Source organism: Capricornis sumatraensis, chromosome 5, assembly GCF_032405125.1.
Source record: "Capricornis sumatraensis isolate serow.1 chromosome 5, serow.2, whole genome shotgun sequence".
Classification (NCBI taxonomy): Eukaryota; Metazoa; Chordata; class Mammalia; order Artiodactyla; family Bovidae; genus Capricornis; species Capricornis sumatraensis.
Window position 1 is genome coordinate 16,552,700 of NC_091073.1, and position 139,785 is coordinate 16,692,484.

Genomic DNA, 139,785 nt, shown 5'->3' on the forward strand with positions numbered 1-139,785 from the left:
ATTACCCTAATTATGAAAATTCACAGTTATAGAGGTGGCTACTCTGGTATTTCAAACAGCATTATTGAAATCTATACCAGAATATATATATTAATTAGCATGAAAGATGTTAAAAATAAAATTTCATAGTTGACAAGATCATAGTTGATCTTGATATTTTGACTAATAAATATTTAATATTAACAAAATTTGGGCTAAACCTTGCTCTGCTTATTGCATACCACTTGACAACAAGATTGATAAGAAAAGACATATAGTCCAATCTATTCTCAACCACCAAAAAATACCTATACTTAACCCAAACTCTTGAATCAGTAAATTGGCTTAGATCAGTCCCCAAAATTGAGAAACGGCAGGAGATGACTAAGAAAATGACACATAAAGCCAAAATATATTTAACTGATTAAAAACTAGAATAATGTATAAAACAGTAACTGTATTTTTCTATGAGCAGTGGAATATCAATCAAAACCCATGGTGGATTCATGTCAATGTATGGCAAAACCAATACAGTATTGTAAAGTCAAATAAAAAAAAAAATTCAGATATAGAAGAAAGCAATCGGGAGGTTTCCAAAGCTGCCAAGAAATTCTCTCCTAATTTGGGAACGACAAAGTTTTACTAGGTTAGTGCGCTTTTTTGCTCCCTCCCTCTGGGGCATAATTGAAAAGACAGAGGCAGAGTCTTAGCCAGGCTGGGCCATTCCACTCCTCTCCTCTGAGAATTTAAAACTTGGAGTGGAGAAAGGCAGGGACTGAGAGCCACTGACGTTGAGGCATGCTAATGACTATACTCCAGAGACAACAATGGACTTCTGTTGATGAGGTGCCAGAACAGCACTAGTCAGGGGTTGTTCTTTGAATTATGAAATAATCCAGTGTCCTTCGACTAACTTTCTTTTTTGTTTAAGTTACAGAAAATTGGTTTCTGTTAAATAAAACTAACAAGCCAAAAAATAATACAGTTTTGGTAAATATACCTACTTAAAAGAATATGGTAAAAATGGGGAAATACAGGACAATTTCAGAATAAGTAGATACTTAGAGTTAACAGAAATAAGCACCAAACATTTGAACTGTTTTATAAAGTATCCAGAGAAAGAATATTGTTGGAACACAATTCTCTATGGATTTATAAAATTTCTGTAAAATGTCTTGCAAGCAAAAGTATGATAGTCACTCAGTAGTGTCCAACACTTTGCAACCTGATGGACTGTAACCTGCCAGGCTACTCTGTCCATGGCAAGAATACTGGAGTGGGTTGCCATACACTGACTGTCTATGTTTTGGATTGTCTTTTCAAGAATGTTTGTTTAGTAACCTTGGGAGACAGAGGTAGTGTCTCCCTCCACAGTGGAGGGCAAGCTACTGTCCAGTATAATAAAGATGTTTCCCTACAGGGTAAATGTCAGGCAGGCCTGATCACAGTTCACTGTAAAAAATAGGGGTTCCTATACTCGGTGTTCCTCATTTGTGACACATTCACGGAGTTGCCCTCAATGCCCCCATGAGACCTGGGGGCAAGAGGACCAGAAGGAAACATAAAGCTCATGTGACTTGCCTTGCTGTGAGTAACAAAGTCCTTTTCTGACTCAAGTCACACGTCTTCTGCCAGCATCTATTAAACTCTGGCAGGCTAACATCATCGCTTTAAAGGAGAGGAAAATTCCAGACCCTTCACAATTCTTGACAAACATTTCAAAGATGAATTCATATCCTAATGAAGCTGCATCAGTCCTGTATTCCTGGATTTCAAGTTGCCTAGCAACTAGTTGGTCACCATTGATCTGACAATCGTAGTAATGAAAGACCACGCTACGTAGAAAAGCGCGATTGAACCATATGCTTCTAGATGAGAGACTGTCTGATTCGTCTCTGTATCTCCTTTACCACCTAGCCCAACACCTAATACAGACAGCATGCTCAATGATTTTACGCTGAACAAATTGTTAAACGAAAGAATTGTTGACTATTAAAATAACTCTGCTGGGATATATAGAGAGAGTTGTAGTAAATAAGATCGTTTTAAATCTGTTACTTTTCCCCAGAATGATTCTGTTTCTTCAGGGTCACTTAAATGTAAATAATAGAGGTCCATTCAAGGAAGCTTAAGAGACAGGGAGGTGTATAGGCGAATAAGAGCAGCAAAGGTGAACAGCTTTGCTGAAGCTGGAGCTGGAATGTGGCTATTCAAGGTGGATTTAGCGATGAGCAGGAATTTGTGGCTCTTTTCTCTACAGCTCCACCACTAATCTGGGTCATTCATATTCTGCATGTTTGTCCTTTCAGATCTGCTATTAATTGGCAATCTTTTTTTTTTTTAACTTGCTATTCTAGTTCCCTAGGGAGACATTGCAGTGCAGTTCATAAATCCCTTGGCAGCCTATTAACTCATGACCTTTGAGTCGACATCCCATCAGCTCTGATCATTAAAGTCATGTGGTATAACACGTGGCCACCTAGGCATCAGAAGCCACGGGTGGGGCAATTTTTAAAGGGGGTGAGAGCATAAAGGCCATGAAAGGCCATTCTGTTTGAATGTATGTTGTCTCTCTATCCTCACACTCTTCCTATCACATCTTTCTCTTGATAAATACATGTCTTATTTCACCAAGTTTGAGCATTATTTTTAAATACCAAGTGCTCTTATACATTAGCTTTTATTTTAAAACTGCTTGCACCAAAAACCTTGTGAGAGAGGGGACAAAGAACACAAATTTAAAAATATAAAATGAAAGGTCATTAAGTGGTCAAAAAACTGTTCAATTCCTCTAACAATTAAAGAAATATGAAGTAAAACTTCACCTGGTCTATGGCTAGGCTTCTTTTGAAAATAATGTTTTAGACAAAAGATCAGCCCCATGTATAGTTGGCATGATGTGTGTGTGTGTGTGTGTGTGTGTGTGTGTGTATGTGTATAGTGACATTATATGACTATGACATATAGTCTCATACATAAATGGGTACAAAATTTCTGGAAAGAAGTTGATCAGTATGTATCAAAAGAATTTAAAATGTTTATACTTTTGACAAGTTACTATTCCTCATCTAGGAATGTATCCTAGGAGATGAATCCTTGATTTTCCTAAAGATTTTTGGACAAGAGTGTCTACATGAAGAGTTTCCCAAAACGCTGTGAAACCCTGGTTTTCTTTCTACTGCCCAAGTCACAGCAACACACAGCTATCCTCCAATGAAACTGTTTAGCGCAACCTAAGCTTTGAAGGACAGCCATGCCAGTCTGAAGGACAAGCACGTGAATCATAGAAGTCTGAGAAAATGCCAGGGTGTTTGCAGAACGAAGCCAACAGAAAGAACCAGAACACCGTAGCTCTCAAAAAACGTCATAGCAAAGACACTCTGTGAACTGGCTCATGTGACTAAGTGCTAATCCAACTCTCTGAACAGGAGCTGTTGTGGCAAGAACTACCCCCAAAATATCAAAAGATTGTATTTAAAATACATGTCATATTGCCTTCTCTTCCATTAAAGGCAATCTCCCATTGGTTATTGTGAAGTCACGTTTCCGTAGCTTCTATACTTTAAGAGTATGAAAGTGTTAAAATTGCCTGAAGGAAAGATACCACAACAGCATTTAAGTACATATGCAAAAATAATGGTTGATTATCACGTCATATCTTGGGTGCAACAGCTGTCCTAGCCTTACTTAATGCCAAACATTGGAAAGCGATCAAATATCTAAAAAATAGTGGATTGGTTAAAGCAGTTATGTTCTCAAAGAGTACTTAATGATATGAGAAAAAATTCATAACTAGATACAACAAGTAGATTACAGTGAAGTTGCATCTCATGCAATAGATTTTAAAATCAGCACATGATTTAAAAAATCTCATATGGCTAAGACTGCCCATGAAAATCTCCAGTTTGGACACCAAATACCATAACTTCAAGACAGTTTTTCTTTTTAGTATTAGAATAGATAACTGTTTCTGTGACTGAGCATCAAAGCTGTTGGCTTAAGTTTTGACCATGTTGTAGGAAAAATATGTATTTTTACCATTAGAATCATAGTCAGTGTAGCAAGATGCACATACTATAAAAGACAGAGAAACTGAGACGCATTGGAGAAACAGCAGATACCTATCCCCTGTCTCATGCTTATTTCATGTACTCACAAATGAAATGAACAGGAAAAATTTTAAATCTATTTAAGTTGTTCTCTCTCTCACACGTGCAGAATAAAATTCACACAAGTTAAAAGTAATGTCTATCTACATAAATCATTATAAAAGTTCAAGTTTGTTTAAAATTTTTCATTTTACAAACATATGCATAAAAAATCCAGAAAGAAGCCATGTAAAAATTTTAATAACCATCACCTTTAATGAGAAATGGGTATTGTCAGGTTTCTTTCCTGTATCCTTCTTAATTTTTCAAAAAAAAAATGTAAGTGAACATTTAATATTTCTATTACCAGAAGAAAACTGATTATTTTAAGTGATATTCGAAAAATATAGATGGTCTCTTTAAAACCAAGCATTATTACAAATACTTAACAATATGTAGTTTTTGGTGTGTAATTTCTGTGTCTAGTGAACAAGCATTTGGTTAAACAAGCTACTGCTAAACATGACTGAAACACACGGACACCTTTATAATGCAGGAATTGCAATCAACAGAATTCTATTAGGTTACCTCAGTAAAGCAGTGCTATTAGGGTCTATTGAGCACGAAAACAGCCTCCTTACATTGAACTGGACATTTAAACATACCTGTCAAAAGAAAAGAAAGGTTTTATCTAGACATGGATTATATAAACACACATAGTCTACAGTAAATTACCTCAGAAGGGTCCATAAATTCATACCCTTTACGCATTTCCTTAAAATATCATTAAAATACCTATTACACAATACTTTCTCTCCTTCATTCACAAAAGATGCACAGATGCATTCATGTAATAAAGGAAATTTCTCACTAAAACACATATATCACTCTAGTAAGGCTATTTCAGTGATTGAAAGAAATACATGTCTCATGAGAAGGGTTCAAAAAACAGGTCAATTAAAATAGTTCTTTGATTGCATAAAATTACTGGTGGTTGATCCATTGTGTCAGGTATGAAGTGAATCAAACAGTTTTAAATTCTTAACATTAAATTGAATTAATAAATTGAGAAAAGACATGGTTCAAGTAGGACTGAAAGGTTTTCTGCTACAACCAGACTGTTAGATATATTAGCAACACAGATACTAAGACCGAATATCTCATCAGAAAGCAGTATAGGCTGCAGAAAATTAAGAGAGTGCTAGACCCAATCTTGGTGTAGAATTACATGGAAGGGATTAGGAAGTGAGGGGAAGGTAATTAAGTAGAAAGAACAGCCGGAAAGAACTGAAAACCAAAAGATCAGATGGTCTGAGTTTGAGCCCTTCACCATCTGTTGGCAATCATCAAAATTTATTTAATCTTATTGTGTATTTACTTTGTAAAAGGGGGGAAAAAATAAAACCTCATTCTAATAAATGAATAGGTGGGATACAAGGCGAATGCCTATTATAGCAGAGCTCATTATGACAGCAAGCAAAATCATTCCCATTGCAACATAACAAATACAATTAATGCAATTTAATTGTTCCATCTTTGTCCGCATCCCTAACATCAGCATCATAAAAAGGTTCTTATGTTTTCCAGGCTCTTTGTGATTTAGTCGGAGGGCTTTGTCTGTAATTTTACTGTCATTGTTTATTGTATGTCTGTCCATACAATTTGCTCTTGTAAAATTTCTGAATGATTGCGTGTATCCATTAGGAAAGTAGCTCAACCGGCCACTTATGTTTCCCATTCTGATCAGCACCAGCACCTGTCATTTCAGTACCATTTAAGGATGTTACCATCTACCCAATTATATAAGGAAGAAAACTCATTCTTTCTTCTGCTTTACCTCTGGCCTCCATATTCACCCAACTACTAAATCCTTCTAAATGTTCTTCCTACATGCTTTATCTTTTAAATATTTTGGTGCTTCCTCTTATGGTCTTTCACCTTATAGACTACCTGCCTCTTTTCCTGACTCCCTCAAATCCATTCTCCATCATACAGAGAAAATACAAATCTGACCTTTCAGTTCCCCTTTAAAAGATTCGTGTTTTCACGGTTATTTACAGGATAAAGTCAAAAGGCATCTGTGTGGTATATGAAACCCTTAACCACAGATCCCCTAACAATTTCACCTCTCGAGCTCTTCACTCCCATCTCACAGTTTATACCCTTCAGCAAAACCAGAGTGAGTCATTTATAAAGCAACTAGTAATAAATAATTAAGCAATTTTTATTATAGTCAACTCGAGATGCCTCGGGGATGAGTATTTTCATTCACTCTTTAGGTCTATGCCATGCGTTGCTATTTTAATATTAGCTGGTAGGGCTTCAGAGGGAGACAGCCTTGCAAGTAAGGCAGGACAGACTACACACCCAGCTGTCCCACAGGAGAGTCTGAGCAAAAGATCTCCAAACAGCTCAGCAAGCCTGGCAGATACGTTGTTGTACCTCTGGACACATATTAGTGTTACCTTCCAGTCAGGCCTTGTGCAGTTACAAAGGAGAGCTATATGTTTTCCGTTATTGAAAAATGATTGAGACCGCATTTTCCTTTGTATCAGCTTTCACGTACTCAGCAACACACTTTTAGGATGCCAGATATTTGGAAGCTTTATCAGAAAAGAATGCCTGCATCGAATCGAGTTTTATTTAATTTATTTCTGAAGTTGCTTGATGAAAATTCATTGATGTCAGATTTCTAGGGTTATATTTGCATTACAGATAGACTATTTAACCGTCCACAAAATCAGTACTATTACTGCTGAAGCCAAGTTTGTATTAATGAGATATTCTAATATCTGGGTAAGAAGTTTCCTTCTGAAAAGTCATCATATTTGATTGCTTAAGTTTGTTAATCATAAGAAACTACTTTCTTTTGATGAAATAATGGTTGAATATTTCCACAAAGCAGTCAGCTCCTTGTACATGATGCTAATTTCCTTTTAAGGACTAACCTATCTTGATAAATGGAAATATTCTACTCTACTCCCCCCCCCCACCATCCCACTATAGAAAATAATGTACAGATCCAAATGTGTGTAGATTGATTTAAAATGCTGATTCATTGCAGTGACAAATGCCAATGAGGGGATATTTTAAATATCTTGGGTATTCTATACATCAATAAATGGATGAAATAAATATTGAGCTAGTAAAAGGTAAACACTGAATGTTTTAAATATTAAATTTTCTTTTTAGAAAGAAAGGACATGAGTTGTATGTATTCCTTTTTTAACAGTTTTATTGAGGTATAATGGTGGTTTAGTCGCTAAGTCATGTCTGACTCTTGCAACCCCACGGACTGTAGTCCACCGTTTTCCATTGTCTATCAGATTTCCCAGGCAAGATTACTAGAGTAGGTTGCCATTTCCTTCTCCAGGAGATCTTCCCAACCCAGGGACTGGACTCACATCTCTTGCATCTCCTGCATTGCCAGGTAGATTCTTTACCATTTGCTCCACCTGGGAAATTAAAAGATTATATATATATATATATATATGAAATGCACATCTTTGTTTATCAGAAGTAAAATATTTACAAAATGAATCATAAAGAAAATAATCACCTCTAACTAGGAAATATAATTATAGAAATAACCATATAAATAACCACTATTAAACTCTCAAATAATTTAAATCTATAGTTATGAATATACATAGGTACATATAACATATATTTTTATTAAACTAATAAACTACTTGTATTATTTCATACCCTAAATTTTTAATAAGCCTTTTATGTATTTGCAATTTTACTGTTTTCAAAAAATTTTTTAAATACAGAAATAAATGAAGAAGGAAATTATCACCAATAATTTTGGTAGTATGATAATCACTATTAAAACTCTGAAATAATATCCTAATGGAGAGATAGCTATAAATAAAACTGTGTTATTACTTAAACCCTATTTGTAATCTAAATTCTAGCTGAGTGTTTTTACATATTATTAAATGTATTTTAAGGAATAATTTTAAACAGCAGTAGAGTCTTATAATATGGAGTACTTTTGTCTGTATCATCTTTCATCTACCAAGCAACACACTTTCAACATGTCAGATATTTGAAAGCTTTATCAGAAAAGGAAAACATTTATCAGAAAACACTCAGTATAATAACATTTTTTAAATCTTGGCCAATTTTATAGTTAAATTTTTCAGTTTTCAAAACATATGTAATCCTTTGATTAGTAATGAGGTTAATATTCTTTTCAAATGCTCACAGGCCTTTTTTTTAAAGTCTTATTTTACTTGTCAGTTCTGTAAGCTCTAAATATTTTTCCTAAATATTTTATCGTTTGTTTTTCTGGTGATACTTACACACAGACATTTTCAACATTCTCCTTTATAATTTTTCCTTTGTTTTTTACTCAGCCTAAATATCAATTTATATTTTTTAATTTATTTCATTGCATCTTTTTAATTTCTCACATCTGGAATATATTTGGTAAATGATGTGAGGTACCCTTGCACATGAATTTGAAATGGCATCTTTATCACATAATAAATTCTTATGTATGCATTTGAATTTAAAATTTGTGCTGGTGGAGTGATGAAAGCTGCAGCTCAGTCTCCAGGCTTTTGTTCCTTTTGTATCTTTTTAGTTAAATGTGGCATTGATTTAGGGTGGCGCTTTTTTTTTAAACACTCTATCAAGTGCCCTTGTGAGACTTACATTTAGATTTATGTACACTCGCATATAGCTATTTTTCTTCTTCAGATTTATATTTTTCTTTTAAAGCAATACAAGCTTTGCATAGGGGGAGAAAATATAACTCCATACAAATGTAAAGGAGCAACAAAATTTATTTTATTCCCTCAATCTTGGTAGTCAACAGCAACCACTGATAATGCTTAGGCATATTCTGAGTTTTTGGTTTTCTTTTTCTCTTCTCCCTTTTGTAGGGGCCACAAGAGATGTAAATAAAGATTTTTAAATGGTTGCAAATGATAGAGTTTTTAATTTTTTCCAGTAGAGCTTCAAAGTGTTCCAGAATAATAAAAATCTTTATTCTTCTAGCAAAGTTTAAAATATATATTTTTAAACCTAAACTTATAAATTCATACTCCAGAAACAGAAAACAAATATGTTTTCCTAAATTACTCATTAAAATGGAAATTCTCTATTTTCACCAGCGGGTGGCAATCTCAACATATACACAATTTAGTATTTTCAACAGAACTGTTTCATGCAAAAGGAAAAACTGCTTAAAATGTCTGACAACCCTAACTCCAGCAGCTGTTTGTTGCCCTTTAGTTGTTGTGATTAAAAAAACAAAATGAGAAAACTGCAGGAATAATCACAAGTGAGAACATTACACAACATGTCACAAAATTACCTTAGCTTAATGTCAGCTCAGTGAATAAAAGCTATCTGTTAAAATATTATTCCTCGTGTGCTTCCAAAGAATACAGTGTTTTAAATATCTGCTATTTCCAGGCAGGACTAAGAGTTTACATCTAACAAATATCCCACAATTACATGAATTACAACTATTGCTAAAAAACAAGACACAATGAAAAATAATGGAGAATATAATTGTGATGGGAAAATAGCAAGTTTGAATTATTAGCAAAACATCCAAAACACAGAGCTGAGCCATCATGATAGTCACAGTCAGTTAGGATAGTAGAAAGCTTGCAGGACCAAGAAAACCTGTGGGGAAATGCTTGCAAATAGCAGTCTGAAATGGCACCTGTCTCTGATTTTAGAAACAAAAATGAACATAAAATCAAAGTAATTGCTTTCTACGTGCAAAATTCAGTAATGCCCAACATCAGATCATGAGAAAAAGCAGTTTTGGGTGCTTTCACGGACAGTTTTGATATGCGTATTTATACACTCAGTCTCCAAACTGAATATAGTATAAATGTGGCAGTTTTTTATTTTATAGAAAAACCACAGTCTTTCCCACTGGTAATTTAAAGTAATTTGAATTTTAAAAATCACTTGAGAGAGAGACAGAGTGAATCCTCAACATCCAGGGCAGTCTAAAATTGAGGGTAGGGTTAGCAGCACAGCTGTAGAGTTGGTCTGCAAACCAAGTTCATGCTCAAGATGGGGCCCCTTGTCTCCTTACAGTTTGTTAGTTCCCATTTCCTGCGTGTTTCTATTCCACTGCTCTAGAGCCTGTTAAGCCTGGGGGAAAGGGCAGAGAGTTTGACTCAGGATTTAGCAACACTGAAGCCCTCTGGCAAACCGGTCGGCACTCTCAAGAAGCTCATAAAAACTTAGGAACCTCTAGGGAGAACTCTTTGAGGGGGAAAAAAAATGGCAAGGACGATAAAAAAACTTAGGGAAAAAGCCACAGTAGCTGCTAGAATAAGCGCTTCGAAAATGTGTAACTCTTGATGGTTAAATAACCCCAGTCCAGCCTCGGGAGCTCAAAGATTAAAGCTTGACTGTAAACAGAAATCTAAAAAGAGCAACGCTCTCCAATAGTGCCTAACATCAAAGAAAGATTCTTACCTGCTGCGTCACCAGTCCTCTCCACGATTTCTCACAACGCGTAAGGTTTCTAGACTCTTCTATACTTGCTTTCTGTTATCCGTGTCATTCTCAGGGTGTAGGTTCCCATAATTAAGCCGGATATTCTAGTAATGAGGAAGAAAGCAGGGCTTCCATAAGCTAGACACTTTTTCTTCGTGAACAGGGTACCACGTTCCTTTAGCTTTTTTAGTATTGACCTAGTTGTTGTTCAGTCACTGAGTCGTATCCGACTCTTTGCAACCCCATGGAATGCAGCACACCAGACCTCCCTGTCCCTCACTCTCTCTCAGAGTTTGCCCAAGTTCATGTCCATTGACTCAGTGATGCCATCCAACCATCCCATCCTCATCTAGGATTGACCTAGAGTTGCGAGTAAATATTTATCAGAGATTAGTTTAGCCTGAGCAGCACCACTAGGCAATCTGCTATCTTGAACACTGTGAGCCATGTTCAGCAATCTAAGGGGGATTAAAATCACTCACTAGATGGTGATGGATGAATTAATGCATGATCAAGTGCCAAAACGAGCACTGCAGATTCCAAGAGCTTTAGTATTTCAGAGTCAAGGAGTAGTTGTGGCAGACAGGACTTAACAGCTAACATTTGTTGAGTGTTCATTTAGTGCCAGACTCTGTTCTGTGTCCTTTAGTAGCATGATTTCATTGAATCCTCACATCAACCCTATGAGTTAAGTACTATTATTATCTCCATTTTACAAGCAAGGAAACTAAGGCCTAGAGACGTTCAAGAATTTATCCACAAGTACACAGTAGTAATTGGGAAGACCTGGTTCTTAAACCTAGATAACCTGACTCCATTCTGCTGTACCTTCTCCCTACAAAGCTGTGGTCTCTCTGGCTTTACAGTCACGCCCCCAAAAATCAGAGGTGTCTCATTTAGCTTAGTTCATGGTGGCTGCTTTCTGATCTTCAGGGACGTACACTTCTAGGCTCCCTTTTTAATGTGAAACCAGGCAAACTGGCTGTAACGAAACAGTCTGAAGCTTTCTCACATCTGAGTCCACTGCATTCGTGAGGATCTAGCCCATGCTGACGGGTTAGGGCTCTGTGAAAGTGAGCAGCGAAAGCATCAAAATAACCCATAATAGAAGATTTGTGAAGAGCATTGATATTATGATTTGAGGATAGTTACACAGATAATTCAAACTATTTTCATCTTTTTCACTCAAATAACAAGCAAGGCAGAATGCAAATTATGTGCAAGGCACTGCAGTAGACATTATGGGTATTCACTGTAGGGTTTGGAAAACCTCTGCGGATCTTCAGAGACAAGTGTACTTAACATTTTTTATTACAACTTAAGTTTTTAATTCTAAGCACTCTCATCTTAGTAGGTAAGTTGAGTATGGAAAGTACTACATACCACTAAGGGGAAATACACCAAAAGGAAACCCCCCCCAAAAAGAAAAATTAGTTGAGATTACTTATATTAAATAAAAGCCAATAACTCTAAGACCTATGGTCATAGTCACAGCCTCAAGGGGACAGTGCTACAAATACTACTGAAGTAAACGGAATTCCTTCTACAGTAATAAAATATTTAGTCTTTTTAATACTGTTCCTGGGGGAACAAAACCAAATAATTTTGCCGACAAACACGAATGATCTCTATTAGAGTAATGAGAAGTGGAAAAAAGCTATCAGGAAAAGGTGGGCTTTTATGTCCTTTGTTAAATAACTTAAACATTTATCTAGACAAGTATCATATTTAAGGAGCCAAAGTCAGCCTCAAAGGGAACCAGCTGGCCATGAAATACAATCTCTTTAGCTGGATGGAGGGATGAGGATAAACAAAGTTCAGTCCTTCGTGCAGAACATGGAGTGAAGATAGAAAGCACATTGCCCTGGGATTTGTCCGGAGCAGGTGTCAGCAGCCTCTGTGAGATGGCTGCCAAGCCTTTATTTATTCACTTCTCATGAAGTGGAAGAGGGAAGGGCTGTAGTATCTTTAGGTCTCTCTCTCTCTCTCTCTCTCTCTCACACACACACACACACACACACACACACACACACCCAGAATGCACTTGGAGACAGCTAAGTTAAATCTATAAGCAGAAACACTGTGAAAAAAGCACCTGGTTTACGTTTTCTGCTCCACCAAAAATGTGGGGATAGGACATTTCCCCTTGCTCTCAAAGAATCTCTCTTCCCACAGTTCCAGTTACTGCTCCTAGGGCTTCTTTAGAGCCCTCAAGAATTTCCTTCCATAACGCAAATAGTCTTAAGACAGACCACACCTTACATTCATCACTGCAAAAGCCTTTGTGAAGCTGAAAGACAGATAACATTCAAGCACAGTTTTGACATTATGACCCAAGCGGAGAACAATTCACTTCTGTGTGTTTATCTGGTCCCACTGGCGTGGATGCAGGAGGCAGAGAGAAAGGGTAACCCTGTTGCTGGTTAAGAGAGGGAGTAGCTGCTTATTTTCTTGCTGTTCTATGTTTATCTGTGTCAAGATCTCAGAGGAAGGCGTAATAAATCAGCTTTGAGGCTGGAATGCCATACTACAATCATATTTTACATATATTTATACTACTGGGTGAGTCAGTAAACAAGAATAATTGAGTTCTGACCAGAACCTAGAGCACTGTATCTGGGATTTATGGGAACAGCAAATAATATAGTTTGGTTTACCCCTAGGTTGCTAGCAAACAGATTTTCTTTTTTTTACTACTATTTACCTACTCACTAGAGCCAAGTAGAGCAACGCAATTAAAGTGTTCCAGGTCATCATAATAAATAAAAAGAGCCTTAAGCATACTTGGATAATTTAATGAAACATTGACTTTTTCTAATTTACTCCTATATATTTCTATTTCTTTCTTTCTTCTGTTTAGTTTAATTCTAAATAAATTTTAAATAAATAAATTAGTCTATACAGAAGAACAGAAGTGATATGTAAGACTGATGACAGAGCACTAATTAGAGACCTTTAAAAATCTTTATAATTTAATAACTTGTAATCAAATAGAAACTCACAGCCACCTTTACTTACTACAGTTGGGAGTTTTTAGCCTATTTATCTATTTTCTCTGTCTTCGATATTCAACCATATCTATAAGACATGTTGTTGTTGACTATCCAATATCATGTCACGCTGCTTAAAGTTAAATTGCACAATTTTCCTTAGCAAACTATTTATCTTCCCTCTGAGTCTCAATCTGTGTATTTTGGGTGGCATGCCATCCTGATGCCTAGTCAATCAGAGTAGAAGATCCCCCAGGAGTCTGGGTCAGAGACCATAGGATCCAAATTGGTCCCATTACAGTGGATCCTAGGATTTACATGGAAATGTCCAGAGGAGGCTTTCTCCCATTTCCTCTGGACTTGAACACTGGAGAGGTTAGGCTTAGCCAGCCGGAGAATGATGCCAACACACAGGATAGCTGAATGAAGAGAGATGGCAAAACCAGGTCCTAATGATAGTATTTTAAGTCCTGTATCAAACCCCTAGATTTTCTGTTACACAAGTCAATATATTCTTTTTCTTAAGCTACTTGGAACTATCTCTCCTTTCCCATGTTATCAGAGGAGACCTGCCTGACACAGAGACCGAGCTACTTGCTTTTACCCTATTATACCCTTTTCATTTCTATTCTCTAACTCAGTGTGTTAGATGTTTATTAATAGCAAGAATACCATATTTTTTAACTAAAGCAAAACTTTTTCATACTTTGTGTCCCAAGAACTTTGATGGATAAGTTGTGATGCCAACGTCCGTACACAAACATTCCAGTAAAGGAGTTTGTCATTGAGTCGTGACCCTGTTTTCAGCCATGGTGTCACATGCTATGCTGTTACTCACAGACTGAAATTCAGATTTCAAATTTCCACTTAACATGCTTTCAAAATGATTACATTATAAAACCACTGAAATGAAGCAGTATTGTGAGAGAGGATACCTGGCAGAAGTCAAGTGATGCAATTAAAGGCCCTGGAAATTGCCAGATCTTTTTAATAGATCATCAAATTCTCAAAGTGGGGAAAGACTGTTACAAACAACACATGATTATGAAGAACCACAGTCAGGCCCCCAAATAGTTATCTATTAAAAATCTTTGGCTGACTTTCAAGAAAAGCTATTTAACTTCCGGAAATACTTAAGTCATTTAAAGATAAAAAGAAAGCATGATCTTAATCAAATAGGAAATACAGACAAAATCCCAGTGCTCTTCCACATTATAGTGTCACTGTATTAAGCCTAAACATACTAAAGAAGTCACTATCCTAGGAAGTGTGTTTTCCACACGGTGCTACATTTGAGTGCCCATTGATGAGAATGACTCAGAAAAGTCTTTAAACTCCAAATACAAAGAAGCATTATAACTCTATCTTTATGAAGGAGAAGACACAAAATGCCATTGTTTATGCAAATTCATTAACAAAAAGGTACTAAATTTCATTTATAGATTTTGGTTCTAAGATGCAGCTGCTGCTGCTAAGTCGCTTCAGTCATGTCCAACTCTGTGCAACCCCATAGACGGCAGCCCGCCAGGCTCCCCCATCTCTGGGATTCTCCACGCAAGAACACTGGGGTGGGTTGCCATTTCCTTCTAAGATGCAGACCAACACACAAAACCAGAGAATAAAGAAAAAGGAAGGAAGAGAGAGGAGAAGGAGGAGGAAGAAGGGAGGAAAAGAGGGAGGGAGGGAAGAAGGAATGAAGACAAGAAGGAAGGACGGGGAGAGAAAAGAAAGCAATTAATTCTTAACAAGAAAAGGAATTCTTGGTGGGCATGAACTTGTGGAAACAGTGGAAACAGTGAAAGACTTTATTTTCTTGGGCTTCAAAATCACTGCAGATGGTGACTGCAGCCATAAAATTAAAAGACGCTTGCTCCTTGGAAGAAAATCTATGACAAATATAGACAGCATATTAAAAAGCAGAGACATTACTTTACTGACAAAGGTCTGTCTAGTCAAAGCTATGGTTTTTCCAGTAGCTGTGTATGAATGTGAGATTTGGACCATAAAGAAAGCTGAGTGCTGAAGAATTGATGCTTTTGAACTGTGGTGTTGGAGAAGACTCTTGAGAGTCCCATGAACAACAGGGAGATCAAACCAGTCCATCCTAAAGGAAATCAGTCCTGAATTTTCATTGGAAGAACTAATGCTGAAGCTGAAGCTCCTTGACTACCTGATGCGAAGAGCTAACTCATTAGAAAACACCTTGATGCTGGGAAAGACTGAAGGCACGAGGAAAAGGGAGTGACAGAGGATGAGTTGGTTGGATGGAATCACCGACTCGATGGACATGAATCTGAGCAAGCTCCAGGAGTTGGTGATGGACAGGGAAGTCTGGTGTGCTGCAGTCCATGGGGTTGCAAAGAGTCAGACCCGACTGAGCGACTGAACTGAACTGAACTGATGGACTTGTGGAGTGTTGCTAAAAGAAACACTGGCAACCATAGCAGTGGGCCAAGGTCACAGGAATAAGTATAAGAGGCATCCATTGTGTGGGAAGCCATCACAACTGGAAGTCATTACAGGCAAGAAATCTTTGGGACCTTTATATCTGGTGCACACCACAGCTGCTGAGCTAAGAAGTCAAGACAGCCATCCTGAAAGAAAACATTGCCCTCGCTGTAGCCATGTTGTGTGGTGTTAGGAGAACTACATCATCACCACTGGAAGTCATTTTGGACACGCAGGCAACTGTCACTGCTTGGCATACATGCAGAAGAATTCTGCCACTGAAGATAAATACCCAAATAAGATCTACTAATCCCATGGCAACACCATGAAAGACTGTCATCAAGCTCAGTCATTCAACTCACAGAAAAGAACTTTGACTTAAGGAGACGAATTAACGGAAAGGTCTTCAAAGAATATTTAATACTATAGGAGAGACAAAACAGGAAATTCAATAAAATACATAAAAACAAGAAAAAGTGGTTATGAAGCAAAAATAATAGTAATAAAATAATCAGTTAAAGGTCTGTCAAATGAAAAATGTACTCATTAATAAGTTTCATTGTTGTTAGTCGCTAAGTCATGTCTGACACTTTTGCGGCCCCATGGACTGTAGCCCAGCAGGCTCCTCTGTCCATGGGATTTCCCAGGCAAGAATACTGGAGTGGGCTGCCATTTCCTTCTCCAGGGGATCTTCCTGACCCAGGGACTGAACCTGTCTCTCCTGCATTGGTAGGCGGATACTTTACCAATGAGCCCCTAGAGAAGCCATATATAACTTAATAAACAAACTGAATAACATACTGGATCTACTTCTAAGTAAGTTGGAAAACTGGAATATACTTCTGTGGAATTCCTCCAGGACGTAATACAGAGGTAATGAGATGTAAACTCCGGAGAAAAATTTAAAAGACACGGAAAATAGATTCAGAAGTTCTAATGTCTGACAACGAATCTTCCTAAGAGGAGAAGAAAGTCAGAAAGGAAGATCTATGGTTGGAGAAAGAGAGACAAAGAATTTCTAAGAACTAAGTGACAGGATTCTTTTGTCCAAAGAGTTCATCACTGCTACCAGAAAAAAGACAATTCAGAAAAATTAAAAAACAGAACAGGCCTAGAAACAAACATTTCAGACCATGAAGGATAAAAAGAAAAAATCCTTTATTTCTCCTCTTCTTCCTCGACTTAATAGGTTTATTCCGCTTTCTGAAAGCACAGGAGGCAGCAGTGAGTCTGGAGCGGAAGAGGGGTTGGGCCATGCAGCAAGCAAGCGATTCAAGGAGGTGGCAGTAGAGACAAAGGCCAAGTAGACATGAGGTGGGGAGGACAGAAAAGGGAGTGAGGAAGGGCTGATGAGGGAGCAAAGGCCAAATATATGGCTCCTGTGGTCAGGAGATTAGTTATATACAGAAAGACTGAGAAAAGAAGTGACGATACTAGAGACAATAGGGGAATTCCCTGGTGGGCCAGTGGTTAGGCCTTGTGCTTTTACTGCTGTGGGCCTGGGTTTGATCCCCGGGCAAGGAACTAAGATCCCACAAGCCATGTGGCAGGGCCTAAATAAATAAATAAATGACACTATAAAGATGACTAATGATACTGTGAGCCAGATTTTTCAGTGTTGGAGAAGTGAGTTACAAATAAGAAAAGGAGGACGGCTAGAAAGAAGCCTGAGCTGTTAAATTGGAATTGGAGATACCAGTGCGAACTCATGTTTGAACATACTTCATACCTTCCTATGGATAGATACAGAAATAGACATAGACATGTATGTGTCATAATATGTGTCTACATATGTCCATATGCACATATATATTTCGTACCTTCTTTGGAGAGCATCTAGAAGCAATGACGCTCTAGTAACTAACAATGAACATAAGTGAGTGCCCAGATAGTAGTTTCAAAATTCCATCTTCCTCTAAAGGAACCTAAAATCCTTGGGGAAATAACTGATTCCAGGATGGAGGCAAGAAAAGTATAAGATGGTCCTGGAATATCTTGGTGTGCCAGAATATAAGAAAGTAGTTAAAGAATAACTGGGCAGGGTGTGGGCCAGTTACATAATGGGTAATATATCTGGTTACAGATCAGAAGAATAATTGGGCATGTTAAAAGGACATAAGAGCCAGCTTTGAAGAGGTTCATACTGGCCAAATTAAACAATTTGAGCATTAAAATAATGATAGTAGTAGTTTAATGTTAGTCACTCAGTCGTGTCTGACTCTTTGCAACCCCGTGGACTGTAGCTTGCCTGGTTCCTCTGTCCATGAGATTTCCCAGGCAAGAATACTGTAGTGTGTAGTCACTCCCTTCTCCAGGGGATCTTCCTGACCCAGGGATCAAACCCAGGGATCAAACACGTGTCTCTTGCGTCTCCTGCATTGGCAGGCAGATTCTTTACTGCTAGCACCACCTGGGAAGTCCAAATAGGAATTGATTAAAACTCAGTGAATAAAACAGAAATCCCTGAGTTGATACATACATATACACATACACAAAAGGGGTGATAATTCTACTACTTTCTTAGTAGAATTCCTATTAACAAGTACTGGAAAAAAGACAGAAATAGAAAATTACCATACAGCAACAGCCATATGGTAGTTGATTCAGGTGGGAGTAGTCAATAGATGCTAAGGTTTCTGGGTTTGATGAAGAATGGATATTGATATAATCCAATATCTCCCTCCAAAATAACTATCAATTACAAAAAGGAAAATGAAGCGTTCATAATGGAGAAGTAGAAGAAACCAATATGATCAGGGTCAACATCAAAAATAAGGTAAAAACATGACTTTCATAGAAATTCAGAAAGATCACACATCAAAGATTTATAAACCGCTTATTTGTAAGTAATCAAAAATGAAAAAAAAAATGTTACTTTAGGCAAAAATATTACCTAGAACTTAGAAATAAGGCAGCACATCTTTTAATGTCATTAAAGAGCAAAGATCTACGCAACAATTACCTAAGGCAGATTTCTACAATTTTTATCAGTAACGTACTGAAGAGCATACATTCTTGATCTTGCAAGCCACAGGGTGTCCATCACAACGACTCAGCCCTGTTGCTGTCACACAAAAGGAGCCACAGACATCCCCCAGATAAAAAGTAATGACTGAACTTGACTCATACTGCACTGGATTTGCCTGCAGGCTATAGTTTACCAAGCCCTAATCTAGAGAAATATATGTAAAATAAGAGGAAATGGGTGGGGAGAGAAACAAGAATTATAATAATTTGAAAATTCATATAAGAGAGCAGAAATAATTCTAAATATATCAGTAATTATAATGCATATGAATGGATTAAATTATTCAAAACAGATTTAAACTATTTAAGCTCTATTTAACAACAACAAAATGCCAGGCTAGTTATAATAAAAAGAAACCTGATAGTGTCTGATTAATAAAAGAATTGAAGGCAAAAGTCATCAAGAAATGAAGGAATGGTTTCATTCACATAAAAGCAATAAAATATATAATCACCCAACAACATAAAATGTATCAGAATGAAAAGAAAAAAACTCAGAACTGGAAAGAGAAACTAATAGGCTTATAGAAATAGTAAGAATTTTTAAGATACCTATTTCAGATAGCAATAGATCAAGCAGATTCAAAATAAGTGTGGTGGACAATGTCTGAATAATATAACAACATTTGTTAATATATGTACATGTGTGTCTACTTAGATATTTCTATACATACACAAACATATATATATAGAGAGAGATCAGTATATACATGAATACATATACACACTCAGAGAATAAACACTTTTTTAATATAAGTAAGAAATTTATGATAAATAACCACATGCTACCCACAAGGGAAGTTTCAACAAATACAAACACAAAACCAAAAAAATATGTTATGCACACCATGTTCACTGCCCAAAATATAATAAAATCAGGTATACATAACTAAGATAGCAAAAAAAGAGTAAAAACACATGGGATAATAGTAAATTATTTTGGGGCTTTCAACACTATCATTTGAAATTGATAACATGTTAAAATTGAAGAAATATAAACCTACATCTTCTAATCAAAATTGCAAAACCCAGAAAGCTCTGAAAAGTCTGAGGTAAGTTTTTAATTTATTTGGCATCAAAACATAATCTGATCTGAAATTTTTAGTAGGAAAAGATATTCTGAAGTGACAGGAGACCATTTAAAGACTTAATCCTATGGAATGTGAATATTCATTTTTTTGCCATTCATTGATGGCAAAAATATATATATATATATATTTCTGAGTAACCAGTGCTATCCCAGGCCTCTCTGGAAGAAGTTACATAATAAATTTATATGAATTATGTTACCATTCTAAAAATCTAAGAATTTTTCAACTCCAAACAGATATCAAACTCAAGTGGTTTCTAAAGGGATTGTAGACTGATACGGTATTTCTTCTATATTCTGAACCTAAGAGAAAGCATAATGAAGGGAGCTTGTCAACTCCAGTATCAATTTTTCTACCTCCTAAAAGCATCCTAATCAAATACTTTTCAGTGGCAAGACTCCAATTTTATGACTATTATAATATACAAACTAAAACTATTTAATTTTTTTCCTTTCATGCAGAGAATAATGGAATGCAAATATTTTTCCTTGCCTAGAGGCAGGGTTTGAATATTAAGAAAGGGAACTAATATTTTGCTTGTTAATGATTCAACCTCTAAAGGTAATGAGCCATCAAAGTTTACTGTGAGAAAAAAACAAGAGAACTAAACAAGGAAAGAAAAACTGCCTGTAAGGAAAGTCCAAATAGACAGGAACAGATCTGCCGCTCCCACCCCTTATTCCTGACAAAAAGGAAGTTGGAAAGAGGTGAAAATGAAATGAAAGAGGGTAACAAAAGGAGCCCTGGGAAATTTGGAGCCCAAGCAGAGAGCTTGCAACCTGGGAAGAAACCAGTAGGTAGCTCTAATTAAGAACCACTGCCAAGAGCACCAATCAAGTGTCCAGATGGTGAACGCAAGCTGAATAAGCTGGAGTCTTCACTTGAGTAAGAATGTCACACAACTCCAGGTGATCCTCTCCTTAGCAACAAGAAAGGACTTTAGAACCCAGTGGTTCATCTACTGATTTTGAGCCTTGATGATGTCTTCTGGACTATAGGATTTTATTGTTTGAATAATCCATAGAGGAAATCTTCCTCCTGATTATAATGTTGCAGACCCTCTTAAATTCAAGATGCATGCATGTGTGGTTAGTTGCTCAGTAGCGTCCAACTTTTTTGTGACCCCATGGACGGTAGCCTGCCAGACTCCTGTGTCCATGGAATTTTCCAGGCAAGAATACAGGAGTGGCTTGCCATTTCTTCCTCCAGGGATCTTCCTGACCCAGAGATCGAATACATATCTCTTGCATCTTCTGCACTGGCAGGCAGATTCTTTACCACTGAACCCCTGGGAAAACCAATGATAGGAGAGATGAATCCTGGACAACTAGAGTAGTATTAATGATGGGGAAATTACTCCTTGCATTTCTGGTGCCGATGAAGGGGTACAAAACTGAGAAAGATTTTATTTTGTAAGTGGCTTAAGAGATTCTCCAAATTCTGAATGATTTGTAAATATATAATAATACATGTTCTTCCTTATTGGTAATTGTTATCAGAAGTGTGGGCAGTTTTAGTTACTACACCAATCTTTGAAATAAAGAAACAAACCAGACTTTGAAATAAAGAATACAACAAAAAACATATTATAAATAATTGCAGTGTGTGTAACAGATGTAATGCAAAAAGATTTCTGTATAGGTACTACTAAGGTAAACAAACTAAAGTAACAATACCCTGAGAAATCTCTGTAATCTTAAGGACCTATTTCTTGTGCTGAGTGGGTCTTTATCTCAAGCCTGGGGAAAGAAACAAGCTCTTGTCTTTCATACTTTCATTGACCATCATTATACTCATTCAAATCTACCTAAATTCCATCCACACATGAATTCACTTTCCGTTAAGAGTTTCCATAAATGGCAAGCCCAAAGGAGCATTAGGTTAGGTGATAATTTTCAAAAGAAGATCAAATGTCATTCATACAAATGTAAAATTAACACATGTCAAAGATGCTACTTAACTCATTAATTAAATGAGGGGCCCATTTCAATGGGTTCAAAAGGGGGATCTCAAAGAAGACATACTGCTGAATCAGTAATACTGAGATGAATTTGCAAAACTGGCTTTCCCACAGGAGGAAAATGTTTTCCTTCTATTAGAAAAATATTTTTACATGTCTACACACAAGAATTATTTTCATTATGATGCTATTGGTAAAGAACTCGCCTGCAATGCAGGAGACTTAAGAGATGCGGGTTCGATCCCTGGGTCAGGAAGATCCCCTGTGGGAGGACATGGCAACCCACTCCAATATTCTTGCTTGGAGAATTCCATGGACAGAGGAGCCTGGCAGGCTACAGTCCATGGGGTCGCAAAGAGTCAGACACAACTAAAGCGACTTAGCTCGCATCCATTTTATACAACTTTGTACAAAGTTGTAAAACAGCTTAGTTAGAGACAAAGTTGCATATCCCTATAGGTTCAGATAATCTCCAAAGACTCTAAAACTGTATTGAAAATATAGTCACTCCTTTGTTTGTCTTCAAGTCATAAATTTCCCCATTACAAATATTATTGAAAACAATTTTTTAAATGTCATAGCTATTTCCATAATTCTCCAAATAAAGCTGAAGGTTCTGTTTTAAAGGAAATGCTTATCACTTATGTGGATTATAATGAAATGTCAAGACTTATGATAATTGTCAAAGTATCAATGATAGTGAGTAGGCAGAAATAATTAGTTCTTGTTCTGACACTTAGTAGATATACCTACAGTTTGCAAACACTTAGGCAAGGATAAAGAGAAAAATATTTTGTCAATCGTTACTTTAAAAATAATATTCAGTAGAAGAAACATCTTGATAGTCATCAATAGCAATATCAATGAATATGTTTATATGTACTATAATATTTCTGGGTAGAACTAAGATCAATAGAAGGAATCTGTTAATTCTCAAAAAAGGGTTCAGTTAAGTTCAGTTCAGTCACTCAGTCGTGTCTAACTCTTTGTGACCCCATGGACTGCAGCACACCAGGCTTCCCTGTCCATCACCAACTCCCAGAGTTTACTCAAACTCATGTCCATTGATTCGGTGAGGCCATCCAACTATCTCATCCTCTGTCATCCCCTTCTCCTCCTGCCTTCAATTTTTCCCAGCATCAGGGTCTTTTCCAATGAGTCAGTTCTTCACATCAGGTGAAGAGTTTCAGCTTCAACATCAGTCCTTCCAATGAATATTTAGGACTGATTTCCTTTAGGATGGACTGGTTGGATCTCCTTGCAGTCCAAGGGACTCTCAAGAGTCTTCTCCAACACCACAGTTCAAAAGCATCAATTTTTTGGCGCTCAGCTTTCTTCATAGTCTGACTCTCACATCCATACATGACCACTGGAAAAACCATAGCCTTGCCTAGAGGGAACTTTGTTGGCAAAGTAATTTGACAAATAAAGACAGAATATTTAGAGCTTTACAAATACAACAAAAAACAATGAATTGGAAATCTTTAAAAGGATGCATTTTATGCTCTGTAAATTATTAATATGAATCAAGCTGTTATAAACTAAAATTCAGAAACAAGACTGAGAGAATTCAATGTAAGTATATGCTAAAAAACATACTAGCAAGCGTTTTTCTGTTAGAAAAATGATGAAGCTGTAAATCTTGTGATATAGGAATTAAGGAAAAGGATCAAAAGTTTAGAATGTAAGTAAATCTCAGTTAATATTAGTTGATTTTTTAAAGTGACTTATGGGATTTAAAATACATGGAAACTAAGACATATAACAACAACAGCACAAAAAATGACAGTTACTCTGGTGAGAATGTTTATGAGATCCTTCCATTGTCCAGAAAGCAGTAAAAGCACCAATTTAAGCTGGATTCTAATTTAATGTAGATAGTAATAATTCAAGAATGCATGTTGTAATCTCTTTATTAACTGTAATATCTTTATTATCTGGAATATTTTCAGATGTATTATTTTCAAGAAAATAATAACAGAAAGAGAATAATATACTTATTAATTCAAAATAATTTAGCAAAAAGGAAAAAACAAACAAGAAATAAAATGAAATCAAGCCTAATATAATACATTTAAACATAAATAATAGCAATTATATCAAACATAAATGGATCATATCCCCCAATTGAAGGACAAAATTATTCAAATAGATTTTTAAAAATCTGTATACTGCTTACAGAACCTTAAATTAAGGTATTTTATTTAAGATCTCACCTAAATGTAAGAAAACAAAAGTTGAAAGAAATGTATGGAAAAAGAGATTGTATGCACACACTAACCAAAAGGGAGATGTTGAAACTATAGATAGATAAGACAAAGAAAACTTTAATGCAAAAATCAATAACTAGAAATAAACAGAGATGTGAGAGTATGATTTTTAAAAACAGTCAATTCGAAATTATTTTATAATAATCTATATTTGTATGCACCTAGTAATGAAATGTCAAGATATGTAAAGCAATTACTGACAGAGTTAAAAGGATAGTTAATACACAATTCTGGCTGAAGATATTAAAATTTTAATGATGATCAGAGCAGACAAAGATATCAAAAGTATATAGCAAGGCAAGAAAAAGAAACTATAAGCATACAGGTTGAAAAGTAAGAAGTAAGTCTTTATTTGCAGACATTAAAATCTTTTATGTAGAAAATCCCAAGGAATATGCTTTAGAAATTAATAGAACTAATAGAGAAGTTTTCCAAGGTCATAAGATATAAGATTAATATAAAAAGTTAATAGTATTTCTCTATATTAGCAAAACAATCCAAAAACAAAATGAAGAAAACAATCACAATCACAGTAACATTAAAATTTAACAGTAAATTGAGTTACAAATTCAAGTTTGAGCTAACATTTAAAGTCTGAATTACAGAATTAACAAAATAATGATAAAATCCCAGTAGTTTCATTTTAAAAGTTAACAAGTGATTCTGAAATTTATATAGAATTACAAATAATCTATAGTAGCTAGAAAATTTTCAAACAATAAGAAAAAAGTTGGAGAGTTTATACTACCTGATTTCGAAATATACTATAAAGCTACAATAGTCTGGACAAGGTGGTCTTGGAATAGGATAGACATATGGAACAGACAGTCCAGAAATGAACTTATATTTACAGCCAACTGATCTTTTCAAGTCATGCAAAATATGTATTAATAATACAAAGGTATGTGGAAAATCCACAAATGTTTAAAAACTAAATAACAAATATCTAAACAGACCCTATGGCCAACTGATTTTTGACAAAGACACCAAGATACTTTGATGGGAAAGAATAATGTTTTCAAAAAAACAGAAAAAATATCCACATGTTAAAAATAAACTTAGATATCTTATATCACATACAAAAATTAACTAAAAATGGATCATAATCCTAAATACAAGATATAAAACTATAATATTTTAAGAGAACATGTAGGAGAAGATCTTTGTGACCTGGATTAGGTAAAGAATTTTTAGATACAATACCAAAGCACAATCAGTAAGAAAAAAACTATAAATTGAATTTTATTAGTATGTTTTAAACTTTATTCTTCAAAGAACACTGTGTATGGAAATAAAAAGACAAAGTACAGACTAGGAGAAAATATTTACAAAACATATATCTGAAAAGGACTAATATCTAAAACACATAAAGAACAATTAAAACTCTAGAATAAGAACACATACAACTCAATTTTTTAAATGAGCAAAAGATTTGATGGCACAACAAAAGATGGTCAACATTACTAGTCACAAGAGAAAGACAAATTAAACTATAATGAGACACCACTACATTTCCTAGAATGACTGAAATTGTAAAGACTTCTCAACATCAAGTATGATTGAAAATGTGGAGACACTAAAACACTTTTATGCTGCTGGAGAGTGATAGATAAAAGTGGTCTTGCAGGTTTTTGGATGTGGAAACTTATTTTATGTCCAAGAAATTCTATCCCATGTATCTTTGATATATGTAATAAAAAATATATGCCCACACAAAGACTTGTATTAATACATGAATGTTCAGAGAAGCTTATTCAAAATAGCCAAAAAGCATAAACAAAAGAAAAGAGAAAATGTAAACATCAACCCCGGATGATCCAAACATTGAAGTTAGTAGATGTCAAAAATCTAGAAACAGCAAAATTAAAACCACCAAACCAAAAATTTCACTTGTTTTGCAAAATAGTCTAAATCAAGTTACACTTATATGATTTAATTGGTCTTGTCTGCTCAGGAAATTATCAAGTCTGGGCTCCATTTTGTACTTAATTTTAACATAGGCAAGGATTTTTAGAACAGCTATTATAACTATACTCATTGAGGCAAAGAAAAATAGTATGGTAAATGATATGTGGGTCAGGAAGCAACACTTAGAACTGGACATGGAACAACAGACTGGTTCCAAATAGGAAAAGGAGTACGTCAAGGTTGTATATTGTCACCCTGCTTATTTAACTTATATGCAGAGTACATCATGAGAAACGCTGGGCTGGAAGAAGCACAAGCTGGAATCAAGATTGCCAGGAGAAATATCAGTAACCTCAGATATGCAGATGACACCACCCTTATGGCAGAAAATGAAGATGAAAGTGAAAGAGAAGAGTGAAAAAGTTGGCTTAAAGCTCAACATTCAGAAAACGAAGATCATGGCATCTGGTCCCATCACTTCATGGGAAATAGATGGGGAAACAGTGGAAACAGTGTCAGACTTTATTTTTTGGGCTCCAAAATCACTGCAGATGGTGATTGCAGCCATGAAATTAAAAGATGCTTACTCCTGAAAGGAAAGTTATGAACAACCTAGACAGCATATTCATAAGCAGAGATATTACTTTGCCAACAAAGTTCTGTCTAGTCAAGGCTATGGTTTTTTCAGTGGTCATGTATGGATGTGAGAGTTGGACTGTGAAGAAAGCTGAGCACCGAAGAATTGATGCTTTTGAACTGTGGTGTTGACGAAGACTCTTGAGAGTCCCTTGGACTGCAAGGAGATCCAACCAGTCCATCCTAAAGGAGATCAGTCCTGGGCGTTCATTGGAAGGACTGATGCTGAAGCTGAAACTCCAATACTTTGGCCACCTCATGGGAAGAGTTGACTCATAGGAAAAGACTCTGATGCTGGGAGGGATTGGGGGCAGGAGGAGAAGGAGATGACACAGGATGAGATGGCTGGATGGCATCACCAACTCGATGGACATGAGTTTGAGTGAACTCCAGGAGTTGGTGATGGACAGGGAGGCCTGGTGTGCTGTGATTCATGGGGTTGCAAAGAGTCGGACACGACTGAGCGACTGAACTGAACGGAACTGAATGAATGAAAAGTTAGGGAATCTCATTGAAGATATAGAAATTATGCAAAGGAAACTAATAAATTCTAAAACTAAAAATGAAATCTCAAGTTAAAAAATATTCTTAGATAGGCTTGAATAATAGAGATGACAGAGAAAACAGCTTGATGATACAATAGAAATTATCCAATCTGAAAAATAAACCAAAAAATTTAGAAGAAAACTAATAGAGCCTCAATGTCAAAAGATCTAACACGTGTATTGGAAGCCCAGGATGAGAAGAAGTATGGCCAAAAAAGTATTTGAAGAAATAGCCAAAATATTTCCAAATTTGGTGAAATGCCTAAAAATAAAAGGTTGGTGAACCCAGAACATGATAAATATTTAAAAAGCTATATGTAGGAATATCATAATCTAACTGCTGAAAATCAAAGAAAAACCTTGCAAGCAGTCAGAAAAAAAATGACACAGTTACACAGGAGAAAATAATTCTGATGATTACAGACTTTTCAATCTAAACTATAGAGGCCAGAATTTCATGAAAGTATATTCGGGGTGTTGAAAGAAGAAACTGTCAGTCCAGAATTCCATATGCAGCAAACACATCTTTCAAAAACTAACATGAAATAATGTTTTCAAGTAAAAGAAAACTAAGAAAATTTGCCACCTAACAGATATGCTGAAATGCTAAATAAAATTCTTCAGGCTGAAGGGAAATGAAAAATTCAGATCTTCAAAAAGGAATAAAAATACTTGGATATAACTTAAATATCTGAGCTAACATAAAATATTATTTCCTCACTTAATTTCTTTAAAATTATATGTGTTAAAATATACCTAGGTGTTTAGGTAAAAAATTATGAGATTTTCTTGTGAGGTAATAGAGGTAATATATATGAAAATTATTACATAAAGATTTGTTGGGGAATAATAGACCTATACAGCTGTAAGGTTTTTACATTTTATGTGAACTACCTCATTATTAACTCTAAATTGAAATAAAAAGTTAAGCATATCTATTAACCTGTGGGGAACCACTTACCCTGGAATTATAATCTCTTAAAAAGACGACCTGTTTTATTCATCTTTCATCCTGAATCATAAATCACAGAGTAATGAATCTAATGAATAAATAAATATAATGAAACAATGTTTGTTGAGATGTTTTGAATCAACACTTTATACTGGCACTCACTCACAGCTGAGTTATAATTCTACTTTTAGCACAACTGGATATAGTAAAGGCATAATAAATGCTATTATTAGTGTTCCTAATGATGTCTTTGGAACACAAGAATATCATGGGTGACAAATTTTAAATCACCAAAGAATAATCAATTCATAGATAAGGGCGCAGGTTCTAGAGTACCCAAACTTAGGTTAGAGTTTTACTAACCACCTGTGTGACCTCTTAATTTTTGTCTAAAGTGAGATGGTGAGCAAACTTGCTTTATAGAGCTGTTGAGAAGAGTAAATAAAAATCAATATAAATTGCTTAATACAGTATTTGGCACAAGAAAGTACTCAATAAATGTTAGGGGAAGCACACTGATTGAAACTGCCCACCCTGGCCAGGCACCATAGTAACTATTTGCATGAGTTGTTTTATGACAGGAGATCCTAATAAGGAATACGGAACTAATAAGCCACCACCAACCAGAAGAGTTTGGGAAAGGTCTAAAGGAGACACGGCCTGTCCGTCCACTTCCCAGAATCCCTCTCGCTAGCATCCATCTTGGCTGAGCGATGCGTGTGCCACCAGGAAAGGCTCTGAATTAGAATAACTGGCCAAAGACCACGCGGAAACTAATCCCATCACCATAAAACCCGAGACTGCAAGCCACGTAGCACAGCAGTTCTCCTGGGTTCCCTTACCCTACTGCTCTCCACCCGGGTGTCCTTTCCCAATAAAATCTCTTGCTTTGTCAGCACATGTGTCTCCTCGGACGATTCATTTCTGAGTGTTAGATAAGAGCCCAGTTTCGGGCCCTGGAAGGGGTCCCCCTTCCTGCAACATAAACACAGGCTGCACTTATTGAACACCCAATACAAACTTTAAAAATTTATAATCCAGGGACTTTCCTGGTGGTCCAGTGGTTAAAAATTCACCTTGCGATGCAGGAGACATGGGTTCGATCCCTGGTCCAGGAACTAAGATCCCAAAAATCAGGGAGCAACAAAGCTCATGTGCCACAGCTAGAGAGCCCATATGCCACAAGTATTGAAGCCCACGCTCTGGAGTCCAGATGCTACAGCTAATACTAGATGCAGTCAAATAAGTAAACAAATATTTTTTAATTTATAATATCCATGGATATTATATATATATAGCAACTCTACACTAATTGGAATATTCGATTAACCAGAATATCTATTCCCCAATCTCATGTATCACTGTGTCATGTAACTCTATTGAGTTTCGAAAACTTCCACATTTTCAGTTTAAAATATGACACAAAGGAACTTATCTATAAAAGAGAAACAGACTCACAGACATAAAGAACAGACTTATGGTTGCCCAGGGGAAGGGACATAGGGGAGGGATGGGTTGGGAGTCTGGGATTAGCAGGTGCAAACTTACATATAGAATGGATAAACAGCAAGGGCCTACTGCACAGCACAGGGAACTTATCAATATATTCATATCCTGTGATAAACCACAATGTTAAAGAATATGAAAAAGAATGTATATACATGCACACTAATCACTTTGCTGTACAACAGGTATTAATATAACATTGTAAATCAACCACACTTCAACAAATACACTTTTTAAAAAGAAAGTTTCTACATTTTCAAATCATTTGTTTTGTGCCCGACAAATCAAAAACAAGACTGCATCTACTACTCTACCACTTGAAATAATAGCTACACAGATCGACTCTCCCCCAGCAAAACCTTTGGGACTTGATATTTTTTGGAATTCAGAATGTCTCAGGTTTAAGAAAATCACGGCTATCTTATGTAACAACCTTAGTGGAGGCTATCAGGTACTTTTAATCAAACATATTAATAATTCTTCAGTCATTAGTATATAAGCCCTCTGTATCCATGGGTTCTGCATCTGGGGATCCAATCAACCACATGTTATGCCCAAGGTCCAAATCCCCAGAACTGAGAGAACAAGACATCCACGGCAATGCAAACTCATAAAGGGAATTTATTGCCAGCTCGGGCTAGGGCCCCGGCCACATCCAACACAGTGGAATAGAGCCAGAGCCCCGAGCCCTGGATTACAGTAGTATTTATAAGCTTAGGACAAAGACAGGGATTTGGCAAGGTGGGATTGGTTACAAGGGTTTCTTTGCATCTACTAATTGGCTAGATTTTCACGCGCATGGGCTTTCTTAGGAGATTTCTATCCTCGTCCCGATTGGCACAGACCAGGCTACGGGGAGCATGCTGACAGGCTGAGTCCTCCCGTCACCAGCGGGGGTAATTTTGATCCCGCCTGGGCAGTGTCTCAGCTGTTTCCGGGATGCTTGCTCCGGCCTATTTTAGTCATGGCCTCTATCAGGCCTCAACACACAGACTAACAATATTCTTTAAAAAAAAAAACATCTAGAAAGTTCCAAAAATAAAAATTTGAATTTGCCACAGACTGGTAACTATATGCAAAGTATTTACATTAGGTTAGGTACTGTAAGTAATCTAGTGATGCTTTTAAGTATATGGGAGGATATGTATAGGTTATATGTAAGTACTACCCCATTTTATATTAGAGACCTAAGCATCCAAGAATTTTGGTATTCACAGCAGGGCCTGAAACTAGTACCCTGCAGATACCAAGGGACAACTGTATTTACACAAAGGAGGGAAACGTGTACCTGTAAATTGCTACAGGTCATTTCCAGTCAGACCTTACCACTTAATGAGTTCACTACAATAGGTGCCGATTTTTTTTAGGTTTTCAATTTTAGAATTGCAAATAAGGGATTGTATGGCCCTGTGAGAGTAAACACTTAGACTGCATGTATCATGATGCAAGCATACTCTAAATAGTTTACATATCAATACATTTGACCCACTACAAGCCTATCAGGTAGACACCAGGATTATCCTCATTATATAAATCAAGAAAGGAAGACACAGAGAATAAGTCATTTACCCAATGTTACACACTTAATAAGATGTAGAATCAAGATTCTGTTCCAGGGCTTATGCCTTAACCACCTCGTTTTGCTGGCTTTCTGAAATCTAATTCTAATTTAAATTCTAATTATCTGTAAAGCAAATGCATTTAAAGGTCATTCTAAATAACAATTTCAAAATTCAGCTGGATACCAGTCATTTTCTGACCAAGAGACCATTCGGACCACAGAAGCACTTCCACGCTCTGTATGCACTCCTGCACTGTGAACAGAAATAGGAACTTGCTCAAAGTTCCAATATGTACAATACCCACCAATATGTGCCAATAACCACATTTTTTTTTCTCTGCCATGCTGGCAGTGAAAGAAATAGCAGGGAGTGAGAAATTAGTGGGAGAGGCAAGCAGAAGGGAAAATAACATGCGAAAATCAATAAACTCCCAAGTGGGTAGCCTTTTGTCATCCCCATGTGTTCAAGCCCTTCTCTTGAGAGAACAAGGTGACAAGTGTCTGGGCTTGACTAGAAGTTACAATGCACTGGGTCTCCAGATCTCCTCTGGAGAAATTATATAAAAGTCACATTCGAATGCTGGTTATTGATTTAGAACATTTCTCACCTCTGATTCACTCAGTGTATTATATAAAAACAACTTGAAAAACTTTACCAGAGTTTTCTACAACTTAAATTCAACTACAAATATATATTCTTTGAGGTCTCTTTAGTAACTGCAGAAAATCAAGAAATTAGCATTTTTTTCCAAATTAGATTTCTTTACAGGTATCTAGTAACCACATTTTGCCCAAATATCTTCTGTTTGGGTGATTGGCTTTGCAGTTTAGGACATTACTGTTGAAAATGTACTTTTTTAATGAGATGTTTTCACTGTTAGCCAGAGAAACAAGGCATTCATTGTGTCCCTTGGCCTCCCGGATACAGTCAAGTCTAGGCTGTGCCTGCAACTTGAAAATCATTTTAATTATATGTCTATATTCCTGTTAGAAAACAATCTGCCTTATTTTATACCCTTGTTTTCCTATTCTCATTTTATGCCCTCGGCCCACAGCATTGGCTCTTACATTTGAAAAACGAGTTTAGTGAGATTAGATTTGATTCTCTATGGTGAAACAATTGTTGATTCCCTATAATATTGTATTTATGGCATTCAGAGAACATCCAGAAGATAAAGAAGTCTAAGAACCAAAGCTTCCACTAGTTACTTAATTCTAAAAAAAAAAATAAAAAAATAAAAAATGAAAAAGCTAAGATAACCAGACCAACTTTGAAAGATCTGAAAAACAAATGAGAATAGAACAATGTATGAAATGAACTACTTCCAGACCCCAGCCTTGAATGCCATTAAGTTCTTTTTTAAAAAAAAATAAAAGAAAATAAAAAGCTTTATATTAAATGGATACAAGTGAAAAAGGACAAAACCATATAGATGAAACTTTCAACCAACTCAGTAACCCTTACAATCTCTCTCCCCAAGGGCAGAAGGGTCATTACTGCCACTGTGGCACAGTGAAATATCCTCCTCATCACCAAATTGAACCAGTCTCCTCTCTTATCAGTGATCACAGCAAGGGTAAGTACACTAAGCGAATCAGGGAAAGAGACTGCCGGCAGGGACGTCTCCAGACAAGGCGTGAAAGAGCTCTTCTCTAGTTTTTTTTTACCAGGGTGATCACATTAAGAGAAGAGAAACTTTCAATCAACTAGAATAAAAAGGTCTTACCCTGGAAGTCCTCTTTTTTAATCTGGTTACAATTAAACATCATGGGTTAGGAAGAGAAGGAAAGTAGCGTTTGAACACCACAGTGGTTTAGGCACTTTGTTCATGTGACTTCATTTGATATTATAATAAATGCTGTAACCTAGATGTCTTCTTCCCTCATTATAGTGATAAGACTCAAGCAGAGAAGCTTTGCAAATGTCGACCATTACCCTATTGCTAAGTGATAAGATGGGATTTAAGCACAAGTTTGTATGACTTCAAAGCACGTATCCTTCCCACTGCATTTGGAAAACCTTCCCTCCCAACAAACAGGTTCCCTCTTTCTTGCTTCTCTTCTCAGAAATATAAGCTCACTCCTCTCCCCTTTACCTGAGTAAAGGATTCTCCTTCAAACTGGACCATGCTTGCCTCCCCTCAAACACAGACTCTTCTGTAACCAGTCGTTTTGCCTTGAACACCCTCAGGAAATCCCACTTACAAAAACTGAGATTGGACAAATCACTTCCTAGTTTTCTTTAATAGTGGAGAATAGTCCACTCGTTTTTTCAGAAGTTCAGTATTACTTAATTTGCTTAACTCGCAGGTATTCTGAGAATACTTGTGACTTCTATGTGCTACCCATATATAAGTTTTAAAAACTGTACTTGTAATCTTAATTTATATTTTAGTTTATAAATGATACTCCCTGGTGGCTCAGAGAGTCAAGAATCTGCCTGCAATGCAGGAGACCCAGGTTCAATCCCTGGTTTGGGAAGATCCCCTGGAGAAGGGAATGACTACCCACTCCAGTATTCTAGCCTGGAGAATCCCATGGACAGAGGATTCTCTGGCAGGCTATGGTCCATGGGGTCACCAAGAGTCAGACATGTCTGAGTGACTAACTCTACACTTCAGCCTTTCCCTTCTCCAGGGGCTCTTCCCATCCCAGGGATCAAACCCAGGTCTCCCACGTTGCAGGTGGATTCTTTACTGTCTGAGCCACCAGGGAAGCTCAAATGATAACCAGTTAAAGCTAAAAGTAAAATTCTCTTGAAGTCAGTACATGAAGGATTACAGTTTTCCCTGAGACTGAGAAATGAGGGACTGTGAACCTTAAATGGTTAAGCAAGCTTAGGACACTATGACTAATAAGAAGAGATATAAAAGAGAGAAGAAAAGCTCTCAGGCCAGTTAAGTTGACTGTGTTCTGAATGCATTAACAGTTAAGGAATGGTTTATTTAACCAATCCCCTTTGTTCTGATTTCACGTTCATCAAATAAGCTTCAGGTTATAATCTTACATCTCATGTTCAATTATCTAAAGGAAGATCAGAGACTATAGCTTTCTAACTAGTATGACAATGCCACTTCCCATTAAAAATTAATACATTGGCACTAAATCTTGGATATCAACCTTGTGAACATGTTTTACATGAAACCATCACTAAGAAATGCATCCATTTCATGAAATGACTAAAGCTTCAGGGCTCCAAGCCTAGACAAGTCAGAGCCAGATCACTCACTGTGATAAATTCACCAAAATAAAGCCCCCTCGCAGGGTTCTGTGAGGTGTCTGCAAAGCCAGCTACTGGCTTGGCCCTGACAACACACCTCTCACAGCCTGGATCTGCCTTCACGTTTCTATGCCTTCTGTGCATCAGAGTTAACCTTAGCAGCCCACAGCTACTGGCATCCTAGTTGGCCTTATGGGCAGAAATGTATTACAAACAGAACATTATTCTTCACATCTAGTTGGGGGAAAATGCACTTTCGTGGTTTCCTCATCCCACTTGTGTCAGTTGTCAACTGTCACTTTGAGCAAGAAAAATGAAATTTAAAAAGGGATAGTCAATAATCTTTGCCCCTATTTTGCCACCAAGAACAGCAAGCTAATACATAAAAGATAACATTCAAAAAAAAAAAAAAAAACCAGACTTTTACAGGCTTTTTCCAATTTACCATACACGCTTAGCTTCACCAGTTTTGATAGGAAAATACACAGGTGTTTATCTCCTGTGCAATTTTTCTCTTTCTTGAACATTTAAGCAGACAGATTTGCAAATCTGTCATCAAGGTAGGGTTCTGTAAATATATTTTATTCATGTTTACCCATGTTATCTAGACAGTTGTTTGCTTTTCCAACTATTTCTAGGGGAAAGTAAAAGCTCTGCTTCACAGGACTACCACAAACATCCGTAATGTAATTTCATGACAGCCAACACGAAGAAGCACTTCTTTATCAGTTTCCAGGTGTATAGTGAATTAAATCAACAATATTTACTGAGTCCCTAATATGTGTGCTCAGCATAGGGGAATTCCCCAGTTCAGTCATGAAAATGTTATATTTGAAGCATGCTTTAGGTGTCTATTGGAAATTGTGTTGAGACAGAGACAATTAAGGTCATTGCTTGTTCTCAAGTTGCTGTCACAAAAGGTTTCACTTTTATTTAAGAAAAATGAAATAAGATCTAACCATATTATAGTCAAAGGAGAGTTAAAAATTTAAACATCAACAGTCTTAGCTACAGAAGTCTTAGATGTAGGCCTACTGGTCATCAGTAGCCTTCGAGACCAGTTAGTCAAAGGAATCTATGGCTGCCATGCACAGCCATAGAATCTTGTGGGAAGAGTCACTAGAAATGTGAGCAATATTACCATGTAAACCACCCTATTCCAATTAATCTGCAAATCTTGGTCAAAAGGGAGAAGAAAAAATGTTACACAATAATAAATGATAACCACAATAAATGTGTATGATTTCTTCTCTCTTGTATTAGCTCTTTTAAAGGCTTCCCAGGTGGCTCAGTGGTAAAGAATCTGCCTGCCAAGCGGGAGACACAGGTTCATTCCCTGAGTCAGGAAGACTCTCTGAAGAAGGAAATGGCAACCCACTCCAGTATTCTTGCCTAGAAAATCCCACGGACAGAGTGACTGGCATGCTACAGTCCATGGGGTCATGAAGAGTCGGACAAGAGTTAGCAACTAAATGGCACCAGCATTAGCTCTTTTTACATATACCTTTGTGCTTATTATTTTTATAACAGAGGGGATGACCTATCTTCTCAATGGATGGGAAAACTGAGGAACCATAAATTCCTCAGTGCCCAGGGAAAATGGAACTGCACTTTTTAGCAGAGCTTTGGAAAACAAGTGATCTCTGATGAGAAGATACATTTTTACTAGGTTTAGAGAATAGGTTGTGTCAAGAGGTACACTGTTCCTTTTCCCACAAGGGACCATAAAGCCCTTCTGGGAACTAAAAGATGCAATGTGGTGGACTAGATACAATACTGAAAATCCCACAGACTGAATTTTGATGGCTTCTGCATGTTTTTCTTTGTGTTTGATTCTTTGGTGAAACATTTTAAATCTCCCTTCGTGGACTTCATTTCAACATCTATTTATCCAACATTTTCTATAAAGTCTCTCAATAACTCCAGGATAAACTGAACTAGCTTCTCTAGCCTCAGCAATTTAATACGCAGTGGACATTCGTCATTAGCCATCCTACGTCTTGGGCTTCCCTGGTAGCTCAGCTGGTAAAGAATCTGCCTGCAACACAGGAGACCGCAGTTCGATTTCTCGGTTGGAAAGATCCCTTGCAGAAGGGAAAGGCTACCCACTCTAGTATTCTTAAGCTTCCCTGGTGGCTCAGACAGTAAAAGAATTCACCTGCGATGTGGGAGATCTGGGTTTGATCCCTGGGTTTGGAAGATCCCTTTGAGGAGGGCATGGCAACCCACTGCAGTATCCTTGCCTGGAGAATCCCCATGGACAGAGGAGCCCAACGGGCTACAGGCTATCGGGTGGCAAAGAGTCGGATACGACTGAGCAACTAAGCACATCCTACTTCTTAATAGCACTCTAATATCCTTTTAGCAAATAAGTTCTCTTCTTTGTGTATTTATCACAGTTAGAGAATAACTGTGCCTGTCTGTCAGGCTCCTATCTCTAAGTACACCCTGAGGGTGGGCTCACGACCTAACATCAGCCCACTGAATGCTTTCATCCTATATTATGAACAAGTAATGGAAGAATAAAACAAATGGCTGATAGTCATATTCAGGGTGACAACATAACAGCAGAATCCTGACAAGACTGCATTTCCCACTTCTTTGCTCTTCAGAGTTCCCTGGAATCCTCCCTTTCCCCAAGCCTGGTCCCTGACCTAGCCTCCAGCTGATTGTGAGAGTCCCTGATAGCTTTTGCAACAACCTCAGTTTTTGCTTAATCAGTGGACTCCTGTTGCATGCAATCAATATCCTTCATCAACATACTATATGTGAGTAATTGATTATATATTTTCCATAATTTCTGTACTTCAATTTTGTCTCCCCAACAGGATTTTTAGTTACAGAATTAATATTTACTAAATGCTGAAAAATCTTAGGGTAATAGAAAACATAAACTGAAGGGGATTTTAAAAAATAAGCTACAGGTAAAAGAAACAAATGCTGTATAAAGTAACTTGCCACAGGTCATGTATTTAACAGTGGAATCACAAACTAGAACAAGGATCACCAGCTCTGCTGTTTACTACTTTTTCCACCAGAACCAGCTTCTTTCATATTCATCAGGTGCTTTTTGGAAAACATTAAGACTAAACCATGAATCATATTCTCAGGTGATATTCAAAGAGAAAGCAATATGCATTCAAACAAGGAGCCCTAACAGCAGTTACGGGGCAAGCTAACAAAACAACAGAACTGCATCTGTCAGTTTAGGATGTCATCCTGCAGAGCTAATGGAACATAGGAAACAATTCCCAAGAATGTGCCAAAGAAAGTAATTTCCCATAAGGACCCAAGGAAATACACTGCTATAATGATGACTGCAATAACTGATATACTATTCACAAGTCTTCATTTATCATGAGCTTTACAGTTATTTCCATACTGACAGAAATTTTTCTCTGTTTCTTCCATGAGACAGCTGTGATAGTTCATGTTTCAGGATTAACTAAAAAGTATCATGTTGGATTTAGAGTGACTATTTGCATAAGTGTAGCAGATAGAAGTTGTTTTGAATTTGTTTTTCTTAATTGGAGGCTAATTACTTTACAATATTGTGGTGGATTTTGCCATACATTCAGTTCATATTAGAGAAGAAGCCCAGAACATTGCTGCTAGAAGGCTGAGCACACCCTCCTTACAGTCTGTGCGTTCTTTAATGTGGTTATGGAGGAACTGGCTCTAATGAGAGACATCAGGCACTGCTCCTGGGAAAGATTGCATCTCTGGAGTTTATAGCTAAGTCCAAGAGGAAAAGGTTTACTCTTCTGGGAGTTACATCATACGCATCAAAGAGTAGAACTTTTAGCTGCCGTGATTTCATTATTTTCCACACATTTTCCATTTGCTATCAAATTAATAGTTTGTTCTTTTTTTCTTTGGGCATGATTAATATGAATTATTTACAAAGCCTGGACCCATCATTTCAGTCTTCTAGCAAAGAAAGAAAGTGAAGTCGCTCACTCGTGTCCCACTCTATGTGACCCCCATGGACTGTAGACTGCCACGCTCCTCCGTCCATGGGATTCTCCAGGCAAGAGTACTGGAGTGGGTTGCCATTCCCTTCTCCAGAGAATCTTCCCAATCCAGGGATCAAACCAGGTATCCCACATTGCAGGCAGACTCTACCATCTGAACTACAAGGGAAGCTAGTTATCAGTTATAACTACTTAAGTATGTACACCACCATGATGGCCAAGAATTCAACAAGGAAGAGTTGAATGAGACGAAAGTTCGAATAGCAGAAACGAATTTTTTATAACCATCTTTATAAAGGAGCAGCATTATGGTCATAAGAGAACAAATGAAAGATATATTTATATTTTCTTACTTCTGAGACCAGAAGTATTTAGAACTATATGGTATATGTGACCCATCAAATATAACTATGTTAACAAATTCAGAGTCTTCCATAATACAAAGAAGCTAAGTCCAAGAAAATGTTTGAAAATTTTTTGAGGAAAGCAAAATTGCTATCAAAATATTTTACTGTGGCCTACAAGGCTTTCTGTTACTTGGCTTTCTGCCCATTTTACCAGAAGTATTTTCTATCAGTGCCTAACTATCTAAACTCCAGTCTTTTTTTTTTTTTTTTTAAATCTTACCTTGGGTCATTTTACACTTTTGCCCCTGAGTTTGGAATAAATGGCTCTTTCTCATCATGGAAATTCTCAACCCAAAGAGGCTCCCTAGATCACCATAGCTAAAGTGGCCTCCTACCCAAACTCATCTTCATAGTTACTTTCTACTCAATACTCTTATTTTCTTCACAGCATAAACACCAAACAAAACTGTCCCCCTTCTTTTTAAGTGGTTTATTTACAATCTGAACTCTACAGAGGAATAAGCATGAAAGAAGTTTTATTTTTTTCCAATCATTGGCTTCAACTTTGCACTGTTCAATTTTCCTTTCCTGCCTCTTAACAATAACTCAGGCAGCTCTCAAAGATGCTGGGTTGCTTCCAGTTATTAAAACTCCGTCTAGTTCATTTTTAAGTCTCATTCTTCTTCTCAGGATGTTCCTTCACAGTTCCTCTCCATTTCTACCAATATTAGGGCTTCTGGAATTGGGAGTGAAAGGGGAAGAAAACCAGGATAGATGGCCAAGATCTTGGGGAACAGGCCGCTTGTCAGTGGTTCTCTCTCAGTCACTGAGGTGTCTCTGGGTAAGAACCACTAGCCTTCATGCTCTCCTTTCAAACAGTCTCCAACTGCTGGTTCTTCAGAAAACCCACAGAGATCCTTCATTTAGTGCCCCTCCAGCTCACATCTTCCAACCTTCCCATAACAGCTGTTGTAGGAGTATATCACAAAGCTCCTGGTGTCAAAACCTAATCGCCAGGTGAGGTACCAGGTCAGCCTGAGTCCATCTACAAAAGTATGTCTTCTTGAACTGAAGACCTCTCATATCCATGCCATGCAAAGGTTCAAGGACAGCCTACTTCCTCTCTCTGTTCTATCATTTGTTTCCAATTTTTTCCTTTCTATGTTAAAATGACACAGAGGCTGGTCAACAACATGCGTAAGTCGATGATCCAATACGAAACAAGATGCAGTCTCACTTTCTTGCAGATGCCCCCAACCTCTGCAGGCAGCTTTTGTGCAGCTCCTCTTACTTGGCTCTTGGAGTTAACGAACACTCACTTGACTTTTGGGAGGTACCTCCCCAATTCCACCAAGTAGAAGAGAAGAAAATGCCAATCACTCTCACTTTAGACAGCTGCTTCTCTCTTTCTCTCTCCATTCCTCTTTAATCCCCTCTGAGAGAGACTGAAAGGGGAGCAGACCAAGCCTTGACGTGACATCTGTCCCCAGTTCTCTGCTGTTGTCTTTAGAATCTGAAGCACTCAATAGATTTTTTAACCTCAGGTTTGTCTTCCCTGATAGCTCAATTGGTAAAGAATCCCTCTGCAATGCAGGAGACACTGGTTTGATTCCTGGGTTTGGAAGATTCACTGGAGAAAGGACAGTCTACCCACTCCAGAATTCTTGGGCTTCCCTTGTGGCTCAGCTGGTAAAGAATCTGCCCACAATGCGGGAGACCTGGGTTCCATCCCTGGGTTGGGAATATCCCCTGCAGAAGGGAAAAATGGACTGTATAGTCCATGGGGTCGCAGAGAGTCAGACACAACTGAGACACTTTCACTTGGCTTCTAAATCATGAATATAGGAGTAACAAGAAAGGTCTCCTTTACTTGGCATCCTATATTAAACTTTCTTTTACTTATGCGTGTTTATTTTTCAGTACCTCCCATAAGAACAAATCTCTAAATAGGGCAAAGGCACCTTAATTTACTTCCATATCCCTAGCCTCCTGTACATGACTTGGCACATATGAGGCACTGAATAATACCGACTAACTGATGGTATGAAAGAAACAGCAGTTTCAGGAAAGCTGTGGTTTAGTGCTGCTCAGTGCTCAGAAAGGAGACCCTAGATCTACAGCAGCGACCAGAAGAGCTCTGCTGTATCAAGTTAGTGATCAAACTGCAACTACAGTGTCGCACCCCCCAACACACACATTTTTCTTATTTTTCTCTCTTTCTCCATTACTGTCCTTGCTCCTTTCCTTTCTTCCTTCCTTCCTTAAGGAACAAAGATATATAGTACATCATATTCATATAATGGATAAACAGAAAATATATGTTAATTTAAGGTGAAATTGTGGAATGTTGGGAAACCAGAACAGCAAGTTTAGAGCAGATGTTTGTTTTAAAACTGAGTTTCAAAGGACCTTAACCTAAGCAAATAGTAATATGGTTATAAACAAAGAACCTAGTGTTCTTCATGTTTTAAATATGAAAAAAAGGTTCCTGGTCATATAATTGCCTTTTCCCTCTAACTTTTAGAAGAAAGGGTAATATGTCTTCAGTTCCCCCTACTTTTGTTCTCCCTTAGAATATTCTCTTATCAAATTCACACTGGGGAAAAAGAAAAGTAATGAGTATTGACTTCTGTGATTCCCTTTAGGAATTTCCTAAATTCCCGCTTAAATTTTTTGTAGGTCCACAAGTGATTCCTGACCAAGTGCACCGAAAAAGGTGATATACTCTGAGTCAATTCCAGAAAAGGAAGCTAAAGGATTTACCCAGGAGCTTCCAGGCAGGGTAAGCACACCATTTTCACTTAGGCTGTGTGATTATGTCACGTGGCCTTAAAAAGGGTGGGTCTAAGGATAATGCAATCCTCCACATCACTACCAAAAGACCTCTTTACGATCACAAAATGTGCGTTTCTAAAATGACCCCTTCTTAAGATAGTTCCCTTGTTTTTCCTTTCATTGACCCCAACACCCTACAGGTTATCACCCTAGCCCCTGTGAAGCAACCACTGAACCCCGTGGCAAACACCACACATGTAATGAATGACCCTTGACGTCTCCTTCCCACTCACTACTACATCTGAGCAACTACCAGATGCATCGTTTCTACTCCCAAAGCAGATCTCAAGTCTGCCTTGCCTCCTTTTCCCATTATTAAGCCAGTCAAGCTCACAGTAGGGAAAAAATTATGCTTCAATGTAAAAGAGTATGTATCATTTGGATCACATCTTTCCAGGTATCTGATTCTAGCCTTTCATTATTCTTGAGTTATCTTACAGCTCTGTAAGTTGTAGATAACTGGTAACAATGCACAATAATTATTGTCTATAATTGTGCAAGTTCTACCCAATATTACTTTGATTTGCACATTTATTTCAATATTCCTGATTTGCAAATATCTTTTTCTTAAATCCTACCTTTTATAATACCTCAACAGTTTCCCATTAATGAGTTAAGATTTCAACTACTTATTCTTATATCTGTGTGAAAGCCGTAATTTTACCTTTTAAAAAAGAAGTATAGTTTAACACATTCAGCAAAGAAACAGTTGCACTTTTTAACACTCAAGTTTATCAGTGAACATGGCCCCTCTGCCCATCCTACTCCCCATGTAAATTCTTTGATATCAAAACAGCCTAAACCATTGTTCCTGAGTAAACCATAGACACTCTTTGCTTCTTTTTTCTGGTTCTTGGCCAAGCCTATTCATCTATTCATGTCTTGTCTAACTCCACAGCTGCACCCATGGACCAAGCCGATACACTGGGCCACTGGGACAGTCTTGATTTCATAGTCAAGAAGGCATCTTGTGTACATTTATGCACAGTCAACAATTTTTTCCTCATTGTAACCACGGTATTTGGGAATCTGCTTTTATGATCTCATCATTAGGTGATCTCTGTCAGAATATAATGGGGAACAGTTAGGTGAGGAAGTCTGATTCTGAGGCAGGCGGATTCTTTACCAGCTGAGCTACCAGGGAAGCCCTAATTAAATCTTTAACATCAGCTCATTTTTAGATCTGTGTGAAAGCTGTAATTTTACCTTTTAAAAAAAGAAGCATAGTTTAACACATTCAGCAAATATACACTTGTACTTTTTGACAAGGTTCGAGGTTATCAGTTAACATGGCCCCTCTGCCCATCCTACTCCCCATGTAAATTCTTTGATATCAAAACAGCCTAAATCATTGTTCCTGAGTAAACCATAGACACTTTTTGTTTCTTTTTTCTCCTTCTTGGCCAAGGCTATTCATCTAGTCAAGTCTTGTCTAACTTTACAGCTGCACCCATGGACCAAGTTGATACACTGGGCCACTGAGACAGTCTTGATTTCATAGTCAAGCAAGTATCTTGTGTTCATTTATGCACAGTAAACAATTTTTTCCTCATTGTAACAATGGTATTTGGGAATCTGCTTTTATGATCTCATCATTAGGTGATCTTGCTCAGAATATAATGGGGAACAAACAGGCAAGAGATGATAAAGAGTCTGGTTTGCTAGCATTTGTTTGTTCAGGAGTATATGTGAACTGTACTCAGTCAAGAAAACATTTCACGCTCTCTGAAAGTAGAACATCCCTTGAGATCTGCTTTAATGAGTATTTATGGTTCTGCATTTAATGTTAATCTGTGACTGAAACTATAGAACTCAAGCTGCAATCTCTCAGCAAGTCTGTGTATGTCACTGAGAAAGACCTTTGCCTCTCATCATTTTTGATGTTTTCCTGTCTCTAGAATATATAAACTATAAAGTCTCTCAAATACAAATAGTGCCATTCTAATTAGCTCATAAAGAAAAATAAGCACTTATATAACTTAATTATTCCCATATTTCTCAGGAAATAAATCAAACTTGTAAAACTAGGTCTTAAAATGAATCTTACAGAAACCTCAATAGCAGAAGCAGGTCAATATAAAAACTTAAGTTCATGTAATAAGGTTTAGTCTTTTATAAACAAGGCTGGTTTAATAACTTTTGGGTTGAAAACAGCAACGATGGTCCCTTGGTTTTATCAATGTGGTCTTATGAGTTTATTGCTGCGTAACGATATTAGCACAAACTTCTCAGCTTAAAGCAATGCACATTTATTAAACTCACAGTTTCTGTTTATCAATCAAAGTTAATTTTATTAGGCCCACTGCAGTAAGGGAGAACATTACCTTGAGAGATTCTAAGGATGTCTCAAATGGGGAGACTGGGGAAGGACTTGGGGATCTGAGCTTAAATGCTTGAAGGTAGGACAGTCCTTGACATAACAGTTTAGGATTGAGAGACAAAGAAAGTCAGCTTCTTGACATGAGTCTTAATAATGTTTTTTATAAGCTACCTATTTGGCCAAGTGAGCAGTCTATTATCCTGACAGGAGATAGAGCTGTCTGGCCAGATGGACAAACTGTATAGATAAATCGCTCTTCAGGAATTTTCTGAAGCAAGTAGTGAAACTGTTAATTGGCTACAGCTTTTATATTCCTGGACAAGAATGTCCTGGAATAAATATTATGTTAAACTGATACAGAGGATCTCAGTTCTCAGTCCCAATCATTAAGCTATATAAATACAAATGGTCTACATAAATTCTTCAATTATAATTCTGATAAGTGATTTTCTAAATAGTTACAAGGGGAAGGCAATGGCACCCCACTCCAGTACTCTTGCCTGGAAAATCCCATGGATGGAGGAGCCTGGTAGGCTACAGTCCATGGGGTTGCTGAGGGTCGGACACTGAGCGACTTCACTTTCACTTTTCACTCTCATGCATTGGAGAAGGAAATGGCAACCCACTCCACTGTTCTTGCCTGGAGAATCCCAGGGACGGGGGATCCTGGTGGGCTGCCGTCTATGGGGTCGCACAGAGTTGGACATGACTGAAGCGACTTAGCAGCAGCAGCAGCAAATAGTTACCTGTCAACTTAAGATCCTTATTTAACTCTAAAACCTTAGATTATGATTTCCTTCCCACTTAGGTCCCCACAGAGCACTGAGTTGCTTGTGCTATACAACAGGTTCTCACTAGTTATCTATTTTATACATTTGAATGCTCAGTCACAGCTGATTCTTTGTGACCCCATGGACTGCAGCTTTTCAGGCTTCTCTGCCCATGGAATTTTCCAGGCAAGAATAGTGGAATGGGTTGCCATTTCCTCTTCCAGGGATCTTCCTGACCCAGGGATTAAACCTGCAACTCCTGTGTCTCCTAGATTGGCAGGTGGATTCTTTACCACTAAGCCACCTGGGAAGACCATTTTATACTCAGAAGTGTATATATGTCGATCCCAATCTCCCACTTCATCTTACCCCCACTTCCCTCCTCAGTATCCATACATTTATTTTCTATATCCTGTGCCTCTGTTCCTGCTTTGAAAAAATATCATTTTTCTAGATTCCACATGTAAGTGATTTCCTTTTCTCTCTCTGACTTACTTCACTCTGTCTCTAGGTCTAGACACATCTCTGCAAATGGCACAATTTCATTCCTTCTTATGGTTTAGTAACATTCCATTGCATATTCCATTGTACCGCAGCTTATTTATTCCTGTGTTGATGGACACGGGCATTCCTTTCACATCCTGGCTATTGTAAATAGCGCTGCAATGAACACTGGGATACAAGTACCTTTCTGAATTATGGTTTTTCTCTGAGTTTATGCCCAGGAATGGGATTGCTGGGCCATATGGTAGTTCTATTTTTTGTATTTTAATGAATCTTCATACTGTTCTCCATAGTGGTTGGATCAATTTATATTTCCATGGACAGTACAAAAGGGTTCCCTTTTCTCCACACCTCTCCAGCATTTATTGTTTGTATATTTTTTTGATGATGGGCATTCTGACCAAGGTGAGGTGATACTTCAATGTAGTTTTCATTTGCAATAATGCTGAACATTTTCTCATGCGTTTGTTGACCATCTATACGTCTTTTTTGGAGAAAAGTCTATTTAGTTCTTCAACACATTTTTAAAATTTTTTTATATTGAGCTGTTTATATATTTTGGAGATTAACCCCTTGTTAGTTGCTTCACTTGGAAATATTTTCTCCAATTCTTGTCTTTCATCTTGTTTGTAGTTTCCTTTGCTCTGCTTTGAGTTTATTTTTGTATATAGTGTTAGGAAAATGTTCTGATTGCATTCCGTTAGAACGTAGATGTAGCTATCTAGTTTTGCCAGCACAACTTAGTGAAGAGACTGTCTTTTCTCCATTGTATATTCTTGCCTACTTTGGCATACATTAGGTGGCCATAGGTGCACAGGTTTATCTCTGGGCTTTCTCTTGTTATCTTGCTCCATTGATCTATATTTCTGTTTTTGTGCCAGTACCATACTATCTTGATAACTGTAGCTTCGTAGTATAGCCTGAAGGCAGGGAGCCTGATTCCTCCCACTCTGTTTTTCTATCTCAAGATTGCTTTGGTTATCCAGAGAAGTTTGTGTTTCCATGAAAATTATAAGATTTTTTAGTCTTCAGTTCAGTTCAGTTGCTCAGTCCTGTCCGACTCTTTGCAACCCCATGAATTGCAGCACGCCAGGCCTCCCTGTCCATCACCAATTCCCAGAGTTCACTCAGACTCACGTCCATCAAGTCAGTGATGCCATCCAGCCATCTCATCCTCGGTCGTCCCCTTCTCCTCCTGCCCCCAATCCCTCCCAGCATCAGAGTCTTTTCGAATGAGTCAACTCTTCACATGAGGTGGACAAAGTATTGGAGTTTCAGCTTGAGCATCAGTCCTTCCAAAGAACACCCAGGACTGATCTCCTTTAGGATGGACTGGTTGGATCTCCTTAGAGTCCAAGGGACTCTCAAGAGTCTTCACCAACACCACAGTTCAAAAGCATCAATTCTTTGGCATTCAGCTTTCTTCACAGTCCAACTCTCACATCCATACATGACTACTGGAAAAAACATAGCCTTGGCTAGATGGACTTTTGTTGGCAAAGTAATGTCTCGGCCTTTGAATATGCTGTCTAGGTTGGTCATAACTTTCCTTCCAAGGAGTAAGTGTCTTTAATTTCATGGCTGCAATCAGCATCTGCAGTGGTTTTGGATCCCAAAAAAATAAAGTCTGACACAGTTCCCACTGTTTCCCCATCTATTCCCCATGAAGTGATGGGACCAGATGCCATGATCTTTGTTTTCTGAATGCTAAGCTTTAAGCCAACTTTCCCACTCTCCTCTTTCACTTTCATCAAGAGGCTTTTTGGTTCCTCTTCACTTTCTGCCATAAGGGTCGTGTCCTCTGCATATCTGAGGTTATTGATATTTCTCCCAGCAATCTTGATTCCAGCTTGTGCTTCTTCAGCCCAGCGTTTCTCATGATGTACTCTGCATATAAGTTAAATAAGCAGGGTGATAATATACAGCCTTGACGTACTCCTTTTCCTATTTGGAACCAGTCTGTTGTTCCATGTTCAGTTCTAACTGTTGTTTCCTAACCTGCATATAGATTTCTCAAGAGGCAGGTCAGGTGGTCTGGTTTGCCCATCTCTTTCAGAATTTTCCACAGTTGATTGTGATCCACACAGTCAAAGGCTTTGGCATAGTAAATAAAGCAGAAATAGATGTTTTTCTGGAACTCTTTTGCTTTTTCCATCATCCAGCGGATGTTGGCAATTTGATCTCTGGTTCCTCTGCCTTTTCTAAAACCAGCTTGAACATCTGGAAGTTCACGGTTCGTGTATTGCTGAAGCCTGGCTTGCAGAATTTTGAGCATTACTTTACTAGCATGTGAGATGAGTGCAATTGTGCAGTAGTTTGAGCATTCTTTGGCATTGCCTTTCTTTGGGATGGGCTTCCCTGGTGGCTCAGACGGTAAAGCGTCTGCCTGCAATGCGGGAGACCCGGGTTCGATTCCTGGGTCGGGAAGATCCCCTAGAGAAGGAAATGGCAATCCACTCCAGCACTCTTGCCTGGACAATCCCGTGGACGGATGAGCTTGATAGACTACAGTCCATGGGTTTGCAAAGAGTCGGACACCACTGAGCGACTTCACTTCACTTCACTTTCACTTCTTTGGGATTGGAATGAAAACTGAACTTTTCCAGTCCTGTGGACACTGCTGAATTTTCCAAATTTGCTGGCATATTGAGTGCAGCACTTTTAAAGCATCATCTTTCAGGATTTGAAATAGCTCCACTGGAATTCCATCACCTTCACTGGTTTTGTTCGTAGTGATGCTTTCTAAGGCCCACTTGACTTCACATTCCAGGATGTCTGGCTCTAGGTGAGTGATCACACCATCGTGATTATCTAGGTTGTGAAGATCTTTTTTGTATAGTTCTTCTGTGTATTCTTGCCACCTTTTCTTAATATCTTCTGCTTCTGTTAGGTCCATACCATTTCTGTCCTTTATCGAGCCCATCTTTGCATGAAATGTTCCCTTGGTATCTCTAATTTTCTGGAAGAGATCTCTAGTCTTTCCCATTCTGTTATTTTCCTCTATTTCTTTGCATTGATCACTGAGGAAGGCTTTCTTATCTCTTCTTGCTATTCTTTGGAACTCTGCATTCAGATGCTTACATCTTTCCTTTTTTCCTTTGCTTTTCGCTTCTCTTCTTTTCACAGCTATTTGTAAGGCCTCCCCAGACAGCCATTTTGCTTTTTTGCATTTCTTTTCCATGGGGATGGTCTTGATCCCTGTCTCCTATACAGTGTCACAAACCTCTGTCCATAGATCATCAGGCACTCTATCAGATCTAGTCCTTTAAATCTATTTCTCAATTTCACTATATAATCATAAGGGATTTTATTTAGGTCATACCTGAATGGTTTAGTGGTTTTCCCTACTTTAAGTCTGAATTTGGCAATAAGGAGTTCATGAGCTGAGCCACAGTCAGCTCCCATTCTTGTTTTTGCTGACTGTATAGAGCTTCTCCATCTTTGGTTGCAAAGAATATAATCAACCTGATTTTGGTGTTGACCATCTGTGATGTCCATGTGTAGACTCTTCTCTTGTGTTGTTGGAAGAGGGTGTTTGCTATGACCAGTGCATTCTCTTGGCAAAATTCTAGTAGCCTTTGCTCTGCTTCATTCCGTATTCCAAGGCCAAATTTGCCTGTTACTCCAGGTGTTTCTTTACTTCCTACTTTTGCATTCCAGTCCCCTATAATGAAAAGGACATCTTTTTTGGGTGTTAGTTCTAAAAGATCTTGTAGGTCTTCATAGAACTGTTCAACTTCAGCTTCTTCAGTGTCACTGGTTGGGACATAGACTTGGATTACCGTGATATTGAATGGTTTGCCTTGGAAACGAACAGAGATCATTCTGTCGTTTTTGAGATTGCATCCAAGTACTGCATTTCAGACTCTTGTTGACCATGATGGCTACTCCATTTCTTCTAAGGGATTCCTGCCTGCAGTAGTAGATATAATGGTCATCTGAGTTAAATTCACCCATTCCAGTCCATTTTAGTTCGCTGATTCCTAGAATGTCGACGTTCACTCTTGTCATATATATGTGTATATATATATATATTTTTTTATATTTATATATATGTTTTTGTTTCTTATGGTGGCTAAATGTGTTGGCCATGATAGTGATTATATTTATTTTGCTAATTTATAAGGTGAAAATGGATGTAGGGGACTATAGAGGATTTTATGTGTGTATTTCTGAGTTTTGTTAATTTGATGTGCATGAGATTCTTTGACACTCCTTTCCAGTTTTCTCTGTGAAATAGAAGTCAGTTAATTTGACTGAAAATCATGAACCAATAGGTAGTCAAAGATTGCTAAAGCAATACTAGCAGGAAATTACAACTGAATGTAAGACAGTGAAATGTGTTTTTGTTTTCAAGAAAAAATAGTCGCCTTATCTTTAAAACTCTGTTTTTTCCTTAATCCAAAAAAGGATTGTGTAAGAATAATCTTGAATATAGAAAAGTACATACATTTCTAGAAAAAAAACTGTATTTGTCTCAAACTAGAAATAATGAAATGGATTCAAATTTTGACAAAGTTTACTCAGTCTTGATGGGTTTATTTATAAGAAAAGTTAAAAAATATGGCAGGGAGTTCATGAATCCTTTACTGTTAAATATAATATTAATGTAAATACTAGAATTTTAATAATAGAATTCTACAGCAACAGTTAGAACTGGACATGGAACAACAGACTGGTTCCAAATAAGAAAAGGAGTACGTCAAGGCTGTATATTATCACCTTGCTTATTTAACTTATATGCAGAGTACATCATGAGAAACGCTGGGCTGAAGAAGCACAAGCTGGAATCAAGATTGCTGGGAGAAATATCAATAACCTCAGACATGCAGAGGATACCACCCTTATGGCAGAAAGTGAAGAATTAAAAAGCCTCTTGATGAAAGTGAAAGAGGAGAGTGGGAAAGTTGGCTTAAAGCTCAACATTCAGAAAACAAAGATCATGGCATCTGGTCCCATCACTTCATGGGGAATAAATGGGGAAACAGTGGAAACAGTGTCAGACTTTATTTTGGGGGGCTCCAAAACCACTGCAGATGCTGATTGCAGCCATGAAATTGAAGACACTTACTCCTTGGAAGGAAAGTGATGACCAACCTAGATTGCATATTGAAAAGCAGAGACATTACTTTGCCAACAAAAGTCTGTCTAGTCAAGGCTATGTTTTTTCCAGTAGTCATGTATGGATGTGAGAGTTGGACTGTGAAGAAGGCTGAGCGCCAAAGAATTGATGCTCTTGAACTGTGGTGTTGGTGAAGACTCTTGAGAGTCCCTTGGACTCTAAGGAGATCCATCCAGTCCATTCTAAAGGAGATCAGTCCTGGGTGTTCTTTGGAAGGACTGATGCTCAAGCTGAAACTCCAATACTTTGTCCACCTCATGTGAAGAGTTGACTTTGGAAAAGACTGATGCTGGGAGGGATTGGGGGCAGGAGGAGAAGGGGACGACCAAGGATGAGATGGCTGGATGGCATCACTGACTCAATGGATATGAGTCTGAGTAAACTCCGGGAGTTGGTGATGGACAGGAAGGCCTGGCGTGCTGCGATTCATGGGGTCACAAGGAGTCAGACACAACTGAGCGACTGAACTGAACTGACTGAATGTAAATATAGAATTTTATTTTCTATATATTAAAAGTTCAAATTTGTCTTGAACTCTTTAGTCTCTTCTTTACAAGCAGTGGTTAATAGCTACACTTTTACATTCTGTGTGATCTGTCTGCATTTTGGAAATTTCACATTCTAACAGAACAGTTTTCTGTGTTTTTTAATGACTTTGTCAACTACTTTATTTTTAGGCAACACAAACATAACATTCCTCATTTCTGAAAAAGCTAAGATTCCTTTCAATTGTGTTACTTTCTTCTTATTTAGAATATTGTATTGTATTGTCAGTTTGCTTAACAATTAGCCAACTTTATCTTTCTCAGGCACCTCTGATCCTGTCTTAATAAATTATCTAATGTCCTCTGATAACTCTCTTGATTTTGCTTTCCCACAATATCTTATATTCAGAAAAATCAAATTTTCAGGATTTTCATTACAAACAAAACTTCTTTGAAATTCTCCGTAAGATCCCTGGAAATTCACGATGATTTATTCTTTTCCGTTATAAAAAGAGATGATGCCCCCAAATTGTTTTCTTGACATGTTCTGTATTTCTAGATTAGCTCAACTATATTGTAAGAACCAATCAAAAGAGTGGTCACATTAAAGGGTAAATTTTTATATAGATAAAATATTATTCACATATGTTTCAGAGACTGTATGCATTATAAAATGAATTGGAAGGTCCTGGAGATTTGTCAGTGCTGTCATTGTCTGTAACATGTTCTCACTTGCAGGAAAAACACTGATCAAATTCTTACAAAAAATTACATACTACATTTAGTAAAGAATTTTGCTATCTTCAGCTTTGACATTGTTAGTTACCACAATATATTAACCATAATCATTTAGTCTCATTGACAGATGACTCCTATTATCTTCTGATGCTTGTCAAAAGGCTCACAGGTTAAAATTTTAATATTCAGCAAAGGACAATCTCAGAATCTCATGGGAAAGAATATACTTTGTACTCTTAATTGATGATAGTTCAATGAATAGGCTCATGAGTAACAACTTTCAAGCATATAAATGACATTGCTTGCACAACTGTCAGACATATTTGGGAATGAGTTGAGATTTTCAAGACTCTTTTCTTTTTTCAGAGTGAGATGATTTCATGAAAGCAGACTGATGACCCAAGATACAACAGAAGAAGAAATATGTACATAAAGCTAAATGAATTGATATGAGAAGTTTAACTATAGTTATTTGGTTTGGAATACCGACAGCATTTATTTGTTAACTGCCTATTTTCTGATCCTTTCATAAAGAAGTCCTTTACTTGGGATTAACAATTTATGTCTAGATCTCTAACTTTCAACATCAAATGTAACTTTCAACATCAAATGAAACATTTTAAAAAATGGCTCCTAACTTTCAGTTCCTTCAGAATTTAGAACCAAATATCTTTACTGAGTCTCCAAAGTTATTTGCATAGGTCCAAAAGCAGCTGTCTTCCTTTCAGTTCAGTTCAGTCACTCAGTCCTGTCCGACTCTTTGCAACCCCATGAACTGCAGCACGCCTCCCTGTCCATCACCAACTCCCAGAGTTTAATCAAACTTATGTCCATTGAGTCAGTGATGCCATCCAACCATCTCATCCTCTGTCATCCCCTTCTTCTCCCACATTCAATCTTTCCCAGTGTCAGGGTCTTTTCCAATGAGTCAGCTCTTCACATCAGGTGGCCAAAGTATTGGAGTTTCAGCTTCAGCAGCAGTCGTCCTTCCAGTGAATATTCAGGACTGATTTCCTTTAGGATGGCCTGGATGGATCTCCTTGCAGTCCAAGGGACTCTCAAGAGTCTTCTCCAGCACCACAGTTCAAAAGCATCAGTTCTTCGGCACTCAGCTTTCTCTATATTCCAACTCTCACATCCATACATGATTACCGCAAAAACCATAGCCTTAACTAGACGGATCTTTTTTGGCAAAGTAATGTCTCTGCTTTTCAATATGCTATCTAGGTTGGTCATAACTTTTCTTCCAGTGAGTAAGCATCTTTTAATTTCATGGCTGCAATCACCATCTGCAGTGATTTTGGAGCCCCAAAAAATAAAGTCTGACACTGTTTCCACTGTTTCCCCATCTATTCCCCATGAAGTGATGGGACCAGATGCCATGACCTTCGTTTTCTGAATGTTGAGTTTTAAGCCAACTTTTTCACTCTCCTCTTTCACTTTCATCAAGAGGCTTTTTAGTTCCTCTTCACTTTCTGCCATAAGGGTGGTATCCTCTGCATATCTGAGGTTATTGATATTTCTCCCAGCAATCTTGATTTCAGCTTGTGCTTCTTCCAGCCCAGCATTTCTCATGATGTACTCTGCATATAAGTTAAATAAGCAGGGTGACAATATACAGCCTTGACGTACTCCTTTTCTTATTTGGAACCAGTCTGTTGTTCCATGTCCAGTTCTAACTGTTGCTTCTTGATCTGCATACAGATTTCTCAAGAGGCAGGTCAGGTGGTCTGCTATTCCCATTTCTTGAGGAATTTTCCACAGTTTATTGTGATCCACACAGTCAAAGGCTTTCGCATAGTTGATAAAGCAGAAATAGATGTTTTTCTGGAACTCTCTTGCTTTTTCGATGATCCAGTGGATATTGGCAATTTGACCTCTGGTTCCTCTTCCTTTCAAATTCTTATTGAAAGATTATGTCTTGCACCCAACACTGAAGATTTTGACATCATCATACAAACTCAGACCTGGGAGTCATATTTGAAAATAAATTACAATCAGATATGGAAACCCCATCATTAACAAGCAAGTGCTGTATTTTATATGTGAAAGCAATGCCTACAGTCCCACCTAGAAAAACTAGCCTGGTACCTATTTTATGGTTAAAGCTGCACAAGTCAGAAGCCACAGACTTACTGCTGGCCAGGAACCTCAGCGTGCTGCTGCTGCTGCTAAGTTGCGTCAGTCGTGTCCGACCCTGTGCGACCCCATAGACAGCACCCAACAGGCTCCTCCATCCCTGGGATTCTCCAGGCAATAATACTGGAGTAGATTGCCATTTCCTTCTCCAGAACCTCAGCATACTTGGAACATAAAGTGGAAAAGAGTTCACCAGAATCTGTAAGCCATGAGTAAAATAGGTTTTCTTGGTCTTGGGTGGATAGGTTTTCTTGGGCTTGGTTTCCTAATCTTGGGATAGAAGAAAATAATAGATCCTTTTAAATTATTTGAATCTTACATTTCTTAATGAAAAAACTCAGCAGAATTTAATTCTTTGGCTCTACGGTTGCTCAGTACTGAACACTCAAGTAGGCATACACAGACAGTTAATACCTTTGGCTGAACTACATAAACAACCACTCCAAAGCATAATGAATCTGGCCTTTTGTGTGCGCGATCAAAAATAAATCTCTAAAGGTTATTTATGATCAAAAGAACAGACTGTTAAGCAGAAATTATTAAAAATTTATAAATAAGGCAAAAGATGGGTGATAGGACCTCTCATTATCATACTGGAGTATTATTTAACAGACTTTGGTTAAAGATTGTTTAATCTAAAGGAGTGTATCTATGTTTGACTTGGCTATTTTCTATTAATTAAACACTCAGTCTCCATGGCACATATGCTAACCAGTAGAGAACAAATTTAAGAAAACTTCTGGCAAATTTACCAGTGACAGTGAACTTTGAAGGAAGAAGGAATCTTTTATTAAGCATTACCTAAGTGTCAGAAACTATACATTACTCACTTAGTCATAAAAACAACCTTGAGTGATAGGTCTTATTATCCTCTTTTTACAAGCAAGAAAGTTGAAGTTCAACAGGTAAAACAATTTGCCACATTGTTTAGCTAGTAAATGGTGGATCCAGGTGTCAAACCCTGAATGTTCTTTCAAAGCCTACGCTTTTCTTTTTTTTTTTAACTACATTATTCTACTCCGATAGTAAAAACTTTCCACTAACAATCACAAAGTTATACCTGCCACTTCTGCAAACCAAAAATGATATCTAAATGTCACCTCAAAAAATATGCTAGCTAGAAAAGCAGAATTTCATGATGGGAAATGTAAGTTTATATTCTGTGTGCACAGAGTAAAAGACCTATGAGTCATCTCCTGCAACCCACCAAGTATTTCGTTGAAGACTGCTCTTTATCATCTAATAGATGGCAATTAGAAGCCTGTGAGACAAAGTATCCCTTAGGAATAACTGGCTAAAGAATAAATCATTTAAAGTGCTTTACAGACATTACCTAATACATTTTCACACATCTCTGTGAGCTCCACAGCACTATACATGAAGCGATCCTAATTTGTTTATGGACGTTCAAAGGTGAGAGTGTGTAAAGTGGAAGGCCAGAACACTGCTAACAACATTAGACTTACCTGAGGCCTTGGGCAGTGTTGTCTGTTTCAGCTGAGACACCACTAAGTCAATTAACCTCTACTGTTTTCCTTAACCTGTTTAATAAAAATGTCAGTACCCCTTGGGCCAGAAGGCTATGGGAAACCAGGCAGGTCATTTAGAATTTTTTTCTTCTCTTTAAGTTGCCCCACTCTGATCTGATCAATGGTTAACATCCTGCACCTTAGAAACAAAGGGGAGTTATTCATATTTGCCTTCCCTAAGGGATTTTTTCAAAGCAGTGAACTGTGAATTTCCAGCTAATTTAAAACAAGTACTCTACAGAAAGGAGAATTTGTCTCAGCCACTGAGTAAGACTCAGGGCAAAATTATTGTTGTACTATCATCCTTGCCTCCCTTTATTTGTTAACTGTTGATAGGAAACATTGATTTCACCTGAAAGGAAACTGTGTAATTTGGGAATAAAGTGGATGATACATATTTCTGTCCTGGAGAAAGGGTACTGAAGATGGCGGAGGCGCAGGGCAGAATTTCACATGTGAAAATTTAATATGTATTAGATTGTCTGGGCTTTGATGTAAATAAGAAGAAACTGAAGAACTGTTCTAACAATCTTTCCCACGTAGGTAAGTGATCCCTGAAGCCACCAGTTGCTCAAGCAGAAACAGAAATCACCCCAGATTCTCTTCCTCCCTTATCTTCCCACAAGCAATCCACTGGCATGTTCTGTCAGGTTTTACTACTAAAACCTCTCTGATCTGTCCTCATTTTTCCCTATCTCTTCTGCTTTCACCTTTGTGCAAACAGTGAAGTGAATGATTCTACCAAGGTAGGGAATGAAGAGCTTTCTCAATAGTACAGATAACTGTGGAAAACACCACAACTGGTAGCAGAAGAAAAGTTCAAAGAGACGCTGAAATGGTGTGAGAACCAGAATATAATTGGGATAAACAGAGAATTTAGACAGAAAGGACCTGAGACTTCAAAGTTGACTTCCAGCTGTTTCCCAACCAGGATATGTTTCTTACACATGATATTGAAGACTACAATACAATATCGTATATAAACTTTTACTTTATACAATTTCCAAATGATTACTGAGATCTGTATAATCTTCCAGATTAAAAAAAAAAAACTAAAAGCATGTAATAAAATAACGGTGTAATACTTCATAATTTCTTACTATTTTGTATTAGTTTTTTTGAAATTTAAATACACACACAAATCAGATATTTGGCTTTTGTTTTGTTTGAGGTACACTCAGTCAAAAAATCAAAAGGCCAATATTAAAATTCATTGGGATAAAAGCAAGTTTTTCAGTCTTGCATAGGAAATTGTTCATTTGTTCAAAGAAGACAAATTCACTTTGGAAAATACATCTGTATCCTATAGTCTTAAAAATTCTAAGAAAGGTGTCTCAATTTTTTCCAATGTTCTTCATTAAAATGATCTTTGATCTGAACTTAAGAAATATTAATATTTATTAAGTTCAAGGCATATTCATGTATTAAAAGATAATTTTTAGAAGAGAATATAGCATGATTTTCATAACATAAAATTAACATGTGTCAAAGCTTTAATTTAATTCACTAATTAATGAATGAACCAGAAAGACATTACAATTGGTTCAAAAGAGAATTCCAAGAATCATATATCTGGGCATTAGGAATGGTGAAATAAATTTGCTTAACAAATGTAAAACTTCAAAACTGCTCAATATCCACAGAGCAATAATCAACTGAATCCCAATGAGATACAATTTGCATTTCTATGGACAAGAATCATTTGCATTACTATAAGTATTATATAACTTACAGCAATGCAAAATAATTCAAAGACAATAAAAGACTGGACAGAAGCAGATAAGCTGGACAATGCCCAATTTCCCATTGAAGACAACCCTAATATCGTGGTATATTTCTAAGTCTTTCACAAGTTTTCCCTACAAATAAAAAGTACTAATTCCCTGTGCCCCACTGCACAAAATCTGGAGGGGAAAGGAATGAAGAAGAGGGAGATAAACAAAATAATTGAGTAGATTACAAGGCACAGTGGGATACAGTCCAAAAGAACTGGTAGTTTCCCAATAAACACAACATGCACAAGGAAGGAAGATATAATACCTACTCTGATTGGGTGCTATCTGGTGCTGCATGCATACTGAAACATACCCAGAAACAAAAGTACCATGACAAACCCCGTGTGGGGAAAGAGCCATATTCCCACAAGGAGCCTTGGCAAAGAGGCGAAATGTTGCAGGTCTGCCAGGGTCCAGCCCCGGTGGATCCAGGGTGATTCGAAGGTGGGGACGGAGTCAGCGTTCTTGGAAATAACTTATTTAGTTACAGATAGAGAGGGATTAGAAAATTAGCAGAGAAAAAGAGGCTGAATAACTTGGTTTACATGGAATACCAATCACCACCTACGTAGGCCACAGGCATCTTTCCGTTCTCCTGAAGGAGAGGAGGCACTGAGGCTTCCCCAGTCCGATCTTAGAAGCCCAGGCAAAATTAGCAGGCTTGGTGAGTACCCACATTTCAGATGGAAATTCAGCCAGAAAAACGGAGAGCAAGAAAGAAGTGACATGGGGGAATCAGTCTTTCTGGAAACTGATCCGATTTCTTTATTTTTTAGGTTTGCTTATAGAACTTTTGTTACACATAGGGATGAATACAGAGTCACGTGGGGGTCAGAAGTCCTGACCTTTATCAAAATCAGGTGCTTTACATAAAAAAAGATCTTAGGGGTTTACATCATCTTCTGGCCATGAGGCCTGCTGACATTTACGACCCTTTCTTTCTGATAACCAAAAGACTTATTTTTCCCAAGGGTGTTTTTTCTTAAACCAGGCACCACCCTCCAAATAAAGTTGCATTCCTATAGGGTGAGGGTGTAATGAGTTACAATCAAGAAAGGAATTTATTTAACCCAAGGTTAACATGATTAATCTTAAAGGTTAACACTTATTTCTCCTATATGCTTAAAGGTTAATACTTATTTCTCCTATACATTAGTTATATTCATTATAAGAGCAGGGAATATGGAGATTTAGCAGCAAACATCAGCCCAACAAATGAAAACCCTTTCATCAATGTTCCCCTTAATCTCTATTTAGTCTTAAGATAGTGATACAGTTACATTTTTACATAGCAAGGACACAGTGATTTATAACAAAGTACAGTGTTCTATTACAAAAGAGAAAATTCATTAACTCAAAAAGTCTAGTACTACTAACCTTAAAAACTACTATATTTCCTATTCTATATTCCAAATACATTGATTAATATATTCCCAGGTGCCTAAGGATATGGAGGCCTGGTGGCAATCATTGACTCAACAATGAGAAAAGCCCTATGCTAATCAAGATTCTCAAAATACTCCCAAACTCTCTGTGCTGTTTATAGTTGAGAGGTAGTAAACAAACATGTGCATAGTGGCAGGAGTATGGATAATCCTGTCACACAAGCTAGTTTGCCAGCAGAGAGGTTTGACCTGAGACACCCTTGTCACACCCAGGGCAGGGAATTAGCAGCAATTATTGGCACAACAAATGAAAAACCCTTCACCAATATGATTCCTAACCAACCGACTATACTAATAATTTTTAACTTCCCAAAAGAATCTGCCTTTAGTAAGTCTAAAACATCTCGTGCCTCTCACGGTCGGGAGGCTGTAAACAATCACATGTGGCCGGACGAACCTATACAGGTGGGCTAGATAACCTTCAGGGGAGTCCATAAATTGAAACACTCTTGTCATGCCCAGGAATTTTTATTGACTTGGAGCTGCACGTTTACTCCTTCTCCGAGAGAGGTAATGGGGGTCAGCCCCCTGTAAACTCAGAGGTGTAGGCGAGAGCATGAAACAGTAAAGTAGATAGACTCTGGTTTTGGGGGTAGATGCTCGGGAACAGGGGGTTTCCTGAGGCTTGATCACACATTTGCGTATGCCAAGGCTCCTTCCTCATGACCTGTGCCATGGGCGGAGTTCCTCACGCTGGCCCCTGGCACAGGTCTTTACAGGAGAAAGTTCTTCTGATTGTGTTAATCGTTTCACAAAGGATGGTTATATCAAATCACTACTTTGTACCCTATAAACAATTTTATTTGTCAATTACACCTTACTAAGGCTGAAGGTGGAGGAAGAAGAAAGGTTTTAAATAAGTAGCATATGAAGTACAGGAGAAAAAGTATTCAAGCTAAGTGAGTAATATTAATAGTAAGAAAAAAGCAACGGATATATAATGTTTTCTGGCTTGTACTTTAGTATGGCTGGATAATATGAGAGCTACAGAAAGTAGTGTAGGTAAAGTAATAGGAGCAGAAGTCAGTTTTCAAGTATTTAAAGAACTAATAAATAATTGAAAAAAGATCACGCCAGAAGTTTGACAGTTAAGGGGGAAGAGATTGTGTGGTGAATTAAGGAAGATGCTTTAAATAGGAAGTATTTGAGCTTACACGCTGGCTAAACAGTGAAGAGGGAGCAGTTTATGGGTAAAAATAAAGAAGGGAAACTTATGATACCAGATTCTCAAATGAAATTTTACTGATACAATCAAGGACACAGATGAAAGAGGAGAAAAAAATTTGGGAAAAGAAGAGAAAGAATTTCTCAAGTCAGAATGGAAGTATAGTTAATTACACTGTATTGCATATTTGCAAGTTGCTAACAGAGTAGATCTTAAAAGTTCTAATCATGAGAAAAAATATCCTGTAACCATCTATGTATGTTGCTGTTTAGTCACTCAATCATGTCCAACTCTTTGGTAACCCCATGAACTGTAGCCTGCCAGGCTCTTCTGCTGGGATTTTCTGGGCAAGAATACTGGAGTAGGTTGCCATTTCCTTCTCCAGGGAATCTTCCCAACCTAGGAATCGAACTCACATCTCCATGTCTCTTATATTGCAGACAGGTTCTTTATGTATGTAGGCATGGTGACAAATGTTAACCAGTTACGATTTTGCAGTATATACAAGTATCAAATCACATTGTATGCTAGAAACTCATACAATGCCAAATGTCAATTATACCCAAATTTTAAAATCCCAACAAAACGGACACAGTAGAGCAGGAACAGTTTTTATCAAAATATTCTCACCTCAGAACCGTGCTTCTCCTATGGTGCTGGTCCTTTTCAAACCTGTTTCCTCTCTTCTTTATCCTCATGACCTCCTGTGGTACAACAGGAAATAGATATTTGGTTAAAAAGGAAAAAAAATAGAAGGGAAGGAGTAAAGTGTGGTTAGTATTTTTCATTTTGTCTCCTATTAGATCGTTTCTTTTTTTTTATATCATTACCATTGAGATAATCTGCTGAGCATTAGTTAACATTCTGGCAAATAAACATGGAGCCACTAACTAGTTTTTAGCATTATTATATTTAAGAAAGTTCAGTCTGGTTAGAGGAATGGCAGGAAGCTGTAAGATTGAATTTTTGAGCCAGACATGAGAGAGAAAAGTTTAAAGGATAAAAAATTCCAGCAAGGTATCATGCCTTAAGCAAGGCAACAACAAGGGGATGGAGAGAAGGCAACATATTTGAGTTATTTAGAAGGGAGAATGGGAGTCGAGCAAGTGAAGACTGAAAAGTCAACATTATTCTTCCTAGAGCTTGTCAGAGAAGGAACTAGATGGAGCGTTAAACACAAAGAAACACAGTCCATGGATGGGCTTCACTAACAAAACAGTTATTAGTAGAAGGGAAATGTCCAGGAGAGAGGGAGAGTTTAAAGAAGACACAGTAAGAGAATGATTGACATAGGGATAACTGATGGAGTCATCAACACTCCCAATAAAGGGGGACAGGAAGAGATTCAGAGCAGAGAAGGATTAGCTTTAAACTGGAGGGAAAGATATGCAGATGACACCACCCTTACGGCAGAAAGCGAAGAACTAAAGAGCCTCTTGATGAAAGTGAAAGAGGAGAGTGGAAAAGCTGGCTTAAAGCTCAACATTCAGAAAACTAAGATCATGGCATCTGGTCCCATCACTTCATGGCAAATAGATGGGGAAACAATGGAAACTTTGTGAGAGATTTTATTTTGGGGGGGCTCCAAAATCACTGCAGAAGGTGAATGCAGCCATGAAATTAAAAGACGCTTGCTCCTTGAAAGAAAAGTTATCACCAACCTAGATAGCATATTAAAAAGCAGAGACATTACTTTGCCAACAAAGGCCTGTCTAGTCAAAGCTATGGTTTTTCAAAGAGTCATGTATGGACGTGAGAGCTTGACTATAAAGAAAGCTGAGCACTGAAGAACTGATGCTTTTGAACTGCGGTGTGGAGAAGACTCTTGAGAGTCCCTTGGACTGCAAGGAGATCCAACCAGTCCATACTAAAGGAAATCAGTCCTGAATATTCACTGAAAGGACTGATGTTGAAGCTGAAACTCCAATACTTTGGCCACTTGATGTGAAGAACTGACTCATCAGAAAGACCCTGATGCTGGGAAAGATTGAATGTGGGAGAAGGGGATGACAGACGATGAGATGGTTGGATGGCATCACTGTCTCAAAGGACATGAGTTTGAGTAAGCTCCAGGAGTTGGTGATGGACAGGGAAGCCTGGCGTGCTGCAATCCATGAGGTCACAAAGAGTTGGACACAATTGAGTGGCTTAACTGAACTGGAGAGAGGGAAGGGGGGCCACAAGCTATTTACAACATTTCAGAAAGCCTTCTGGAAATTGCAATTAAATAAAATGTCAAGTTTCTTTACTTTTGGCAGGCATTAAATCAACCCTGCAGGCTAACACTGGTTATCACGTGCTGATCAGAAATTCTAATTTGCTGTTGATGACATCATAGAAATTTCTAAGATGTGATTTGGTAGACCGTATACTGTTAGCAGAGTTATTTATCTGTGGTTTTTTTTTTTTTTTTTGCAATATCTGATTTAATTCTCCCAGCATGTGATCAACCTTGGATCAGAAGATGACAGCCAAAATTAAGCAACCATTTCCAGGGAACAGTACCTAGTGTTTGTACACTTATTTAGCTTTATTGCTTATTAGAATTACATCCATGACAGTGACGTATGTGATTTCATTTAAGTGTCAAAAATCTTTCAAGATATGGGGTCCATAGACGAAAACATAATAGAGTCCTTGGATGAAAAGAATTGGGATGACAAGATCTCTACAATCCCATCATATCGAACACTTTAAGAGGGACCTATACACCTTCAGGAATGGCTAAATGGGAAAGTTGCAAAGAACGCCTGAAAACACCCTAACTAATCAGGAACTCACTCAAGCAGAAAAGGAAGCAAAAGTAAATAAGCATTCCCACATGGAAGGCAGCACAGGGGAAGCCAGAAAACTAACGAAATAAATAAAGTGGGGGACTAAGGAGCGTTTAACAAAGGCAAAGGAGTGCTCCCTTTTTTGATAACCACATTAACCAACTTCAGGAGCATGAATGATGGTCCCGAGAATACATTTTGACGTCTGGCCCAACCACCTAGCCAACGCTCGTGTAAATACAAAAAAGTGGAGTTCTTTTCTCACCAACACCTACATCAAGCGAGGCTCGTTTTGTATCTTCTACTCTGTTCATTCCAGAAGGGAGTAAATTCTAGTGTTACTGCCTGGTGAATCCCATGGACAGAGGAAGCTGGTGGGCGCTAAGTTCATGGGGTCTCAACGAGTCGGACTTGACTGAAGCGACTGAGCAAGGAAGCACTCTGTACTTTTGATATACTTTCGCTCACTGGACTTGGGTAAAGCCAGGACTTTTCTTTTTTTTTTTTTTTTCCAGTTTTCAAGAGAAATGGGCTTCCGAAGAGTGAGTGAAGACTGGTCATCATACAGGTGGGATGGTGCTAAGGCTGTCCGCAGTGTCTACACCTGGCTTGCATCTGGGGGGCATCCAGACTGACCAGAGAGCCTGACGATAAGCCCCGGTGACACTGGGGTGGCCTTCGCATCCTGCTAGACAGGTTTGCTGCTGCTGCTAAGCCGCTTCAGTCGTGTCCGACTCTGTGCGACCCCATAGACGGCAGCCCACCAGGCTCCCCCATCCCTGAGATTCTCCAGGCAAGAACACTGGAGTGGGTTGCCATTTCCTTCTCCAATGCAAGAAAGTGAAAAGTGAAAGTGAAGTTGCTAGACAGGTTTAGGGAGTAGAAAGCTCGTTGAAGGGTGTGCTGCTGTGCTGCGGAAGGAAGGAGGGGAACGATGTTTGCTTTTCTTCCGGAACGGTACTTCTATTGCCCCAACCTGGGCTCAGGTTGCCGCCAGTAAGCTAATTAAAAGCCCAGGAGTCGCGTTCGGGCTAGGGTGGAAGCCTGGTCCCCTCTCCTCACATCCCCATGTCTCTGCCGCCGCCGCCGCCGCCTGCCGCAGGTGACCCGGTGACCCCTGAGGACAGTCTGGGGTCCGTGACCCCGGAGGACTGGGCAACCGGACCCCCCTCGCAAGCGCAGCCTCTCTCAAGACAGGAGGCTAAAGGGGAGGAGGAGGAAGGGGAGGAGACAGGCGTCCAGGGCGCCTGGGGGAAAGGCACGGCGGAACAGCGGCGGCGGGGCTGGGGGGAGGCCGCCGAGGCGCCCGCGGCCGAGGAGGGGCAGGTGGAGGCCGGGGGCGCCGCGGGGTCAGCCTCCCCGGCGGGAGGCGCGGGCGGCGGCCCCGAGGGCTGGCGGCGGCTCCTCGCCTGGCTGCGGCGGCGGCAGCCCCAGTGCTGCCCCTGTGGGGCGCCCCTTCCCCGCTCCGCCGCGCACTGTTGTCATGGAGGAACCAAGATGGCGGCTCTGGCCTACAACCTGGGCAAGCGGGAGATCAACCACTACTTCAGCGTGAGGAGCGCCAAGGTGCTGGCGCTGGTGGCCGTACTGCTGCTCGCGGTGTGCCACCTCGCCTCCCGCCGCTACCGAGGTGAGCGGGCCCTCCCCCTGCCCGGGCCGGCCGGGGCGGGAGGAGGCGACGCGGAGGCTGGAGGCCGCCCCCGCGCCCGACACACGCCCACGCTCGCGCGGCCGCCCGCCGGCGCGCCCAGCGGGCGGGGCAGGCGGCACCCCCACGCGCCCCCAGGGGGCCCGGGCGGCGGGCCGGGCGCCCCCGACCGACCGAGCGGACCCCAGTTCAGGCGGCCGCGGGTCGAGGGCCCGTGGTCCTGGGCACCGCCCCCCCACCCCCACCGCGAGCCGCCAGGGCTGGAGTCGGGGGCGCCCGCCCAGGCCGGGCCCAGCGGGTAGCGGGGGTCCCGGCTCCTGCGCGGGCTGGGCCGGGGGACACGCGGCAGGCCCGGGGCTCGCGTGCAGGAGGCGAGCAGGCGGCCCTCGGGGGCCAGCCCAGGGCGCCTGGAGGCCAAGGCCGCCCGCCACGGGGGCACCTCGGCTCCAAGTGGGGTCGCCCAATTCTGCGCCTTAGGTGCCCAGCTTTTTAGCCTTTGTTTTATCCCGTTTCTGCCCCTGGAACAGCGGGGCCAAGCTGTTGGACAGCGGCAAGGGCTGCCCCATTTTCTTTTGCCGCCGAGTTGACAGCTGGCAGAAGATGCCCTTGGCCAAATGGAGGAGGTGTCACCCAGGCTTTGTGATTCAGAAACGTTTAAAGGGGTCTGGTTGCACACTTTTTACAAAGTGAAGACACTGCTGCCGATGTTAGAAAAGAACTTACGGGTTGACAGGAGTTGAGGTGGGCAAGGAAAACAAGTTGGAAGCAGTCTGAGAGGAGGCCTTCGCTGTGGGTTTTGAAATTGGTGCAAAGAGTAAGGAAATATGACCTCATTATTTCAGAACGTGTTATTTTTCAGTAATCAAGGGATATTTACTTGTCCTTCTTGATTTTTTTTTTCCTTAATTTTCTCTGTGAGAATGTCACTAGGATAGAGGTTGACAGGCTGAGGGAAATTAACAAAGATAGGATCTCTTGTTTGTGGTTCTTGTAGTTTTGAAGCCATTATCTGGACAGCTCTTGGTGACTGTGAGATAACTGGTCAAAAGGTAATGTGTAATAGGTGCGCATTTAAGGTGTTTCCCGTTTAGCTTCGCACCTACTTTGGCAAAATATCCAGTAAAGGGGGCACTGGAATCCGAACTCGCTTCTCATTTTAGGAAATCTTTCAAAGTAAAGGATATTTTGATTGGTTGTGCCGCTTTGTTTTCTGCGATGCTTTGAGAATTAAAAATCTTACACTCTAGTACTGTACTGGATGAATAGCCTTTTATATAAATACACGAAATCGATTGAAAAAGATGAATTGCTTATACCCTCGTGGCCTTTTTCCTCCAGCTTCCCATAGATCACATTCACATGACCTGGCAAGACTTCGGTTCATTTGCTGTAAGAGAAGTCCAACACTTTCATATACAAAATAAAGCTAGCAATTTAATGCATTCATTTATTGTCACTTTAAAGAAAAATTTCTGACCACTGACATTTTATGCTATTTTGTTACAGGATGATAGTAATTTAACTCAATTTTATGTATGTGATAGTGGAGGTAACTTTTATAAGTGTGTGCTATGGTCCTCTAATGGCAACCGACTCCAGTGTTCTTGCCTGGAGAATCCCAGGGACGGGGGAGCCTGGTGGGCTGCCGTCTGTGGGGTCGCACAAAGTCGGACACAACTGAAGCGACTTAACAGCAACAGCAACAGCATGGTCCTCCTATGAGCTAAACATCTGCCCCCCCCACCTCCCTTTTTTAATTGTGTTTTTGTCTTTGGATAAACGTGGTCCTAATTGCTATATTTAGATTATAAATTTCATCCTTTCAAGATCTGTCCTCCGCAGGGAAAATAGAATGTCAGATGGAACCTTAAGAGTCAGTGTAGCAATCTGGGATCGTTTATAAAGCCTCCTCCAGAAGCTCAGCAGCAGCTTCTGTAGGTGCTTCAGTGTCTTGAGTGTGAAGCAGTACACCTGGTGTGTGTACATGCCCAAGCGGAATGTCAGGAACGTGAGCCAGAGATGGGGGAGAGAAATGAGCTTACCAGAAACTTTTTAGCCAGCCTCATGCTTTAGCAGTGTGAAACAGTCAGATGCAATGCTTTTCACACAAGGATAATCAAACACTTGAATCACAGCATCATAAATCTTTAGAATAAGAAAGGACATTATGTTACATATAGAGGTTTAGGCTGTGTATTAAAATCTCCAGTGTGTGAGTATGGGTTTGCCTCAGGCCAGGAGAGTGAATGCAATTGAAATACACAGATTCAGTATCTCTTGTTTTACAAGCTAAAGAAAGTAAAAAAAATTGCACACTACAGAAAACAAAGCTTGGCAAAACTACATGCTATCATTGAGCACTTATTATATGCCAGGTGCTGTGCTACTAAGGATTTTAAATCTTAATTTGTCTTTGCAACCAGCCTATGGGTAGATACAAATACTTCCCACTTCCTGCCCCCACCATTTTTAATATCCGTAATCAAGATGAGTTTTTAAAACTTTGATTGCATGTCAAAGTTTAATTGATAACATTTTCCCTACTGTTATATAAAATAATGGTGTATTTTATAATCAGCAGTCTTAGATTCAGAGAATTGCAGTATTTACATTTTAAAGATGAGGCATGAGAGGTTAAGTTGCCTAAAGACACACCATTAGTCTGACTGAGCTAGGATTTAAAACCCAGTTAGTCGTGTCTCATACCATTATGTTATATTCTGCCTTTCTGGAGCCTCTTAGACAGTAGTAACGTATAAAAGGAGTGAGAAAGTGTTTTCTGTCAGAACATGGGTTAACTCATTTAGAAATACTAATTCAACCTCACAGTGCCAGCCAAAAATTGTCTTACTCATTTTCCAATAAATGGTGATTTTCTAAAAGTTCAATTCAGTCGCTCAGTTGTGTCCGACTCTTTGTGACCCCATGAATTGCAGCACGCCAGGCCTCCCTGTCCATCACCATCTCCCAGAGTTCACTCAAACTCACGTCCATCGAGTCAGTGATGCCACCCAGCCATCTCATCCTCTGTCGTCTCCTTCTCCTCCTGCCCCCAATCCCTCTCAGCATCAGAGTCTTCCAGTGAGTCAACTCTTCACATGAGGTGGCCAAAGTACTGGAGTTTTAGCTTTAGCATCATTCCTTCCAAGGAACGCCCAGGGCTGATCTCATTTAGAATGGACTGGTTGATCTCCTTGCAGTCCAAGGGACTCTCAAGAGTCTTCTCCAACACCACAGTTCAAAAGCATCAATTCTTCGGCGCTCAGCCTTCTTCACAGTCCAACGAGTTACATGTCTAAAACTTCAGAATCTGACCTGTTTACTTGTTCCTTCAAATCCTGGTTCAGATGTCACCAGCATAGAGGTAGAAATTAGGAATTCAGTGTTTCTACAGTAACTGGTACAGACTTACCATCTTGTATTATAATAATTTGTATCTGACCTCCCCACATAAACTTTGAGCTTCCAAGGGTATTTTATTCATCCTTAAATCATCAGAGCTTAACACATAGTAGGAACTCTGTAACAGTTATTGGATAAACTGACTTTTGAAGTCCTAATTTCCTTCTCTTTGCCTCCCTGCATTTGGTTCTTTTGGTTTTAATTGATTTCATGTTCTAAGAGCATGTTCTGATCTTAATTTTAGAAAGTAGTGTTTTGTGGTTTTTTTTATTATTAATATTATTTCACATAAAAAATGACATTTTAAAAAGTAGTTATTCTTTTAGTTACATTTTTTTGTAAATTTTACCATTATGGAATCACAAGATATCCATGAATACTGTGATTATAGACTAAAGGCATCATTTCTGGGATAAGAAGCCAGTATCAGTAGCCTTAAGAATAGTTCCAATCTGGTTAAATTTAGATTTTCTAATTGATAAAGTTAACTTGCTTCAAATGTGTTAGTTTTGTTGACTTCTAATTCCTTTCTGTCATAGGCATATTTAATACAAATATGAAATAATACTGCATGGTTTGGAAAAATGAGTTCAAAGCTTCAGAAATTAAAACAAGAAGCAGCGTTCGGTCTCTCAGGCTTTCCCTTCTTTGGCTGCTAGAAAAATCCTGATCTACATGACACACTCTTGTAAAGAGGCACTCCTAGCTTATCTAAAGAAAATTGTAAATGGTGATTTTTCAACACAGACAGAAGTATAACTTGCTAAGTTTGGGACAAATAAAATATTCTGCAGATCAGATTGTAAACTTTATGATCTGGTATTTTCATGGTTGTTAGCAAGAAACATACAGCTTTGTCAAGATGATTCAGTCTACAGGTGCAGTGTGCCAGAGGTATTCTATTCGATGACAAATATAAGCCTCAGTTTATTTAGCAGGTCAGGTGTTTTTTTTACTTGTTTTGTTTTTCAGGTTTGTTTTTTAACTTGTTTACTTACTTTGTCTGCTCTTAGTATCTTTCTATTATAGAAAAATCATGCATAAAAACCTGAGACTTTAGATTGACAAACGAGAATGCTTATGCTTAAGATAACAGAATGAAGGGAAGACAGCCATTCATCTAGATAATCTTTGTATTAGAGATAGCTGGAGTAGATAATTCTATCCCATTAGTTGCTTTTTTTTTCTTTTTAAAAATTCTGTTCTAACGTGATTTATCTGAGCACTTGGCAACTTTCATCTCACTGGTTGTATTAAGGTAGCTATCAAAATTATATGAAGCAATTGAAAATAATGACTGTAGTATTTTGTTTTCTTTTGTTTGGGGTTCTTCTGGGTAAATTTTCAAAGGAAAATAATGTGCCAGCATATGTTAACATGTAGCTAGTATACATAAAATAAATGTGTCACATTAATTGAACATTTAGATTTACATTTAGTGATTTGATTTTAAAACTGTTTCCTTCCCAGGAAAAGAACTAGTTTTAGAGTATAGAATTTTGTGGAGTTTTTTTTTTTTTTTTTTAGAACTAGTTAATTTATTTTTAATCAGATATTACAGTATTTACTAGTGCTACTATTTTTATTATTTTGCTGACAAATATGTAAAAGTCTGTGTCCTCATTACCTTTTCAGTTATCTACTTAGCAATTCTTTTACTTTCCTAACAGTTCTTCATATAACATTCTCTCTACTAAAATAGCTGGTGTAGTTTCTGTTTTGAGTAGACCTTAACTGGCTTCCCTGGTGACTCAGACGGTAAAGAATTCACCTGCAATGCGAGAGACCTGGGTTTGATCCCTGAGTCAGGAAGATCCCCTAGAGAAGGGAATGGCTACCCACTCCAGTATTGTGGCCTGGAAAAGTCCATGGACAAAGGAGCCTGGCAAGCCTCAGTCCATGGGGTCCCAGAGAGTCGGACACACTGAGTGATTTTCACTTTAACTGATAAGTTACAGAGACTGTTTCAGATACAAGGTGTTTTGTTTTTTTTTAATTTGCATATATTATGAAGAGTCACCATTAACTAGCATTTATTCAGCTACCTTAATATGGTAGTTGAATATTTTTCCCAGAAAGACCAGCTAGTTTTTAAAATGCAGTGTTCAAAATGTCTTTTGGCTAGTGACAACTTTAAATCTGTCTTGGTATGAGGTTTTTCTTATGTGGGGTCTTGAGATTAGAGCTTTTGTTTTCTACCAGCTGAACTACTGAAAAATAATGTCTGAGCAGTAATATTAAAGAGGGAAAGAAGAATTTGGCATTTTAACACACACATTTTCTGGTGGAGAAAATTGATTATTTTAAGACACTGGTGTGGCACTTCCATCTCCACAAAATCATATCAATAACCTCTAGAGATGGTTAAACAAATAGCATAATCGAACACACTGAAAATTGATCCAGCTTCTATTAAGAAACAGAAGTCAAGTAACAGCAATAAGAAGAAGGGATGAAGAAAGGAAAACTTTACAGAATGCCAATTGTTTAAAACTTCTTATATAACTTTTTAATAAAATAAATGTGTTACTAACTTTTTGCTTGGTTTAATAGATGTATTTAAAGAGGTAGAAGTGCTGTAAATATGGAATTTTCATCCTAATTTTAAACATTTACTGGATTTTTAATAGGATTTTACTGTATGGCCATTATTTAAAAATGCAGCAGCAGTGCTGTTTTTAGGAAATAATTGTGTGTTTCTATAGTCCTTTCTTTATTCCTCCGTGATTGTTTATGTAACTTAATTTTGTTTTTTAGAACTAGCATTAGTTTTTGATAATTGAAAAGAATTAAGAACTGATTATTTATAGTTTCCTTAGAGAGATGTTATTAAAAAATCTTTAAAATACAGAAAAAACTGCTTAGGCTACATCTGTAATTACAAAAATATAATAACTTATCATCTACTTTCCTTATCCAGTTTTCACCAACAGAACGGTGTACTATTTTCACTTTCCTCCTTTCTGTTTTAGAGTTTATGACACTGTGGTATCAACATTTTCATTGTTTATGCTTACTTGCCTTGTGTTTGTATCACCTTTTATCTGTGTGTTGTCCAGACGACTGGATGGAGAAAAGAGATGTGTTGTACTTAAAATATCTTTGGCTCTTTCCTATCTCCACCATTTTGTTCTGTAGTATTCTTTTTACCAGATTCTCCATCCTGACCTTAACTATTTGTAAAACAAATAGATTGCTATTGACTGTTAAAGAACTGGAGATCAAATTTAAAAGCACATTAACTGTAACCCCACAGTTAATGTACACATCTCATTTCTCCCTCGTCCATTTGATATACTTGAACTTTTCTGATGCTTCCAACCCCCTTTTTAACCACATACGTTGGTCATCTACATTAAGCTAATGTACAGTAACATGGCCAAAAGAAGGAGGGTAACCATCTGTCCCAGTTTACACAGGAGTGAGGGGGTTTGCAGAAATGGGATTTTCTGTTTGAAACTTCTCCCAACCACAGTGGGAGGAGTTTGCTGTCATCCTGACGGTGGAGGCAAGAGACAGTCGAGAGAAGTAGAGGATGGATATTAATGATAGCATTTATTACTGGTAATTGATCATGTGTATCTTCAGCCATCTTTTGATTAACAGTGTTACAAGTCTTTGTGAGATTGTAAAAGGATGACATTTTATTACGCATTTTAAGAAGTTTTTAATAAGTCTTTCTCTGTTTGCACATTTACAGAGTAGGGATATAGCCCACTTCCTTCCAGGGAAGTTGTAAAAAATCAGGGCGTCGATTTATAAAATACTTCAATATTTACCAGGTTTTTGATGTACTAATGCACGAAGTACTGTAATACTTGAATAGGAAGTCATTTCCAGAGTCTTCTCTTCTATCCCTGAAACTTTTGTTTCCCAACTAGAAGTAGAAGTGATAGACAGATACAAAGGCTATTTTGAGGCAAGATGTCCCTGGAGGGAAACTTGCAGTAGAAGGGACTGCCAAAGCGTTGCCGTAGCATCGGGGATGAAGAATATTCTAGGTGATTTATCTGTACTAGTGCCTCTCATTGACTTCAATATTAATATATTAATAGTTTTTCTGCTTCTTAAGGATGAGTCGTATGTACCTAGAGGGTACAGTGAAGTGTAGAAAACTCTGTGCTCTCTCAACTCCAAGGGTAAAATGGGATAGACAGCCAACGTATAAAAATATAACTATTGTTAGCAACATTATTGTGTTTAATTATTACAGGCAATGATTCATGTGAATACCTTCTCTCAAGTGGCAGATTTCTTGGAGAGAAGGTTTGGCAGCCTCACAGCTGTATGATGCATAAGTACAAAATCAGGTACACTTTCTTCATTTATTATGTTTTTTCTTCTTGGCTAAGATGGGTCTTAGTATCTGGTAGAGAAGTGTTAATAGAGCAAAGAAAGTGGCAGATGGCGCTTCTCCATGTGATGGTAGAGAAGTGCTGACAGGGCAGGAGTGGGGGTGAGTCCAAAGGAGTATTCTTGCTCTAAAGCATTAGGGAAAGCTTTGGACCAATCTGCTTTATCTCAGGTGAGAGAAAACCAGGGGCCAAGGGCAATAGCCTGTGAATGAAAGACTTTTGCTTTGGGACTCGGATAGCTATCTCTTGCAGTTTTTCTGAGAGAGTGAGTATTAAGCACTTACTGTGGTTCAAGTACATATGAAACACTTAATCGAATTAATCAATCATACACGAACTGGTAGGTTAAACAAACCTGGCCACCTGTTTCTAAAATGACAACATAACTGTATATAATAATCCTGTACTACTTTGTTCACAAATTATGTGCTTTGAAGATGCCTGGGCTGATTTTCTGTATTCTAATTGATGTTTCCTTGTTGATTTCAGTGAAGCAAAGAACTGCCTCATAGATAAACATATTGCATTTATTGGAGATTCCAGAATTCGTCAGTTATTTTATTCTTTTGTGAAAATAATTAATCCTCAATTCAAAGAAGAAGGAAATAAGGTAAAATCTGTCTATTTGTTTCATTAGGGTATTGTTTTAGCAGTTAGGCAACTGAATAGTTACAGGAGAAGTGTGCCCTTTCACGTGAACAAAAGAAAGTATAAAATTTTTAGTTTGGTTGTGGGAAAGGGAACGGGGAACAATTTGCCATTACGGAGCCATAAGAAAAAGAAGTGGTGGGTAAAGTATTGGCAAACCTTTTATTGACTTAAACTTTTTGTTTTCAGAAATATTAAAATTCTTTCCATGGAAAAACTTAAAAAAAATTTTTTTAGAAAGAATAAAGAAGAAATATCCCTTATCCTCCTTTTAATGTTTTGCTATATTTCTTTTCAGTCTCTTTTTTAAAAGACAAAATTGTAACAGATTGGCATGTACAATTTGATATCTTCTTGGCTACCACTTATCATAATTTACCATATTATTATAAATCAGTGTTAAGTATCTTCCTAATGGCAGTATACTAGTGAGTGGACATAATGTGATCCTATATAATCTTCCCTTTTCTTAACGTTTTGTAGTTTTCTAATTTTTAATATTTTGTGATTTTAAAAAGGACATTTTTATTACATTTTTGTGTGAGAACTTTGCTTTTTAAATTAGTTCCTTAGGATAGAATCTTTACAGTGCAAATATTAGGTTAAAGAATATAGTACTTTAACAATTATTGATTATATTATTAAATTCTTTCAATCTACACTGTAATTAGCAATGTACATTGGAACCTAATTTTTGTAACCTTTCTGGCACTGGACATTCATGCTATATAATTAAAATGACAGTGTGACAAATTTCTGCTCTTTTTAATTTCTCATTTTAGAAATGTTATCTTTTAAAAAACTAACAAGGATGAACATCTTTCTAAATGTTAATTTGTTAATTAGTTAATTTTTGTGAACTCTTTCATTGTATCTTTCTGTTTAATACATTTTTAAGTGATCTGAAGTTCTCATTTTTGTCTTTAATTGCATATGGTTGGGAGTGGAGAATAACAAGAAAAAAGTAAAGTACAAGAAAGTTCAGAATTGTAGGGCAGTAGCTCGTTAATTTATGATAAAAATCTGCCTGTACACATCACCTTGTCCAGTGGTAGGAAACTGAAAAATCGGGGACTTCACAGCTAACTAAGTAGTCTCATCATGATGATGGTTCAGTTCAGTTCAGTTCAGTCGCTCAGTCGTGTCCGACTCTTTGCGACCCCACGAATCGCAGCACGCCAGGCCTCCCTGTCCATCACCAACTCCCAGAGTTCACTCAGACTGACGTTCATCAAGTCAGTGATGCCATCCAACCGTCTCATCCTCTGTCATCCCCTTCTCCTCCTGCCCCTAGTCCCTCCCAGCATCAGAGTCTTTTCCAGTGAGTCAAGTCTTCGCATGAGGTGGCCAAGGTACTGGAGTTTCGGCTTTAGCGTCATTCCTTCCAAAGAAATCCCAGGGTTGATCTCCTTCAGAATGGACTGGTTGGATCTCCTTGCAGCCCAAGGGACTCTCAAGAGTCTTCTCCAACACCACAGTTCAAAAGCATCAATTCTTCGGCGCTCAGCCTTCTTCGCAGTCCAACTCTCACATCCATACAAGACCACAGGAAAAACCACAGCCTTGACTAGACGGACCTTAGTCGGCAAAGTAATGTCTCTGCTTTTGAATATGCTATCTAGGTTGGTCATAACTTTTCTTCCCAGGAGTAAGCGTCTTTTAATTTCATGGCTGCAGTCACCATCTGCAGTGATTTTGGAGCCCAAACAAATAAAGTCTGACACTGTTTCCACTGTTTCCCCATCTATTTTCCATGAAGTGATGGGACCGGATGCCGTGATCTTCATTTTCTGAATGCTGAGCCTTAAGCCAACTTTTTCGCTCTCCTCTTTCACTTTCATCAAGAGGCTTTTTAGTTTCTCTTCACTTTCTGCCATAAGGGTGGTGTCATCTACATATCTGAAGTTATTGCTATTTCTCCCGGCAATCTTGATTCCACCTTGTGTTTCTTCCAGCCCAGCGTTTCTCATGATGTAATCTGCATATAGGTTAAATAAGCAGGGTGACAATATACAGCCTTGACACACTCCTTTTCCTATTTGGAACCAGTCTGTTGTTCCATGTCCAGTTCTAACTGTTGCTTCCTGACCTGCATACAGATTTCTCAAGAGGCAGGTCAGGTGGTCTGGTATTCCCATCTCTCTCAGAATTTTCCATAGTTTATTGTGATCCACATAGTCAAAGGCTTTAGGAACTCTTGTAAGAAGAATCCAGTAGCGATTTTCAACTAGGAAAAGCTAGTATAGATTTTAAAGCTGAATAATAGAGGATAACAAAGTAAACTTTTCATTTTATTTGATATCTATGAATGTATTTTGCATTCGTATTTATACATACAAAACTATACAGAAGATTTGAAACTGTTTAATGACGAGATTCTTACAGCTTAAAGTAAAAAAACCTCAGTAAACATTTTAAAAATAGATATCTGAATTTTAAAAAATAGTTTTACTATTTCTAGGCTTAGAATAGAGGATTTGAAAATTGGAATAATGCATTTGGCAACAGTTAGTTGAAAAAAATCTATAATGGTTTAGTCCATGGCCAGAAGTAGCTACAATATGGTATGTTGTTCCTGAGCACTAGGTTTCCAATTTTTATTTTCTAGGGGTTCCTGGTTATCCCACAATTATCAAATAAGATGCATTTTATTTTATATACATTTTGCAAAGAAAGTTTTTTATAGTTTTAAAGAGACAGTTATTTAGTTCAAACTACTGGTGGAGCATTTGCTAAATTGTATTTTACTTATTCTCTTCTCTCTGAACACCTTGAGGACAGAGATTGTGTGTTATCATTATTTTTAAATATGTTTCTTACATATTTCACAACATAGCCTGGCATGTTGTGAAATTTGATTACTTTTTTTTAGCCTTGGTAATGGGATTCTTTAAGTATTGAAGATAATTTTTTAAAATTTCTTTTCTGTACTGAAGAAAATTTTTAAAAAAGAAGCTTTAGAGCAGGATTTTTTTTTTTTTTTTCAAATTATATTTTGTGGAAGACTAGTTCTGTAAGAAGCTCTGGTCAAATAAGTTTGGGCAGAGGTGGATATCATATCCTCCTCTTAGGTAGTTTTAGTTTAGGCTAGGATATTAAAAACTTGAGAAGTCTTGCAACGAAGAAAGCTGTTTGTGTTACTTCCAGCCAGAGGGCAAGCTAGATACTCTGGGGGCCCCTTCCACCTCAAACCAACTAGATCCTAGATTAAAAAATACTTGTTGATGTATTTCTAGACTTTGAAATGGGGGACACATCCCCCAGAAAAAAGGAACAAACTGTGAGGCAAATCCAGTAATGGGAACGATAACAGTCAGTGTGCAATAGAGATTTGGGTTGCCCTGAAGATAGATGCCTGTAGCTACAATGCCCTATACGTAGCAAACAAAGCTCTGAGCCAGCATATTGCTCAACAGTAATATTGATAGCCAGAGGACAGTAGACTGATAGCTTTAAAGTTCTGATAGAAAGAAACCTTTAACCTAGAATTGTATCCGTAACATACGAATTCCTCTATTCTTGAATTATAGGACATTTTAAAATAAACAACAACTATGAGGGCTTACTGCAGTATAAACTTATACTAAAGAGTTTTCCAAAGAATAAACTTCAAGGAGGGAAATGATTCAGAAAAAAAAATGATCCGAATTAATGGTTAAAGAAAATAAGAAACGTGTATGAATCTAAACAAACTATGTCAAATAATATCTTTTTACACTTTACAAAAACACAGTACTAAAGAACTGACATAGCATATAAGTCAGAGAGAGATGAACACAATTAAAGTGTTCTGATGTCCTCTTTACACTTTAAGGTATCATCTTAACTTAGAACTTAAGATGCCCTTTATTCCAAGGGCAAGGACTGGAAGGATAGAATTAGGGTGGGTAATTCCAAACCAGAAGAAGAAAAAATAAATGAAACCAAATTCATCTAATATCAAATATAATACATAAACATACATACATAAGCACACACGTATGTGTGTACTATGATACATGTGTGTGAATACATATATATATAAACATTTATATTACATGTTAAAAATCTGTTTAATTTTATGTTTATATAAAATATACATATGTGTGAGGGAGCTAGAAATCAAAAATTAAGATGGAAACATTTATTATTAATATAAGTAGTCTAAACTTGTCAGCTAAACACAGATTTTTCAGACTGATTTCAGACTGGCTGTCTACCATAGTGGGGGAATTACTCACCACTCATTTAATTAATGATAATGCAAGTAAATGAGTAAATATAGGCTGTTAGTATGCTGCTTTCATAAACGTATAACTCAGTACTTAAAGAATACCCTAAGATATTGGAGAATGTCTTTCAAAGCACACATGAAATCCTTATTTTGATCACATTTTGGTCCATTAACCAAGTCCTAACAGTATCAGGGGATTGGTACCATCTCTCTCTTTCAAGTAAGCTCCTTTATATTCTTATTCTGATAAAAATTCTAAAAGCCTACAATAAATGTTCCAGTGGTAAGTTGGTAGACATATTTCCATTAAACTCAGGATGTTCATTATTGCTGCTTCTATTCAGTATTGTATTATAGATCCTTAGGGAGACCCAGGCTCAATCCCTGGGTTGGGAAGATCCCCTGGAAGAGGAAATGGCAACCCACTCCAGAATTCTTGCCTGAAGAATCCCATAGATAGAGGAGCCTGGTGGGCTACAGTCCATGGGATAGCAAAGAGCCAGATATGACTGAGTGACTCACTCTTTCTCTCTCAGCCAAAGAAAGGTGGTACTTTGAAGATGTAAGGATTGGAAAGAAATAACTTGATATTTTATAATACAGTTATCTACATAGGAAATCCCAAAGAACCTATAGAAAATTTACTAGATATAATAAAAATTTTAACAATATAGCTAATTATAAGATAAATATATGAAAATTGATTGTACTGACTCAATAAAGCTGTTAAAAATTAATTGCATATCTACTTGTCAGGAATAGAGAGTTCAAAAATGTTATTTAAAATATACTCTTTGCAATAATAATAATTTTTAAAAAAGAGTACATAGGAATAAGCCTAGTAAATAAGCCTACATCTGTATGTATGCAGAAAGCTTACAAAATTTTATTAAAAGACAATTTAGTTTTCTGAGGAACCTCCATACTGTTCTGCATAGTGGCTGTACCAGCTTGCATTCCCACAAACAGTGTCGGAGGGCTCTCTTTTCTCCACATCCTCTACGGCATTTGTTATTTGTAGACTTTTTAATGATGGCCATCTGACTGGTGTAGACTGGGACCTCATTGTAGTTTTGATTTGCACTTCTCTAATAATTAATGACGCTGAGCATCTTTTCATGTGCCTACTGGCCATCTGTTTGTCTTCTTTGGAGAGATGTCTGTTAAGGTCTTCTGCCCATTTTTTTATTGGATTATTGGTGTTTTGTTGTTGTTATTATGTATGTATTTTGGAGATTAAGCCCTTGTCTGTAGCATCATTTTCTCCCATTCTGTAGCATTGTCTTTTCATGCTGTTTATGGTTTCCTTTACTGTGCAAAAGCTTGTAAGTTTTGATTGTGCTGTGCTGTGCTTAGTTGCTCAGTCCTGTCCAATTCTTTGCAACCCCATGGACTATATCTCATCAGGTTTCTCTGTCCATTGGGATTCTCCAGGCAAGAATACTGAAATGGGTGGCCATGCCCTCCTCCAGGGGCTCTTCCCAACCCAGGAATCAAACCCAGGGCTCCTGCATTGCAGATGGATTCTTTCCCAGCTGAGTCACCAGCAAAGCCCAAGAAGACTGGAGTGGGTAACCTAACCTTTCTCCAGAGGAAGTTCCTGACCCAGGAATTGAAGCAGGGTCTCCTGCATTGCAGGTGGATTCTTTACCAGCTGAGCTACCTGGGAAGCCCCAAGTTTGATTAGGTCCCATTTATTTATTTTTGTTTTTGTTTCTATTTCCTTGGGAGACTGAGCTAAGGAAATATTGATAAGATTTGTGTCAGAGAATGTTTTGCCTATGTTCTTTTCTAGGAGTTTTATGGTATCATGGAGTTGTATGGTATCATTATGTTTAAGTCTTTAAGCCATTTTGAGTTTATTTTTGTGCAAGGTGTGAGGACATGTTCTATCAGACAAAAATATAATTCAAAGAGATACATCATCTGTCATAGCAGCACTGTTCACAATAACCAAAACATGGAAGCAACCTAAATGCCCATCGACAGACGAACGCAGTGCGTAAAGATGTGGCACAGAGGTACAGTGGCATAGCACTTAGCTAGGGAAAGAGCAAAATAATGCCATCTGCAGCAGCTGGGTGCAACTAGAGTTTGCTATATTAAGTGAAGTAAGTCAGAAAGAAAAGTACAAATACTGACAGTAGGGGCTGTGATGACAAAAATTTCATGGTCTAAAGGTATTGAGATCATACAGAGACTGTTCTCTTATCACTGTGAAATTATGTTAGAAGTCAATATCAAAAAAGATATTTGAAAATAAACCACATATTTTCAAGTGCATTGTGACATTTACCAAGAGAGATCTTTGGCTTAGCCATTGAAAGCCTCAATAAAGTCAGAAAACAAAAAACACAGAGGGTGATTGCAGAGAAGAAAGGATTTAAATGAGAGATTAATATCAAAATAAGAAATTAATACCAAAGGTACTTTTAAAAAGCCCATGTATTTGGAAATTAAGTGACCCCTTTTAAATGATGGGTGTACCTAAGAAGCTGTAACAAGGAAAATTAGAAAATATTTGTAACAGAATAAAAATGAAAAAAGACTGTACCAGAATTTGTTGCATGCAGCTGAAGCTGCTGTTTTGGATTTTGTTTTTTAGGGTCATTTTCTTCTTCCTTCTTTTGTTCTCTTTTGATTTGATGACTGTGTTTAGTGCTGTGCTTGGATTTTTTTCTCTTTTGTATGTAAATCTTTTACAGTTTTTTGGCTCGTGGTTACCATGAGGTTTTGATATAGCAATCTCTATACACATGCACGCACACACACACATATATATATATACGATTGTTTAAGTTGCTGATCTCTTAATTTCAGATGCATTTCAAATATCCTGAACTTGTGCTTTCCACCTCTCATAGTTACTGGTTTATATAGTATATTTGTATGAGGGTAGTTTCCTTTACTATATGTTTGATTTATCCAGTGAGCTTTCCCATTTTGTAATTTTAGTGTTTCTAATTGTTGCCTTCTCTTTTTCATGTAGAGCAGTTTGTTTAGCATTTGATTTGGTGGTGCTGAATTCTTTTATTTTTTGCTTATCTCTATAAAGTTTTGATTTCTCAAACCAATCTGAACGAGGCCTTTGCTGGGTAGGGTATTTTTTCATTGTAGTTTCATCCCTTTCATCACTTTAAATATATCATGCCACTCAATTCTGGCCAGTACAGTTTCTCCTGAAAAATCAGCTGATAGTCTTATGGGGATTCCCTTGTTGGTTATTTGTTGCTTTTCCTTCATTGCTTTTAATGTTTTCGCTTTGGTCTTTAATTTTTATTGGTTTTATTACTGTGTTTCTGGGCCTGTACCTCCTTGGGTTAATCCTGTGTGGGACGTTGTGCTCCCTGGACTTTGTTGACTGTTTCTTTTCCCGTGTTAGGGACGTTTTCAGCTATTGTCTCTTCAGATATTTTTTAGGCCCTTTCTCTCCTCCTTCTGGGACCCCTATTATGTTATTGGTGTATTTGACAGAGCCCCAGAAGTCTCTTAAATTGTCCTTTTTTCTTTTCGTTCTGTTTTCTTTATTCTCTTCCATAGCAGTAGTTTCCAGCACTGTCTTCAAGCTTACTTATCCGTTCATCTGCCTCATTTATTTTGCTGTTGAGTCTTTCTTGTGTATTTTCAGTTCAGTTGTATTCTTCATCTCTTTGGTTGTTCTTGGTATTTTCTGACTCTTCTATAAACTTCTTGTACCTTCCTGCTCTGTGCATCCATTACTCTTAACTCTTTCCTCGGATGGATTGCCTGTCTTCATGCCATTAGTTGTAATTTTGGGTGTCTTTCTTTCTCCTTCCTCTGGAACATATTCCTCTGCCACCACATTTTGTCTAAATTTCCATTTGTATTTTTATGTATGTGGAAGTTTTGGAGAAGTTTCCTCCAATAGGGGATGCCCTCTGTGTCCAAGCAGTGCATTTCCCTCCCATTACCCAAGGTCCAGTGACCAGCTGGTGCCAAGGTCGGTTCTGGCCTGAGTTTGCAGACTCAGTTCCATGGGGTGCTGTATGGCAGTTTTCTTGCTTCTGGTGTCTGCCCTCTGGTGGGTGAATCTGGTCTAGAGTCTTGTACAGGCTTTCTGGTGAGAGGCCAGTGTCTGCCCCCTGGTGGGTGAACCTGTTCTAGAGGCTTGTGAAGGCTTCCTGATAGGAGAGGTTGTTGCTTGCCCACTGGTGAATGGAGCTGGTTCTTGGTTCTCTGGTGGGCAGGACTGTGTCAAGGGCCACGTCTACAGGTGACCATGGGCTCAGAAAGTCTTTAGGCAGCCTGTCTGTTAATGAGTGGCCAATACTTTGGCCATCTGATGTGAAGAACTGACTCATTGGAAAAGAGCCTGATACTGGGAAAGATACTCAATGGACATGAGTTTGAGTAAGCTCTGGGAGTTGGTGATGGACAGGGAAGCCTGGCATGTTGCAGTCCATGGGGTTGCAAAGAGTCGGACACAACTGAGCAACTGAACTGAACTGGGACTGCTAATGAGTGGGGCTGTGTTCCTGCCCTGTGGATTGTTTGGCCTGAGGCGCTCCAACTTAGGAGCCTACAGGCTGTTGGGCAGGGTGTGGTCTTGCTGCTCATTACCCACGTAAGATGTCTGCCTCTAACGAGAGTTCAAGTAGAGAAACACTCCCCAATATTACCACTGCCAGCTTTCAGGACACTAGAGAGAGCCACAGCTGCCCCATGCCTTCATAATACACTCTCCAAGACCAGCAGGTAGGTCCAGCCCAGTCCCCTCTGAAGTCCGTGCTTTTGCTCTGGGTCCCTGTTCTTATAGGACCTTGTGTGCACCCTCCACGTGTGGAGTCTGTCCCCCAGTCCTGTGGATCTCCTATGATCAGCCCCTTTTCTGGGAAAGCCAAATGCTTTGGAGGCGCCTCCTCTCAATACCAGACCCCTGCGCTGGGGAGCTTGGCATGGGGCTCAGAACACTCTCTCCTGTGCGAGAACTTCTGTGATAAAATTATTCTCCAGTTTGTGGGTCAGGATATGGAATTTGATTATATCACAAGTGTGACTCTCCTACCATTTTGTTGGCCTTCTTTTTGTCTTTGGATATAGAATATCTTTTTTGAAAGGTTCCAATCTTTCTATCCATGGTTGTTTAGCGATTAGTTGTGATTTTGGTGTCCTTGTGAGAGGAGGTAGACTCAAGGTCGGTTTTCTCCACCATCTTGTCTTCAGTCATATACATAATACCTGGCTTTTATTGAATTCTAGGTTAAAATATAAGAACTGTAGCAAAGACTTTATTAGGGAAAGTTGAACATGAACTGTATTATTAGATTTGATAATATTTTATCAATGTCAACTTCTTTGGGACTATAGTATTACAGTTATGCAAGAGAATGTCCATATTCTTCAAAGATATGTGTTTAAATATTTAAGGGTGAAATGTTACTATGTGTGCAGTTTACTTTTACATCCAGAAAAACTATGTATATGTGGTGCATAGAGACACATGAAATTAGTGTAGAAAATACTGACAATTGGTAAAGGATGTCAATTTTGCTGTAAGTCTGAAATTCTTCAAAATTAAAATGGAGTGAAAGCCAACAACATTGAACAGTGTATCATTTAAAGATGCATATATGTGTGACAAAGCTGTATAATAAAATAGAAAGAAAAATAAAATTTAAGATGATTGTTCTTTTTGGGTGAAGAAAGGAATTTAGAAGCCAACATAGCTCATTTCATGTGTTGGTAACACTGATTTGTGCAATGGATTCATGAGTGCTTATTTATTTTTACTATGACTTGTGACTTACATATATGTGATATGTTATTTTACATATAGCAGATGTTAATTATAATGAAGAGATTGAATTGACTGAATTAACTGTGCCATGCCGAAAGGAGAAATATTTCATGACACACTATATCTCAGAGGGAGACTTTTTTAAAGGGATAGGAAGAGGAGAACACCTGTGTGATTTTCTCTGACTGGATGTCCCAGACTTATTTGACCAAGGAAACTCTTTTCATATAACATACCTTGAAGTACTGGAAAAGGAAATGGCAACCCACTGCAGTATTCTTGCCTGGAAAAATCCCATGGACAGAGGAGCCTGGTGGGCTGCTGTCCATGACTTAGCAACTAAATCACCACAAGTACTATTGAATTAATGGTCTCAAGAGTCCTTTTGGGAAAAAAGAATACAAGTGAACTTATTTAAAAAACAGAAGTAGAGTCGCAAATGTAGAAAACAGACTTACGGTTACCAGGGAATAAGAGGGAGAAGGGATAAATTGGAATATTGGGATTGGCATATACATACTACTATATATACAACATATTAACTTAAAAGAGTGGATAAATGTATATGTATAGCTGATTCACTTTGCTATACACCTGAAGCTAACAACACTGTAAGTCAACTCGATTTTTTTTTTTAAGCCCTTTTAGGAAAAGATGCTTAAATAGGACTAACAAGAATTTTAAAATTTAGCCTGTTGATAGAAACAAACTATTTCTTAATATAAATACTATCTGTCTAGTTAATGAAAATGTTTCAACTTTGATTTTAGGAAGACAGTTAGCTTCTTATTAACTACCCCTGTTCCATCCTGAATAATTATGAAATGATTTTTTTTTTCTTTTTATGAAGCAGTTTTATGAAAAAGTTTTATGAAACTTTTTATAAGAAGTTATAGTCTTTGGATTTTAATTTTTGTCTACAACTAGACTATGTACCATCTTCAGAGTGAAATCTTTGATAACCTAGAGTCCTATGTATCCATTCATGTTTAGGCAGGGTCTTCATTAGTAGAGTGGTGAGGATGGACTAGCTGTTGCTACAGCAGTAAATCCATATCACAGTCTTAATACTTAGCACTTCTTGTCCTACCACCTGGGACAAAGGGCTTTGTTCCCTGCAGTCATTCAGGGGTCTTTACTGTTTGAATTTTTACTGCTTTCTAGTTGTTCCATTTGGGACATTCAACCTCCTCAGTCTCTGTATCAGGTTAAACCAGATGAGCAGAATTGCCCTGGGAAATTCAGCCTCTAAGTGACCCACATTACATCTAGTCATAGTACATTGGCCAGAACTAGTCATGTGGTCCTGTCTAACTGGAAGGTATTTGGGAAATACAGGGCAGCAACTGGTCTCTGCCATAGATGATAATACTAGGACTAAATTGGAATCTTGCGAAGCTTGACAAAAAGATAATTTATGTAGGCATGTTCGCCTACCTGCTTATTCATAGTGGGAGTTTTATCTTTACCTCTAAGATATTGAAGATCCCAAATAAAAAGTCTCTTTAAAAACAGTATCACTTATTTTGGGGTAGTCTATACAGATCTTTTCCCCTTGGGGTTGAAGGTAGATAATTGGGATATGGTGTATAAATGAACCAGCAAAAGCAGCTGAAGGAGGAATTATTTACATAAAATTAATCTGTGCATTAATATTTTTCTGTCATCTCTCCCTCATTATGGTAGCATGAAAACATTCCTTTTGAAGACAAGATTGCATCAGTTAAAGTGGTAAGTTCATATAATAGTAAGCTCAGTGTTATGATGTTGAAACTATTCGCTGGTTAATGTACATGTACATGTAGTGTATTGAGAGACGACAGGTAGAGTAAGATCATGTAATGCACGCACTGTTTTGTGTAATAGAAAATTTGGTCTCTTAGATTTCTATCCAGGAAAAAGTATGTTAATTTGAAACCAGTGTGTATTCGGGATTACTCTTCATAAGAGAACATTATATGAATTTTCTGAATTCCCAGTGCCTTCTAGGTCCTGAGAATACAGATGGGGATCAAGACAGCAGTGTCCTAGATCTATCCAGTGGAGCTTGCAAGTCATTATAGTCTTCTGTGAGCATTTAAACATGGGATTAAGTGTTAAAGTGTTAGTCGCTCAGTTGTGTCTGACTCTTTGCGACCCAATGGACTGTGTAGCTCACGAGGCTCCTCTGTCCGTGGAATTCTCTAGGAAAAAATCCTGGGTTTCCATTCCCTTCTCCAGGGGATCTTCCCAACCAAGGGATAGAATCCAGGTCTCCTGCACTGCAGACAGATTCTTTACTGTCTGAGCCACCAGGGAAGCTAAGGATGGCAAAAAGGAAAAAGTAGGATGTTATAAATGTGTAGAACAGGGAATTAAAAGTAGTTTTCCTCCTTGAGGAAGTGATGCTTTACCGGAGGCCTCAAGGGTAAGTAGGAGGTAGGTAGACTGACGGGAAGAGCTTGTGAGCATTATAGGTGGAAGGAACAGGAACAAAGCCCTGGAGAAAAAGGAACATGTAGAGCATTCCAAGAGCCGAAGGAAAACCAAAAGTATGGTTAGAACAAGCGGGAAAGCGGCAGAAAAAAGGCAGGCTATCTAGGCAGAGGCCAAGACTACAACTTCTCAGAATTTTAACGACTTTGAGACTTATCCTCAGGGCAATTGATTGAAAATTCTTAAATACTTAAGCAGGGATGTGGCAAGATCAGATTTTAAATTTTAAAACATGACTCTGTTGAAAAGGTGTGGAAATATTCTAGAGAATAGCAAAAGTGGACATAGAGAGAACTATTGTGAGGCTTGCCAAATTGGGATGAGAGATGACGATATCGTAGAAAAGGTAGCGTTTTCCCTTTAACTACTCTGTAAGAGATGTGTTAAAGCTTGTTTGGAATGGTGGACGTAGTATTTTCTTTGACTTCTTTTCTTACATTTCTCTCTTAGGATTTTCTGTGGCATCCAGAGGTTAATGGTTCTATGAAACAGTGTATCAAAGTGTGGACTGAGGTCTGTATTTGAAAATATGGCCTTGCTGGTTTTGAGGAGTCAAATTTTGAAAGCTCATTCTCCTACACTCCCCTGTCCTACTCTCCTCTACTTTATACCAACCTTCTTGATTTTGACCATGCTAGATTAATTGTCACTTTACAGAGAAAACAAAGTTTTGATCCAGCGTCTCTGGACATTACCATTCTAACCCTGTGGTGATTAGGCTTATACCACACTTTACTGATTTAAAGCTTTCTGTTACTGTTGTGGGTGTTTGCATGCTCAGTCATGGTCAGCTCTTTGCAACCCTGTGGACTATAGCCTGCTTGGCTCCACTATCCTTGGAATTTTCCAGGGAAGAAATACTGGAGTAGGTTGCCATAGCTCAGTTAATTCAAACTCAGATAATCTTTCTATCACAATACACATTTTCTTGAGCATTTTTCCACTTTGTTCTTCAAACTTTTATGTCCTGATACTTGTGAAAAAGAAAAATTTTTTTTAATATCCTTATTCCCTTTTATTATTATATTTGTGACCTAAAAGTCAAGCCTGGTGTGTTTTGGCTCATAATGTTTGGAGATAAATTAGATAGAAGACAAGAGTGCTGTTAATCTCAGAAAACCCCTAACTTCTCACAAGTCCACTTTAGAATTCCCACAACGTCTCCATACATCTCCTTGTCAGTCCTTTAATTAAACCTGTATCCTTTCCCAGAGGTATTTGCATTGGGGATGGATAAAACAATATTCGACTTTGTTGGCCTTGTTTTGCTTAATTACTTGTGTTGCAATGGTATTTTTTTTTCTTTCTTTTCACAATAAGTATTTTAATACAGCAACTGTAACACCTTAATAGAATTTTGTAGGATCCAGTGAGAACCTAGTCAACATTTTTAACTTTGCTTCTTTGAGAAAATGTTTAAGTTTTCAAAAAACAAACATACAGACAACTTTTAGAATTCAACTTTCTGGAAAATTTGTATCTCACATAATTTTGTTTTGTTTTAATAATATGTTTTTAAATGTCCAGAAATAAGAATAATGTTATGCGTATTTCAGATGATTTAAACATGTGATTTATATTTATGCTGAACCTGAAAGTATATCCATTAAAGTTGTATAAATTCACAGTTAAACAACATCAGTGTAATATAATTTAGAATTCAAGCAAGATCACAAAAACCTTTGTTACGACTAAGCTGAAGATATATTGCATATTCAGATCTTTTGTTCTTATAATTTGCTAAAACTTGATTTTGGAGCTTTAGGTTCTGTTGTAAAACTCCTTTTGATTCTTGGGGGAGAGGAAATATTCAGCTTATTGGATAAATGGTCATGTAATTACCTGAGACTGATTATTTGACTGGTTTTAATTATTTAAGGAGTATGTTTCTATGCATATATTCATGTGTTTTTTACTGTTTTCATAGTAAGCTGCTGAATCCTGAGAATACATATTTTTATTATGTCTGTACTATAACTAGCTTTGTTCTCGGTATTAGGAATGTGGCTAGAAATTAGCCCCAGTCTCAGCCCTCCAGGAGTATGCAATCTAAAAGATAGGCTAGACTTGCTTATGAATGATGACATGATAATATAAAGGGTAACAATAGACTTGGCCACACAGAACTATGAAAGCACCATGGACAGAGGCACTTAGGATGAAAGTTGTTTAGAGTATAGGTGAAGATCTAAGAAAGCTTTACAGAGGAGATAAGAACAACATTGGATTAGAAAGATGTGAACTGAAATAACCTTGCAGATACCTAGAGGCATAAAAGCAAAGTTGAATTTAAATAACTACTGTTATCCAACAGATATTTATAAATCATGTCATGTTTTAGGCCTCAGGCTAACCACTGCTGATACTTTGATTAACATAACAGAGTTCCTGTCCTCAAAGAGCTTCTAGATGATTTGGCAGATATGGGTAATTAAGGAAACCAGCAATTTAGATTTTTTTCTGTAGATAAATGGTAAGCATTAGGTCTGAGTTACTGAGACCAGTTTGGGGAGTCTTGGTATGAAGTGAGGTGATATTTGAAGCGACTTGAATGGAAATAATTCAATAGACAGCAAGTGTAGATTAAAGAAGAGAATGTGGGAATGAAACAGAAAAGATTCTGAGAGAAGGTGATAAAAGAGGTAAAGCAACAAAAGCAGAAAAATAGCTAATATAACACACAGGGAAGGAAAGAGTTTTAAAAGTGAACAGTAGTGTCACTTTAGGAATTATATAGGCTAGACTGCAACTACAGGACTTGGCAATTCAGAATTCATTAATGGGCTCTGAGGGAGGTTTTAATGGATTACTAACTCAAAATCAAAACATGATAAGTTGAGGCATAAATGAGAAAGAAATTAGCACAGTGAAAGCTGAGCGCCCTTCCGAGTAATCTGTTGGTCAAGAGTGAATGGGAAGCATTTGAGAGTGAGACAGAATTGAAGGAACATTTTTTGAGGATACAGATGACTTGACATTTCGTGGATTGAGAGAAGGACGAAGAGAAGAGGATGAAAGGGATAATTCCAGAATTTGAGAAGATAACTTACAGACAGCTCCAGATGTAAAAAGGGAGGAGATACAGACTCAAGAGTAACCGTTTAGCCATTAAGGAGAATAGCGACATATTTGGTCTAACTCTCCATCTATCAGAAGATGATAGACTGTGTGAGTATATGGATAAAGTTGTGAGAATGGAGCAAGGCAGGCAAGAGCACACAGACCAGGTGAGTTCTATTTTTCTCTAACTTTGAGGATTAGGCTTTAGGCCAAAAGTGAGGAGGAGGGCAGGCGGGACCTGTGTAAGAAAAATATTTAGTATGATTTGGGATAGCTGCCGTGAAGAGTGGGAAAGGGAGCCACCTACGGATGAGGAAAAAGTTTCAGTAAAATAGCAATATAAAATGGGGCATGCTAGCCTGGAAATAGACTAATTTTGTGATTATGTTTCTCTGCTTTCATAGTTCTCTACGCTTAGCATGTTTTACCGTCATAATGAGACAGTGACTGTCACTTCTCTTTTTGTATATGGCTTGGATGTTTTCTGATTTCTTTCTTTTAATCATTTCTTGTGCACATGATCGTAATATCAGGTCTTCTGTGTTGTGAAAAGTGCATTGAACTCAGTAGTCAGAGACTTAAGTTCTGGTTCTGTCTCTGCCAGGCCTCAGCAATACCTATAAACCTGAGTCTATAGCCTTTTTTAAAAAACAGTGTATACATATGTATATGTATACATAAGTAATCTCCCTGCCTGTCTCACAAGTGGCATGAATCTATATTAAAATGAGCTAATTTAAGAGAAATACTTAGTAAATTACCAAGCAGTATGCAATTGGTGTGTGTGTGCTCAGTTGTGTCTCTGCGACCGTATGGACCATAGCCCGCCAGGCTTCTCTGTCCATGGGATTTCCCTAGCAAGAATGCTGGACTGTGTTGTCATTTCCTCCTTCAGAAGATCTTCCCAACCCAGGGATCTCCTTTGGCAGGTGGATTCTTTACCACTGAACCAACTGGGAAGCCTCTATATAATTGGTAGTATTATAAATAATACAGTTTGCATTAGGTGAGGATTTCTACCAAATTTCTCCTTGTTTCTTTTTTCCCACATTATGGTCTGTCATAGTCAGTTAACTTTGTTAAATGCATACCAGACCCAAAAGATCTTGTCTCCTTAAAGCCCTACTTTTGTTTAACACTGTATCTGTGTACCCTGTAGGCTTCCAAAGATACTTTTTAATTGGCTGACATAATATGCTAGAGCTTTACACGATTTACTCAGAATTCAGAATAATATTAGGCCATATTAGATTTTAGAAGTGTTTTTTTTGGTTTGGGTTTCTTCAGTTCAGTTCAGTTCAGTTCAGTTCAGTCGCTCAGTCATGTCTGACTCTTTTCCAATCCCATGGACTGCAGCACACCAGGCCTCCCTGTCCATCACCAACTCCTGGAGCCTACTCAGACTCATGTCCATTGAGTTAGTGATGCCATCCAACCATCTCATCTGTTGTCCCCTTCTCTTCCCGCCTTCAACCTTTCCCAGCATCAAGGTCTTTTCCAATGAGTCAGTTCTTCTCATCAGGTGGCCAAAGTATTGGAGTTGCAGCTTCAGCATAAGTCCTTCCAATAAATATTCATGACTGAATTCCTTTAGGATGGACTGGTTGGATCTCCTTGCAGTCCAAGGGACTCTCAAGAGTCTTCTCCATGCCACAATTCAAAAGCATCAATTCTTCAGTGCTCAGCTTTCTTTAAAGTCCAACTCTCACATGCATACATGACTACTGGAAAAACCAAAGCTTTGACTAGACAGACCTTAATTGGCAAAGTAATGTCTCTGCTTTTTAATATGCTGTCTAGGTTTGTCATAACTTTTCTTTCAAGGAGTATTTGTCTTTTAATTTCATGGCTGCAGTCACCATCTGCACTGATTATGGAGCCCCCCAAAATAAAATCTCTTGCTGTTTCCATTGTTTCCCCGTTTATTTGCCATGAAGTGATGGGACCAGATACCATGATCTTAACTGTTCTGAATGTCGAGTTTTATCTTAAAGAACACCAAAGAATTAGCCATGCAAGCTTCATGCCATCCTGTGTAGTCATGCAGCCATGTAAGGTTTGAAGCATAGGATGTCCATCTTGTTGTGACAAGAATCTGAATAGGAACCCTAGAAAATTAAAATGCATTTAAATGGAAGAAGAACGTAAGGGAAAAAAGTTAAGCAATATTACTTGTATTAATCTCCTGAACTAACTATAACACTATTATAAAGATTTTTCTTTCTTCAGGATTCTGTTGCAAAGCCCCATGTGATTGTAGCAGGAGCTGCCACAGTAAGTTATTATCTGTATTCTTACATAAATGATTTTTGTTTCATATACTTAAGAACATGCTAAGAAAGTATTAACTTATGCTAAATAGAATTCTTGATTATACTTATATTTTAATTCTTATTTCTCTTGTAATTAGACTGATAATTTTAATAAAAAAGATCTGAATGAACTTAGGAAATTTGATGGTAAATGTCAATATTATTTTTATATCTAAAATTATATTCTTTTTTCTTGAATGTTATACATTGAAAGTCTAATTTTTTATCAGCTCTTTGTAACTGCCTTATTTCATGAAATAATTGACCATATTTTATTCTAATATTGAATAAAAATGGAAATTCTCTTAAAATGAGAACCTTTTTTACAATAGAGGAAATGATATACTTTCATTTTCCTGTGATAAATACTGAATTAATGCTTAATTTTTACTTCCTCTTAGTGGTCTATCAAGATTCACAATGGCAGCAATGAAGCGCTTTCCCAATATAAAATGAATATTACCTCCATAGCACCACTTTTAGAAAAACTGGCAAAGACTAGTGATGTTTATTGGGTCTTACAAGGTAAAAGTAATGAAAAAATGTCATTTGTATCTGTTTTGAGGCTTGGGTTTCTATTATCTATTTCAAGAAGCAAAATTACTACTTTATGAGAATAAATGTTTGCAAAATTAGAGTAAACTTGAGCTATTTGGTTTCCTGTTTTGAACTTAAGGAACAGACAGACTAATGAATATAATAAGTAAAAAATTAATAATAAATAAATTCTCCAAGGAGTCTCAGCAGTTAGAATAGAACATAACAAAGAGAATAAGTCCTAAAGGCAAATTAGATGCTTGCCTTTGATTTTATTTCTTATCAAGTTTTTATTGTGATTGGGAAATATAGAAAAAATTATCTGGTTCATGATATTAGACTCATTGGAAGTAAACATTCTTTGGAATTGACAGAATATATTTAAATTCAAACCATCTAGTTTGTACTTGGCAATGAAATTCTTTAAGAAAAAGTTGACATTAGATCAACTCACTTCAGTTTATTGAATGTCCATTATTTAATGCCCTGCACAATATGAAACGCTTGAGTATTTTAGCAATTTAAGTTGTTTGTTAGAAACTCTTATAATTATTTCCAAGTTTAATGTCAAACTGAGAGAAATAACAAGGATGGTAATAATCTCTTCCAAAATCACTATTTCATTTACAGACTCATTAACCTTTCTCTTACTAAAGTGAGAAAAAGTTAAATGATTATGCTAAGTGGTAAAAAGCTTTGATCATTAGTAATATTACCTCCTAATTGTGGGAATAAAGTTTGCAAAAATAAGCAGCAACAGGAGGAAAAAAAAAGATTGACTGCTATTCTTAATTAGGCAATCTTCCATAATCCAGTTTTGAATTCCCGTTACCTGATATAATCCAGCGTCCAAAATCTTCAAACTCTTAAGACATGCTAGAACATAAAAATGTTTCCTAAGAGTTGTGTACTTAAGAGAGAAGAGGTATAACAGTCTTTTAATTTGAAGAGAGGTATAGATTGATTCAAAATTTGACTATAAGCTAGGAAATCTATTACAAAATCTTGGTCAGCTGTTTAAAAAAAATGAATTATTAGGTGCTTGGAATTCTCAACTTTAACAACAAAATATGAAATGCAGTTAACTAACTTGCATGATTATAATTTTTACCAGTAGGGACTTCTAAGTGTATTTTTAAAAATATGTTTCATGTGCAGATCCTGTTTATGAAGATCTATTAAGTGAAAATAGGAAAATGATCACTAATGAGAAGATAGATGCCTACAATGAAGCTGCAGTCAGTATTTTGAATAGCAGCACCAGAAATTCTAAATCAAATGTTAAGGTGTTCAGTGTTTCCAAATTGATTGCTCAAGAAACCATCATGGAGTCTTTGGATGGCTTACATCTTCCTGAATCAAGCAGAGAAACTGTAAGAATTCTTGTATCTGTCAGTAGGGACTGTAATACCTAACCAATAGCTATATATCACTATTCCAGGACTTTGGCCACCTCATGCGAAGAGTTGGCTCATTGGAAAAGACTGTGATGCTGGGAGGGATTGGGGGCAGGAGGAAAAGGGGACGACAGAGGATGAGATGGCTGGATGGCATCACCGACTCGATGGATGTGGGTTTGGGTGAACTCTGGGAGTTGGTGATGGACAGGGAGGCCTGGCGTGCTGCAATTCATAGGGTCGCAAAGAGTCTGACAAGACTGAGCAACTGAACTGAATTGCAGTCAGTTATTTTCAGTTTTTCTGTCTAGACATAGATCTAGAAATAATTTGACTTTCCATCACCTCGCTGAATATGTAAGAGTTTTCATATACTCTAAGGAAGAAGGTTATGGAAGGGAGGAAATGCAGCTTCGTTTAGTCAGTGCTAGATACTCTTAAAAAGCTTTTAAGTCCTCGTTACTTTCATGTTTGAAAACTACTGCTCCATGTTCTCTTTGCCTTAAACCTTAAAATAAAATTAAGCTTCCGCAAAGAGCATATTTTAATATGGAGAACATTTTATTTATTATTTCCTTCTAATTCTGATACCCTAAGCATTAGTCATGATACAGAGTAGATACTGAACAACTCCAGACTGATGGGTGGAAAGGGATTGTAGTTTAAATACAAGAGAGAACTGGATAATTATAAATTTTCACACATAGTGCAACAGGTAAAGTAGTGGTCCTGAATCTTTTTGAGTATCACATAACCCTTGTATCTGATAAAAAGTAATTGTTCCATTCCTCTCCTGTAGAAAAATGCATATTTGCGTACACATGCACACAACACTTCTCCATACTTTTTCAAGGGCTTTGTGGACTCCCTAGAACTGGTTATGAACCTTGGAATGGAATTTGTAGACTAGTGTCTGCAAGAGTTCCAGGCTCAGAATCTTCTAAAGTCTTAAAGCTGAGAGAATGAGATTTTCTAAATGGCTGAATACTTTGAATGCTTTAGAGTTCTAAAGGTTTTTAGAACCATGAAGTTTTCATAACTAAATTTGACTGAACCTTCAGCTAGAACGGCTCCTGATAGCTTGCCTAGAATATTTTATTATGATAAAACTATGTTGAAGATTCCACTTCAAGTTAGAAACACTAAAACTATTGAATCCCAAGTGGTCCATAAACTTGTAAACCAAATGAAAGGCATATTATAAATATTGTTAGCTAAGAGTTAATCATTTTTGGTGGCAGTTACTCTACATTCTTTTTTCATATCTAAGGACTGGAAGTGTACCTTAAGTATCTTGGTATCTTCTATATTGAACATCTGTTAATTACAGTTCTTTGGTCCTTGACATCTGTTAGTGTTTTTGTAACCAAAAGTCACAGCCCATTAACAGTCATGAAATCTGTATTTTTATCTTTTTTTAAAGAATAGAATGGAAAAAATTCAGATGCATTCCAAGTAGTAAGGATGGGTATTGTTTCATATATATATGAAACATGTATGTATGTATATATATTCTGAGTCACATTATAAAATGAACTTTTCACTATGGATCATAACCCAAGAAGTTTGAAAAACCCTGAACTAGTTATTTACAGATTGAAGGACTATCATTATTTACATGATTGTTTGGGAAATGGTGGTAAAAAGTACAAAAGCATTTTGGTTTCAGTGCTAAAAAGTCAGTTGTATTCACAGGAGAAAACCTAATGGGAAATACATTACTGACAAGATAATAACGAAATCACTTGATTTGTTCACAGAGTGCAATGATTCTTATGAACGTGTATTGCAATAAGATTTTGAAGCCTGTAGATGGTTCCTGTTGTCAACCTCGGCCTCCTCTTACTCTCATACAGAAGCTAGCTGCTTGCTTTTTCACTTTATCTATTATTGGATATTTAATTTTTTATATAATTCATCGTAATGCTCATCGGAAGAATAAGCCTTGTACTGACTTGGAAAGTGGAGAAGAAAAGAAAAATATTATCAATCCCTCTGTGTCTCCATTAGAAATATTTTTACAGTCTTTCTGCAAACTTGGCCTGATTATGGCTTATTTCTATATGTGTGACCGGGCAAATCTATTTATGAAGGAAAACAAATTTTATACACATTCAACTTTCTTTATTCCAATTATCTACATCTTGGTTTTGGGAGTATTTTACAATGAAAATACCAAGGAGGTAAGAATCATTTTCTTTTTAGTTCATGTTATCCTTCTCATCTCATTATAAAGTCTGGATTAAAGAATTAATACTATTTATCATGCCATCATATACAAACATTTACATATATAGAAGAAGATGAAGGAATATTGCAGTTGTACATCACTTAGTGGACTCTTAACTGTTGCTTTTTTGGAACAGTTTGGAGAAAGTTCAGTTTCATAAAGATTGTTGAAAAGTTGGAAAATAATGACTGTGAAAAAGATATCGTGACTTGGTGTTATTTTGCCTGCCTGAAGATGGAAAAAGTAGAGATGCTCCTCACTTTCTGATGGTCCACAAACATGAGATACTATTATCTTTTATAAGTTAAAAGCATATAATTACACTAATAAACACTTTTTCTATTTATATATTTATACACTCAGGCATGCACACACAAATTAGAACTTACATAATAATGTGGGCACTGTTAAAAGTGTTCTGAATGCCTATTTTAGCTTTGCTGTAATTGCTCAGAATATAAATGTAACTCCTTTATAAGTCATGATTTATTTGAATTAATAAATTCTTTTGTAAGAAATAACTTTCATATGAGGATGATTAATCAGTTCTTCATCCCCAGTGGGACTATTCTAGAGAAAATAAAGTATGATAATGGAGCTTTTTTCTTCACAGTACAGTGTAAGAGAACTATGAGATTTTTTTCTAACTGAAAGTCTAAGATTTTCTTAAAGAAAATTATAAAATGCCATTTTTTGGATTTATAAAGATATCTGTCACAGTTTAAAAAATAATATAAAACCATATGTATCAACTTAAATATTTAAAATCTCTTTTATATTCATTTTTAAATTCATATTATACTTAAATAGTATATCAAGAAATTATCAAGAAATTAAATGACAGTCTTAAACTGTTTTTCCCCCAAGGTTCTTTTGAAAGAAGGATTAATTTATATCCTATAAGAAAAATTTTAACATACTTAATATATTCTGTCTAAATAATAGCTTCTTGATGAGTTTTAAAACAAATATTGATTATTTTGCACAGACTAAAGTATTAAATAGAGAACAAACAGATGAATGGAAAGGCTGGATGCAACTTGTGATTTTGATTTATCATATCTCTGGAGCAAGTACAGTAAGTATTTCAAATTTAAGTTCAGAAAATATAGGAAATAATGTCACTTTAATGTTTCCTTCAGGACACCAACTCTTTGTGTTTTATTTTCTCTACCATTTAGAGACCCATCTTATTTCCCTCCCAATCTTTCTGTCTTCCCATTTCTCTCCTACCACCTGATCTAAGAAGGATTACACTTAAAAGCAAAATAATTATTTTTTAAAAGATAAGGCAGTAATTTGTTTGTATTTACTTGACATTAATTTTGATGTAGTAGGAACAGTCATTCAAGGATATTGTTTCATGTCATCCTGTTAGAAAACTAATTTATTAGGAGACTTTCTAGATGATACTTAGTTGCAAAGGATTTAGAATAGGCAAGTTACTATTAAAAGAAATCCGATTAGATGATTATATTTTATATTCTACACTTCATTGTATCTTAGCAAGTTTGACCAACCATTTTTATACTTCTAAAGTTTAAAAATGTAGAACTCTTTTGCCTCAGTAGTCAGAATCCTCAGATATTGATGATCTGCTGTTTTGACCATGTATTATGTTCCATACCTCCTAAGTCTTAACCACTTCCGTGAGATGGAGGACCCTTTCTTAGCTCACCTGGTGCCCTCTGTACCTGGCCAAAATAATTTTTCCCTCAACAGTAGGTGTTTTTTTAAGTCTTTTAGACTTAGGATTTTCATTAACTGGGGACACCAGATTTGGTAGGGGTAGGAAAAAATGTATTCAGAATTGTAATATTAGAGCTACAGTTAAAACAAGCTTTTAAGAGTGAACCTAGGTATCTAATAACCACTTATCATACTTTTTAAGTAACGGTACAAATTGATTTCTATAAAATTTGTTTTTCTAGAAATAAAATTTTGTTTGATTTCTATAAAATATGTTTTAAAAATTTAACAGATTCTTTCATAATTTGGGAACTATTGAACATGAACTGGTTTTTATTTTATTTGCTTATATAAAGCACATGTCTATAAACAGTAATTTAACATAGAATCTATATTATGTTGAGATAACAGGGGAGATTTGCCAGAAAGGAGTGTTTTGAAATTTCCATAGCAGCAGTTAAGATAAATAATACTGGGGTTCATCAGATATCTCTTAACAATTAGAAAATACTCATGTTATTCTTCATTAAGTCTCTTTATTTTCGAAAATTGCCGGTAATTTTATGAATGACTTGCTTAAATGCTAAAGGCAGAGGGAGAAGCTCACCTTTTAAACTGGGGCTGTGCAGCTGTGATCTGCGTGTTTGTGACAGCAGTGACGCTCCTGCGGCGCTGCAGCTGGAGGGGCCCTAGAAAGTTCAAGCAGCTGTGGGAGAGCCCAGGCAGCAAGAGAGATCCAGAGCAAGAAGATGGGAAGATGGGAAGGGCTCGTTTACAAGCCCGGTTCAGAAGTTGTGATGAATTTAGCAAGTTCTCTAAAAAGCAAGCAAACACGAATATCCAGTCGTAGAAATAGCTCTGACACGTGAAGAAAGATTAGATTAACTTGGGGTGGGGGTGGGGAAAGATTTGAGAGGATCTGGAAAGGGTTTTAAGAAAATGCCACTTAAAGACATAGTTAATTGCTGACATATCAAAGAGTAATAGTACTGTTTAAAAAAGAAAGAAGAAAAAAATGAAAAAAACCCAAATCAGAAAGTATTGATGGCAGATTGTTTTTCAGTTCAGTGATTCCAGAAAGCATTTGGATCATAAAGGGATGAAAGCAGTTTGGCATTCTGTTATAATCATTTGCTAAGTTAACATTCTAATATGTCTTAAACTACATCCCAATTCATTCTAAATTGCACTTTTAAAATATCTATATTCTGGAAAGATACAAAGATCATTTGTGATGAGTCACATACCCCTGTTCTTTTATATAGAATTTTGTGGTTAAAAATTACCTGTATCTACATTTGGCAAAGCATTATCAGCATGGGTTATAACATATTTTGGGACTTGATTCTTGGATATTTGTGGAATTACCCTCATAAAAAACTTTTTAATTGTCATGATTATTTTAATTGCCTTATTAATGTTTTATATTTTGAGTAAAACATGTCAAGTTTTAGTTGTACCATGTTTTTATAATAAAATAGAAACTATGTAAAAAATTACAGAGAATTATTGAAATAATCCAGGTGGACTGGCAGATTACAACTGTTGGTGTAAAAATTCCTTTAACACATAACATATCAGATATAGATAAAATACTGTGAAATATACAGTGTACAGCAAGTTAGGTATATACAGTAGATGACTTTGTGTTCCATTGTGGCTTTTTCTTCTTTGAGAGTTTGTAAGTAACTTCTCTGAAGGGACCTGAATAAAAAGGTCTTAAGGGAAAATTTGTGAGGCTAGAAAAAGAACAGAACCAGAAGTCAGCCTCATTACTAATTCTGATGAAGTTGGATACTAAATACATTTTTAATATTAACATTTTGTTGTAGTATTTGACTCCTGAAAGCAAAAAAGGTAAACAATTCAGACTAAAGGAGGCTAAAGAGGAATAGAAACTAAATGCAGTGTATGATTCTGAAGGTTCCTAAATTTAAAAAAAAATTAATAATAAAGGATATTGCTGGGACAATCAAAGAAATTTGTATATGGATTGTACATGGATGCTGTTATATTCATATTAAATTTCTTGGGTGTTATAATGGTAATACAGTCATGTAAGAAACTGTTCTTTCTTCGGTGATACTGATAGTTGCTGAAGTTTCTAGGGATGGTATCATGTGGCAGCAACACGCTTTTTAAGTAGTTCAGCATAGTAAACAGGCGTGTGTTGCACTGTTCTTGCAACTCTTCTGTTGGCTTTATCTTTAAAAAGTTAAAAGTATCGTACATTTGCAATAATGCAGCATTGGTAGAGACTGGGCAAATCGTGATAGTGTTTAATTCCATTTAAATGGTTGCGTTTCCTGTTTAAATATAACTTAAGTCTCAACATTGTAGGCCCAGACCTATCCTTGAAGGGGCTCAAAAGCATGTTTCATGGAGAGTGGTTTACGTAATTGGGAATGATTAGCCTCAGTTTGACCTCTGTTTATAAATGCTTACAGAGCAATCAGATGTAAAAGTGATAAAGGGCATGCATGTGGCTCTAGAGCTAAGCTGTCCATTTTGGTGGCCACAGGTGGCCATTGAGCACTTGAAGTGCAGTCAGAATTGAGATGTTCTGAAATGTGAAATATGTATAAGATAAAGTATGATTCATTTTGATAAATGTATACAAAGTTCACAAACCTAGTATGTAAAAATATGAAATGTCTTAGTATATGTTGGGATGATATAATATTTTGGGTATATTGAGTTAAATAAAATTTGTTTATAACTGTTTAAATGTCTGGCAGCCACATGAAAAATTTGCCACCTGGCTCACACTTTACTTCATTGCCCAGCACTGTCCTAGAGAGCTTAAATTGGTAGCTTTTACACAGTTTGATTTCAGTTGTTCATGACGAGGAACTTTATAGCAATTAATGACCATCTGAAAATGGAATGGATTGCCTTAAGAATTTGTATGTTTTCCACTATTAAAAGGTGCTCAAATACTTGAAGGAAATATTTTAAAGTGCAATCAAGAATAAAGTAAAGATACAGGTTTGGATTAGAACAGTTTTAAGTCTCTTTCAATCCTGTGTTCCCACCTTCATCCCCATGATTCTAATATGTTATACTTGCACTGAAAATTTCCGATCTAATGATAAGACATTTAGAAAGAACTAATGATGAAGAGCAATAAATAAAAAATCTGATATGTAGATATTTGTGCTAAAAGACCTCAAAGGAAGAAGAAATGACTTTCATCTGAGAGTAAAAGATTGGAAAATGTCACCAGGGCTCTTGAGAAGAATAGGATATGTATAAATAACATGTGGTTAGGAGAACATTCCAGGGTAGAATGAGCAGGTAAACAAAGGAGAGGCGACAGAAAAACACAAGAAGGGCCAGTTTAGGAGACAGAGAATCTAAGTTTGGCTGAAGTGGAGGCTATATTGAAGAACTTATACTTTATTATAATCGGGGGTTTCCTTCCAGAAAAAAGTTATCCCTCAGAAAAGATAAAAGAAATGTTCAAGGATGCATTCAAGGATACATACAAAAGATGCATATGTTCAAGGCCTTATTAAATCTGTTTAAGGCATCTGCTCAGTTATTTTATCCTGCAAAGTATCACTTGGGGAAGAAACACTTGGCTAAAGTGGCCATAACCAGTGTTAATGCTGGATAATTACAGAATGATCAGATGAGTCAATCAAATAGAAGCAAAAAAAAAAAATGTTTACATAGATTTAGTAATTATTCATAAAAGAATAGCCTTTTATTACGAATGTTGGATGTCACTGAACAAGTCTTTTAAAGATCATTTTAAAAGGCAGCACACTACCTGTATTGCGAAATAGTGAATAGACAACTAAGGGACTAATACGTCGTGGAGAGGTGCAATGACAGTGGTTTAAGGTTAAGAGAATTTGGACTTGTAAATGAAATAATATTTCCAGTGACTCCCATAAAATATAGATGAGAAGTATATTTCATTCAGCTTAGACAGAAGTGAAGATGTGATGCTTTGAAAAATCATAGTAAAGATGAAACATCAAAGGAGGGAAAAATAAAGTTGTTTTATAAAAGATTAGGAGGGAAATAATATTTCTGAATTATGTTTGCATATATTTTTTAAATGTATAATTTTTGCTAAATAATAAGTAATCGTGACAATTTTATTTACAAGTCTAAATTCCATATGTTTAAGGGGGCCAAAAATGTAGGATTTTGTTTGGTTTTTTAATCTTCTTATTGAGAAAATGTGAATTCCAGAGCGACCTCATGTTCAGCATATATGATGATTAATAATTATGGATATCATATATTTAATTAAAATTGAATGAAGTGTGTAAAGCGCTTCACATTTATTGTCATTCATTTCTCACAAAACCCTTTGAGAAAGGAGAAGATACTTTCATTTTGCAGTTTAGAAAACTCTAAAGTCACATAACTGTTAGAACCAGAATTTGAATCTAGGTCTATCAGATTCCAGAGTCTACTTTTTTTTTTTAACCTCTGCTATGATGCCTAATTTTTGAGAATAAATCTATTCATTGTGCTAACACCGAATGGTAACAATGCTCCATTATCTTGGTTAAATGTACTGGTTGTGATTATTTAGGTATAGTTAACGTCGACATGTATTTGACCTGTTTATTTTTCTCCACAGTTTTTGCCTGTGTACATGCACATTCGGGTTCTGGTTGCTGCGTATCTATTTCAGACAGGGTATGGGCATTTCTCATACTTTTGGGTCAAAGGAGACTTTGGAATCCATAGAGTATGTCAGGTAGGAATGCGTTGTTATTCTTTTTCTTTCATTTCAACGTGCTTTTGTGCCTGACTGTTGAATAAATATAAATATGGCCATGAATAATTTGAAGTAATTTGAATTTGTGAAATAGCACTTTAAAGTTGTATTATTTCCATGTTCTATGGTTAATAATTCAAAATAAGTAATTTATTACTGAGGGATGGAAAAACAGAATTTAGATGAATGTATAATAGATGCACACAGGGGAAAACATTGCTGAATCACTTTCAGTTCAGTTCAGTCGCTCAGTCGTGTCCGACTCTTTGTGACCCCATGAATCACAGCACGCCAGGCCTCCCTGTTTAGTTTGTAGAAATGTACAGTTACCTGGGATTGTTACAATATGCTGTGTGTTCTCTCTCTAAGAAGAAGATTAAGATTTATTAAGTTTCTACATTGTGCTAGGCAGTTTGTAAATGTTCTATTTACCCTTCATTACAATCCTGAGTTATGATCTTTATGTTTACAGACAAGGACACTGAGTCTCAGAGAGGTTAAATAATTTGCCTAAGCTTCCCTGATAGCTCAGTTGCTAAAGAATCCGCCTTCAATGCAGGAGACCCTGGTTCAGCCGCCGGAGAAGGGATAGGCGACCCACTCCAGTATTCTTGGCCTCCCTTGTGGCTCAGCTGGTAAAGAATCTTCCTGCAATGTGGGATACTTGGGTTCGATCCCTGGGCTCAGAAGATCCCCTGGAGAAGGAATGACTACCCACTCCAGTATTCTAGCCTGGAGAATTCCATGGACTGTACAGTGCCTAGTGTCCCAAAGAGTCAGACATGACTGAGCGACTTTCACTTAAAAAGGTCACATAGTAAGTGATAAAGCTCTAATATTAATCTGCTCAAATTCTGTGTTCTTTGACATCACACCATCTGAAATGACTGTTACGGAAGTCCCGAAGATACTTTTGTTTTTCAAAGACCCTTTTTAATTTGAGTAATATTATTTTGTATCTGTTAAAACTTTCAACTTAATACCAAATGGGATACATCAACATCAAATGGAGATCAAATGGACATTCTTTCATTGAGATAACGTAATCTTTGTTTATAAACTGTAGCTCTAGGAAGGAGGTTTATGATTCTTTTCCTGCATTTAACAAGATGACATTTGTAGCCAGAGGACAGCTCAGGTTGGTGCTTTGCTGGGATCCAGTTAATAAAATGATGCATAAATGTTTTATGTTCAACTCTTTACAATGATTTTAGAACAAATATGATTTTTTAAGGATTAGTAAATAGTACTTGTACAGTTACGATTTTAGTCTTAAACATTTATACTCTGTCAGAGAGAATCTGTCTAATTTTCAAAGTGAAAACCATTTTCTTCTCCTTTTTAATAGGTCTTATTTCGTCTCAATTTCCTGGTAGTGGTGTTATGCATAGTAATGGATCGGCCTTATCAATTCTATTACTTTGTCCCCTTGGTCACTGTATGGTTCATGGTCATATATGTTACTTTAGCACTATGGCCACAAATAATCCAAAAAAAAGCAAACGGTAAATATATTTTCTTACTAATGTTAATAAATATATTCTTCCAGTGCAAGTTTCTTTTTAGTTGCTAACGGCTGTTATTTTTATTGAGATGTATTGACAGTTTAAATTTATATGTAGCATTGATATTTTGAAAATTTGCTCTTAAATTATGTTTCTAGAAAGTTACGTGGTTCAAGTAGTATTAACAGTGAGGAATAATAGTTTGCATTTATATTATGTTTTCTCCTTTTAAACTTGCAAAGCCATTTTACATATCAGCTAGTGCAGCCGTTTTCAAACTCTCTTGTATGGAGCCAGAATGGAGCGCACCAGAGGGCCACACATCCTGCTTCAGTCTTGGCATCTCTGGTTTACTTGATCCTGTGTCTGTGTGCGTGTGCGTGTCCTTGTGCGCATGTGCGTGTGTGTGTGTGTGTGTGTGTAGATTTTGAGTAGACATTCATTTGCAAAAAGGCTTTTTGTGTCAGACAAGCTTAAAAATCACTAGTATAGCTTATCTTCTAAACAACCCTTTAAGCAGTTATTATCAACCTGTTTTATGTTTAAGGAAACGTAAGTGCCCACAAGGTGTCATCTTCAAATTTTACACAGATAGGTCTGATGAATGTTCAAAGTAAGGTCACAGTCATTGATCCTAATGCTTTTCTCCATCAAGATCATGTCATTAAAATTAAACCTTGTTTGTTTGTTTGTTTGTTTTGAAACAGAATTTTTTTTGTCTTTAATAATGTCTTTTAGGTCTTTCAATCAAATATTATATATCAAAAAAATATTTTCTGTCGACTTCTATTAATAATACCAAATAATTTTTCAGGAAAGAGTTAAGCTCCAGCCTTCAATGAAGTCCATTTGTGTCTTGGAGAGTCTCTGGAGTTTAATTCCTCAACACAAACCCTGCATATTTATAAAATGATAATCAATATGTATAAACTGTGAACACATAACTTAAAATATGCATACGTTAAAATGCATCTTATAGATTAAACTAATCCACTGGGAAGTTCTTAAGCTCCTTTCTTAAAACTGTAATGTTTCAGCAGTATTACCAAAGTTATTAAACATGAGTGTTTGTTAGAATTACATTGAGCCTGTTCCAAGTTTTGTTGTAACTTCCAATAATGAACAGTGTAATTGAATCTGGGATGTATTTTCAAATGCATTTATAGTGGCTAAATATCAAGTATATGGGGTATCAGATCAATGTTGTAGCCTCGTTCCTAGTAAGGACGCTCCATCTTTTATTCCTTTGTGTCCCACTTGTAATTTTAGATATATTTTGTGTATCCTGTAGGCAGCCTTAAATTATTATAAAGAACTATGCAGGGTATTAATATGTTAAATAGAGAGTATTTAACATGTTTTCTAATGTAAGTTTACATTTCTTAGTAAATTAAATATTTTCTCTCTTAGGAAATTGTTTGTGGCATTTTGGCTTACTGTTGAAACTAGCCTTCTTGCTGTTATGTATATGTTTTTTGGCATATTCTCAGGTTTGTATTGTCCTTTTTGGTTTATATTTTGTTGTATTTTATTCTAAAGTTCAAATGTGTTAAAGTATGAGAGAAGAATCAGAGCTTTTCTTAAGCTTCACTTTTTAATGACTGTAATAAAAGTGTCACTCTGTAGTTGACTACTCAGTGTCGTTCTTTTGAGACCTATCTACTTTTGTTACCTCTGTTTTTGTTGGAAGAGCAATTTAAAGCTCTTCCTCTGGCAGTTGTTCGCAATCCATTTTACTTGACTTTGATCAATCAAACTTTTATTGAACGCCTGTCATAAGACACTGCTCAAAGTGAAGATCAAAATTCTCTTGACAGAATCTGCAGCTTGGTCTGTGCATTATTCATGGCGTCCAAGTGCTACTTGACTTTTCCCATAACTTCATAGAGCAGAATTTTGGCTGTTGATAAAGCCAACTCAGGGGCAAAGTGGCTTGCTTGTATGTAGTATATCTCTAACCTTTTATCGCCCTATTTTGATGGTTGAGATTTTCTTAACTCTTTTTGCAAGATGGCGAACTGCTACCTGCTGGTCAGTCCATCAGACAGACTTATTTGGGCAGCATGATATTTATAACAATAATTTAATTGCATTTAGTTGTGATATATTCTGTAGTTTACTGCCATCTCCAACACTGTCTTGTATTCAACTCTACCAGATGAAAATGCCATATGAGCATTGTGTGTATGTGTGTGTGTGTGTGTGTAAACTCCTATAGAGGGCTTTTCTTTTTTTTTTTTTTCTATAGGCTTTCCTGTTTATTTTCATTCTTAGAAATAAAGTATCTTATATCTGCCTGACTTTTAAGGGTTTTTTGCAGGAAATATGTAAAGTAATAAGGAAACAATAGTCAAATATTAAAGAAATAGCCAGTTAAGTGTCATACAGCTGCTGCTGCTGCTAAGTCGCTTCAGTCATATCCGAGTCTGTGCGACCCCATAGACGGCAGCCCACCAGGCTCCCCCGTCCCTGGGATTCTCCAGGCAAGAACAGTGGAGTGGGTTGCCATTTCCTTCTCTAATGCATAAAAGTGAAAAGTGAAAGTGAAGTCGCTCAGTTGTGTCTGACTCTTCGCGACCCCATGGACTGTAGCCCACCAGGCTCCTCTGTCCATGGGATTTTCTAGGCAAGAGTACTGGAGTGGGTTGCCATTGCCACTTGACAATTATTCATTAAAATTCCCAAGACTCCCTGGTTCATCTGAAGGAGGGAAAGGAAGACAGACCAAGAGTTCATAAAAAGAATTAAGATTTACCTTTGAAACAGTATTGACTACTGGATCAGAAAAAAAAAGGAAATTGCCTAGTACAGCCCAGTGTGTTGTGCAAATGGGTGCTCATTAAATACTTGCTTATTGATTACATATAAATTTTGATGAGAAATAAACTTGATACATGATCTGTGGAATCCTGTATGTCTAATACATATCGGTGAAATAGAGAAATGTGATATAATAGGTATACACTTTATACTGCAGGTCTTGGTAATAATCATCCTGAGACATAGACCTTGATAGAACCTATTTTTATAAGTGACTAGCATTTTAAATTCTGTGACTAAATGGAGACTTTTGCAATTTATTAAAATAATAAAGTTCTTCTGACCTAAAGATTTGGTATTACCTAAAACATAATACTATTTTCATGTTTTACTTTGATTTTTTTATTAGCCTTTAAAAACCTGAAGTTACACAGTTTTTTTTTTTAAATGCCATGGCATCATGTGTCATAATGGAGTTTCCATAATAGAGTTTGTTGTCATTCTTTAGTCTGGAAATTGAGTGTTTTGTTCTCTTTTTTGAAAGACTTCATTAATGTACAGAAATGTACCCAAGACTTCTGCCCCTTCATTCCCAGATTTTCCAGACTGTCAGATCAATAAGAAGGTACATTCACTAATGACCAGAGTAAAGTTGTAAGCTTTGTTTCAAAGTCTAATAATGGCATTTGGGTATAGTTGATTGAGTAAGGTGACTAATTCAGAGGATTCTTTTCAATTCATATGGTTCATTATAGATTGATTATTAAGGACATTACATAAAGAAAAACTATAACTTTAACCATCATCCTTTAGGTTATTGATACCATATTGGCTGAAGTAATTTGTAGTTTTGTGTTTTGATCACTAAATAGTAGCTCTTTTGTACACTAGATTAAATGGAATAACTTTCCAATTACCAACTTGGGGTTTGTTTTGTTTTGTTTTTTGATTTTACAGTCTCAATAGCCTTTCATGTGCTATGAAAGTAAGTTAACAAAAATGTTTTGTTATCTTTACTACCCATTAGTAAAATAAGTTTCTTTTCAAATGAAATGACATTTTGATATGAAATAAATAGAATTTTAAAATTATGAATGACCTTAATAAAATCTTAACTTTAGAAAATTACAGTTTATAATAGAATTCCAAAAGCCAGTATTGACTTATACCATCTTAATTTTCTGAATTCCTCTTCTCAGGGTGCATTTGAGAAGATCTTTTCTCTTTGGCCATTGTCCAAGTGTTTTGAACTGAAAGGCAATGTATATGAATGGTGGTTCAGATGGAGGTTAGACCGTTACGTATGTATTTACCTTGTGCTCTTTTCCCATTTCAAATTATACTTTTAAAATTTACTTGGAAAAATGTAATCTGTTTTTATTTAGTTTTGAAATAAGGAAACATGTTGATTTGGTAAATCAAAGCAATCCAGCCCACCCTTTGGTTTTCTTTTATTTTTTTGCAGTGATCAAAATACTCTTTTATTTTTACACAGGTTATCTTAGCATTTATTGTTATTGTTTTGATTCATCTGGTCTTTTAAAGATTATTATTTTTTGATTGAAATATACTTGATTTACAGTGTGTCAGTTTTTAAATGAAAATTCTTAAATGTTGGGAAAGGTTTAAAGTCAGGAGTATCATAGCAGTTTGGCAACATGTACCCAGGGCTTCTTCTTGTTGTTTAGTCTCTAAGTCGTGTCCGACTCTTTTGAGACCCCATAGACTGCAGCCCACCAGGCTCCACTGTCCATGGGATTTCCCAGGCAAGAATTACTGTGACTGAAAGCGGCATTCTTTTCTATGGCCGAGTAATGTTCCGTTGTATATATGTGCCACCTCTCTGCCCATTCACCCACTGGTGGGTGTTTAGGTTGCTTCCATGTCCTGGCTGTTGTACATAGTGCTTCAGTGAACGCTGGGGTGCATGCATCTTTTCCAATTATGGTTTCATCCAGATATATAAAATGTCTTTATTTCTTTACTTGCTGCTGAGACTCCTTGAAGTAAGCCAGCTTATCTTGTCATTGCAAGAGATGTTTGCTTGTCCATTGCAAATTGTTTCCAATGATCATTGACTTGACCTCATTTCTTGATGTTTAGGTTCTTCATAGAAACTTTGGATCTTTAAGCTTTTAACCTATATACTTCTATACATATGGTACTCCTTTACCAAGTATATTTGCTATTTATTGAAAAGTAGCTATTTAAAACAGGTTTTCCCCCCTTATTTTTCAGGTAGTCTTTCATGGAATGTTGTTTGCTTTCATTTATCTGGCTTTGCAGAAGCGCCAAATACTTTCTGAAGGAAAGGGTGAACCTCTTTTTTCAAGCAAAATTTCAAATTTTCTATTATTTATTTCAGTAGTTTCTTTCTTGGTAAGTTTCACATGTAATCTTCTAAATTTCCAAAATCCCAAATGGTGCAGAAAATTAATTTTAAGAGATAGGAATTTAATCATTTATTTTTAATAAATAAAATATTTTACTTTTGAAATATCTCTTTCTTATTTTAAATTGAACATAAATTCTAAAGAGAATATAAACATATATGTGTTAAATATGAAGAATAACTTGAGATCTCAATGAAATAGGAATTTTAAAAGTTGTAATAAGTTTGGGAAAAAATATAAGATATTTAACAGAAAGAGCCATCACTGCAGTATGATCACTATTTCTGGAAAAACACAGACTTACGCTCCTCTCTCTCTACTTTGTTATGTTTGAGCTTGCCAAAATGAGAGAGGAGCAAACCTGTGTACAGTTTTTACTGAACTTTAATAGCACAATGAAGTATAATGTTGGACTTCCCTGGCAGTCCAGTGGTTAGTACTTGGCCTTCCAATTCAGGAGGTGTGAGTTTGATCCTTGGTCAGGCAGCTAAGATCCCACATGGCTCCTGGCCAAAAAAGTCAAAACATGAGACAAAAGCAATATTGTAACAAATTCAATAAACGATTTTAAAATGGTCCACATCCAAAAAAAAAAAGAAATATTAAAAAAATTATGAAGTATGTTATAAAGAAACTTCTTAAAATTGAGTGCTGCCTTGTTAAGGCATAACCATTTTTGTGAAGTGATCCATAAATTTTTTGTTTTAGACCTATTCCATCTGGGCTAGCAGTTGTAAAAACAAAGCAGAGTGCAATGAACTCCACCCATCCGTTTCTGTGGTACAGGTAATTATCTTTATTTAGAGAAATTTTTCTTAATTTTTGATTAGAACAGGAGTCTTTAAAGACAACTTTTAAATTGAAATCTATTAAATGTAGTATATCTTTCTAAGCCCTACCTTCCTCTGTAGTAGAGATACAAAAATCTGTTTTGAAGGGTGGTTATTAAATGTTATTATTAAATGTATAGAAATGATCGGTGTTTATCACTTGATAAGCACTTAGAAAATGTTAATTCATTACTCCTGTTTTCTTTCTCATCATTTATTTGTTCAGATTTCTTCATTCACTTGTTTCTGGCCTTACTTATTAATGGCCTTCCATGTGTTAAGAACCATGCTACAGGTCAGAAGTACATGTAGTTCCTGCCCTCAGAACTTACAGTCCAACAGGAATATGGTTGAACATTTATTCATTTAACAGTTTCTAAAATTCATTTAACAAGTCTTTGATACTTCTGTGAGCTAGATATTATGCTGAGGGATGTAGTGACGACCAAAGCAGACGTGGTCCCTACCCTCACAGAGCCTGTATTCTTCAGCTGCAAATAGTAATCATATAATCACCAAGTAACCATGAACAGAAGTTCATGACGCTACAAGGGAATACAGTAAGGGTATATGACCTAGTTGGAGTTGGAGTGAAGGTAGTTAGGGTTCAGAGATGGTTTCCCTGATAAAATTCCCTGGTGGTCCAGCAGTTAAGACTCGGATTCCACTGCAGGGGGTGCAGGTTTGATCTCTGGTCAGGGAAGTTCTGAATGCCGTAAGGTGCAGCCAAAGAGGGGTGGAAAAATTAAGCCAAGATTGGAGGAATGAAGGCAGGCAATGAGAACTTAGGCCATGTGGGTAGAAAAGAGTATATTCCCGTTCAGGGAACTTGAAGAAAGCCACTGGGGCTGGAACTCAGAGAGCCAGAGTCTAAAGAAGTATGTGTAGTGACTGGGAGGTGGGCCGAGGCTGCTCAGCAGCCCAAATCAAATCTGCATTTTAGAGAGATACCTATGGTTGCAGGTAATTGCAGGGCCTTGTGATTAGTGTGGTGACGGTTAAGTACAGGGCACTTTAGAACATTTGGGATTTCTTCCTAATCCATCTTGATATCAGAGCAAGGTTCTTGGACAAAGTTATGTCTAAGCCAAAGCCTAAAAACTGTATGGTTCAACAGGAAGGAACAGGGAGGATTTCTGGAGGATCTTCTTTTAGGTTTTAAGTTCTCTTCAATGAAGAAACTATTTCATCCATCTTAAACCTCTATATAGTCAGTAGAACTAAGCATATGACCAACTCTTCAAACACAATTGACAATGCTATTTTAAAAATTGTACTATATTAATATAGCATTTTCAGGACTTCTGCAGAAGTCATGCTTACAAGTAACACTTTGTATTTCGTATCTGATGTCATTTCTGTAGCAACATGGAAGGAAGGGGGCTGTTCCACTAACATGACACCAATTCAGAACAACGTAAGAGTAGCTAAGGGAGAGAGTGATTGCTCATAGAAGAAGGCTAACATAAACCCTGCTGAGCTGTCGCTTTCACTCCTGGTCACTACATGCCACATACTCATCTTTCCTTGGTTACTTTTTCCCACATTTACATTGCTATCAGTAGAAGGAGCCTTGAAGAGAGCAGAAAGATGGGGGTGAGCAGCTCCCAGCAGAGTGAATACTTTTTAGAAGCAAAATCATATCATGGAATTTTGTTAATTTTGATACATAAATATAGCATTTCTTTCTACACAAAGGTCCTCAAGATGAGTTTATATTTTTTCTAGTACATATAAAATAAAACTGTCCAGCCATATAAAACCTGCCCTTGTTTGCACTATATAGAGCACATGCTCAGAAATCCAGTTTGAGTAGACTCTAGATAAAAGATAACTTGCAAATACTTCATCTATTGAGGAAAAAAAAAGTCTATGTATTAAGTTCAGTAACATAAAGAATAAAATTATCACTTGAAAGAAAGCAGAATTCTTTGAATAAGCAGATTATTAACATTTGCCTGTGTGTTTTTTCTTTAGATTTTAGCCTTCATCCTTATAAGGAATATCCCTGGGTATGCTCGTTCAGTTTACAGTTCATTTTTTGCTTGGTTTGGAAAAATTTCATTAGAGGTTAGTATATTAATATTTTGATCTGTCTTATACTACCCAGTGTTTTATGGAGCTGTGTATATATAAATGTATATATAGATGTATAACTGACTTTTTTTTTAAACCAAAGCTATTTTTATGAAATTATAGGCAAGAAACTTTGAACTTCAACAGCAGTATTGTAGAATGCTCTTAAAGTCTTATTTAAATGGCTAAATACAGATGACTTTCACATATTTATTTTGTCTTTCAAGTACAGCCAAGATGAAGAAATAGGAAGAGAAAAAAAATGAAATAGATACAAATGAAATTTGTAAATAGACATAAATGAAATCAAGCTGAGAGGATTTTGATTTGTTGTTCATTCATAATATTATATTGCTGGAATTTAGTTTATTGATGCTTATCATAATAAAATTCACTCTTATTGAAAGTTTGGGGAAATTTTAAAACTCATTATTTTGTGTGCAGTAACTAATATGAATTTATCGTCAAAATCAGTTTAAAGTAGGTATGAAATACATTCAGTGTATTCTGAGTTTTATTATTGAAATAGAACATTTTAAAATAGTAGAATTCATTTAATCATAAAAGATACATTTTAGAGTTATAATATGTATTAAGTTGTCTTTAAAATGGGAAAGACTTCTGTGTGATTCAGTTACACATTCTTTTTCAGATTCTCTTCCCTCATAAGTTATTACAAGATATTAAGTGTACTTCCTGTGCTATTTATTAGGTTCTTGTTGCTATCTGTTTTACATATAATAGTGTGTTAATCCCAACCTGCTAACTTATCACCTCCCCAGTTTCCCATTGGTAACTAACCATAAGTTTGTTTTCTATATCTGTGAGTCTCTTTCTGTCTTGGAATTAAGTTCATTCATTTTGTTTTGTTTGTAAGATTCTACATGTAAGTGGTATCATATGATACTTGTCTTTGTCTGGCTTACTTCACTTAGTATGGTAATTTCTGGGTCTGTCTATGTTGCTACAAATGGCATTATTGCATTCTTTCTTATGACTGATGTTCCATACACACACACACACACACCCCCCACATCTTCTTTATCCTTTCACCTGCCCATGGACATTTAGGTTGCTTCTGTGTCTTGGCGATTGTAAATAGTACTGCAGAGACTAGATATTTTTGAATTATCATTTTCTCCAGCTATATGCCAAAGTGGAATTATTGGATGATATGGAGACTTGAATGTGTATTCTGTTTTTTTTTAGTGTAATGTACTGAAGGTATCATTTAAGTCGGACTATTCTGTTGTATCATTTAGCATTTCTGTTGCCTTATTGATTTTCTCTCTCAGAGATCTGTCCACTGATGTGCCTGGGGTGTTAAAGGCTTCTAATTATTGTGTTCCTGTCAGTTTCTCTCTTCATGTTTGTTAGTATCTCCTTGCAGTGGTCCTTTTACCATTATACAATATCCTTCTTTATCTTTCTTTATATCCTTTGTTTTAAAGTCTATCTTGTCTCATATGAGTATTGTGACTCTAGTCGTTTCTGTTTGCATGAAATATCTTTTTACATCCCCTCCCTTTTAATCTTTAAGTGTCCTTTGTCCTCAAGTGGGTCTTTTGAAGGCAGCATATTTTAGGCTGTTGTTTGTTTTTAATCCAGTCTGCCACTGTGTGTCTTTTGATTGGAGCATTTAGTCCACTAACATTTAAAGTAATTATTGATAGATATGTTATTTATTGCCATTTTAAACCTTGTCTTCTTGTTGGTTTTATATTTCTTCTTTGTCTCTTTTTGTTTCTCCTTTTGTGGTTTGATGGTTTTCTTTTGTATTATACTCATGTTCTCTTCTTGGTTTTCCTGAATCTGTTGTGTTTTGATTTGCTATTGCTCTGTTTTCAAGTATGTTAACTTCTTCCTATATCTATTTGGTTTAGACTGGTAGTCATATAGGCTCACACACTTTCTAAAAAGCCTATGTTTTCTTACTGTCCTCCCCCTCATTTTATGATGTCCTCATTCACATCTTCATGTTCAACCTGTTGCAGTCCATGTGGTCATCATTGCTTTCACAAAATTTTTAAGTTTTTAAAAATCTTTCTACTGGCTTATTTAAGAGATTTACTTTTCAATTGTGATATTTTTCTTCCCTATAGATTCCTCTTTTCTGTTTAGAGAAGACCTTTCAATATTTCCTTTAGGATAGGTTTAGTGTTGCCGTATTCTTTTAGTTTTTGCTTATCTGAGAAATTCTTTCTCTCTCCTTTTATTCTAAATTATAACCTTGCTGGGTAAAGTATCCTACATTACAGGATTTTGCCTTACAAGACTTTTAATATACCTTGCCACTTCCTTCTAACCTGCAGCATTTCTGTAGAGAAATTACCTGATAACTTTATAGGGGTTCCCTTGTAATTAACTCTCTGCTTTTCTGTTACAAGTCTTTAGAATCTTCTCTTTAACTTTTGCCATTTTAATTATGTCTTGAAATAGGTCTGTTTGGGTTCATCTTGTTTGGGGCTGTGTGTACTTCCGGTACCTGAGATAGCTCTGCTTCCTTCTTTAGGTTTGGGCAATTTTTAAGCAATAATTTCTTCAAATACATTTTCAATCCCCTTTCTGTCTCCTTCTGGGATCCCTACTTGTGGATCGGCATGCTTTATCTTAACCTATAAGTCTGTTACATTGCTTTCATTTTTTTTTTTTCATTTGGCTTTCTCTCCACTATTCTAATTGGGTGATTTCCATTATTCTATCTTCTAGATCACTTATTCTTTCTTCTGCATTATCCATTCTGCTCTTCATTGCAGTTAGTTCACCTTTTGTCTATGCAAATGAATTTTCTAATTTTTCTTGGCTTCTCCTCATAGCTTCTAGTCGCTTTTTACAATAATTTGCATTTCTGTCCATGGCCTCTCTTCATTCCTTCAGTATTTTCACTGTCTCCTTCTTAAACTCAGTATCTGTTAGACTGAAGAGGTCTGTTTTATTGCTTGTTCTTTCAGGGGAATTCTTTTCTTAATTTTAACTGGGAGTGGTTCTTCTGCTTCTTTATTTTGCATATTTCTCTTGCTGTCTGAGTTTAGGAGGAACAGTCATCTGCTATGGTCTTGGAGGTCTATTTTTTGTAGGTGTGTCCCTATGTAGCCTGCGTGGATTTAGTATTTTTTAGTACAAGCGCTCTTTGTAGTACGGAGCCTGCCACTTCTTTGCTCAGTTACACTGGTCATTATCCTTCTGATAGGAGGTGTGACTTGTGACGGCCAGAGCCTGCACTGGAGACTGAACCGGGCCTCCTCCTGGCTCTGTAGTTGTCTCTGCCCTATCAGGGGCAGAATCTGCTCCCTAGTTGTTGGCCTAGAGGCCCCCAGATGCTTTTCTGAGCTGCATTTCAGAGCTGCAGTGTGAGGTAGGTGGCACTGGAGCTCTCCCGCCAGGACAGGAGCCATTGATTTTCCTTGCAGGAGCTGTGCACCAGTGAGTGTGCTCTGTCGTGTCACCTTTCACTTGTCAGGGCTCACGGAATGCATTGTTGTTGGCACTGTCCTGGGCTCTGCCTCAATAGTGGGAATGTCAGCCATGGCCCTGGTGTCCCTGGAGTGTTATCTCCACAAGGTCACCAGCACAGGATCTGGGTCCCCTCAGGTCCCAGGACCGCAGTACTCACGCCTCTGAATCCAGGGTGGGAGCTGTGGAGACATCTCATACCCTGGCCTAGCCCAGCCCTCATGCACGTGTACCCACAGAGCCCACAGCTGCTGAGGTCAGAGCCCTCCCAGTGGCAGAAGCACCTCTTGACTACTTGTATGTCCCACAGGTGCTGAATTTACAGAGCTGCCAGTGGAGGTGTTCCATCTCTCACACAGCTATGGGGAGAGAATCCAGTCCTGCTTCCTAAGTTGCTTGGCCTCTGGAGCTCAGCTGTGGTTTCAGCCCCGCTTCTGCATGTGGGCAACCCCCTGGCACCTGCTCCTGGGGCCTGCCGAGGTGGTGGTTGACACAGGAGTCTCCTGAAGCAGTGGCAGCTGGGGCACACTCTCCTGGAGGCGGAGGAGGCAAGCCATGGGCCAGCACATGGAGCAGGAGGTTGCTGTGGATGCCCCACCCTTCACACACCAGTTAACAATGGCCCTTCATTTCTATGGCAGGCCCATGCTTCTGCAAACACCCACCGTTACAGCCACACCACACTCCAGCTCCTCAGGCTGTCTCCGTGCGTTCAGCACCAGTCTTTTCCCCAGGTCTGCCTCGTCGTGGTTTTGATTTGCATTTTTCTGGTAATTAGCGATGTTCAACATCTTTTCATGTACTTTTTGGCCCTCTGTATGTCTTCTTTGGAGAAGCATCTATTAGAGCTTCTGCCATTTTTTGACTGAGGTGTTTGTGGGATTTTTTAAAAAATTATATTGGAATATAGTTGATTTACCATGTTGTGGTAGTTTCAGGTATACAGCAAAATGAATCAGGTATACAATCTTTTAGAGTAGATTCTTTTCCCACATTGGTCATTATAGAGTGTTGAGTAGAGTTCCGCAATATAGTAGTTAATTGTTATCTGTTTTATATGGAGTAGTGTATATATGTCAGTCCCAATCTTCCAGTTTATCCCTACACCCTCTTTACCCCCTGGTAACCATACGTTTGTTTTCTACATCTGTAGCTCTGTTTCCATTTTATATATAAGTTCATTATATATAGAATTTCTTTGACCTCTCCGTCACTCAGTAGCAATCCATCTGTGTCCATCCATGTTGCAGCAAATGGTGCTTTTCCATTCTTTTATATGGCTGAGTCATGCTCCATTGTGAATACACACCACATCTTCTTTACCCATTCCTCTGCTGGACATCTAGGCTGCTTCCATGTCCTGGCTCTTGTAAATAGTGCTGAATATTGGTGTGCATGTATCTTTTCCAATTGTGGTTTTCTCTGGATATGTGCTCAGGAGTGGGATTGCTGGATCATATGGCAACTCTGTTTTTAGTTTTTTAAGAAACCTTCGTACTTCCTCCATAGTGGCTGTACCCAGTTTACAGTGTAGGGGAGTTCACCTTTCTCCATACTCTCTCCAGCACTTATAGTTTACAGATTTTTTTTGATGATGGCCATTCTGACTGTTGTGAGGTGATACCTCATGGTAGTTTTGATTTGCATTTCTCTAATAATTAGTGATGTTGAACATCTTTTCATGTGTTTTTTAGCCAGCTGTATATCTTCTTTGGAGAAATGTCTGTTTAGATCTTCTGCCTGTGTTTTGATTGGGTTGCTTTTTGATACTGAGCTGCATGAGCTGTTTGTATATTTTGGAGATTAATCCCTTGTCAGTTGCTTCATTTGCAAATATTTTCTCCAATTCTGTAGGTTGTCTTTTCATTTTATGTATGGTTTCCTTTGCTGTACAACTGCTCTTAAGTTTAATTAGGTCGTATTTGTTTATTTTTGTTTCTATTTTCATTACTATAGGAGGTGGATTGAAAAAGATCTTGCTGTGGTTTATGTCAGAGTGTTTTTGCTGTGTTTTCTTACAAGAATTTTATAGTGTCTGATCTTACATTTAGGCCTTTAATCCGTTTTGAGTCTATTTTTGTGTTCTAATTTCATCCTGGTACATGGAGCTGTCCAGATTTCCTAGCACCACTTACCGAGGAGGCTCTCTTCTCTCCGTCGTGTATTCTTGCCTCCTCTGTCATAGATCAGGTGACAGTAGGTGTGGGTTCGCCTCTGGGCTTTCTGTCTTGTTCCACGGATACATATTTCTGTTTTTGTGCCACTGTCATTTTATTTTTGTGCCAGTGTCATGCTGTTTTGATTATTGTATCTTTGTAGTATAGTCTGAAATCAGGGAGCCTGATTCTCCAGTTCCATTTTTCTTAAGATTACTGTGTCTGTTTGGGGTCTTTTGTGTTTCGATAAAATTTTTAAGGTCTTTTTTTGTTCTAGATCTGCAAAAAGAAATGGCATTGGTAACTTGATAGGTACTGCATTGAATCTGTAGTTTACTTTGTGGTATAGGCATTTTGACAATAGATTTTCAAGGCCAATAGTGAAATAATTAGGCTATCATATGTTTTAATTAGGAAAATCTATAATATATTTATGGACTTCCTGAAAATACCTAACTCGAAATATTTTTCCTTCCAGCTGTTTATTTGCCAATATCACATATGGCTGGCAGCAGACACAAGGGGTATCTTGGTCCTCATACCTGGAAACCCTATGCTCAACATTATTGTCAGCACTTTCATATTTGTTTGTGTGGCACATGAAATTTCTCAGATCACTAATGATCTTGCACAGATTATTATTCCTAAAGATAACTCATCTCTGTTGAAAAGATTGGCATGTATAGCTGCATTTTTTTGTGGACTCCTCGTCTTATCATCCATTCAAGATAAATCAAGACATTAGGATTCTAAGAACTTAAAACTCTTCAGATTAACTTTGAATCTACCTAGAGGAGAACAGCATCTATCTGGAGATGTATTGTAAATGTATATGTAAATAAAATTTGTGTGGCAAGAAGATAGCTCAGTGACATCTGTTGAACACGTGTGGTTGTATATTTTGGAAATGTACATATACAATGTGAAATACTGAAGAAGATTGAAGCAGAGTGCATTGTATAGGATTGCATGTGAAAAGTCTTTCCTACTGGATCTGCATTTCCATTTATAAGTGATTTTAAGTTAACATATGAAGGCAGGGAAATAACTACCTTTCCAGTAAAAAATACAGATAATTTAATTAGCTTAGTAACACCACTGAGTGTTTTGATATTTACTAAATTTATGGTAATAAAAATTATATGCACCTATATTCATCATTGAACTTCCTACTTCATCGAAAACTTTCTTACTCAAGAAAGATTGCAGTGTTGTTTCCTTATATGTGCAATGATGTGGAATGACAAACAATATCTTTTATTGTCCATGTTCTGATATTATGTTTCCTGATATGATTTTTCTTCCTAACTGTGGTTTTCAGGTATATAAGCCTAAAATCTTTGTACACTTTGTCCCAGAGTTGTTCTAGGCTCGATGACAGGGTTTTGTCATTGATGCTATTGTAGCTTTTTATAAAAAGGCCAAATTTTCTTTCCAGTCCAAACATGCACCTGTTTCCTTTCCTTAAGCTGCACCAGTGTAATGCCAGTTACCCTGTGGAGGCATCACATATGCTTTCCCCCATCTAATTAGTTTTTGTATATTATTTCCAATGTTTGGAAGCTCTTTATAACATTTTGGTATTTCCTATTACTCCCTCCTATTTTTTAAAAAAATATTTATCAATCTAAATGTGTGCAGTGTAGTAAAGATTCAAGATATGTTTGAGATGTATAAGTAGAATTTTAAGTAAACTGGTCACCTTGGGCAATGTTTGTTTTTGGTTTTGTTACAGGCTTAACTGTTAGAGGTATAAATTTATTTATCTGTTGTACAGATTTGATTATAGATTTTAATGTTTTAAAAATTGCACTTGTTTGCTGTTACTGTGTATGGGGTAAAATATTTTTTGTTCGTGGTATATGAAAATATGGAATAATTTAAACAGTAAATAAACATTCTGTGGATGCTTATTTTTGTATTGTAAAGTATCAATTAAACTATGTGGTTTTTTTAAAAACTGGATCCATTAATGATTGGTTCAAATGTCTTATAATTCATTTCCTCAGTTTAAATTTACTTTTTTAACCTCTGAGCATATATGGGTAAGTCACAGTCATAGTTAAAGAATAATTTAGTTATCAGTGCTTTAGAGGGTAATCTGCCCTTTCTACTCATGAGTTAAAACATTGTTTTATTAGTAATGTTACTTGAAGATTTTAAAATTGGAGTATTTCTTTAGCACTGGATTTATGTGTTAATGATATATTTCCATTAATTGAGGAGTGTCTCTCAAACAGATGTGTGTTCGTTCTTTTTCTCTCTTCTGCCCTTACTTAGTCTTTTGACATTTCCCAGATAGACAATTGTAATGATTCATTGCTCTGCTTCCTAGACCACAGGCTTATAAGTAGAGAATAGTATAGTTATAAATCAAAAACTTCCAAGTACTGTGATCACATCATTCTTGCTAGTGTGGCTTGCCAATGAGTAGAGTGCGTTTTAATTTAGCTTGTAAGTTTTATCACCTGAGAAAGATTCTTCCTGATGAAACAACTGAAAAAAAAAAAGATGATCAGTATTTGTTTTTTAGAAGCATTTATATCTTCTAATAGTGATACCCAAGTGAATATAAGTTTTCTTCCCTATTTGAACTCAAGCCTGAAACTTAACTGGTGAGCCCTATTTCTTCACATGTTTTCATTTAATGTATATATAAAATAAAACAGTGACAGATAAAAAATTTTTAATTACATTTGTGATTGAAATATTCTATTTGTATTTGATTTTTTAATGAGTCTTTACTGATAAGAGGTTGTTGTGCTCTAAGTTGCCACAATGTTAGCATCTATGTATGGTATATTTTAATATTTTTTCTGCATTGACTCACATAATGATTGTGTGCATTACTCAGTCATACCATTCTTCAGAGAAAGATGTTTAACAGAATATTTAGATATGCTAAAATTTAGAGAAAATCTCAGGTTCTGTGAAACTCAGAATTTCTATAAATTACATCACGTTGAAAAATCTGTCCTCTGGCTTCAAAAGGCCCTTGCCTTACTCAGTCTACCCCAGTCCTCCCCTGTTGCCTTTGTCAAACCTTCCCATTTGTATGAATAACCAAAATAGCATTAAAAATTCAGAGCCTTGTGATACACCATATTAACATAGAAAGATAAAAACCATGTGATAATCTCAATAGATGCAGAAAAAGCCTTTGACAAAATTCAGCACCCATTTATGATTAAAGCTCTTCAAAACATGGACATAGAAAGACCCTACCTCAACATAGTAAAGACCATATGTGATAAGCCTACAGCAAACATTATTCTCAGTGGTGAAAAACTGAAAGCATTTCCCCTAAGATCAGGAACAAGACAAGGGTGTCCACCTTCCCTACTATTATTCAACATAGTTCTGGAAGTCCTAGTTATAGCAATCAGAGAAGAAAAAGAAAAGGAATCCAGATTGGAAAAGAAGTGAAGCTCTCACTGTTTGCAGATGACATGATACTGTACATAGAAAACCTGACAGACAATATCAGAAAATTACTAGAGCTAATCAGTGAATTTAGCAAAGTTTCAGGATACAAAATCAATACACAGAAACCACTTGCATTTCTATACACTAACAGTGAAAAATCAGAAAGAGAAATTAAGGAATCAATCCCATTCACCATTGCAACAAAAAGAAATATCTAGGAATAAACTTGCCTAAGGAGACAAAAGAACTGTACACAGAAAATTATAAGACACTAATGAAAGAAATCAAAGATGACATAAACAGATGGAGAGATATCCCATGTTCCTGGGTAGGAAGAATCAATATTGTGAAAATGATTATACTGCCAAATGCAATCTGCAGATTCAATGTGATCCCTATCAAATTACCAATGACGTTTTTCTCAGAACTAGAACAACAAATTTTACAATTCATACAGAAACACAAAAGACCTTGAATAGCCAAAACAGTCTTCAGAAAGAAGAATGGAACTGGGGGAATCGACCACCCTGACTTCAAATTATACTACAAAACTACAGTCATCAAGACAATGTGGTATTGGCACAAAAACAGAAATATAGAACAATGGAATAAGACAGAAAGCCAAGGAATAAACCCATGCACCTAGGGGTACCTTATTTTTGACAAAGGAGTCAAGAATATACAATGGGGCCAAGACAGCCTCTTCAATAAATGGTGCTGGGGAAACTGGACAGCTATATGTAAAATAAATTTGAACACTTCATAACACCATACACAAAGATAAACTCAAAATAGATTAAAGACCTAAATGTAAGACCAGAAACTATAAAACTCTTGGAGGAAAATGTAGGCAGAATACTCAAAGCAAGATCCTCTATGACCCATCTCCTAGAGTAAAAGAAATAAACAAGTGGGACCTGGTTAAACTTAAAAGCTTTTGCACAGAAAAGGAAGCTATAAGTGAGGTGAAAAGACAACCCTCACAATGGGAGACAATGATAGCAAATGAAACAACTGACAAAGGATTAATTTCCAAAATATACAAGTAGCTCATAGAACTCAATACCAGAAAAACACATTTCTCCAAAGAAGACAGGTGGTTAACAAACATGAAAAAACACTCAACATCACTCATTAGAGAAATGCAAATCAAAACTACAGTGAGATATCACCTCACACCAGTCAGAATGGCCATCATCAAAAAGTCAACAAGCAATAAATGCTGGAGAGGGTGTGGGGAAAAGGGACTGCTCTTGCACTGTTGGTGGGAATATAAATTGATATAACCACTATTGAAGACGGTATGGAGATTCCTTTAAAAGGTAGGAATAAAACCACCATATGACCCAGCAATCCCACTGTTAGGCATATACCCTGAAGAAACCAAAAATTTAAAAGACACATGTATCCCATTGTTCATTGCAGCACTATTGACAATAGAACATGGAAGCAACCTAGATGTCCATCAACAGTTGAGTGGATAAAGAAGTCCTGGTACATACACACAGTGGAATATTACTCAGCCATAAAAAGGAACACCTTTGAGTCAGTTCTAATGAGGTGGATGAACCTAGAACCTATTATACAGAGTGAAGTAAGTCAGAAAGAGAAATATTGTATTCTAATGCAAATATGCAGAATCTAGAAAAACGGCACTGAAGAATTTACTGACAGGGCAGCAATGGAGAAACACATAGAGAATAGACTTATGGACATGGGGAGGGGAGGAGAGGGTGAGATGTATGGAACAAGTAACATGGAAGCTTACATTACCACATGTAAAATAGATAGCCAACAGGAATTTGCTATGTGGCTCAGGAAACTCAAACAGGGGCTCTGTATCAGCTCAGAGGGGTGGGATGGGAGGGAGATGGGAGGGAGGTTCAAAAGGGAGAGGATATATGTATACCTGTGGCTGATTCATGTTAAGGTTTGACAGAAAACAAAATTCAATAAAGCAATTATCATTCAATAAAAAAATTATTAAAAATATTCAGAGCCTTCACATAAAACCATTCACTGTACCTATGAAGTGAATCCTATTACTGTAGGTGCTAGTATAATACAACATTTCTACCCTACCATTCCATTGTAAGACAAGTTGCCAATTAAAATTTTTTAAATGGGTGAATATTATTTCAAATGTTAGGAGGCTTTTAAGCATTGTAAAATTAAGTTTAACAATAAGCATATATATGTTTGATTATTATATTTTTTAACTAGATTGTAAAAAATATTCAATATATGTGTGAACTATTAAGCCTATTAAATAACCATAGGACCTAGAGTAGAACCTTCATAAAACAGACTTAATAAAAGACAGTTTGTCAAGGAACATGCAACTTCTAGGAGAATGCCTCTTCTGCTGCAGATGGATACAATGGGAGGGACAATCTAGTAAGCTTGAGAGCCAAATTGGAATTTTTTTTGTTTAGCAGTATTAAATCATTAGTACACTATCATTTTGACCTACAAAATGGGACTCAACAGCTTCTCTTGATTAAAACAACTTGGATAGTTACCTGCAGAATTGATTTTGACACCAAAATTCTAAATACACTCACACTTTAAATCCATTCTGATATTTTAATGAAATCCCTTCTAGTGTCCTATATACTACACATTAGAATGATAAGACTTGCTTAAAAGTTAGATTGATAAGGTAGTATAAGTAAGAGGCTATTTTCTAAGAGTAGAGTTGAATATATTATGAGGTATAAACTATCTAATAGATTAAGAAATAAGATTTAAATTTCTGTGCTTAAAAATACTTCCAAACAAGAGTCCATGACCAGATGGCTTTACAGGTGAATTGTATGAAACATTTAGAAACGCATTAACACCCTGATACCAAAACTAAACAAAGATACCACCAAAGAAAGAAAATTACAGGCCAGTATCACTGATCAACATACAGGCAAAAATCCTCAACGAAATCCTAGCAAACCAAATCCACCAACACATTAAAAGGAACATACACCATGATCAAGTAGGATTTATCCCAGAAATGCAAGGATTCTTCAATATCTGCAAATCAGTCAGTGTGATACACCATATTAACAAATTGAATAATAAAAACCATATGATCCTCTCAATAGATGCAGAAAAAACTTTGACAAAACTCAATACGCATTTATGATAAAGACTCTCCAGAATGTGGGCATAAAGGGAACTTAATATAAGAAAGACCATATACAGCAAACCCACAGCTAGCATCATTCTCAGTGGTGAAAAGCTGAAAGCATTCCCACTAAGACTAGGAACAAGACAAGAATGTCCATTCCCTGCCACTTTTTTTCAACATATTTGGAAGTTTTAGCAACAGCAATTCAAGAAGAAAGACAAAATGGATCCAAATTAAAAAGTTGAAACTCACTGTTTTTATACAAAATTTATTTTTATACAAAACTTTATGAAAAATTATTTATGAAACACTTTTTAAAATGCCATTCTAAAGTATAAAAATGGAGTAGATCAACATTTTAAAAGGAAATGCTTGCCTGGAAGTGATTGTCATGTGCAGGCAAAATCTTCATCCTTAAAAGTGATCATAATATTTTAAAATTCAGCTGATTGTATTATCATTTACTTCACTAATACCTGGGCTTCCCAGGTGGCACTAGTGGTGAAGTATCCACCTACCAATGCAGGGGGTGCAGGTTCTGTCCGTGGGTCGGGGAGATCCCCTGGAGGAGGCTATGGCAACCCACTCCAGTATTCTTGCCTGGAGAATGCCATGGACAGAGGAGCCTGGTGGGCTGCAGTCCGTAGGGTCACAAAGAGTTGGACAAGACTGAAGCGACTTAGCATGCACGCACTAATACCTAGTGGTCCTATTCCATAGAAGATATTTGAGAGAATTGGTTTTTAATTTTATTTCTTGTTGGCTATGCTGGGTCTTCAGCGCTTCACTGGGGCTTTTATCTAGCTGGGTGAGTGGGGACTACTCTCCCTTGCCGTGTGTGGACTTCTCATTGTGCTGGCTTCTCTCACTATGCCTCCCAGAGTCAGTAGTTGGGGCACACAGGCTTAGTTGCCCCACGGCATGTGAAATCTTCCCAGACCAGGTGTTGAACCCAAGTCCCTTGAATTGACTCACGGATTCCTAAGCACTGGACCATCAAGGAAGTCCGTTGAGAGGATTTTTTAATAATGAAAATTGCTAAAAAGTATCATAAAAGTATTAAGAATTTTTTTAAATTATACAGCTACCACAGATGGATTATTTAATTTTTTTAATCTCCACTGCCAAAATAATAAACCAGAACTTAGCTGATGGTGAAAGTTCTCCATGTTTATCTCTTAATATGAGTTCCAGCCAGACCAGTCTTACTGTTCCCCAAATGTACTATTCCTTAGTCCCCACTCTCTCATCCACCTAAATCCAATTTTTTTAACATAGAATTTAAACTCCACATCCTCTGTGAAACCAACAGTTTATATTCTTTTCAACGATTCTAGCATTAATTACCTGGTTCCATTATATTGTCCTTTTTTTTCCCACTCCTTCAGTAAGATTGCAACTCCAGTGTCAAGATGGATATAGTCATGTGCTATACCCAAAGTAGGTCTAGAAATGCTTGGCCATCAGTTAAGGAGTTCTGGTTTTACTTCTGCCATCTTAAAAACAAAATTCCTCTATCTCTAGCATTCCCAAAGCTACAGCTTCATTTATCTTCTCCTACAGACCTGAATTGCCTCTTGTCAAGATCAACAAGAGCCTGCATATTGCTGAATCTATTGATCAGTTCTTAGGTTCCACCCTACTTAACCCACGTTTGACACCATTTACTGCCCTCTCCTCCACTATGATCCCAGGACGTCACCATTTCCTGTTCCCCACTACCTCCGCAGCCATTCCTTCACAGTCCTAGATACTAGGCCCTCTTCATTCTGTCAGTCTCTGAACTCCAGTTCCCCAAAGCTCAGTCCTCAGAACCTCAGGTGATATTACTTAAGGAGTGAGTGCTGCTGCTGCTGAGTCACTTCAGTCGTGTCCGACTCTGTGCGACCCCATAGACGGCAGCCCACCAGGCTCCCCTGTCCCCGGGATTCTCCAGGCAAGAACACTGGAGTGGGTTGCCATCTCCTTCTCCAGTGCATGAAAGTGAAAAGTGAAAGGGAAGTTGCTCAGTAGTGCCGAACTCTTAGCGACCCCATGGACTGCAGCCCACCAGGCTCCTCTGTCCATGGGATTTTCCAGGCAAGAGCACTGGAGTGGGTTGCCATTGCCTTCTCCAAGGAGTGAGTATAAATAGTCAAATGGCTTTAAACCTTATATTTGGATATATTTTGATGTCTACCAGCCAAATTTATGTCTTTAGTCTGAACTTCTTCCCTGAAAATCAAATCTAGATACCTGAATATCTCTATTTGAATATTCAAAAGACATCTCAAACTTAACAGGTCTAAAACTAAGCTTCTCCACTACTGGCCGCAAACAAAAACACTCATAGTCTTTTGTTTGTTTGTTTGTTTGTTTTAAGAGGCCTGGCTTTTTTTTCCTTTTCTGCTGTGCTGCATCTTGATGGCTGCACGCGGGCTTTCTCTAGTTGCAGCGAGTGGGGGCTTCTCATTGTAGTGGCTTCTCCTATTGCAGAGCATAGTCTCTAGTTGTACGGGCTTCAGTAGTTGCAGCACACACAAAAACACCCAGTCTTATTCTCAGCAAATGGCAACTACATTGTTCAATTGTTCAAAACACTTCAACTCTTAGACTTTTTGTTTTATACTTTAGTAAATCTTGTTATTTTCATCTTCAAAATAGGTCCATAATTCAGTAATTCAACCACGTTCCATCATCTCCAGTGTGATCACCCTGTTCCAGAAGTCCACTGGCTCTTTCTTGAATTACGGTACTCGTCAGCTTTTTTCTTTGTAGGTCTCCCATACTTACTCTTTTTACATACCTATGCTTTTCAGCTTCCATCTCGCCCCTCCTTAGAACATAATCTTTCGAGGACAAGGTTTTTATTTTACTCCCTATGGTATCCACAGCTCCTAGAATAATACCTCATAATTACTTGCCAAATGAACTAATTAATAAAAGCTACAGAAATAGTATCAAGTACTAATCCCATACAGGGCAGGTGGGCAGCCCTGCAAAATGATGAAAAGGAAAATTATTTTCCCAGCTGCCTTCTTAGTGATTTGGACAAGAGGCTAAAAATATGCTTTATTTGAGTTTTAGGATATTGATTTGAATACTGTTACAAAAAATTTAACCCACTTACATGGTCAGATAAAAAATGAGTGCAAATAGTCACACGGCACATAACCTGTGACTCTGCAGCAAATAACGGTCTTTGTGTGGCCTCCCAGGTGGCACTAGTGGTAAAGAATCTGCCTACCAAAGCAGGAGATACAAGAGACCTGGGTTCGATTCCTGCATCGAGAAGATCCCCTGGAGTAGGAGATGGCAACCCACTCCAGTATTCTTGCCTGGAAAATTCCATGTGCAGAGGAACCTGGTGGGCTACTGTCCGAGGGGCTGCAAAGAGTCTGAGAGAACTGAACAAGTGAGCCTAAGGGTTTTTGCGGCCTGGATGGAAGCCACTTGCATTCCTGAGTGCTAGCCATACTAGGTAGAACAGGCTCTTACTTGCTGTGCATTCTACTATTTTTCATTCTCTTACTTTATGCTGGGGAAAATGTCAATTGCAATCTGTCATTGTACTTCTGCTATTATATTTGTTATAGTAGTGGGAATTATTTGGAATCCTATCTCTACCAAAAGTGGAAAATGAAAAGATGAACTAGGAAGGCTATGTATTTTAAAAAGAGATTGTGCTTTTTGGGGAAGTAAAAAATAGTCTTCTGTGTTCAGACAAAATGTGACTGTGTCATAAAACTACTTAAAAATGCCACTTCAAAAACCATTATGAAATCAACTCTACTAAAAATTATTGCCAGTACATAAAAATGTATATGTGGGTGCCAGTATAAGTAAAAATCAGATTAATGAATTAAATGAAAGCCTGAAATTTCAACCGGACTTTAATGAAAACTTATTGAATAATACATGCTGCAAAATTCAGGTATATATTAAATGAAAAAATTACATCAGAATATGTAACAGATGGTAAGTTTTAAAATCATATCCATTGAATGTACCAGAAATTACATGCCAAAAAATAAGCTTTGAAAATAGAAAGCTAATGAGGAAAACTTATCTCCTTCAGTATATCAAGATATGGCCACCTAATTATATTTGTGCTTACACTGAGAATTCTAATGTAACCAACTCAGAAATATACCAATGTCCTATTCATTATAAGAAAATGATATACTGATTGATTGAGGAGATCCTAAAATTTGATATAGGATGAATACAGTCACTGATATCATAAACTGGGAGTGTTTGGTGGCTTATCTTATGGACAAGTCAGTGTTTTCTTTGATAAATTGGATGTACCATATGGGAGCCTGCTATATAAAAAAAGGTTACATGGCATTGTACTTAGAGTTCTTTAGAACTATCGAAAGAAATTAAAATTTTTTCATAATTCAAGAGAAAATGACCATTAGCCTGGTTTCAAAGACTGGAATAAAGATGGCCTGTTTTGATTGGCTATTCAACTCATCTTACCAGTTTGAATATTTCTCTGCAAAGACATTCAAAACTGATTGAATATATGACTCGATTTGTTCATTCTCAGGATAGCTGAGATTTGGAGAAATGTATCTGGCAACATATTTATTCTGGTTCATTTTCTTACACTAAAAATGGTTTCTACAGAAGGAACAGTTGGCACCTACCTTCCCAAAATTATAGGGTTGAAGACTAAATTCTAGAAAACTCTTTCTTGTTTTAAATTTTATAAAATGTAAAAGCACTATTCATTTTCCTTTTCATATTAATAGTGATAGTACAAGTGAACTATGAGGGGAAAGTGCAAGTTATGTGGCTGCCACTCAATATGGTACCAAATCCTAAATACGACAAAATCGGAATGCCTGAATTCTAGGCAACACCAGGAGTAGTTGCCTTAAAATATAAAAGTTATACAGGTATCTTATCCATTATGAAGAATTTGGGGAAATATGAAACAGGATACAATGAAATGCTTTGTCTTTAAAGGATTCAAAGATAAAATTTTTACTAAACATCATAATGGAAAAAAAAATCTGACATTTTTACATCTTAAGAAAAAATGGTACCAAGATTCTTTTTCCAAATTCGAGGTAAACCAACAAAGAAAAACTTGCATTTTTTTATTTTCAAATTTAAAATATCTCCAAGATTATAAACATATGTTAGATTAAAGGCTTACACCATCTTACATTAAAAATAAAAAGGTTATCTGGTAGTTGTGGGTCTTTTTTTTTCTTTAATTCTTAGCTTTCTTTACTCTCTAATCAAAGTACTTGATTTTTGACCGTAGTTTTTTCATAACTAGGTCAGTATGTTTTGTTTTGTCTCATAAATCATAGGATCAGTGTGAGTCGCTCAGTCATGTCTGACTCTGTGACCCCATGAACTGTGGCCCGCCAGGCTCCTCTGTCCATGGGATTCTCCAGACAAGGTAAATAATACTGAGAGCATCTTCTATGTTCTCCTCACCTCCCCTCAGAAAACAGCAGCCAACATTTTCTCCTGTGTTTCCTCCTTCAGTGGAAGGTAGCACCGTCCTTCTTTCTCCCCAGTGGAAAACCTAGGAATCATCTCAACTCTTGATTCTTTCTCATACATTCCATGCAATCCATGTCTTAAATCCTTTTCAGTCCTCATATTTCTCTTCTCTCGTTGCTACCGCCTCTTTTCAGGCTCTTATTATTTCCCCTCTAGAATCTGGAAATACCTGGTTTTGCTTTTATCATTATCTAGATCATTTTCTTCTTCCTTTCTCTTTCACTGTTGCATATTAAATCAGATTCTGGCCAATGAGGTCAATGAAATTAAAATCTCATAGGGTAGATGAAGATTAGTATTTCTTATATGTTCTGCAGCCACATACTGTAGAATGTGGCTAGGCTGAGACTTAGTGTTGGAGAAATTTCAAATGTCTTTGCCAGTCTTTGTACAAAGTCTTCATTATCTTCAAGACGGTTTGTCGTTCCCTTCTCCGGGGGATCTTCCTGACTCAGAGATTGAACCTGGGTCTCCTGCATTGCAGGCAGACTCTTTACCATCTGAGCCAGCAGGGAAGCCCTGATTAACAGGATCATACTGTACTCTGTGAGACTAGACTAGATAGGTTTGGAGTAGCAAGACGAGTTTTTCCCTAAGTGATTCAGGAGAAAAATAGTGACAGCCATCCCTGATGTAGACAGGGTAAACTAGAATTAAGAACCCACCTCACCTCCTTCCATCTCACCCTCACCTCAGGACACTATCACTAAGAAAAAATAATGGAAAAACATTTACTTGAAGACCAAAAGGCCCAGCACTTTCAAAACACATTCACGCACAAGGGAAATAGAGCTGGAGCACTTAGAGATTATGAAAGTTTAAAGGGAAACTGTAGAAAAGTAATGTATGGGCATGGCTCTCCAAAAAAGAATTTACATAGAATAATGGAAGGAACACACACATACAGTGGAAGGAGTAGGAATTGTATTGAAACAATTGGATGTATAGACACATTAAGCTCTAGCTATTAATGCGGACTATATAGATTAATAGAATATAAAACAAATATTTTAATTCAGAAAATATTAGAATAAGGTAATATTTGATTTCACATTGCTAAGGAGAGATAGACATAGTCTTTAAATAGTCCCGAGACAACTGCTTAATTATGGGAGTGTGTACATGCATGGGTAATCACTCAGTCGTGTTTGACTCTTTGCAACCCTATGGACTGTAGCCCACTAGGCTCCTCTATCCATGGGATTCTCTAGGTAGGAATAGTGGAGTGAGTTGCCACTTCCTACTCCTGGGGATCTTACCAAACCCAGGGATTGAACCTGAGTCTGAGTGGGGGCAATAAATTCCCTTTCTTACTCAAGACTGTATATTGTCACTCTGTTTATTTAACTTATATGCAGAGTATTGGGCTGGGTGCGAAATGTCAGACTGGAAGTGAAATGCTGGGCTGGATGAAGCATAAACTGGAATCAAGATTGCCAGGAGAAATATTAGTAACCTCAAATATGCAGATGACACCACCCCAATGGCAGAAAGCAAAGAGGGACTAAAGAGCCTCTTGATGAAGGTGAAAGGAGAGTGAAAAAGCTGGCTTAAAACTCGTTCAAAAAAACTAGGATCGTGGGATACAATCCCATTGCTTCATGGCAAATAGATGAGGAAAAAATGGAAACAGTGATAGACTTAATTTTCTTGGACTCCAAAATCACTGTAGATGGTGACTGCAGCCATGAAAATAAAAGATGCTTGTTCCTAGACAGCCTATTAAAAAGCAGAGACATCACTTTGCCAACAAAGGTCCATATAGTCAAAGCCATGGTTTTTCCAGTAGTCATGTACAGACGTGAAAGTTGGACCATAAAGAAGGCCGAACACCAAATAACTGATGCTTTCGAACTGTGGTGCTGGAGAAGACTCTTGAGAGTCCCTTGGATTGCAAGGAGATCAAACCAGTCAATCCTAAAGGAAATCAACCCTGAATATTTGTTGGAAGGACTGATGCTTAAGCTCCAGTACTTTGGCCACTTGATGCAAAGAGCCAGTTCATTGGAAAAAACCCTGATGCTGAGAAAGATTGAGGGCAGGAGGGGAAGGGAATGACAGGGGATGAAACGGTTGGATGGATCACCAACTCAATGGACATGAGTTTGAGCAAACTCTGGGAGTTAGTGATAGACAGGGAGGCCTGGGGTGATGGAGGCCATGAGGTTGCAAAGTGTTGGACATGATTGAGTGACTGAATAACCACTCCATATGTCAAAAGATATTTAAGGTGATTAAAGGATTTAAAGACATACAAAAGAAGAGTAGAAAATGTACATTAAGAAGTCCAAGCACATACTTCTCACCATCCAACAGGTCAATTAATTGAGAGATGAGTTGCTAGGGTAAGGAACAGTGACCTTATTTGGAAAGCCAGCAAAGTGAGAAGATGATAAACTACTTGTCAATGAACCAATGTCACAAAAAACCATCTTCTCTGATTTAGAACTCAGGCTTCTTTGATAGGGGGAAGGGATAGTTAGGGAATTGGGATGGACAGGTACACACTGCTGTATTTAAAATGGATAAGCAACAAGCATCTACTCTATAGCACAGGAAACTCTGCTCAATGTTATGTGGCAGCCTGGATGGGAGGGGAGTTTGGGGGAGAATGGATACCTGTGTATACATGGCTGAGTCCCTTCACTGTTCACCTGAAACCATCACAACATTGTTAGTCAACTATACTCCAATATAAAAGTGTTTTTTTTTTTTTTAAGTTCAGAGAGAGGCGAAAGGAATATTGAGATCATCAGGAAGAGAAGGTATTCACATTGTGAAGAGGGAGGGTGAGTTCCCAGGGTCTCCATGCCTCTCTGAAACCTGCATAGTCCATTCCCCTCCGAACAACCCTCTGCTCCTTTCTGTAACCCATTAAAGTTCTGAGAAGTGTTTTAGAAAAAAGAATTCAGGCCTCTTTTATATTAAAACAGGGTGGGGGAGGTAAAATCCTAGAAAGGGTGTGTTAATTTCTTACTGCCTAAGACTGTTCACAGGTGGGCCTGGTCAGCATGTTTCCTGTGAGCCAGACGAAACTATTTTAAGTCAATGCTTACTTCCTGGGAGGTAGGGTTCCCAGAGATGCACCATTATGTATAATTTAGGCTTATAGGCAATATCCCGTTAGTGGTTAATTTGTAATAGAACAGAGTTTCTTCCTTATTATAGTTTCCACTGTCAATGATCCATTTCAGAATCCTGTGGGAAAAGGGACAAAGATCTCCCTAATTCCAGCTGCAAAGGGATGACAAAGAGGTGATTACAGAATGCAACTGATCAACCTTGAACAGAAAATATTCCTTAGAATCTTTTGATCAGTTCAGTTCAGTTCAGTCACTCAGTCGTGACCGACTCTTTGCGACCCCATGAATCGCCTCACGCCAGGCCTCCCTGTCCATCACCAACTCCCGGAGTTCACCCAAACTCACGTCCATCGAGTCGGTGATGCCATCCAGCCATCTCATCCTCTGTCGTCCCCTTCTCCTCCTGCCCCCAGTCCCTCCCAGCATCAGAGTCTTTTCCAATGAGTCAACTCTTCTCATGAGGTGGCCAAAGTATTGGAGTTTCAGCTTTAGCATCATTCCCTCCACAGAACACCCAGGACTGATCTCATTTAGAATGGACTGGTTGGATCTCCTTGTAGTCCAAGGGACTCTCAAGAGTTTTCTCCAACACCACAGTTTAAAAGCATCCATTCTTTGGCGCTCAGCTTTCTTCACAGTCCAACTTTCACATCCATACATGACCAGTAGTACCACCCTATTTCCTTTTTCATCTACAACTATCTGGATCTGGCTTAAGCCCTTAGCACTTTATTGTCTAATTTAATTGAACTTTGGGTTTTGGTTCCTGGTCCAAACACATATAAATTCCTATGCCATTTATTTGGACAAAATTTAAATATGCTGACCCTTCTCTAGCTACAGTGAAATTATAATGAACACTTTTTTTTTTTTTTTTTTAAGAGAGAGCAAGATAGTCTTCTAAGAGTTCACAAACCCACTGCTCTCCAGGCCTCTCAGAAATAGGGTCATTTTTGGACGATAGTGGTACTGCTTTTTATCCCAGTGTGATGAATCCATGGCTTACTCCAGCCAACTTGACAGATGAATACATGGTAAACAATAGCATGTGTGGCCCTGTCCACCTTGCAGTCAACTGATGTGCAGGCCCTTATTCTCTCCGGGTGTTAGGAAGGACTCAGCCTCCAGGTCAGAAAGCGTATAAAGCAACTTCAGTTGGAAAGGCTACTTCTGGTGGAAGCAAACTCATGAGCAGGGGTTGTTATAGGGTCCAAGGTTTTAGCATAATTGGCAACTTCTGGGTCTTTAGAGCATGTAGAGATTCTCCCACCCAGGCAGACACCTGGAATGGCTGACCATACCATATTCCAAAGGGGCTTAATTTAAGCCCACTTCTAGGAGCCACTCTGATCCATAGCAGGGCCACTGTCGAGGCCTTATGCCAAGTTAAATTAGTCTCCTGACATTTTAGCAATGCTCCTTTTTAACAGATGATTCATTTTCTTGTTTTTTTTTCTATTGATTGTGGTCTCTGAGATGAACATAGTTTCTAATTAATTTGCAGCGCTTTAGACACCTGTTTAATTATACTGGAGACAAAATCAGTCCCACTGTCGTTTTGAAGGGCATGAGGCAATCCAAATCGGGGAATAATTTCCCTAAGCAGGACTTTAACCACTTCAGAGCCTTTTTCTGTCTGGATGGGATATGCCTCCACCAGCCTGAAAAAGTACCCAAAACACTGGCCAGTCTATGAAATTTCCTGCAGCTGAAGGCATTAGAGTAAAGTCTACCTGCCAGTCCCCAGTGGGGCAGGTTCCTTTGTGCTGAGTCCTCATCTGGGGAGGTCTGACAGCAGTCTTCAGTTATTTTTAAGCACATTTCATGCAATTCTGAGTAACTCCCTGATGGTCTTTTGTAGGTTGCTGTCTTTCTATCACATTTGATTCTTTGCAACCCTATGGACTATAGCCAGCCAGTTTCCTCTGCCCATGGGATTTCCTAGGCAAGAATACTGGAGTAGGTTGCTATTTCCTTCTCCAGGGAATTGTCCCAACCCCAGGACTGAACCCACATCTCCTGCATTTGCAGGCAGGTTCTTTAACTTTGAGCCACCAGGGAAGCCCAGCGGAATATTGCTCAGCCATGAAACAACAATGAAATAATGCCATTTGCAGCAACAAGGATGGGTCTAGAGATTATCACACTAAGTGACCTATAACAGACAGGGAAAGACAAATATTATAACCTATATATGGAATCTGGGGGAAAAAAGATACAAATGAACTTATATACAAAACAGAAATAGACCTGCTCACACAGAAAACAAATACGGTTACCAAAGCGAAATGGGAGGGGGAGGGATAAATTAGGAGGTTAGGATTAACATATAATCACACTACTTTATATAAAATAGATAACCAACAAGGACCTACTGTACAGCACACGGAACTATACTTATTATTTTGGAATAACCTATAAGGGAAAAGAATCTGAAAAAGAATATATATGTGTGTGTGTGACTGTGTGTGTGTATAACTGAATCACTGCTATACACCTGAAACCAACACAACATTGTAAATCAAACTACACTTTGCTTTTAGAAAGTAATGAAAGAAAAAGATGGCATTTAGCTTTGCATCTTCTTTTTGCTGTCATTGTTCCCTGTTGAACATTTTAAAAGCAACGTCTACCAACTGAGAAAGCTTCACTCCAAATGCACCATTTAACGTTTGCAACTTTCTCCTGATATCTGACACACTTTCCCCGAAAAAGCAGTCAAATTTACCATTCTCGTATTTTCAGGGGTCTCGGGATCTATATCAGGATATTGTCTGTAGCCTGATCAATATTTTTCAAAAATTCAGAGGTGAGGCAGAGCAGCGGAACCGCCTGCAGGTCCGTTCTTGGGCCACATGACCCTTTGCAGCACCAACCCACCCAGTGTGCCTGCGTCCCGACACCAAGGGAGTGCAGGTGGAGACCCCGTCTTCCTGGAGCCCAGCCCTCCTTCCCCAAAAGCAGCCAGACCTGCATGGTGCATTACATGAGGCACTTGAGGATGGAAAGAAATCTGATTCCTCCCAAGAGAGAAATAAGCCCTTTAAGTTTGTGCTGGGTGCTGAGTGAGGGCAGGAAGTGATCTAAGGCTGGAATGAAAGGGTTGCTCAGATGCATTTGGGTCACAGGGCCAAGCCATCTCCCCAGACTATGCCTACGGTTCCGCTGAGCATCCAGGCATCATCGCCCCAAATGGCAACCTGATCTGTGTGGGAGCTTCTAAACCTGGAATGACCGGAATGGTCTCCTTCCTGGGCTCCCCATTCTTGGATGTGCCATAGAAGGATCTGGTTCCTCCAGCTATGCACAGCAAATCTGCAGGTAGCTTCTCCTGATGCTCCACTACTCTCTGTAGAAACATCTTCCCTGGCTGACTCTGTTCTGTCACTGGCTTTGCTCATCCCCTTTCTCCTCACATGGGTGTTGACCTGAACTACGGGCCATAAATCTCGTTACTCGTTTTCATCTGTTTTCATTCTGAAGATTGAGTTTCAGTCTTTTGGATCTAAGTTTCCAGTTAGGTTTTAGTCAAGTATTAACAGCACAAGTTATGGGTTAACTTTAGAACAGGAATCGGTATATGTGTGTGTATGGGGCTGGGGGGAGGTGATGCAAAAACCTGTCTCTTATTTTTTTGGATGAAAGTTTTATTACATTCTAAACACTCTTGTTGCTCTTGCACTGCAAAGTCATAGTAGATTTGAGGGGCTTTTGAGGGCCAAGTTATTCTCCAAGTTTAGAGATGTCTTTGGGTTGAATTAGAAGCCCAACCCAAAATTAAATGGGAAAGGGGAGAGTCTTTGCCTCTACTGTGCCACCCCCACCATCCCCTGTGTCTGTCCCCAAGCCAGCAGGGACCTCTGAAGCCTTCTTCATAGCCTGGTTTTTCCAACGGGTATTCAGGGACTCTTATAATCTCATAACCATCCAGGCACCACTTCTTAAATTTTAAACACTTTAATTGAAAGTTAAATTGAGGGTGTTGTTGTAGACACTTAATACCCATGAAAGCCCGGCCATCATGACAAATCCTGTTGCTTCAAGAAAATGAGGTTGGTCATCACAGCTTCAGCATCTCTTGGTTTTCATGCTCAGCAACCACTACTGGTCTCAGAGTTCCCTGGCTTCTCCTTGCCCCCACCCTTTGGCTGTCCTGTGTAGTGATCTGGTGAGAGCAATTGCTGTCTACTCCCCCTGTCCCCAGAGGCTTCCCAAGTGGCACCTTGGTAAAGAATCCACCTGCCTCCGCAGGTTCAATCCCTGAGTCGGGAAGATGGCAACCCACTCCAACATTCTCACCTGGAGAATCCCATGGACAGAGGAGGCTGGCAGGATACAGTCCATGGGATTGCAGAGTCAGACACGACTGAGTATGCACGAGTGCACGCGTGCACACACACATTCTCCCCTTCAACACACACACACATGAGTTTCAAGTTTTATTATAGCAATAAAAGTGGTTTATGCTGGCTTAACAAAAAAAAAAAAAAAAGAGGTATCTTTGTTTTTTGCTGAATTTCCTGAATTTTGTTCAAACCCTTTTGCTCTGGTACCTCTTTTCAAAGCCCTACCAAGATGAACTTATGACAGAGCTCTAATAAGGGCATTCCTCACTCACTGGGGTTCTGATTTGGCTTGGTCGAGGGTACTGGCAAGTGCGCTTCCAGTGTGCCATTTGGGTCTATTAGGTGGAGCTGGTACACTTCTTCCCTGGCCTTATCGATGACCTTTCAGCTCCTATAAGCATATCCTCACTCTAAGAAGGGCTGCCATCTTTCCAATTAAACAAGTCTGAGAAGGAGAAAGGACCATGGATTCATGGAAACCCGGGTGCCTGCCATTTGTATTAAGACCTCCTGCAGAATATCAGCACAAGGGAAATTGCCCTGCTCCAAAGTGGCTCCTGGTCCAAACTGAGTGCCTGGTGCATTTAAAGGTGGTGTCAGACTAGGTCTCTGTGCCCCAGGAACTAACACAGGATTTTCTAATTGACTCTATGAGGAGGTGGAGCCAGTCTGACCACTTCCTAATCCCCAGTGTAGGGAACTGGGACTGGACAGGATCGGGAGGCAGGGCTTCATCGGTGGCTCAGTGGTAAAGAGTCTGCCTGCCAATGTAGGAGATGCAAGTTCAACACCTAGGTCGGGAAGATCCCCAGGAAAAGGAGGTAAAACCCACTCCAGTAGTTTTGCCTGGGAAAACCCATTGATGGGGGAGCCTGACAGGGCTACAGTTAACGGTGTCGCAAACAGTCAGACACAACTGAGCAACTAAACGACAGAACAAAGAACAAGAGGCACTGGAAGGGGTGGGTATATTGGCATAACAGCTGGGGGAGCTGGGACAGTCAGCTCAGCCGGAGCTTGGAGCAACATATCTTCACCCTCATCCCCTCCCCTTTCTTTTTTCATATATGACAGATTTTCCCTTGGGGCTTCCCTGGTGGCTCAGATGGTGAAGCATCTGCCTGCAATGCAGGACACCTGGGTTCAGTCCCTGGGTTGGGAAGATCCCCTGGAGAAGGAAATGGCAACCCACTCCAGTAGTCTTGCCTGGAGAATTCCATGGACAGAGGAGCCTTGTAGGCTATAGTTCAAGGGGTCGCAAAGAGTCGGACATGACTGAGTGACTTCACTTCACTTCTTTTACCATAAAGGTGACGACTGTCTGGCTTTTCTGATGTAGTAACACAAATGCCACACATAGAGGATTTCATCATTCTTCTTCCCTGTTTCTTCAAAGAATAGCTATAGAGCCATTCAAAGGCCACTATAAAACCATAAAGAGCAATTGATCATCTCTAACCATTGAAAGAATGCCTTTTTGCCTTGACTTTAGCCAACCAGGCTGAATCTGGGATGGGATTTTGAGTGATTTTAGGAACCAAGTGGAAACTTTATCTTCTCCCTGAGAATACCCCGCTTTCGGACAAGAACAGATAGGTTTTTTGTTGTTGCTGTTGTTCCTTTCCTCCATTTGACATTAGTCTGTAAATAAAAAATGGTATCAAGACAAAATGAAAAACCTGAAGACCAAACAGAAAACCCTAAATAAACCCTCAAATTTGGTCTCAGGGTTTTACATAACGCAAGAAACATTAACCCCAAGGCAACATGACTCCTCGGAGAGCTGCTGGATCCACACCAATGAAACAAGAAGCCACAAATAATGTACTTGACCAGCAAGGGTGACAATACAAGGTGCACAGGATTCCAAGGTAACAATGCCTCAATCCCTTGTTGAGAGCCTGCCAGGTATTGTTGCCACACATTGTTACAACTAAAACCTTCCTCTCAGTCGTGGGTTCATAGCTGTAGTCACTTACCCAAAATGTGCTTCAGAGACCTTGCTCCAGGAATAGTGGAAACATTCCCCATTTTTAAAAGACAGAAATACGACAAGCAAAATAAACAGCATGCACATGCTGGCATCTGAAGAAACAAAATACCTGTTCACAAGTCAGGTAAAGTCCAAGAACGGTTTTCCCTTTCCAACAGGATGCTTCCCAGGTGGCAGCAGTGGTAAAGAACACGCCTGCCAGTGCAGGAGAAGAAAGAGACGCAGGTTCAAAACCTGGGTCAGGTAATACCCTGGAGGAGGGCATGGCAACCCACTCCAGTATTCTTGCCTGGAGAATTCCATGGACAGAGGAGCCTGGTGGGCTACAGTCCATAGGGTCGCAAAGAGTTGGACATGACTGAGGTGACTCAGCACACACGCACCCCACTCAAATAGAAAACGAGTTTGGTTTATTCCAGAAAAGAAAACCCAAAATGGAAGAGAAAGAACTTCCCGCATTTTCACATATCAGAGTGACCTACCCTACTGTACTGAGTCCATCCGTTCCTAGATATCGATTCCCGGCTCCCATTGCCACGCCCTGGGGCCGCCAGGTCCATTTTGGTAATCTTGAAGGGAAGACCCTTAGGGCAAGCAGCCCTGATTAAGGACTTCCCTGAAAATCCCCCAACTGAGAATGACTGCCCACCAGCAGCAAGGCTCCCGACTGGCTTTGTCAATTTGTTAACCAAATCCAAGTTCATACTTCCCACCAAAGCCAGGCAAGTAAATCAAGAGTTGTTGAGCACATAATAGCTTTATTTGGAAACCAGCAGACTAAGAACATGGTGGGCTAGTATCCCAAAAAACCGTCTTCCTGGTGAGAACTCAGCCTTCTTTTATACTGAAGAGGGTGGTGTTAAAGTCCTGGTTCCACCCAAACCCCAGAGGGGATGTGTTAATTTCCCCTTCCTTTAACTGTTCACAGGTGGGCCTGGTCAGGATGTTTCCTGTGAGCCAATCAAAGATACTTTAGCTAAATTCTCATTACCTGGTAGGCAGGGTTCCCAGAGATGCGCCATTATGTATATTTTAAACTTATAGGCAATATCCTTTTAGTGATTAACTGGTAACAGAAGACAGAGGTTATTCCCTATTGCAAGTAAATATTTCAAGATGAGAAAAGGTCTACTAAGATTCTGAAGGAGATCAGCCCTGGGATTTCTTTGGAAGGAATGATGCTGAAGCTGAAGCTCCAGTACTTTGGCCACCTCATGGGAAGAGTTGACTCATTGGAAAAGACTCTGATGCTGGGAGGGATTGGGGGCAGGAGGAGAAGGGGACGACCGAGGATGAGATGGCTGGATGGCATCACGGACTCGATGGATGTGAGTCTGAGTGAACTCCGGGAGTTGGTGATGGACAGGGAGGCCTGGCGTGCTGCGATTCATGGGGTCGCAAAGAGTCGGACACGACTGAGCGACTGAACTGAACTGAACTGAAGATCTAGGCAAAAGATAAAACCCGAATTGTTACAGTCCATTACATAGAAATGTCAAACCAATATGCCGGAAGATATTATATAGGAAAACTACAAGCCAGAAAATTTTAGAACATGAGTACTGGACAAAAATGTAAACTAAGGTATTTTCTGAATTTCACTTGGCTCCTGATTCATTCTATACAGAAGCCACTTCATTCAGATACCTTGATGTACATTACGAAAATCATTTAACTTGGAAGAACATCAGGAAATCACAGGACTCAAAGCCAGGCTTTCTATGGATGTGTTTCAGGACTTAGGGGAGGGGAGGATTAATTTTAATGGCCACAATGTTTAGTTTGCATTTCTTACACATTTTCCAGACTAATATTAATTAAGACTAGGTTATACTGAGCAGAAATTTGGAACCTAAATGGCCCATCTGTCTGAGAGTACATATTCCACTTTTTTTTTTCCCTAAAGAGAATCTTGGCCAAACACTAGAGTACTCCCACAGAAACTCCTGATTATTGAGACTACTAAATTTACCCAAAAGGTGTCACTCCTACACTTACTCAACGTTCCATTGTCTTACTAAGTCCCTCCTAGATCTCTGAAATAGTAGAACTCCATGTGGAAGATATCCAGTTTTGAACTT

The 139,785-nt window shown here is 37.7% G+C and overlaps 1 protein-coding gene across 2 annotated transcripts; it reads left to right on the forward strand.

The window, feature by feature from the left end:
* The first annotated feature begins 64,080 nt into the window (after positions 1 to 64,080).
* On the forward strand, positions 64,081 to 118,067 carry CASD1 (CAS1 domain containing 1). Of its 2 annotated transcripts, XM_068972817.1 has the most exons (18): positions 64,081 to 64,213; positions 71,847 to 71,943; positions 72,478 to 72,598; positions 84,294 to 84,338; positions 85,533 to 85,595; positions 90,372 to 90,416; positions 90,856 to 90,979; positions 92,150 to 92,364; positions 94,149 to 94,571; positions 95,607 to 95,696; positions 100,911 to 101,030; positions 102,400 to 102,556; positions 103,967 to 104,046; positions 106,516 to 106,617; positions 107,555 to 107,695; positions 108,418 to 108,495; positions 110,517 to 110,609; positions 116,703 to 118,067. In XM_068972817.1, the coding sequence occupies exons 1-18, from the start codon at positions 64,081 to 64,083 to the stop codon at positions 116,967 to 116,969; spliced, it is 2,394 nt and encodes a 797-aa protein (XP_068828918.1). In that variant the 3' UTR covers positions 116,970 to 118,067. The 2 variants fall into 2 exon arrangements, with proteins under 2 accessions (XP_068828918.1, XP_068828919.1); XM_068972818.1 differs by lacking the exons at positions 64,081 to 64,213; positions 71,847 to 71,943; positions 72,478 to 72,598; ... (2 more) ...; positions 90,372 to 90,416; positions 92,150 to 92,364 and having other exon boundaries at positions 90,959 to 90,979.
* Positions 118,068 to 139,785: the final 21,718 nt, after the last annotated feature.

What these genes read in the sequence shown, in the direction of transcription:
- CASD1 (XM_068972817.1), top strand. Translation starts at nt 64,081, where the DNA reads ATGGCGGCTCTGGCCTACAACCTGGGCAAGCGGGAGATCAACCACTAC. An exon ending in ATGCATAAGTACAAAATCAG is followed by an intron (nt 71,944 to 72,477) that starts GTACACTTTCTT and finishes TGTTGATTTCAG; the next exon opens with TGAAGCAAAGAACTGCCTCA. An exon ending in TTGGAAAAATTTCATTAGAG is followed by an intron (nt 110,610 to 116,702) that starts GTTAGTATATTA and finishes TTTTCCTTCCAG; the next exon opens with CTGTTTATTTGCCAATATCA.